The sequence below is a fragment of the Dermacentor albipictus genome, chromosome 7 (assembly GCF_038994185.2).
Source record: "Dermacentor albipictus isolate Rhodes 1998 colony chromosome 7, USDA_Dalb.pri_finalv2, whole genome shotgun sequence".
In the NCBI taxonomy this organism is placed as follows: domain Eukaryota; kingdom Metazoa; phylum Arthropoda; class Arachnida; order Ixodida; family Ixodidae; genus Dermacentor; species Dermacentor albipictus.
Window position 1 is genome coordinate 81,231,328 of NC_091827.1, and position 127,828 is coordinate 81,359,155.

Sequence of the window (127,828 nt, forward strand, 5' to 3'; positions counted from 1 at the left end):
AAGCGAGCTCACTGGATTTCTGCATCCCGCACAGAACACTTCCTCCCAACATGTTATTTCTCTTTCCCGGCTTCCCTGCGTCAAGAATCCATGGGACTAGGGTTTGCAAAATCCTGCGCTCAGAGTGGCAACATCAAGCCCGCCTGTACAGGGACCACCTAGGCTCGCATCTGTTTGAGCAGTGAGTGCCCCGACCTCTGCTTTCTGGTGGCGCGAGCTTTCCCGCGAAGTCGATAGAACGACGGAATTCCTTTGACAGCAAGTGCTTCCCTCACTTCGTCACCTTCTTCCACCAAAGACCGCTGTCTCCAGAGGCGCCGTCCACAGAGTGGGCGAGGTGCAGCCACCACTGTAGGTGCGACAGGTTCTCAGCTACGGGCCCATGTTCGCTGTACTGCCTAAGAAGACTCTGAATCTCTGAATTCCACAGTTACCTTAATTCTGGACAAAAAAAAGTAGGAAGATACCTATAAATAAAATATGCAGAGTGGAATCAACCTCTTTATGTGGCTTTCATGGATGATGAGACCCCATTTGATGCAATAGACATACCAGCAGTCATAGAGGCATTACGTAATCAAGGAGTGCAGGAGGCATACGGGGACATTATGAGAAATATCTGCACGGATTGTGTAGCTACCTTCGTTCACTACAAGAAACATAGAAAGAGGCCTATAAAGAAAGGTTTCAGGCAAGGGACGCAATCTGTCTGACGCTATTCACTGCGTGCTTGGAAGATGTATCCAATCCATTAAAGTGGGAAGGCTTAGGAGTAAAGATCAACGACGAATATCTCAGCAACCTTTGATATGCAGATGATATTTTCCTGTTCAGCAACACTGGGGATGAGTTACAACAAATAATGGAGGACCTCAACCGAGAGAGTATAAGAGTGGGGTTGAAGATTAATATGCAGAGAACAAAGATAATGATCAATAGCCGGGCAAAGGAACAAGAGTTCAGCATCGACAGTCAGCCTCTAGAGTCTGTGAAGGAGTATGTTTGCCTAGGTCAATTACTTACAGGGGACGCTGATAATGAGAAGGAAATTTACAGAAGAATATAAGTAGGTTGGAGCGCGTTCGGCAGGCATTGTCAGATCCTGAGTGGAATCTTACCATTACCATTAAAAAGAAAGGTGTACAATGAATGCATTTTACCTGTGTTAAACATATGGGGCAGAAACTTGAAGTCTGACAAAAAAGCTCGAAAACAAGTGAAGGACAGCGCAAAGAGCGATGGAACGAAGAATGTTAGGCGTAACGTTAAGGGACAGTAAGAGAGTGGTGTGGATCAGAGAGCAAACAGGGATAGCCGGTATTCTAATTAGTATTAAGAGAAAGCAATTGAGCTGCGCAGGTCATGCAATGCATAGGTTACATAACCGATGGACCATTTAGGTAATAAAATTGGTGCCATGAGAAGGGAAGCGCAGCCGAGGGCTGCCGCACTTCCCTTCTCATGGGTGGGGTGACGAAATTAAGAAATTCGCTGGCGCTAGTTGGAATCGGTTGGCGCAGCACAGGGGTAATTAGAGATCGGAGGGAGAGGCCTTCGTCCTGCAGTGGACTTAGAATACGTTGATGACGATGATGAGGCAAGTGTGTAGGCTTGCCGCTAAGTTTGAGATCGACAGCTGCATTTCGGAAGGTGTGGATGTTTTTATCGCGCTGTAAGGTACGTGGACGCCAGTTACGCGTCCAAAAGACTGTCTCCTTTTCGAAGGGCAATTCTTTAGCGCTCCTGCCTGCCGACAAGGAGGGTGTTTTTGTTGTGTTCTCAGGAAACGCTTTTAAACCAAGAGCCACGGACTCAGTGCCATCGGCATTCGACGAACGGACCAGCGTAAGCGTAGCAGAAAGATTATGCGGGAGGTTGGGCCTGGATAGCCTTGTGAAGCCCTTTGACAAGGACAAAAACTTCTGCTTAGACCTGTTCTTCTCAGCAAGAAAAGAAAAAAAGAAAAGTACTTACTCTGTAAGTCCCTGTCGATTTATTGTGCGCTGTGATCTAATAGACATGTATAACCAACTAGCCCACAAGTTCATCCTGAGCTATAACAGGCAATACAAGAAAAAAGTTTGTAAATATACTAACACCTAATTAGGGCTTGCATCTCTTATTGGACTCGTACTAATTTCTACAAACGCGGGAATGATTCAAAGACGCGATAATTATTGCCAAGCAATACGACGGGAACGTGGCGGTTTCATGCTCCAGGAAGAACGCGCCGCCGTGTAAAACGCGAAAGCTGACAAAAACACATCTCTAGCCTAAACTGTTATACAAACTAAAGAAATCATTATCATCATCATCATCATTTATTATTCCCTTAAGTTTCCCTTCGGGGACATTACATGCTTGGAACATGCTTGGAAATGCTTGGAACAGGGTTCACAAAATGAAAGGCTATGAAACTTATCCTCTACCATTAGTGAATACACAAGGAGACACTCTTGAAGAGCAGGCTGATTCTCTAGCGGCACTTTTTGAGTATATTTCTAGTTCATCTCAATACTCAGATACATTCTTGAGAAACGAGCGGAAGCAGAGCGACTGCCTCTGCATCAGAAAGGAAATACAAATAAACCTTGCAACCGTCCATCTAACATGGCGAAATTTCAGACTGCACTAAATTGGTGTAAGAAATGGGCCCCTGGAAACGATCGAATAATTTACGAGATAATCGAACACTTACACTCTTAATCACACAAAACACTCTTATAACTATTTAATGCCTTATTCTTTGCCGGTTACATTCCTCCCTCTCAAAGGAAACAGTCATCTTACCTGTTTTCGAAGAGAAGGACCCGTTTTCGGGCAGCAGTTATGGGTTTGTAGCCCGGACAAGCTGCCTATGTTAACTCTTTGAGAAAATGGTAAACCGACGCCTGATCCATCATCTTGAAATCAACAAAATAATAGACCCTTTGTTGCGCAGTTTCAGGAAGGGTGGATCTACTACAGATACGCTTGTCCGCATCATGGCGAATAGAGAGTTTTAGTATTGGGGACGCAAGGCGTTGGGGCCCCAAGCGCTTGGGTGCGTTTGCGTTTGCGTACGCAAGCAGAAACGTGTTATAGGTTAGCGGCCCCAAACGCAAACCGCAGTGAGATCGCATGCGCTCGCAGCACCACCAACGTCTGATCGTTCCTGCGTTGTCATGTTATAAAATATGAAATGAAGCATATGAAGTAAAGTACATTAAACTATTTTTATTAGAAGCAGTTAATAGAGAGGTTTACAGCGTCCGGTAATCGGGTAAACGCAGGCTGGGGCGTTGGGGCGGAGCCATGAACTAGAGTGGCCTGCATGGTGCTGCCACCTGGTGGCGGAAAGCTCAAACAGACAAAAACAGCTAATATTGCAGTAACCAAGTATATTTTACTTTGCTGCGGGTATACATTTTTGGCAGCAACACAATTATGCCAGTGCCGATGATTTACACCAGCAGCGAAGTAGAATAGACTTGGTTACAGCAATATTAGCTGCTTCTGTCGATTGGAGCTTTGCGCCGCCAGGTGGATGCACCAAGCAGGACGCCCCCGTTTATGGCTCCGCCCCAACACCCCAACTGCGTTTATCCGAATACCAGACACGCTAAACCTCTCTAATACACATAAAAACGATGTCTGTCGACACTTGGCGAAAGATTTATTAGATTATCTACCCGCTAGCTACTCGTAAGTTCTCCTACACCGCAAGAGTCACGTGGGTAACGTGACCTCTTAGGGGCAGCGATGTTTTCGGCCGCTCCAACAACCCAAGGACGCAAGTAGACGTAGCGGTCTGCGCATGCGCAGTAACGTCGTCCCTAGTTCTTGTGTACGCAAGCCGCTTGCGTCCCCAACACTAAAGCTCCCTAATATCCGCGATGCGTTTGCGCGCAAACAGTAAGCGCCCGTTCCTGCGTTGAGGGTCGGCGTGCCTCAAGGTTGTCGGCGTGACCGAGCGAACGTGTAGAACGTAGGATGAAAGAGCGAACACGGAGCACAGCGGGAGATGAAAAGCGAAGGAGCACGAGGAGGAAAGCGCAGGAGGAGGCTGCAGCGAAAGCATGAGGCGCAAAGTGGAGGAGGAGGGCATGACGAAAGCGTTAGAAAAGCATAGTGCTGCTCTGCGGCGACCATGGCTATGAGATGGCGCCCGAGTAGCGCACGTCGTCTGTTCGCAGATCGCATGCGGCAAGCCCGCCCAACGATACTTTACAGGGTGTTCCAACTATCTCTCATGCACCGAGATTTAAAGATGTGCAAATGCCTCGTAGTTGGACAGAACCATGCTAATGTTCTTTGCCAACACTTGGAGATACGCAGATTATATTTTTTTGCATTCCGCCTAATTGCGGAATTACACTTAATTTCTTATTCAACTTCTTAAATAGTGTGACCGGATCACAAGTTTCAATGAAAAAAATGCTAGAGCAACATCAGAAACTGCCGACACAGCTTTCTGTTGCTCAATACGTGCTACACGAAAGTGTTTTTCTGAGCGTGAATGGAGACTTCGCATACACGCAAAGTGCCACGAGCGGCCAGTCCCGTAGGATGAGGCACGCAACTAACCTACATTTGTGCCTGAGAAAATAAATAACTTATGTTTTCTTTTTCTGTTTGTGCCAAAACCACGATTTGATCATGGCGCACACCGTAGCATCCCGCTGCCAAATAAATTTGACCGCCTGAGTTTCTTTAACGCGCACCTAAATCTAAACACACGAGCTTTATTTTTGCATTCCCCCTACTCGTATTGTAGCAGCCGTAGCAGCGATCATATCAAGCTCAGCAAAACACAACCCCAAAGCTGCCGCAACCCGTCGTGGTTGCTCAGTGGCTATGGTGTTATGGTACGCCCACACTAGCGACAAAAACGCGCGCGACACGCCGCACGCGGCAAGCGCCCGCGCGGCAGACGCGTGCGGGCAAGTCCACAGTCGCGTTTTGCGGCACGCGGCAGCGGCCCGTGGAGTCCCGCGTTGTCTCGTTCCATTCGATACTTCTCGCGACAACGCGCTCTCCGTTCTGCCCATTTCGTCTTCCATCGGAAGTGTGTGTTTTTTTGCGCCACTGCCGGCCACGCTCAGGCATGTCGGATACGGACGAGGAGCTACTGGTGACTGTGAACACTATAATACTTGTTTGTTCTTTACTTGTGCGACGCCGACGTGCCAGACAGCGGACAAGAAAGTTTTGAGTGCGGTACAGGGACACTGAGGGCCAGGCGCACACTCTGCTTCCCCACCTTCACCAATTACTCACCTGTCATGCCAAACAGCTGTCCTTAATGTGCCAGCGGTTGGCGCGCAGCTCCTTGTCCGACGCTCGATTTATCATAGAGGTACGCATATCCGCGAACGGTTTCCAAAAACGCCTCCATTGCGAGGCGAATTCTTCGTCGACGCCTCAGTGGCGGTGTGGTAAGGCTTAACAAAAACAGCCCCCTTGACTGGAAATGGCCTCAGATTTTACGGCGCGCGTGTCACTGTTCAGTCTCGGAGCCCATAGATCATGATTATTTGCTTATGCGACAGGTGGCGCCACAACAGCGCGGCTCGTAAAGCGGCTCGCTTCTGATTGGTGGACGTTTCGCGTCTGCCGCGAAAAATGGGTCTCGCACCCATTCGCGCGTTTGCCGCGCGTTGCTGCCGCTTTTCGTGAATCTTGCCGCGCGCGACAGCACCGCTCGCTGCGCGCGTTGTGTCGCGCGCGTTTTTGTCGCTAGTGTGGACGTACCATTAGGCTGCTGAGCACGATGTCGCGGGATCGAATCTCGGCCACGGCGGCCGCATTTCGCTGGGGGGAAATGCGAAAACACCCGTGTACTTAGATTTAGGTGCACGTTAAAGAACCCTAGGTGGTCGAAATTTCCGGAGTCCTCCACTACGACGTGCCTCATAATCAGAAAGTGGTTTTGGTACATAAAAACCCCATAATTTTTTTAAAGCTACCGCAGTGGGTGAGTCTGTGCATGTAATGTCGTAATGAAATGTGTGAGTAACAAAACGTACAACCAGCTGTAAAACTTCGGAGACCAGCTGCGCTAGAAAGCAAAATTAAATAGAATATTTTCCTTCTGAAACCGACCAGATTACATTTTGCCTGCGTATGTCGCCTCGAAACGTTGGCTAACGATGATATACCGAACAACCACACGAATACACCAGCAACGCAAAACAATACTACAACTTTATATGACCATTTATGATACATTGATGTATGCTATCTGTGTACCTCACAGACATCGCAGCTAGGATTGTTAGGTGTGCGCACTCAAATTTTACTGAAATATTCTGGTCAATGTTTTTAATTAAAGATTTAAGTTGAACTCATTTTAGCACTGGGGCCGGCAAGAAGTAAACGGCGTAATTTTTTAATTGCTGGAAATCATATCGTTTGTGTGTTTCGAACATCAGCTGTAGCGAAAAAAACAATACCAAGAATTAAGGTGGATGTGTGTACAGATAACAAATATGCTGCATACTTATTGCTTGCTCTAAGTGTTCCTGACTTACAGTCTTACGTCATCTGAGCATGCTATAGACCACAATTTTTGTAATAAAGTAATTGCGAATGCTTTCTCTGGCAGACATTTTTTTTTAGCATTTTTTATTTACTGTTAGCTATATGGACCGAAACAGCAGGGACATTACTCCACTTACCCCGGCCCGTCAGAAGCTTTTTTACGTTATACATTGCATGGATAGTGCGGCCATCTGCGCTGTGGCTACTGTCGTCGCTAGAAAGCCTGTCAGCTTGGAACAGCCAGAAATTTTGCACATAGCAACAGCTGCGCAGGGGACACTTGATGGGTTTGAGCTGACGTGATTTTGGCCAGAAGTCATGAAGGTTGTCGCGTAACCTACCGTAAGGATGCATGCCATATATATGGCTGCAAACCGCAGGGGCGTCTGCGTGAGCAGGCGTTTGGTGTGTTGCGACACCACGGACCCGAGCACATGAGGTTTGGACCCTCCCGCGTGTAGGCGTGCGCGGCTTAGCCGTGTCCGGGGAAAAGGGGATCCTGGGGGTTGAGCCAATGCCGGGTGTTTGGACCTTTACGGCCCCCCGGCGGCGGCAACACACCTCTTTGGCCTCGGCTTCACGTAGACGGCACCCCCGGACTGACCCACCCGGGGGAAATCGGTAGTCGCCTCTTCCTATCTCTCTCTTCTCAAACCTTCGTCTTTCCCTCCCACTTTTTGACCTTTCCTGTCTTCTTCTCTCTTCCATTTACTTCCTTTCTCCAAGGCGGCAAGGGTTAACCTTGTGTGGCTATCCTACCTTGGGTACACCATATTTGGTTATAGCGACGGCGTACGGCTGGCGTCGTGCAGGCTTGTGCCCAAGCTCTGCCGCGTCCCCTCGTTGGGCTCCGTGGTGGGCGGTCGGCGCTGTTGCCGAACATACTCATTTTCTATGGCAGCACAAACTTCTGTCGTCTATGATCGGCGTCTGAAAAGATGCCGCACCGAAGTACCATTCCATTTCTCCTTTCGGAGCAACGCTCCATCCTTCCCCAAGTTCTATGTAGTACACAGCGAAAGCAACATGCCAGTAAGAAAACTCTCACCATTCCTTGTAGCCAAATGCCTGAAAGAAAAAATCGGACCGACGTATAAAGCCTCCAAAATGTCTAGCGGGGACCTCCTTCTAGAACTGAATGATAAAGACCAAGCAGAGAAGCTCACTGACCTTACCAGTATTGGCGACGCCACAGTGACAATTTCACCACATAGGACACTGAACACAAGCCGGGGAGTGATTTCTGAAGAAGACTTTATTGGATTGAGCGATGAGGAACTCCTTGAGGGTTTCCAGGAACAAAATGTGACAAAAGTACAAAGAATAGTAATCCGCAGAAACAACCAAGAAATCCCCACCAAACATGTCATACTCACCTTTGGAACAAGCGAAATGCCTACTTCACTCGATGCAGGTTATGTTAAAGTCAATGTCAGAGCATATATCCCTAACCCTAGACGATGCTTTAAGTGCCAAAGGTTCGGACATGCTTCACATGCATGCCGAGGCCAAGAAACCTGTGCTAAATGCAGCTCCAATGATCACCAATCAGATAACTGCACCTCTCCACCACATTGTGTTAATTGTAAAGAAGATCATCCAGCTTACTCGCGGTCTTGCCCTTGCTGGAAAAAAGAAAAAGAAGTGATTGCACTAACTGTCAAAGAAAAAATTTCGTTCTTTGAAGCCAGAAAGCGGCTATCATACCTTCCGCGTAGAAGTTACGCCGATGTGACGCAGTCGGGGGCAGCGTCACAGAGGCCTCCGGAGTCCTCCGAGCCCACGCGCAGTGGTGCCGCAGCGACTCCTCCCGCCCCCGTGATGGAAGCAGCCGATGCTGCTCCATCCTCCTCCAAGGCCCTGCAAACACCAGTCCCGCAGGGCCCTAAGATAAAGCGAACCCCAAGGCCCGAGGCACGTGTCTCGGCGCCCAACTCTCGGTCCTCTAGCGCCTCAGAGAGAGCGATGGAGGTCGACACAAAAAACCCGGTGTCATTGACACTGAAGGACAAGCGCTCTCTTGAGCGCGGTAAGAGGGACAAGATCCCAATAACCACCCAAAATAAGAAAGCGATAATCTGAAGGTTATCGCTCCATTATATCACCTTTCCTGAGATCAACGTCACCTAATATCTTACCTACCTCCTATTCAACTGTTAAAGCCATTTCTTACCCTTCAATTCCATAACGGCTTTTATTATTCACTGGAACTGTAGAGGTCTTTTACATAACTTAGGTGACATTAAAGACCTGTTATTTAACTTCTCTCCTGTGGCCTTATGCTTACAGGAAACAAACCTAGGTGAAAAACACAAACATATTTTAAAAGGTTTCACTGTTGTACGGCGCGACCGTACTCAGATGAACCGGCTTTCGGGTGGTCCATTATTGTGCAGGGCGGTATTGCAGTTAGAGAAGTTCCGATTACCAGTCAAATAGAAGCTATTGCTGTCACTGTTATAACTCACAAAACCATCACCATTTGCTCGCTGTATATCCCACCCCACACCCATTTTACCACTAAACATTTAGAAAATATAACAGGTCAATTACCGGAGCCATTTGTTTTAGTGGGGGATTTTAATGCTCACGGTATTCTTTGGGGCAGTATCAAAACTGACCAAAGAGGGCAAATGGTTGAGGGTTTTATCCTATCCAATTATATCTGCCTTTTAAATTCAGGTGCACCGACATACTTTTCACCGACTTCCCGCACTTTTAGTTGTTTAGATTTAGCTTTTTGCTCACCATCTCTTTTTAATGATTTTACATGGGAAACCGTCGACAAGTCTTATGGCAGTGATCACTTGCCCGCAATCATCAAATTTTTATCATTACCACCAACCTTAATCACAAGGCCACGCCAGTGGAAATTACAGCTCGCTGACTGGCCGCTTTTTACGGAAAACGCGAGACTGGAAGTTGTCTTTTCACAAAAACTAAGCATTGATGAACTTAATAAAAAAATCACTGAAGTAATAATCTCTGCAGCAGAAGAGGCCATACCCCAGTCATCTGGTATTGTACACAAAAGGTTAAATCCCTGGTGGACGAACGAGTGTACCGAAGCCAAAGAGAAACAAAATAAGGCCTGGGGAATCCTACGTAGGTACCGCACTTATAGCAACCTTTTAAATTTCAAACAGGCCAAAGCCAAAGCACGATTTATTCGAAGACACGCAGAGAAATCGTCATGGCAAAAATATGTATCATCAATTAATAATACGGTCACGTCAAAACGAATGTGGGACCAGGTAAGAAAGTTTAGAGGAGAGTACACATCATACACAATTCCACTACTCACATGTCCAGGCACACAAACAACACTGCAGGACCAGGCGAACTTATTAGGCGAACATTTTTGCAAGGTCTCAAGCTCAGCAAACTACTCAAGTGACTTCTTAAAATATAAAATGTCGGCGGAGAAACAGAGACTGCCCACTACTGGGGCTTCAAATGAATCTTATAATAACGCCCTCACAATGCAAGAATTGAACAGGGTTCTCTCTACCGGTAAAAAAACAGCAACATGCCTTGACCGTGTCCACTACACAATGTTGGCACACCTTTCTCAAGCATCAACAGAAACACTTCTTAAATTTTTCAACAAAATCTGAGAATCTGGAATAATGCCCACAGACTGGAAAAATGCAGTAAGAGTGCCTTTTTTGAAATCAGGTAAACCCGCAACGTCCCCAAGCAGCTACAGGCCCATTGCCTTAACAAGCTGTCTAGCCAAAACCTACGAGAGTGTCATAAACATAAGGCTCACATTCATCCTTGAATCACGGAATCTAATAGACGTGCACCGGTGCGGATACAGAGAGGGCTGTTCAACAACTGATCACCTCGTACGACTAGAAAATGAAATACATAACGCGTTTCTACACAAACAACACTGTCTCACAGTATTTTTCGGTCTAGAGAAAGCGTATGATACCACTTGGTGGTACGGAATTTTAAGAGACCTGGCTGAATTGGGAGAGCGTGGCAGAATGCTAAACTGTCTGTCTGATTTTATGGCAAATAGAACATTTCAGGTGCGTCTCGGCGCAATACTCTCACGCACATTTACACAGGAAAATGGCGTTCCACAGGGTTGTATTCTGAGCACGACACTCTTCATAATCAAAATGAACTCTGTTAATAAGATCGTACCATCCTCTGTTATGCACTCCATATATGTCGACGATCTGCAAGTTGCTTGCCGCGCCTCAAATCTATCCACTTGCGAAAGACAACTACAAATAACCATAAATAACCTTACATAATGGGCTGACAAGAATGGATTCCGTTTTTCAACAGACAAAACTGTTACAGTTCTCTTCTCCCAGAAACGAGAATTACACTTGAACCCAGTTCTCACATTGCATGGTACAACCTTGCCGGTCAAAGAACACTATAAATTTCTAGGCGTAACGTTTGACACAAAGCTGAACTTCCTGGCCCACATTAACACAACTAAAATTAAAGCAAATAAAGCATTAAATATCCTCAAGGTGTTATCACACAAGCACTGGGGATCTGACCGAACTTGTCTACTACGTATATACCGGTCCCTCGTACGTAGCATCCTCGACTACGGTAGTGTAGTTTATGGTGCAGCCAGGCAGTCATACATCAAGCGACTCGATCCAGTTCATAATCTCGGCCTACGACTGGCGAGCGGTGCGTACCGAACATCGCCTGTCCAAAGCTTATATGTTGACTGCAATGAGCCGTCCTTACAGCAACGCAGAGCACTACTTACACTTTCCTATGTATTGCGAATTCGATCATCACCACAACATATATGCTACAGCATCGTAACACAGGGCAAATCACGGATACACTACACAAACAAACCAAACATGATTCGGCCACTAATCTTACGACACGAAGAATACTGTCAAAATAACGATGTTCCTCATGAGGCCCTGCAGGTCGCTGAAAGGCCATCAAGGTTGCCACCATGGTAGAACTTTTCACAGCTATGTGACTGGACACTAACACATCTAAGGAAAAAAGACATTCCACAAGAACACATAATACAAGAGTTCCGAGCGATTCAAGAAAAATATAAAAATTACACGGAGTTTTACACTGACGGCTCCAAAACACAAAAATACGTAGGTGTTGGGATCGTAACAAAAAATTGGCAAAATAGCATTCGGATAAATAATTTTTCTTCAGTGTTTACCGCCGAAGTTTTCGCAATATGGACGGCAGTAAAAAAAATTACCAGTGACAAGCAGGCGAATACTATCATATATACCGATTCGTTAAGCGCACTCAGAGCTCTAAACGTTAACTCCGCGTCCGAACCCCTACTTGGTGATATCCTAAACATGTTGGCCTATAACGAATATGGAAGAACCATACGATTCTGCTGGGTCCCAAGCCATGTCGGGATACGAGGGAATGAAGCAGCAGATAGATGCGCGTTCATGGCAGCACACAAAAGTATAACGCAAACAACACTTCCATACAAAGACAGTATCCGAGCTATTCATAAGGCCCTGACATTAAACTGGCAACTAGAATGGGACTCTTGCACAAATAACAAGTTACACACAATAAAACCCCAGCTTAGAGAATGGAAGTCGTGCTGTCACCAGCAACGCTTCTATGAGGTGATCCTATGTAGACTCCGAATCGGGCATACACACCTGACACACAATTTTCTACTTAAAAACGAAAACCCGCCAACTTGCGAGAAGTGCCATGAACCACTCACCATAATCCACATTATTATGACATGTCAAAATATTGAAACACAAAGACAAAGGCTTTTACAGAATCTCTACAACTTACACATACCTTTACACATCGCATCAATACTCGGAGACGAACCGCTAGTGCCCTTCGCTGACTTGTTCAGCTTTCTAGAAGAAACCGGTTTTTTACACAGACTATAAGGTAACACAGTTTCCACTGCTTTAACATCTGAATTCTTAATATCTTGTGGCTGGCGCAGCATGGCCTTAGTCGCTTTTGCGCCATTAAACACGAATTAACTAACTAACTTTTTCAAAGTGGTCCGACGTGCTTAACCAGTAGAACATTTGCAATAAGAAAACTAACTCGCCGCGGTGGCTGCGCGGCCATGGTGTTGCGTTGCTAAGCACGAGGTCGCGGGATCAAATGCCGGGCGTGGCAGTCGCATTTCAGTGGAGGCGAAATGCGAAAACTCACGTGTGCCGTGCAGGGCGGGCACGTTAAAGATCCCCTTGGTGGTCGAAATTAATCCGTAGTCCTCACCATTACGTGGTTCATAATCAAGGGAACCGATTGCGTCTTCGTGGGGTCGTGTGGAAAGACTCTTTGATAGCACGAAGACTACTTCGGTGAGCAACTTACTGAGCAAAATAAAAGAGGTTTGCAGAGCTTCGTTTTAGATGTGAGCTTTACATGAGAAGTTCCTGCGGAAATACATTGGAAGGGAAAAATAGTTTTCTTCGAGATGAAGTGCTAAGACTTTAATTAGGCTCGCTGTATTCCAAGGAAACGGTTAAATCTACTGACAGGAAGAAGGTTATTTTTTATTTCAGTTGTCGTTCTGTCTAGAAAAATTCTTTAATATTTCAAAAATTAAAAAGTTAAAGGTGAAGTTTACCATGTTTTAACTCAGCCATAAAAATGGCAACATGACGAGATTTACTAGGTCATTTAAAGCTAACAAAATGAACATATATACGCCGATCTATTTATGCCACTGATTTCTGACTATGGCACTGCCTTGAAACCCTCGTAAATATTATGACTATTTCATGCAAGCTCTGAGCTCGTTAATGAAATGTGTTCAAGTCAGGTGCTCTAGCAGGTGCGGCTTACGGAACTGCGATACCTGCCTCTAGTACACAGTCAGTTGTAAACTTTCTGATAAAGTTGTGTTGCGAGTCGGGAGATCACTGGCAATCTGTTAACACGATTCGCGGCCCCAAATTGCAGAGGTTGTAGACGGCAAAGGTTCGACTGTACCGTCGGTTACACGCAATCTTTTGTTTATTAAAGTGAGGTGAGCGATGAACCAGCTTTGCTATCCATCTAAGCTGCCTGCCGCAAAGTGCCAAGAATGGAACGAAAGATGCTTCGCAATCAAAGTGCATACGCGTGTTAGCGCAGCAAGAAATTATCATGGTTGCCTACTACGCGTAGTACATGGGCTCGGCGATATGCACAACAAATGAGAGAACGTTGACCAAGAACGCTGGCGCAGCGTTGTCACAGGTAATACAAAAATAGTAGCAAGTTTTTGACTAAAAGATGAGTAGAAATCAGCAGCCTCATTATGTTGTCGAAACAGGTGTTCTTAAACAGAGTGCTTGCCGGCACGGATATAAGGTACCGGCACCGAGCCAGTGCTCATTGTTAGTTCAATAATGTACAACCGGTAGGGCAGTAACACATTAAGCCCTAACATTCTGGGTGCAGTGCTGGACTTGAAAAACCACAGACGACAGTAAATCTGGAACGCCATATTGACACGTGTACTTATCTTTATCGGGCGACCACGTTTCGCCGACTAACAAATGCAATCGCACAGCGCGGGACGAGCATGCATGTATCCGAAGTTTCTAGAAAGATATCGATGCTTCTACCCGGCTGTCTGTTGTCGCCGAACGTTGTGTTATCTAATTTCATCGCGTGACGTGAATGGTGTAGGACTTTGTGGAACGCACGCGGGTCCAAACGATTAGTCTGGAACGCTCGACGACTGCTGTATAAAAGCTGACGCGCTTAACCCGCTGATCAGATTTTCGACGATCGCCGACTGCGTTCGTCGCCTGTGCCCACAAAACAGGCTACATTTAAAATGTAGCCTGTTTTGTGGGCACAGGTTCGCCCAATAAAAGCTAGTTTTGCCTTTCACAGTATTGCTACTGTGTTCTTTGACGTCACGACCACGTGACATCTGGTGGAGGTGATTTGCGTTCATGTACCCGACACCCTCACGTGGAATACACCAGCGTCGCCAAGAACCAGCGAGGTAGCCGCAGGCTGCAAGGTCTGGCCCCGGAGCACGGGCTTATGCCTGAGACGACTAGGAAGATGGCCACCAAGTCTACCCCAATGGCAGCCCCAGCGTCCCCCGTCGTACTGCAGCAGCCCAGGAAGCGTCCGACGTTCCGCGGTTCAACTTTCGAGGACCCGGAAAGCTGGCTTGAGACGTATGGGAGAGTCGCTACATTTAACAACTGGAACAGCGACGACAAACTGCGATATGTCTTCTTCGCATTGGAAGACGCGGCCAGGTCGTGGTTCGAGAACCGAGAAGCCACCTTAACGACCTAGGAACTTTTCCGTGGACATTTACAAGCGTCGTGCGAAAAGAGCAAGCCCAAGCTCTACTGGAGACCAGAGCACAGCTGCCGAATGAGACGTTTGCGATCTTCACTGAAGAAATAAGCCGTCTGTTCCGCCACGCCGATCCAGAAATGTCCGAGGAGAAGAAAATCCGCCCGCTGATGCGTGGTGTGAAGGAGGAACTTTTTGCCGGAATGGTACGAAGCCCACCGAAGACCGTCGACGAGTTTCTTCGCGAGGCCACCAGCATCGAGAAGATACTCAAGATGCGAAACCGGTAATTCGACCGCCGCACGAACTCGAAAAACTACGTCGGAGTTCAGTCACTGGCCACCGGCGACTTACGCGAGACTATCCGAGCTGTCGTGCGGGAGGAGCTACAAAAGCTGTTCCCATCATCACAGCCTCAAGTGGCTTCGATTACCGACGCCGTGCGTGAGGAGCTCCAACAGCAACTTGGAGTAGCCCCTGAATCGCCGCAGCCTGAGCCGCAAGCGATGACCTACGCCGCCGTCGCACGTCGTCAAGGTCCCCCTCCGCGACCGCGCCAGGGCTCTGTCACGCCGCAGTTCCGTCGTCCGCCGCCACCGCCGCCGCCAGCACGACCACCCGCCGCCCAGCGCACTTACGTGAGGAAGACGGACATTTGGCGCGCTCCTGACCACCGCCCGCTCTGCTACCACTGCGGAGAAGCGGGTCACGTCTACCGACGATGTTCATAACGGGAGACGGGACTGCGAGGTTTCGCCTTGAACGCTCCGCGCCCGCAGCAAGATGAACGCCCTCGCGATATCGCCGACTACCTCACCGCTACTCACTGGAGCTCTCGACGACCGTCGCGTTCGCCATCACCAGGACGCTACCTGTCGCCACAGCGCCGATCATACACTGGCCCAGCCCGGGGCCGGTTAGCGAGCCCATATCCGGAAAACTAAAAGCAGCAACCGATGGAGCTGCGGTTGCTGTTCGTCGAACTGACGAAGATCCTCCGCCGCCGACGAAGACACCGAAGAAACTACCTCGACGGCATAACGACACGCCGCCGTCCCGACAAAATCAGGAAGCCAAGACTACACCGACGAAAGACGACTTGACGACGCGACGTTCCAACTTCAGTTCAACACGACGCAGCCGTGATCCGACGCCAAGACCTAACTGTAACGCAAGACAAAGAACCACCCACCTCGACGTGCTTCTAGACGGCCACGCAGTCATCGCCTTAGTAGACACAGGAGCCGATTACTCCGTCATGAGTGGACCCATCGCCGCCCAGTTGAGGAAAGCTAAGACTGCATGGGAAGGCCCTCAAATTCGGACCGCTGGAGGACACCTGATTACGCCGACTGGGATCTGCACGGCAAGAATTACCATTCATGACCGGACATACCCTGCCACCTTCGTTATCCTCCTACAGTGCTCACGAGACATCATTCTCGGCATGGACTTCCTGAATCAACATGGGGCAGCCATCGACCTGAAGTCGAAATCGATAACGCTGTCGCAAGATCAAGCGATACCGCCGGATAGCTTTCGCAGTCACCACGCCTGGAGTGTGCTCGAAGATCAAGTGAGCATCCCGCCGCGCTCCGGCATTATTATTTCCGTCGGCACCGAAACATCCGCTGACGTAGAAGGCGTCATCGAGGGCGACCAACATCTACTGCTCGACCGTGAAATTTGCTTCGCAAGAGGGATCGCTCGACTCCACGGAGGGCAAGTGGAAGTTATGCTAACCAACTTCAGCCAAGAGTTCAAGCACATCAACAAGGGCACGACCCCCGCAGGGGCGTCTGCGCAAGCAGGCGTTTGGTGCGTTGCGACACCACGGACCCGAGCACACGAGGGTCGGACCCTCCCGCGTGTAGCCGTGCGCGGCTTAGCCGTGTCCGGGGAAAAGAGGATCCTGGGGGTTGAGCCGATGCCGGGTGTTCGGACCTATAAGGCCCCCCGGCGGAGGCAACACACCCCTTTGGCCTCGGCTTCACGCAGACGGCACCCCCGGACTGACCCACCCGGGGGAAATCGGTAGTTGCCTTTTCCTGTCTCTCTCTCCCTCCAGCCTTCGTCTTTCTCTCACTTTCCACCTTTCCTGTCTTCTCCTAGCTTCCGTTTACTTCCAATTTTTCCAGGCAGCAAGGGTTAACCTTGTGTGAATAACCAACCTAGGTTATCTCATATATGGTTATAGTGATAACGTACAGCTGGCGTTTGCAGGACCTGTTTTTACAGTCCCTGTAACGTCCCCTTGTAGGGCTCCACGGTGGGTGGTTGGCGTTATCGCCGAAAATTACATTATTCTATGGCTAGTTCCTTCCCTCCCCTCCTTGATCGCCCTCACAAAAGAGGGCGCACCGAAGATGTGTTCAAGTTCTTTGGTCGTGAAAGACCCAACTTCCCACGGTATCATGTCATCCACTCTGAAAAATCCGATAAGCAAGTACGAAATATCTCCCCTTTTCTAGTTTCCAAGTCCTTAACTGATGTCCTTGGTCCAGGCTACAAGGTATCAAGGCTGGCAAGTGGCGATCTCCTGTTAGAACTACATGACCAGAAACAATACGAAAAGTTGCCCAGTCTAGTGTCATTTGGGGATGTTCCATTGACAGTAACTCCTCACCGCACTCTGAACACCACCCGCGGCGTTGTGTCTGATGACGATTTGCTCCAGCTGACAGAAGCTGAGCTCTTGGAGGGCTTCAGTGAGCAGAACGTTGTCAATGTCAGAAGAATTAAGATGAGAAGGGATGGTAAAGAATTTCAAACGAAGCACCTAATACTCACATTCGGTTCAAGTATTCTGCCCGAGTCTGTAGAGGCCGGGTACATCAAGCTCCGTGTCAGACCATATGTACCGAACCCCCTAAGGTGTTTCAAATGCCAGCGTTTCGGCCACAGCTCGCAGAGCTGCCGAGGCCGCCAAACATGTGCGAAATGTAGTGCCCTTGAACACGCCACTGAAGCATGTAATAACTCTCTCCACTGTGTAAACTGTGACGGGGATCACGCCGCGTACTCGCGGTCGTGCCCCTCATGGAAAAAGGAAAAAGAAATTGTAACTATAAAAGTAAAAGACAATATTTCGTTCAAAGAGGCACGAAGGCGGGTATCATACCTGCCCAAGAAAACCTTTGCCGATGTGGCGCGTCAGGGGGCAGCGTCACAACGGCCTCCGGCGGCTGTCCGACCCTCAAGCAGTGAGTTGGCAGTTACGCCATCTGCCCCCGCGGCGGTTGCAGCTAGCGCTGCTCCGTCAACCGAGGAGAAGGGATCATCGACCCCGAAGGTGGGTGCAGCCGAGGCTGCCTCAACCTCCCAGGTCCCTTCCAGCGCTGGCAACGGCCGGCGCAGCCAAATCCCCCAGGGAACCCCATCGACCTCCGGGCTGGTGGGCGCAGGGGTCTTGCCCTCCAAGGCGAGACTCTCCCTGGTGACTTCTCACTCGCAAGAGCAGGTGTCCGGCGCCTCACAAGAGGCAATGGACACTACACCTATCCTCCAGGGGCGCCAAGCGCCTAAGGAGCGGCGAGGTTCACTCGAACGCTCCAGAAAGGGCAAAACTCCCGTTACAGGGCCTCGAAAGGGCTCTGTAATTTAATCACAGTAATTTCCATAAACACTACTTCTGTTTCTGTACACACAGCACATATTATCACCCAATATGGATACACAAATAATTCAATGGAACGTCAGAGGTCTTCTCAGAAACCTTGATGACGTGCAAGAGCTCATTCAAAAACACAATCCAAAAGTGCTGTGTCTACAGGAAACACACTTAAAACCAAAACACACTAATTTTCTTCGACAGCACATTACTTTCCGCAAAGATCGCGATGATGCTATGGCATCATCTGGCGGTGTTGCCATTGTAATTCAAAAAAGCATAGCGTGTCAATGTTTACAGCTACGAACGGCCCTCGAAGCAGTAGCGGTTCGAGTTGTCCTGCTGAACAAACTCATCACTATTTGTTCGATTTACGTACCCCCGCATTACCAACTAAACAAACATGAATTTCAGTCCTTGATAGATCAATTGCCAGAACCTTATGTTCTTCTTGGCGATTTCAATGCGCACAGCTCCCTGTGGGGCGACTCTCGTATAGACGCGCGAGGACGTCTTGTTGAGCAATTCCTTTTTTCTTCAGGTGCGTGCTTGCTGAATAAGAAGAAACCCACTTATTACTGTCTTGCAAACAATACCTTTTCTTCAATTGATCTGAGCATAGTTTCCCCGTCTATACTGCCCGAACTCCAATGAGAAGTTACAAATAATCCCTACGGAAGCGACCACTTCCCCATACTATTAAGAACACTTAAAGAAAATGAATATCTACCACAGGCTCCTCGGTGGATGATTGACACAGCAGACTGGGAGGAATTCCGAAATTTAACTAGTATATCATGGGATAACATGCGTTCTTTAGAAATCGATGCTGCTGTGGAATACTTCACAGCCTTCATAATGGATGCCGCATGCAAATGCATACGTGAAGTAAGTGGCTCGGCATGCAAACGGCATGTCCCGTGGTGGAATGATGAATGTAGAGTCGCACGTAGGAATCAAAACAAGGCGTGGGGGTTGCTACGTGCTTCGCCCACTGCAGAGAATTTTGTTAACTTCAAGAAAGTTAAGTCTCAAGGCAGGAGAACCCGCCGACAGGCCAGAAGAGACAGTTGGCAAAAGTTTTTATCGAACATCAACTCGTTTACAGATGAGGCGAAAGTCTGGAACCGCGTAAATAGAATTAGAGGCAGACAAACATATTCACTCCCTCTCGTAAACACACAGGGTGATACGCTGCAAGATCAGGCAGACTCACTTGGCGAACACTTTGAGAGTGTGTCAAGTTCAAAACATTATTCGAAATCCTTCCTAAAGTATAAACAAATCGAAGAATGTAAGCCACTCAAATGAAAATGTCTACAGAATGAATCGTACAACTGCCCTTTCAGTATTGCCGAGTTCAGAGCTGCCTTGAGCTCATGCAAGAGCTCTGCACCTGGATCAGACAGACTCATGTATGAAATGATCAAAAACCTACCCAGTGATACCCAAGTTACACTACTCACACTTTTCAACACCATTTGGGCTGCAGGATACCTCCCAACTGCATGGAAAGAAGCCATTGTGGTTCCTGTTTTAAAACAAGGCAAAGATCCTTCCTTAGTGGCAAGTTACCGCCCGATCGCCCTCACGAGTTGCCTTTGTAAGGTATTTGAAAAAATGATTAATCGGCGACTCATCCATTTCCTTGAAATGAGCAAAATGCTTGATCCGTATCAGTGCGGCTTCCGAGAAGGGCGGTCCACAACCGATCATCTCGTACGTGTTGAAGGAAATATCCGGGACGCATTTATACATAAACAGTTCTTTCTATCGATATTTCTCGATATGGAAAAGGCGTATGACACGACGTGGCGTTACGGAATCTTAAGAGACCTGTCAGAAATGGGCATCCACGGTAATATGCTTAATATAACAAAAAGCTATTTGTCAAATCGTACCTTCCGGGTAAAAGTCGGCAATGCACTCTCACGGCCTTTTACGCAAGAAACGGGTGTACCCCAAGGAGGCGTTCTCAGCTGCACGCTCTTTATCGTGAAGATGAACACGCTTCGTGCTTCATTACCACCCGCCATCTTTTACTCTGTCTACGTCGATGACATTCAAATAGCTTTCAAATCCTGTAACCTCGCCGTCTGCGAGAGACAGGTACAGCATGGTTTGAACAAGGTGTCAGGGTGGGCAGAGAAAAATGGATTCAAAATCAATCCTCACAAGAGTTCTTGTGTTTTGTTTACAAGGAAGACAGGCCTGGTTCCAGATCCCTGCTTAGAAGTGTGTGGACAACAGATACCTGTAAACAAAGAACACAAATTTCTAGGTGTCATACTTGACTACAGACTCACTTTCGTCCCCCACATTAAACATCTTAAAGAAAAGTGTCTAAAAACAATGAACATAATCAAACTTCTATCCCAGACTACGTGGGGTAGTGACAGGAAGTGTTTATTGAAACTCTATAAAAGCCTCATTCGATCACGATTAGACTATGGTGCTGTGATTTATCACTCTGCCGCCCCGAGCGCACTAAAAATGCTAGACCCTGTCCACCATCTAGGAATCCGACTGGCCACAGGCGCTTTCAGAACAAGTCCCATACAAAGTTTATATGCAGAATCAAATGAGTGGTCACTTCATCTTCAGAGAACATACATGAGCCAGACATATTTTCTGAAAGTCCACTCAAATCCTCAACATCCCTGTTTTAATACCATTAATGACATGACATATGCTACACTCTTTCGCAATCGTCCTTCTGTAAGACAGCCTTTCTCGCTGCGTGTGAGGGAGCTTAGTGAAGAAATGCACGTTCCACTCCTCGAGCTTCCCCTAATGCATCCAGCCAAGCTACTGCCTCCGTGGGAGTGGCAGCTCATACAATGTGATATATCTTTCATGCAAGTTACAAAACACGCTCCAGAGATTTAAATCCTAATGCATTTCCGGGAACTCCAGCACAAATACTCCTGCACGGAGTTCTACACAGACGCATCGAAGTCACACGACGGGGTGTCCTATGCAGCCGTCGTTCTAACCTTCTCGGAATCCGACGTACTGCATCCGGAAACTAGTATCTTTACGGCTGAGGCCTACGCACTGCTGTCGGCCGTAAAGCATATAAATAAAGCACAACTCCAGAAATCAGTTATATATACGGACTCCCTCAGTGTTGTGAAGGCCTTGATGTCATTTTCTAAGCACAAAAACCCAGTCATCAACGAACTCTATTCCGTCCTATGTAAAACGTATATATGTAACCAGCATGTCATCATATGCTGGGTGCCCGGTCATAGGGCCATTGAAGGCAATGTTCTGGCGGACCAGATGGCCACATCAGTTGCATCGTATTCTGTAAATCCTACCGCAGCAGTCCCTGTCACAGATCTGAGGCCCTACTTGCGCAGAAAACTGCGGAACTACTGGCAACGCTCGTGGGACATGGAAACAAACAATAAACTGCATGTAATCAAGCCACACTTAGGTTTCTGGCCTCCCGTAACAAAATCCCGCCGGACAGATGTCCTATTCTGCCGTCTAAGAATAGGACACACTTTCGGCACACATAACTTTTTACTCACGGGAAACGAGCCTCCAACCTGTGGTAGATGCGGGGAGAGGCTGACCGTCCTCCACGTCTTACTGGAGTGTCGGAAAGCCGAATCTGAACGAAAGAAACATTTTCCCGTAGCATACCGCCAGCACATCCCCCTTCATCCAGTAATGTTACTAGGCCCAGAACCTTTATTTGACACCAACGCAGTACTAAGCTTTCTGAAAGATGTTGTCTTGCATGTTATTAGCCCCACACGTTCGTAGCGCTTCCTCTCTTCTGAGGATGTCGCTGCGATAATTATTTTGAATAAGCACATGCCTCTAGGCCCTTGTGGTTCAAGGGCTCTGGCGAGGCTGTAGTGCTGTAAGCAATTTAACGTCTCGCATATTTTAAACAATGCACCATTCTTTTACGATGGATTTTAATCTACACAGTCTTCGTCATTAATCATCGCCATAATTTTATAGCACGTAGATTTTACGCACTTTACAGCGACTATTTTTTAGGCCACTTTACAGCCAAGTCACATCTTCCATAATACCTCGTTAACACTACCATTTGTCATGGCGCTCTTTGGCCAAACCTGGCCTTTGCGCCATAAAACACTACACATCATCATCAACAAGGGCACGACAATCGCATATATCGAGGAAATTGTGGAAACCAGCAACGCCTTTGTCTTCTCGGATTAAGCCGCATCTACCCCGATGAGCATAGTCCCCGAACCAGACTTCAACGTCAATCCAAGTCTTCCTATGAGTAAGCAGCAACAGATCAGATGTTTTTTCCGACGATACAAAGACTGCTTTTCGACGTCATCGAGGATTCGACAAACACCAGTTGCAAAGCATCGCATAATAACCGAAGAGAGCGCTCGACCACTCCGCCAGAGCCCTTACCGAGTTTCGACGCGAGAACGTGAAGCTATTAGGCAACAAGTCGACGAAATGCTGCGCGACGACATCACCCAGCCGTCGAAAAGCCCGTGGGCCACTCCTGTAGTCCTGGTGAAGAAAAAGGACGGAACCCTACGCTTCTGCGTCGATTATCGTCGACTGAACAAGATCACGAAGAAAGATGTGTACCCCCTTCCACGGATAAACGACGCATTGGATCGGCTCTGCAACGCTAAATACTTCGCGTCGATGGACCTCAAGTCTGGCTGCTGGCAAATAGAAGTCGACGAGAGAGATCGCGAAAAGGCTGCCCTCATCACGCCAGAAACCTCTACGAGTTCAAGGTCATGGCATTCGGACTGTGCTCGGCGCCTGCAACGTTTCAGCGCGTCATGGATACAGTGTTAGCCGGGCTGAAGTGGCAGACGTGCCTTGTTTACTTGGATGACGTCGTTGTCTTCGCCGGAAATTTCGGCGATCACCTTACGCGGCTTGCGAAAGTGTTAGAGGCCATTATGCCATCAGGGCTCATTCTGAAGCCGGGAAAGTGCCGCTTCTCTTACGATGAGCTGTTGTTCCTAGGCCACGTCATCAGCGATTCAGGAGTACGCCCCGACCCACAGGAGACAGCTGCCATCGCAAAATTCCCGCGGCCAACCGACAAGAAGGCAGTGCGCAGATTCCTTGGCATGTGTGCCTGCTATAGGCGCTTTCTCAAGGACTTTTCACGCATCACGGAGCCGCTAACACATCTAACCAAATGTGATGTCGAGTTCAAGTGGGAAACGCCGCAGGCCGAACCATTTCAAGAACTCAAACGACGCATGCAGTCGCCGCCGGTACTTGCACACTTCGACGAGGACGCCGATACCGAAATCCCCACTGACGTCATTAGCCTAGGCCTTGGTGCCGTCCTAGTCCAGAGGAAAGCAGGACGTGAACGGGTGATATCGTATGCTAACCGGTCGCTGTAAAAAGCGGAAAGCAATTATTCTTCGACTGAAAAGGAATGCCTCGCCATCATTTGGGCTACAGCTAAATTCCGCCCTTACCTCTATGGCAGGCCGTTCAAAGTCGTCAGTGACCATCACGCGTTGTGTTGGCTAGCTAACTTAAAGGACCCTTCAGGACGGCTGGCGTGGTGGAGCCTCAGACTGCAAGAATATGACGTCACGGTAATATACAAGTCCGGAAGAAAACACTCCGACGCCGACTGCTTATCGCGCGCCCCCATCGATCCCCCGCCGCAAGACAACGAGGATGACGACGTCTTCCTTGGGATAATAAGCGCGGAAAACTTCACTAAACAGCAACGAGCAGACCCGGAGCTAAAAGGGCTAGTCGAGTATTTAGAAGGGAACACCGACGTTGTCCCTAGGGCATTTAAGCGCGGGTTGTCTTCGTTCACGCTACAAAACAACCTGCTCGTGAAGAACTTCTCGCCAGTCCGCGCCAGCTACCTTCTTGTTGTACCGTCAGCGCTGCGTCCAGAAATACTGCACGCCCTACACGACGAGCCAACCGCTGAGCACCTCGGATTCTCCCGGACGCTGTCGAGAATACAGGAAAGGTATTACTCGCCGCGTCTGACCGCCGACGTCGCCCGTTACGTCAAGACATGCCGAGACTGTCAACGACGCAAGACAGCACCGACAAGGCCAGCAGGATTACTACAGCCGATCGAACCTCCTCACCGACCATTCCAGTAGAGTGGGATGGATTTGTTGGGGCCGTTTCCGATGTCAACATCCGGGAATAAATGGATCGTCGTGGCGACGGACTATCTCACCCGCTTTGCTGAAACTAAAGCTCTACCAAAAGGCAGCGCAGCCGAAGTGGCGAAAGTTTTCGTCGAGAACATCTTGCTGCGACATGTTGCTCAGAAGTACTCATCACCGACAGAGGAACGGCTTTTACGGCAGAGCTCACCGAAGCCATTGTGGAATACAGCCAGACAAGCCACAGGAGGACAACTGCCTACCATCCGCAGACGAATGGTCTCACAGAGCGCCTGAAGAAGACCCTCGCCGACATGCTAGCAATGTACGTCGACGTCGAGCACAAGACGTGGGACGCGGTCCTGCCGTATGTAACATTCGCTTACAACACGGTGGTGCAAGAAACAACGCAGATCACGCCGTTTAAGCTTGTTTACGGCAGGAACCCGACGCCAGCGCTCGACGCCATGCTGCCCCACGTCACTGATGAAGAGAATGTTGACGTCGCTGGCTATCTCCAGCGTGCCGAAGAAGCCCGACAGCTCGCCCGCCTACGGATCAAGAACCAACAGAGGACCGACAGCCGACACTACAACCTCCGACGACGCTTCGTGGAGTACCAGCCCGGCGACCGTGTTTGGGTTTGGACACCGATACGCCGACGAGGACTGAGTGAGAAACTATTGCGCCGCTATTTCGGACCCTACAAGATCATTCGACGTATTGGCGCACTGGACTATGAGGTCGTGCCAGACGGCATTTCGCATGCACAGCGGCGCCGCGCACGATCTGAAGTGGTCCACGTGGTGCGTCTGAAACCCTTTTACGGACGTTGACGAACTTCCTTATTCTTGTTTTCTTTGCTACAGGTGTTTTTATGCGAAGCATATTACGAGAGCTCAACCCAGCTCCTCAGGCGCGGCGGTCTGTCGTGACGTCACGTGACACCGTGACGTCACGACAGAGGAGAAGTGGCTTTGGCTCAACTCTTGCAAGATGGGCTGGGTGGGAATCGAGCCAGGGTCTCCGGAGTGTGAGACGGAGACGCTACCACTGAGGCACGAGTACGGTGCTTGAAAGCGGTACAAAAGCGCCTCTAGTGAATGCGGTGTTGCCTTAGAAACGAGCTGTTTCTAAGGCTCAGGCGTGCGTCGCTTGCTCAGGCGCACATTTCGTTGCCGCGCCGAACGCTGCGTTGCTCGACACTCACCGAGTCCAATGCAGGGTGCGTAGTCGCTGCGCCGTAACCCATTGTCTTACACCCCTTGGCGGGTCGACGGGAACGCTGTCGCGTTCCAGTAACGCATGAGTTGTTTCTTCGTCTAGCTGAACCAAATATAGCCAAGCAACACCAGTTCACCAGGCTAAACAGTGGTTCAACAACTAAAATAAAGGCTAGTATGCTTCGCATCCTGGGCTTAACCTTACCTAAGCCACAGCCATTTTTCTTTATTACTTTCATTTGTATGCAGCATCGGGTCGATGCTTTTTAAGAGGGGGGTATTGACATGTGTACTTATCTTTATCGGGCGACCACGTTTCGCCGACTAACAAATGCAATCGCACAGCGCGGGACTAGCCTGCATGTATCCGAAGTTTCTGGAAAGTTATCGATGCTTCTACCCGGCTGTCTGTTGTCGCCGAACCTTGTGTTATCTGATTTCATCGCGTGACGCGAATTGTGTAGAACTTTCTGGAAGGCACGCGGGTCCGAACGATTAGTCTGGAACGTTCGACGACTGCTGTATAAAAGCCGTCGCGCTTGACCCGCTGATAAGATTTTCGACGATCGCCGACTGTGTTCGCCGCTCTCGTTGTGCTTTAAGTGTAGCCTGTTTTGTGGGCACAGGTTCGCCCAATAAAAGCTAGCTTTGCCTTTCACGGTATTGCTACTGTGTTCTTTGACGTCACGACCACGTGACAATATTAAAAAATTATTTGCGTCTACCTCCAAGTGAGTTTTGGAAGGGTTTAGATGAGATCTACCTGAAATTTGAAGTTTTAACGCGATAGCGTTAAGGAGCTCGTGTCGCAGAAAAGCCGGTGTCGTCGGCGTCGGGTGTCGGCGTCGGCGGCGTTGACCGTGAGCGATAAATCACGGCAGGCTCTTCATAAATAAAAAGCAACTTCCAACATTGGCCCGGTGGGAATCGAACCCAGGTCTCCGGAGTGTGAGACAGAGACGCTACCACTCAGCCACGAGTTCGATGCTTCCAAGCGGTGCAAACGCGCCTCTAGTGAATGCGGTGTTGCCTTCGAAACCAGCCGTGGAAAGTTATACTGCGGTGTATATCGGTAATTATGAACATGTAACGTACAGAAGTCACAATTACACGAGTTGCGAAGTGCGTTTCCGCTGCATTTCTTTTGCGCTTTCCGCACATGCAGAGCCATCTTGCGGCAAACACAGAAGACCCCCTCCTCTCAATGTACGGCGCTGCCCCGACAGGAGGCGCGCCGCGCGCGCATTGGGACCGCTGCCAGGCGCGTCGCGGGACTCCCTCTCCCCTGACGACGCTTCGCCGTGCTTCCGGTTTAGATTACTATCTATCTCTCTGCGCGTGCCGATCACGACGTTTGGCTGGCGCAGATCGTTTTCCCTCCGAGACACCGAGTTCTTTGGTTCGTTTCGTTCGCTCAGGCGCACGTTTCGTTGTCGCGCCGAACGCTGCGTTGCTCGACGTTCACCGCGTGATAGGTGGGCGCTAAGTCCGATGCGGGGCGCATCGTAAGTGATTGCTGTGCCGTAGCGCATTGTCTTATACCCCTTGGCGGGTCGACGGGAACGCTGTCGCGTCTCACTCTTGAAGGCGAAGCTTAAGCGTCCTCCAATTTTTTTGTACGTTTTTGACTATTCTGAGTGCGAATGCACAGACTTCCAAAAAATTGTGAAGGTCACCTGTGGTACATAGCACTATTTTAGTCCTTATTTCGATCACTCAAAGAGGCGGACTTTATACAAGGTGTTCCAGCTAACTTTAGCCAGAGATCAAAGATACGCAAATGCCACGTAGTTTGACAAAACGAAGGTAATGTTGCTTGCCGTAGCTTGGAGATAATCAAACAATTTATTTCGCCTGTTTAGATAATTATAAATGATTAATAAAACATCAGAAATATTACAATTAGATGGAAAGTGTCAATGAGAAATTTGTAGAGCGACATAGAGAACTTCCGATACAGCCTTCTGTTCAGTACATGCTACATAAAAGTGTTTTTCCGAGCGTGAAAGCAACCCGCAAATGCACGTCAAATTGCCGCGCGAATGGCCACTCGAGGCACTTTGCGTGTATTTGTGGGCTTTCACGCTCCAAAAACGCTTTTATGAAGCACATATTGAACAGAAGGCTGCATCAGAAGGTTTTTATGTAGCTCTATAATTCACTCATTGACACTTTTCATGTAATTGTAATACTTCTGAAGTTTTCACTAAGTAGTTATAACTATGTAATTAGGCAGAATAAAAGATACTATCTCCAAGAGACGGCAAACAATATTACCTTTGTTTTGTCCTGCTACATGGCACTTGCATGTTTTTAAACTCTGGCTTAAAGTTAGCTGGGACACCCTGTATATGCACGAAAAATGGAAGTGCTTATGTGACTAATTATTAGTGTCCACTAACTAAGCTTTTAACTAATTAGCTTGTGACAGCTAGTGCAATCTATAAATTAGTGCTCATGACACTGCAAGGTGGATCCACTGAGATCTAATTCTCTGGATGACATCAGTTTTGGCATTTTTAATTTCATATTTTTGCGAAGAAATACAGTGGCGGTAAAGTAACTTTTCTGCTTGAATATAAAAAGCTGCATTTTCGTAAAATGTAATCGGAACGAAAACTCACTTTTGGTGCAAGTTTGAAAGCGCATATGTCAAAATTGTGCTTACTCTTTTCTAGTGGAGATGCCTTGCAACCACACCGGTACATTTTGTAAATTGCAATACATGCCATACGGTAATTAGTGGAAACCTAATTTGTGAATTTTAGCAATTAGTTCTTTATGTACTTCGGTTTATCGTGAAAATAATGTCCGCCTCTTCTAGTTCTCCAGCTCAAGGACTAGAATTATTTCGTTTGTCACAGAAGATATTGGAACTTGCTTGGCAGTCCACAGAAAATCATGAAAAACCAGATATTGGCCAATGCGCGAGCGAAGTAAAAGTTGATCATGTTTAGCTGTTAAAGATTGAAGACAAGTAGTAATAATAGAAAATGAGATAAAGGTTCTAACATTTGAAAAACTTCTACACGCCTTTATTATTTTTACAAAGACGCCATAAATCAGTACCCTCTGAAGCTTGATGACTGAATCACCAAAAATTTGAAAATATCGTTAGACAGGTCTGCTGAAACATCCGTAGCTGCGGCAACATTGCATTGGACAATGACGGATGACATCCGCTCAAGCATAGAAACATTGCTTGGTCATTTCCGTGTTTGTGATCACCATGTGAGGCACATCCCGTCGCTCTCGTATGCTGCTCCGGTTTAGTGCTGTGCTAGTCGCATTCAGATAGGTGTCCACGACTCCCTACAGAAGAAACTAAGAAAGCTAACGCTTTAAAAATTGTCCGTCTATTGCGTATGCAGAGCGTCTTCCTCTCGTAGTCATGGTGACGTCCGAGCCTACGAATCCAGGGTAATTATAACGACAGAACAGCCAATAACAGTCCAGTACTGCAACAAGAACTTATTTCCACCTTGCTCCTGTTCCACGGAACGCAGCAACCTGTTTGTCATGCAATCGTTCCAGGAACTTCATGCCGGTGCGACAGCAGGATTGTTACAGTTTTTGTTACAAGCCAATTATTGACACAGCTTGAGTGGCCTTGAAATCCGACTGGCGTGAAGCAGACTTGTCCACTCTACAGTAAAAAAGTAACTGATTTCATTTACAATTACTTCATTTAAGAATATAATTTATTACATTCGCCATTTACTGATCCATGAAAGTAAATGAGGGGATAATCAAAAGCAGCCGACTACTTCTAGGTAACCTTCATTCGAAAATTTTAGTAACATTGCACAGATACAGTAAACAGAACGAGCTGTCCTGGCTCTTTCAGCAAGTCCTCTTCATTCATTCATGCGCTGCTTGTCTTTACCAACAAGCGATTTAAAAAATTTCATCAGCGGTCTTCTTTTGCGTTGGTCGCGAAGTTATCAGCAGTGACACTGAAAACTCGCCCTGTGTGCGAGCTGGGAAGCGGTGCAGTGTTGCAGCGTGCGGAAATCTAGCGCACTCAATCGTCCTTACTCAGCATCCCGTCCCTTTTAGACGCGCAACAGATGATGGTTGCTTGGGCTTGAAGAAGACCGTCCAGGTTTGGCCAGTGAAAAGTTGTGGAAACCGTCCGTAGGTGATGTCCTGGCACTGAAGTCATATACGGCCTTCGCTAGCGACTCATACAAGCGCCGGTTTAATTATTCGGTCAACATCTGGTGGATTGTTAGGATGAAGAGGAAATACTGAGCTTGCGGGTTCGTCTCTTGTCTGAGCATGGGCATCCGTGAGGCTGCTCTGTGGCGCAATCTGAGGCGTTCCAGTGTAGTTCCTGCAAAATTCACGTTCCTAATTTGTTTCGCCTCTTACAACTTGCCTGACCAATAATGTAACTAACTACATGCAATTGGCTACCGAAAATGAAAGTGAATTTGACCGAACGTTACCGATGAGGAATGTACTCGTAAATTTACAAAATTACAATGAAATGTAAGAAAAATTGCAAGTAATTAGCTACATATACTTCGTTACTTGCAAGACTGACGTGTAGTTGCATTGCTAGCCTGGCGTTACTGTAACGTTGATTAGATGGATTTAGTTTTATTGCGGTTACCTTTCCTCCGGAACAGTTTATGTCCCTCTCTGTTTTGAACATAGAAATGTCGAGTCAGAATGTGTGGCAGGAGTTTTAATCTAGTAGAAACAAAAACAGAAAGTGGCTTCTTGCACACCGGCTAGAAACCAGAAACGAGGCACAGAAAATATGCAATTAACGTTACGTTGCAAACATAGTAAAAAATTAAGTTTTTGATGAACAGTTATGAAATTTTATGAACTTGTGTAGAACAATACGAACTGTTTTTTTTCCTTGTTTTAGACCTGGATCCAAAAAGAATGGAAATGTGTGAGCTGTTACCTGAAATGTTTCAGTTTGAACATGCTGCCTGAAGTGCACGTACGACTAATTGCAAGCACCGGAAGCTGCCATAGCCTTAGAAAGCCTGCTGTCATTCGTAGCGTACTGCGCGGCTGATAGTTTCTATAAGTTGGTCGCGTGACCGCTCATTATGCTTCTCAATTACAGTCTTCAAATACTGCATGGTACTCACATTGCCGCACAGTATTGATTGACCGGTACGTACAAGCCGCTGTAGCGCGCATGTCCCGGCAAAAAACAAAATGAAACATGCGAAGCTGTGATGCACTTGTACGAAACGCAGCTGCACACAACGTAACGTCTGATGTCATGCGTTTTACGATCAGCCACCTCGAGTACAGTGAATTCTTCAAACCATTTTGGTAACATTCCGATTTGCATTCCGAAAGGAATGCTCATCTTGCACTGTCAATGATTATGCCTAGTAAGTTCAGTGAAAGAAAACTTAACACTAAGCTATCAAACCTAGAATCGCGAAGCACTCTGTGCCATGAAATCAGTAATCAGAACAAAAATTAACATCAGCGTGAAGTTCAAGGCTTTTCTGAAATTCAGGTAAAAATGGCAGCAGTCCGTCCCACAAGGGTTTTTCCAATATAGCTGTTTGTGAGTAATCCGACGTCTGAAGAAAAACAAAAACCGGCAATGAAATGCCAGTAACCGCGAGGTTTAAGGTCCCGCACTGATGACGGTAAGCAAATGAAGATAGGGCAGGTGAAAACTTACAGGCTCAGAGGAATCGCTGTTCTAATACAGAATAATTGATTCCTGATATTGACGGAACTATATGTACATGTGCGCTCAGATGTTTCGTTCTGCTATAAGGAATAGGTGAAAATGTTTGTTAGATAAATTACAAAATCAATTAGAGATCACAATATAGTGCAACAATTTCTTCAAATTTTATTCTGGAGAAATCACGCTAAGCAAAGAGAATACAGTGAACCATGTGACGTTACAGAGTGGCTTTACTGATGTTATGGTATCGACGCGCTTGCTTCAAATTTGACATTCGCACTAAGAAAGGAAACACCGGGATCTGACTGGCGTTTTCTGCGATAATAAGCGCGAACTCAGAAGCAGTTCTGAAAGTGTAGTGTATCAGTTTAACCCCATTGTTTCCTTTTTTTGCTTCGCATAGAACATTGTTACTCCAATAGAGTGTAAAGCTAGACGAATTGGTTGAGCTTGGGGGTAAAAGCAGCGCAAAAGTAACGGCAACACAAGACAGAGAAATACAGAGGACAGGCGCTGATCCCGCGCATTTTTCGTTACTTGTGCTGCTTGCAAAGTGGCTTTCTTCGCCCGAGTCAGAAGAATTAGGCTCGGGGGAGCACTACGCTCCTAGATTTGCAAGTCTCTTCACACTGTTCAGCGCTGTGGAACTTGTTTTGGTTTCCAAGGCAGCCGCCATAGACGAAGCTCTCGCAGGTCGCGGTAGTCGTGTTGTAGTAGTACTTGGTCATGTAGGCCTCACAAGGTCCCGTTACTGGCGGCAGCTCGCAGAGAGGTGGTGTAGGCACTTTACAAAAAAAAGAAAAAATAAGAATAAAGAAGAAAGGTCATAAGTTTTATTGCAAAGAATACTTTCTACTTGCTTCCCGTCATTGTTGCACGATGTCAGAATACAAAAGTGAAACAATCCCAGCAACTTAAGATGTGAAAAAGTAAACACGTAAACAGATGTGAAAAGGCATACAGCACGGACAACACCATAGCTACTTTCGTCTGTGGACCTGTTCCTGCGTAAACTGGGACACATAAAGGTATATTACATTTCATAGAGGAAACAAATATGCCAAAACATGAAATTACGCCAGTAAATATGCCGTCTTTCAATAAGTATATTCCTTGTTGTTGAGCTCAGCTTCTTCATTTCCCAATTGCATTTCAAAAATTAAGAATAATAAAGAGCAACAAGCATTAGGCTCTTACGCAAGAAACAAGCTCTCTTAGGATATGACAAGGGGAAAAATACCTGCATGGCTGAAGTTATTACCCCTAATAATCAAAGGCTGCTTCTGACACAGGCTGCGCTGAAACGCTGCGTTGGCAATTTTGATTTCGAAGGTCAAGGACGCATCGAAACTTCAGCATAGATGTTTTGTGGTAGTTCTGATCTCTGATAGGGTCAGTGCGAGCGATTTGCCACCGAAATGTAGCACTTTATTTCCGGTAAGCTTAGACACCCATCCACATACTGCACCTAAATTGAAACAAACGACAAAAATAACGGGGTCCGAGTAGCTCGATGCTTTCAATCTTGTTCCAGTGGCAGTGCTCTGCTGTGATAATATGATGTTGGTATTTACGCATATGCTTTGCGATTACCCTCAACTGTGGTAAATTACGTGTTTCGGCTCTGTTGCTATCGAGAATCTGATAGAGGATGTTTTTTCTGGAAAACCTCGCCTCCTTCCTATTGCTGAATTATATGTTATTGTTCCGCGGAGTCCGGATGACTCTTTGTTGACAATGAATACTTTTTCGTCTTTCGCTGTCCGTTCGATTCACAAAGCAAACTGAATCCATCGTACTAGCGCTAGTGTAGAGGTGAAATTCAGCTCAATGTTTTACATAGGGCGATTCTTCTCTTGAGCATGCAGCCCAAATAATATTATTGGTGCAACCTAAAATAGCGTTGGGCGAAAAGAAGCACAGGCGTGTTCGAGAAGGCTGGGTTTTGTACGTGGAAGTAATATGAAAGCGGCCAGCTCATCAATGCTCCTCAACATATAAGGGTGCTAGGAAATATTTGTAATTTATAGGTAGTATACTGCTCGCGCTAAATGTGTGAGTTGAATTAGTATTTTGGTCAGTTCGTCCTATTACGTAAAACTCTTGCCTTTGCTTCGAGTTATTGACAAATTCGACTTCGCCCTGCTATCTGCTAGCCGTCTGGTTAGCTCAGATGGTTGAGCGGCTGCCCCGGAAAGACGGTGGACATGGGTTCGAGTCCCGGAACAGGACGAATTTTCCTTCAACTGCGAGGCGTTTTTTCGAGGAACCCGCATGGGTTTTCTTTGTAGAAATTGCTACGAAGGGGCCGATGTCTGATCCTTCCTTTAATAATTACTTCTCACCACCTTGCTGGTTACCGCAGAACTAATATTTCGAAGTCTGGTGTTTCGCGCACCAAGACCACCATGTAATTACGAGTCATGCCGCAGTGGGGAACTGCGGATCAATTTTGACCACCTGGGGCTCTTTAACACAAACCCAATGCGCGGTACACGGGCTTACCATCCTCGAAATGCGGTTTCCGGTCCGGAATTGATCTCGCGCCCTCTGGTTTAGCAGCACAGAGCCAAAGCCAGTATGCCACTACGGCGGGTGCACTAACAGTATAGAACGACAGAAAGCTGAGCTAGTTGCGAAGGATTCATTATGCAAAAAAGAGATGAAGCGTGCAGACAGGCCTCTGCACGCCTCACCACTTTTCTGCATAATGAACACTAACATTATGCCTAATTTGGCATACTATGTTGTTGTTGTTAATGATGATACGTGGTGTTTTATGGAGCAAGGACCTAGTATGGCCAAAGTACGCACGCTAGTGGTAAATGAGTTCCAAATGTAGCGATGAGTTAGATCTGACGTGGCAAGAGGCCTTGAAAATAGTCGCTGTAATGTGCGTGAAATGTATTTGTAATGAGATAGTGGCAGTGACTAACGAAGTATATGATCGCAAACGGAAGATGTCAGGGGAGCACTAGTGCCTTAAGAGAAACCTTGAGAAACAAGGATCTGGAAGCATGTGCTCTGGCGAGGATGTGCTACGAATTTCTTGGACTAATGACATTCAAAATAGCATCATTGAGGAATCCTAGAACTGATTCAGTGTCAAAAAACCATTCTGTCCCAAGTGAGCTTACAGGATGGAGAGGAATGTGCTGGCGATATGGTAGAAAAAAGTGTTTCTCTCGTCTCCCGTTTCCCGACACTTCAGGAGGACGTGGAATATGGTCAACCTCTCGCCACATGCAGCACAAGTTGGTGATTTATTACAACTAAGCAGGAAAGTATGAGTTCCACACGTGTGTCATAACCTGAGTCGACAGAATAGGACATCATTTCGTTGCATTTTCGTTGCGGAGGCCCCACAACCCAACCGCGGTGTAATAACATGAAGCTTACTGTTCGTTTTAGCGTCCCGCAAGCGTTGCCAGTGGCTTCGCAGTTTCTTTCGTAAGAAAGGCTTCATGTCTGTAGCAGGGGCATGAGCGATAATAATAATACCTTGTGATGCTATTGATGTGGCGATTTCGTCGGTAACGTTACCCTCGATTCCTCTATGCTGAGGAAAGCAGCCTGTCTACAAGATGAGCAAAAGTCGCATAGAGTAAAGGACAATAATAACATGGTTCTTGTGATTTTGGATAGACATTACCGCTTTTACAAGACAGTGTGTGTGTGAATATTATTGCCTTTTCTTGTTTTAATTTCTGTATGTGTTTCACGCTGGCAATACTGCAGATACCTCTGCAGTAATAACGCCGGTTTAGGGGTTCAATGCGTAACATTCTGAGAAACAGGGGCCAGCAGTCGCGCAAGATGCGCCAGCATGTTAATTTGGAGCGTAGGTGGATAATTCAGAGCAAGAGTACTTTGACAGAAGTTCAAGGCAATGTATTCGGATTTCGAACCCTGGAGCATGCTTAGTAACTTTCCCCAAAAGATATGTCACATTATATTACATCTGACTCCCAAGGCAGTGCTGAAGGCGTTAGGTGATGTCCGAGTAGTGGGACATCCATTTATTCGCTAAGTGCCTTCTAACCTAGTGATAAGAGCTCCCTCACATTAGTCGTAAAACAGTGTACTAGATGTTGTATTGCTCATCGTAAAATAGCATGGATGATCACAGTTTGAACTTACTTTCATATAGTAAAAGAAACTATCAGAGTTTGAACTTACTTTCATATAGTAAAAGAAACTAGAGCATGTCCCCTCCAGATCGAGACCACACATTTGATTTCACGTAGAGGCTCTTCCGTTCTGAAGACTTGTTCTGAAAGCACCAATCACGAGGCGGATTCCTAGACGGTGCACAGGATCTAGCATTTTGGGGGCGCTAGGTGCACAAGATTGGTAAACTATAGCGCCGTTTTCCAAACGTGTGCCTATAAGGCTCTTGCGCAGAGCCATGGGACACTTTCTGTCGCTACCCCACGTTATGTGCGACAGAATTTTAAGGATATTGATTGCTCTTAGGCATTTGCATTTAATATGCATTATGTGGGAAATACAGCTATGCTTTGAGTCTAGTATGATATTTAAGAATTATGTTCTGCATTCACAGGTATGCGTTCACCATGGAGGTCAAGGTTGGGCTCTGACACCAAGCGTCTCTTTCTTGCAAACAGGACACAGGAGACCTTTTGAGGCTTTAGCCTAAGTTAATTCTCATTCGCCCATTAAGACTGATTGTTCGGGCCTGGCTGAGCTAGTCCCTCACAGATGGAGAGGTTGTATGACTTGCATCCTTATCTGCATCTCATGAACATATTCAGAATAAACTTCGTGGCATGTATCAACGCAAAGAAATGATTTTAGCAGCAAAGAGGGCGCAACTAAGCCACCCTGCTGAACTGTAGTTTCCTGTACAAATTGACTAGACAAAATTGTTCCAATTCTAAGGTGGAATGTCTGGTTAGAAAGGTAGCTTTCAATAAGCTAAGCGTGTTTCCACGGATTCCCATTTCGGAAAGGCCTCTCAAATTTCTGTAACGCCATGCAATATTGTATGCCTTTTCCATGTGAGGGAATACCGACGGAAAGAATTGCTTATGAATGAAGGCATCGCGAATGATACCCTCAATAGGTACGAGATGGTCAGTCATCGACCGGTCTTCCGTAAATGCACACTGTTACGGATCACTCTGTTAGATTCTATCAAATGGAGAAGACAGCGATTAGCCATTTTCTGCAAAAGCCTATACAGTCAGCTCGTAAGCGTCCAGTACAGAACCAGTACAATATGCTACTGCGTAGTCAACTATCAAATCGCTGATAAAATCTGGCATTCGGTAAGTTGGCTCTTTGAAACGTTTCCGGTCAGCCGATGTTATTTCACAAAGGGGGCGTGGCATCCACCATCATGTTGTGGTATTAGGTTCAATGGTGCTGCAAAGTGATCACTTCCCAATGGATTCTTCATCACATTCCATTCTATGAAAGGAAGGAGAGCCGCAGCGTCAATAGTTAAATCTATAAAAGAATATGAATTGTCTTGCGTGTTGTAATGTGTGGGCTGCTTTTCATTAAAAAGACATGCCAGAACATGAGATGTTACCAGAAAGCTTTCTATGAGCCGACCCCTGGGTTCACACCGGTTCTCTCCCCACAAAGTACTGTGAACACTTAGATCTCCGACGATAATATATGATTCCGGAAGCTGATCAGTTCACGTCTAAAATTCCGTTTTACTGAGTTTGCAACGTGGCAGTATGTAAACATAACAGACGGTCACCACCTTGCTGAAAAGCATCGCTTGTGCGGACACCTCCTTAAGTGGTGCCTAAAGAGGGAAGTTGTGGCAAACAGCATATTTCTCTGCAATTATTGCTACACCTCCGGACGAGGCAACAGCATCGTCACGGTCGTTACGGAAGATACGTAGCATATGGTCTGAAGAAGTTATTGTGCATTTTCGATGTGTTTCCGGCACGCACAGCACCTGTGGATTATAGTAATTCCGCCCGGGACACCTGGAGTAGAAGTTGCCCCCTCCTTACCCTTGGTCCAATTTTTGCGCACTTCCTCCCCGCTTTCCGCCGTCGCGCGCACGAGATTAAGCCTCAGTCGACGGCTCACATTCGCACGCTTTCACTCGCAGATACAGTATACGGCGTGCGGTGGCGATTTTATTGCGCTTGGAATTTTGAGGAAACGTACGGCAATACTGATGACAGTACGTACGTCTGAAGTGTCCATATAATTGCTATCGCAATAACAGATAGCATCATTCGGAAAGGCTAGCAGAAAACACCGAAATCTCGGCTTCCAGACAACACAACCCTCGATTTGTTTCAGTATTCCTCGTTATAATGCCATCCAAGTTGATACCCCGTAAATCACGCGCACACACACACACACACACACACACACACACACACACACACACACACACACACACACACACACACACACACACACACACACACACACACACACACACATATATATATATATATAGTCATATCATATGAAGCCAACAAGCACTGACACCAAAGACAACAAGGGTGCACTTACTTGTGCTTAATAGGAATGAAGCAACGATAAATTAATGGAAATTAAAGTGGACGAAAAAAAAAACTTGCCGCAGGTGGGAACCGAACCCACAACCATCCCATTTCGCGTGCGATGCTCTACCAATTGAGCTACCACGGCGCCGTTTTCTTATCCACTTTCTTGGGCATTTATGTGACCTAGTAGAACCCTGGGAGTGTTAGCCAGCACCACCACCCACAGACCTTGGCGGCGGACGTGGAACGTCCTTCTCGCCGCAGGCGTCACGAGAACGTGGTCTTTTTTGGGTGAAGGCAACTGGTCAATAAACACACATATGCTACCTGAAGGCATCAATGTTGCGGAGTCGAGACCCTCGTTATGTAATAAACGAGAAGAACGGGGATAACCCGAGGGGCCCGATTTTTATGAGTCATATCACAAGAAGCCAACAAAGCCAACAGGTCTGTGAGTGGTGGTGCTGGCTAACACTCCCAGGGTTCTACGAGGACACATAAATACCCAAGAAAGTGGATAAGAAAACGGCGCCGGGGTTGCTCAATTGGCAGAGCATCGCACGGGAAACGCGAAGGTTGTGTGTTCCGTTCCCACCTGCAGCGAGTTGTTTTTTCATCCACTTTTATTAGCATCAATTTATCGTTTCTTTATTTCATTTATTAAGCACAAGTAATTTCCCCTATGTTGCCCTTGGTGTCAGTGTTTGTTAGCTTCTGATGATATGACCAATAAAATCGGGCCCCTAGGTTAATCCCCTGTATCCTCGTTTATATATATATATATATATATATATATATATATATATATGTAACCCATAGACGCAGCGTCATACATATACGCTTACGGGCATAAATTAGCATCAAGTGTAAATGTTCACGTCGCATTGCTGGTTAAAGCGTGCAGCTTGAGTATATTTTTTAAAGCTTACTCACCTTGCCACGCAAACGTAGTGACTTCTTTGCTTTCTCTTGGGTCAAACATTTGATCCCATTGAACTGCGCACAAGAAGTATAGTTTATTATCAATCACGTCAGGCAACATTAAAACTGATATAGAAAATAAGAAAATGCTTCTCAGTGCTGCGTTTACGGGGTGCGGAGGTATTATCGTGCATTTGGAACATTGTGCTGACGGCTAAACAAAGCCGTTGGACAGACGCAGCGGCGTCGACAAGTGACCAGAGAGAGATTCACTCAAGTTGTATAGCGTCGTGTTATCTGCTAGGTGGTTTCCCAGGAGCTCAAATTTGGAATGGTCCTTTTACCGGAAAGTCGATAGTGTGCGCTGATTGTCTTAAGATGTTTTAAAATGTTGATGAGAAACATTACACAACTCATCTGGAGATGGCTGTCGATGACACTACGAGTAGCATTCGACCAACCTACCGGCGTACCATATTTCTGAAGTCAAATTTACTTCACAAATTTAATTGTCACTCTGTGGCACGCGTTGCTTTCGCTGTATGTAGCAGTTCGGTATGCTATGTTGCTATGGTACTCACTGGCCGTGGTCGGCCATGAGCATGGCGGTATGATGACTGGATGACGCCGACTCACTGACGACAATGAAATGAAGAATCAAGTCGTTGAAGGAACGACAAACGTGGTTTGATGAGAGCGGAATGACGGCAATGAACGACCGTTCTTTCATGGTTACCATAGTATAAAATGAAATAGACTTTATACTTTGCGCTAACCCTGCCATCATACAAGATGTAGACGTACTCGGCAAGGTGCGCTGCAGTGACCATAGGATGGTAAGAACTCGAATTAGCCTAGACTTGAGGAGGGAACGGAAGAAACTGGTACATAAGAAGCCGATCAATGAGTTAGACGTAAGAGGAAAAATAGAGGAATGCCAGATCAAGCTACAGAACAGGTATTCGGCTTTACCTCAGGAAGAGGACCTTAGTGTTACAGCAATGAACGATAGTCTTATGGGCATCATGAAGGAGTATGCAATAAAAGTCGGTGGTAACTGCGTTAGACAGGATACCAGTAAGGTATCGCAGGAGACGAAAGATCTGATCAAGAAACGCCAATGTATGAAAGCCTCTAACCTTACAGCTAGAACAGAACTGGCGGAACTTTCGAAGTTAATCAACAAGCGTAAGACCGCTGACATAAGGAAGTATAATATGGATAGAATTGAACATGCTCTCAGGAACGGAGGAAGCCTAAAAGGAGTAAAGAAGAAACTAGGAATTGGCAAGAATCAGATGTATGCGTTAAGAGACAAAGCCGGCAATATCATTACTAATAGCGAAGAGATAATTCAAGTGGCTGAGGAGTTCTATAGAGATTTATACAGTACCAGTGGCACCCACGAAGATAATGGAAGAGACAACAGCCTAGAGAAGTTCGAAATCCCACAGGTAACGCCGGAAGAAGTAGAGAAAGCCTTGGGAGCTATTCAAAGGGGGAAGGCCGCTGGGGAGGATCACGTAACAGCAGATTTGTTGAAGGATGGTGGGCAGATTGTTCTAGAGAAACTGGCCTGTCTGTATAGGAAATGCCACATGACTTCTAGCGTACCGCAATCTGGGAAGAACGCTAACATAATCTCAATTCATAAGAAAGGGGACGCCAAAGGCTTGAAAAATTATAGACCGATCAGCTTACTGTCCGTTGCGTACAAAGTATTTACCAAGGTAATTGCGAATAGAATCAGGAACACCTTAGACTTCTGTGAACCAAAGGACCAGGCAGGATTCCGTAAAGGCTACTCAACAATAGACCATATTCACACTATCAATCAGGTGATAGAGAAATGTGCGGAATATAACGAACCCTTATATATAGCTTTCATTGATTAAGAGAAAGCGTTTGATTCTCTCGAAACCTCAGCAGTCATGGAGGCATTACGGAATCAGGATGTAGACGAGCCGTATATAAAAATACTGAAAGATATATATAGCGGTTCCACAGCCACCATAGTCCACCATAAAGAAAACAACAAAAACCCGATAAAGAAAGGCGTCAGGCAGGGAGATACGATCTCTCCAATGCTATTCACAGCGTGTTTGCAGGAGGTATTCAGAGACCTGGATTGTGAAGAATTGGGGATAAAAGTTAATGGAGAATACCTTAGTAACTTGCGATTCGCTGATGATATCGCCTTGCTTAGTAACTCAGAGGACCACTTGCAATGCATGCTCACTGACCTGGAGAGGTAAAGCAGAAGAGTGGGTCCAAAAATTAATCTGCAGAAAACTAAAGTAATGCTTAACAGTCTGAGAATAGCAATTTACAATAGGTAGAGAGCCACTGTAAGTGGTAAGGGAATTCATCTACTTAGGGCAGGTAGTGACGGCGGATCCGAATCATGAGTCGGAAATAATCAGAAGAATAAGAATAGGCTGGGGTGAGTTTGGCAGGCATTCTCAGATCATGAACAGCAGGTGGCCATTATCCCTCAAGAGAAAAGTGTATATATAGCTGTGCCTTACCAGTACTCACCCACGGGGCAGAAGCCTGGAGGCTTACGAAAAGGGTTCTACTTAAATTGAGGACGACGCAACGAGCTATGGAAAGAAAAAGGATGGGTGTAACGTTAAGGAATAAGGAAAGAGCAGATTGGGTGAGGGATCAAACGCGAGTTAATGACATCTTAGTTGAAATCAAGAAAACGAAATGGGCATGGGCAGGACATGTAATGCGGAGGGAAGATAACTGATGGTCGTTAATGGTTACAGACTGGATTCCAAGGGAAGGTAAGCGTAGCAAGGGGAGGCAGAAAGTCAGGTGGGCGGATGAGATTAAGAAGTTTGCAGGGACAACATGGCCACAATTAGTACATTACCGGGGCGGTTGGAGTTGTATGGGAGAGGCCTTTGCTCTGCAGTGGGCGTAATCAGGCTGATGATGATGATCAAGATTCTTAAATCAATCACTTTTTTTTCATTCCTTTCTGACATGTGTGTAAATATGGAGATTCATCTGTAATTGTGACTCTGCTCTGCGGTTCGTTCATGTTCAAGTCTACAAGTCTGGTTACCAACGCCGTTGTTGCTTTCATCAAGGTTACGGGGTACAGGTATTCAGTAGATAATTAGGGTGCCATTTTCTGGACCGTAAATGTTAAAAAAAGATGATTGAGGTAGATGACTCATAGTCATCGCGCTCACAGGAATCGAGGTAAATTGGCGGAGAAAATGAGGACTCTGATATTTCGTGCTAACGAACGTGAGCAGCGTCGGTTGAGTACTTACAGAAATTTAATTGTGTGGTTTCACGAGCCAAAACACCGATCTCATTACGAGGCACGCGGTAGCGGGGCACTGCGCATTAATTTCGACCACTTGGGGTTCCTTACCATGCGGACAAATCTAGCACAAGGGCGTTTTTCGCATTTAGGCGCCGTCGAAATGCGGCGGCCAAGGGCACGATCGAACTCGCTACCAGAAGCTCAGCAGCAGGGCAACACCACGCCCGCAGCGCTATCGCAGCTGGCGACGCTTATGAAACGCGGGCAGGATCTGTGTTAACAGTCAGATCAGCGGGACGCACTCTTGTGTAATGCTTATAATTATGCTGGCGTATCATTTGCGTAAAGTAGTCAAAGGAAAGCGATTCAAAGCATGTTTGATCTGAGCAGGAATGCTCTGCGTTATGAACAAAGAAACATTATTTTCTTGTGTGAATCGTATGCAGGCATTGATTATGGGGCAACCTTTTGTTTTTCGTATTTGCCAACACTGCATTTAATATGTGAAGCAATCAATAAATTGAAATTGAACTAGGTCTTGCGGTATCGATGATGTCATTCTTCTGGGAGCTAATTATGTTGTACGTAGTTTAGGAACCGCTTATATTTGAAATAGTTTTTTTGCATTAAAAACAAAAAACACGGCGCAGGTGTATACTGCGTTTGATTGCTTGAGGCATTGCACTAGTCGCGGTTTACCGAGTAGAAAGTAACTAGATGGTTATAGACGTTATTGTACTTGATTATATTTTAGAAGTTCTTTACGTTGTTTAACATAACATTGACTCCAGACAAACTAATATCGCATGCAATCAGTCACTCCTCTTAGAGTCCCCAAATTTTATTTAATGTGCTTTGGCGTTTCTGTTGATGGAAAGCCTGTGTCCTGCAGGTTGCGAGTCCAGTTACAGACACAGACTATGCGGAACCGCCGGCAACAGGCGAAGAACAAGGAGGCTCTACTCGCCGTCTTAGGCTACTGGCAATCGTCCTCGCTTGTAGGGCATTTTCTTATGTGCTTGAATAGGGAAGGAAATAAATTATGTGCTTGAATAGGGAAGGAAATAAATGATGTTCCTGTAATTCTAATTTGGGAAAGCTGTCAACTTTTCGTAATCGAGATAACATTTCAGCATGCGATGCAGAAGTCTGATACAAACCTGGAGGAAGAAAGGTGCGAGAGGCTGCCGAATGGTCTATGGTAGGCCAGGGGAAACGGCCACCGCCTGTTGGAAATAGAGCCAAGATTCAGTGCTGCACACTACACCGTTGCCTGCTCTGTTACAAGGCAGCTACTGAAAATGAAGAACCGTTTCAGGACCGGAGATACTGCAGGCGACTCATAGTTTTAGGAACTCTGCTCGAACATGTATTTTTACATAAAGAACCGAGTTGATTATTGCGAATGCGGAAACTTTACGTACGTAATTCTAGCAAGAAACAATGAATAAATTACCTTCCCGCAAACCATACTTTAAGGAATTGAGTAAAACCGTGATCTTAAGACCACTAAAACTATTGTGTGCAATATTCTAAAGAAATCACTCTTTTTTTAATTCCTTTCTGACAAATGTAACAGTATGTAGATCCGTCTGCAATTCTAAATTTGCTCTGCCATTCGTTCATCTTCAAGTCTATAAGTTTGGTTACCAACGCCGTTGTTGCTTTCGTCAAACTTACGGTGTACGGATATTTAGTAGATAAAAAAGGTGTCATTTTCTGGACCTTCAATATTAAAGAAAGATAATTGTGGCAGCTAGTTCAACGTAAATGTTTGAACTGCATTATTCGAACTCGAAGCAGCCGGTATGAATGTTTCTGACACTAAAATAAGTTTACAATTAAGCGCATGTCCTGTATTCCTCTTTTTCTTTTTTAGCCTTGCGTCTATTTCTTTGAAGATCCATGTTTACTAACACGACCACTAGTCTTCACTTTTCGAGGGTCGTCTGACGAGTGCTTTTCGACGTTACTTCCCGCAACATTTATATCAAGGGGAAAAGATAGCAGCACATGTTGGGAAGCTCAATAATGTTTTGTTTGAAATGTCATAGCACCCCAGCCATCGAGATAAAGCGGCAGAGGAACTATGCAATCTGATATTTCGTGCCACGGAACGTGGGCAGCGTCAGTTGAGGGTTTACAGACATTTAATGGTGTGGTTTCACGTGCCATAACACCGATCTCATTACGAGGAAGCGCTTAGTGGGGCGCTGCGCGATACTTTCGACACTTGGCCTTATTTACTGCGGAGATAAATCTATGCACACGGGCGTTTTCGCATTTAGCCCCCATAGGAATACTGCGGTCGGATCCAAGCCTCTCTATCAGGAGCACAGTAGCAGAGCAACACCACAGCTGCAGGCCTATCGCAGGTGGTAGCTGTTAAAAACGGAGGGAATGTGCCCTAAAAGTGAGAACAGAGGGACGCACTCTTATCGCAATGCTTATGATGTTGGCGGAGTATCATTGGCGGAAAAAAAATCAAAGCAAGAAGATTTAAAGCATTTTTGATATGAGCAGAAATGCTTTGCGTTATGAAGAAAGAAACACTACTTCCTTTTGAGAATCGTATGCAGTCATTCATTATGAGGCAATTTTTGTATTTCGTATCTGGCAACACCGCATTCAACCTATGAAGCAAGCAATAAATTGAACTAGGGCTTGCGGTATCGATGATGTCATTCTTCTGGGAGCTAATTCGTTTGTACGGAGTTTGAGAACCGCAAATATTTCAAAGACGGTTTTTGCATTAAAAGAAACACTGCGCAGGTGTATACTGCAGTTGTTTGCTTGAGGCATTGCACTAGTCGCGGTTTACCGAGTAGAAAGTAACTAGATGGTTCTAGACGTTATTGTACTTGATTATATTTTAGAACTTCTTTACGGTGTTTAACATAACATTGACTCCACACAAACTAATATCGCATGCAATCAGTCACTGCTCTTAGAGGCCCCAAAATTTAATTTAATGTGATTTAGCGTTTCTGTTCATGGAAAGCCTGTATCCTGCAGGTTGCACGTCTAGTTACAGGCACAGACTATGCGGAACCGCCGGCAACAGGCGAAGAACAAGGAGGCTCTACTCGCCGTCTTAGGCTACTGGCAATCGTCCTCGCTTGTAGGGCCTTTTCTTATGCACTTGAATATGAAAGGAAATAAATCATGTTCCTGTAATTCTAATTTGTGAAAGCTGTAGCCTTTTCGTAATTGAGATAACATTTCAGCATGCGAAGCAGAAGTCTGATACAAACCTGGAGGAAGGAAGGTGCGAGAGGCTGCCGAATGATCTATGGTAGGCCAGACGATACGGTTACCACCTGTTGGAAATAGAGCCTGGATTTAGTACTCCACACTACACCGTTGCGTGCTCTGTTACAAGGCAGCTACTCAAAAGGAAGAACAGTTTCAGGATCAGAGATAATGCAGACGATTCATACTTTTGGGAACTCTGCTTGAACATGTATTTTTATATAATGAACCGAGTTGATTATTGCGAATGCGCAAACTTTACGTGCGTAATTCTAGCAAGAAACAATGAATAAATTATGTTCCCGAAAACCCTACTCTAAAGAATTCAGTAAAACCCTGATCTTAAGACCACTAAACGTATTGTGTGCAATATTCTAAAGGAATCACTTTTTTTTCATTCCTTTCTGACAAATGTAACAGCACGTAGATCCGTCTGCAATTCTGAATTTGCTCTGCTAATCGTTCAACTTCAAGTCTATAAGTTTGGTCACCAACGCCGTTGTTGCTTTCGCCAAAGTTACGGTGTACGGGTACTTAGTAGATAAAGAAAGTGTCATTTTCTGGACCTTCAATATTAAAGAAATATGACTGTGGCAGCTAGCTCAACGTAAAGGTTTCAACTGGATTACTCGAACTCGAAGCAGCCGGTATAGATGTTTCTGACATTAAAATAAGTTTACATCTAAGCGCATGACCTGTCTTTCTCTTTTTCTCCTTTATCGTTGTGTCTGTTTCTTTGAAGATCCATGTTTACTAACACGACCACTAGCTTTCACTTTTCGAGGGTCGTCTAACCAGTCCTTTTCGAAGTTACTTCCCGCAACATTTATATCAAGGGGGAAGGATAGCAGCACATATTGGGAAGCTCAATAATGTTTCGTTTGAAATGTCATAGCATCCTAGCCATAGAGCTTAAGCGGCAGAGGAAGTGTGCGCTCTGATATTTCGTGCTACGAAACGTGGGCAGCGTCAGTTCAGGATTTACAGACATTGAATTGTGTGGTTTCACGTGCCATAACACCGATCTCATTACGAGGAAACCCTTAGTGGGGCGCTGCTCGATACTTTCGACCACTTGGCCTTATTTACCGGGGAGATAAAACTATGCGCAACGGGGTTTTCGCATTTAGCCCCCATAGGAATGCTGCAGTCGGAGCCGCGATCGAACCCTCTACCAGGAGCTCAGTAGCAGAGCAACACCACAGCCGCAGGCCTATCGCAGCTGGCAGCTGTTAAAAACGGACGGAATGTGCCCTAAAAATATGAACAGAGGGACGCACTCTTGTCGCAATGCTTATGATGTTGGCAGAGTATAAGAGGCAGGAAAAAATCAAAGCAAGAAGATTTAAAGCACTTTTTATATGGAGCAGAATGCTTTGCATTATGAAGAAAGAAACAGCATTTCCTTTTGTGAATCGTATGCAGTAACTTATTATGAGGCAACTTTTTGTATTTCATATCTGGCAACACCGCATTCAACCTATGAAGCAAGCAATAAATTGAACTAGGGATTGCGGTATCGATGATGTCATTCTTCTGGGAGATAGTTATCTTGTACGGAGTTTGGGAACCGCAAATATTTGAAAGACGTTTTTTGCATAAAAAAAAACCACTGCGCACGTGTATACGGCGTTTGCTTGCTTGAGGCATTGCACTCGCCGCGGTTTACCGAATAGAAAGTAACTAAAGGGTTGTAGACGTTACTGTACTTGACTATATTTTGCAATTTATTCACGCTGTTTAACCTAACTTGACTTCAGGCAAACTAATATCCCATTCAATCAGTCACTGCTCTTAGAGTCCCCAAATTTTATTTAAGGTGGTTTAGCGTTTCTGTTGATGGAAAGCCTGTGTCCTGTAGCTTGCGAGTGCAGTTACAGGCACAGACTATGCGGAGCTGCCAGCAACAGGCGAAGAACAAGGAGGCTCTACTCGCCTTCTTAGGCTACTGGCAATTGTGCTCGCTTGTAGGACAGTTTTTTATGTACTTGAATAAGGAAGAAAACAAACCATATCCCAGCTGTAATGGCTAATTTGTTAAAGCTGTCGCCTTTTTATAAGCAGGATAACATTTCAGCATGCGAAGCACAAATCTGATACAAACTTTGACGCGGAGAGGCTGTGGAACGATTTCTGGGAGGCCAGAAGATTAGTTCAGCGCCTGTTGGAAATAGAGCATGGATTCAGCGCTGAACACATCGCCGCTCTTTGCACTGTCAGAAGCCATCTACTCAGGTTGGAGAATCGTTTCAAGCCAGAAGACAATGCATATGATTTACGGTGTTAATAACTATCCGCATATATATATATATATATATATAACCTACTCCAAAGCATGCCAGGCACACTATATCCTGATCTCCGCAGCAAACTGCTTTCCGTTTTCCGCACGTAGTTTGCCCACGCAAGCTATCGCCTGCATTCTAACTACATGAGCTCACAGAGACATATTAATTAGTGTCTGGTTATGATGTAACGCAGGTCCCCCGATGTCGAGTGCGCCGGTCGCGGATCGTAAACATTCTAACAATAGTTTTGGTCCCTAGCTTTACCGATGCTAGAATTCCTAGATGGAACTCTGGCCGTGCTATCACAGAGCAGCCATGGTTAGTACAAATATTTGTCTGATCTTCGTGCTTGTGTCTTGAGACTTTCGTATGGCGTCGTTTATTACGCTTTACCATGCATAAAGCAAAATATGGTCCCGTATTTTAAGGCAATCAATGCTTTTATCAATGCAGAAGACCCTATGAAAACGCATAATCGCTGCTAATGGCAGCGGCTCAGCCTGTCTAGATGGCCAAATTGAAACGCGCAAGTGTCTGAACGTGTTTGCTTGCCCACGAGAAATTCATGCAAAAATGGTCCAAAAGACTGGTAAACGTCTTTCAAATATTTGAAAGACGTTTAATGCATTAGAAAAAGCACTGCGAAGGTTTACACTCCATTGGTTTGCTAGAGGCATTGCAATAGTCGCGGTTTACCGAGTTGAAAGTAAATAGAGGGGTCTAGACGTTATTGTACTCGATTATCTTGTACAATTTGTTTACGTTGTTTAGCCTAACATTGACTTCAGGCAAGGTATTACCAGATGTAATCAGTCACTCCACTTAGATTTTCCAAATTTTCTGTAAGTTACTTTAGCGTTTCTGATGATGGAAAGCCTGTGTCCTGCACGTTGCCAGTCCAGTTAAAGGCACAGAGCCTGCGGAATCGCCACCAACAGGCGATGAACAAGGATGCTCTACCCGCCGTCTTAGGCTACTGGCAATCGCCCTCGCTTGTAGGGCCTTTTCTTACGTACATGAATGGGGAAGGAAATAAATCATGTTCCTGAAATTCTCGTTTGTGAAAGCTGTCACCTTTTCGTAATCAGGATAACATTGCAGCATGCGAAGCACAAGTATTCTAGAAACCTTGAGGATGAAAGGGCGGAGAGACTGTGGAATGATTTACGTTAGGGCAGATGATACGGTCACCGCTTGTTGGAAATAGAGCATGAGTTCAGTGCTCAACACTGCATCGCTGTCTGCTATGTTACAAGGCGGCTACTCAAAATAAAGAATCGTTTCAGGATCGGAGATAGTGCAGACAATTCATAGGGTTTGAAATTCTGCTGAAACATGTATTTTTATATCAAGAACCAAGTTGAAAATGCGCAAACTTTGCGCACATAATTCTAGCAAGGAGTACTGATTAAATTACCTTCCTGAAACCTTGCTTTCCAGCATTCGGTAAAGGTGTGATCTTAAGACCACTGGGCGTATGTTGAGCAATATTCTAAAGGAACACACTCCTTCTTTTTGATTGCTTTCTGACATATGCAGCAATACGGAGATTCGTCTGTAATTGTGAATTTGCTCTGCCATTCTTTCATCTTCAAGTCTATAAGTTCCTTTACCAACACCGTTGTTGCTCTCGTCAACGTTACGGTGTACAGGTATCTAGTAGATAAGTAGCGTGTTGAAATTGAACTAGGGCTTGCGGTATCGATGGTGTCGTTTGGGAGCAAATTTGTTGTCCAGAGTTTAGGAACCGGAAATATTTGAAAAAGGTATGTTGTTTAAGGAAACCAAAATAAAGAAGAATAATTTGAAAGTGTATACTGTCTGTCTGCTTGAGGCATTGCGCCAGTTGCGGTTTACTGAGTAGCAAGTAACTAGCGGATTTTAAACCACATTGTACTTGAGTGCATTCTACAATTTCTTTACATTGTTTAACCTAACGTTGACTTGAGTCAAAATGTCAGATGCAGTCAGTTACTGCTCTGAGATTGCCGCAATCTTATTTCAGGTGTTCAGCGTTTCTGATTATGGAAAGCCTGTGTCCTGGATGTTGTGAGTACAGTTACATGCACAGACTATGTGGAGCTGCCAGGAACAGGCGAAGAACAAGGAGGCTGTACTACTCGCCTTCTTAGGCTACTGGCAATCGTGCTCGCTTGTAGGACAGTTTTTTATGTACTTGAATAAGGAAGAAAACAAACCATGTCCCTGTAATGGCTAATTTGTCAAAGCTGTCGCCTTTTTATAGGCAGGATAACATTTCAGCATGCGAAGCACAAATCTGATGCAAACCTTGACGCGGAGAGGCTGTGGAATGATTTCGGGGAGGCCAGAAGATTAGGTCATCGCCTGTTGGAAATAGAGCATAGATTCAGCGCCGAGCACATCGCTGCTTGGAGAATCGGGTTGGAGAATCGTTTCAAGCCAGAAGACAATGCACATAATTTACGGTGTTATTAACTATCGGCATATATATATATATATATATATATATAAATATATATATATATATATATATATATATATATATATATATATATATATATATATATATATATATATATATATATATATATATATATATATATGTAGGAACATTAAGTATTCTTTGTATTTTGGAACTTCACGCACTAATCCTGAGCAACTCTTGAGGAATAACTCACCTTGAAGTTCATTTCAATCGAAATATCTTCAATCGAAATGGCAAAGCTTCAATACGAAATATTATGTCAGGTTTTCCAACATTGTATTCATTATGTGAAGTAATTACTAAATTGAATTTGGCACTGATTCGTTTAGTTATCGAAGGCCTAATTTGGTTCACGGAGTTCCGTACGGGATTCTTCCTCGGAGCTTTAAACAATGCGCAAGCCATTGATGCAGGATTCCTTTTCACACGTTGAAAATGATCAATCTGTCTGCACAATAAAGGAGGGCTTAATGAGAAGCCTAATAATATGTTGAAAGGTTTTCCATAATTGAAACATTTTTTAACGTTTTGTAGGTAGTGACGAACGGAACAGCAAAAGTTGCACCAATCCTGTGTTGATGTCGCGGAGAGCCCGTGGGTCCAAACTTGGTAGTGTAACCAATTTCCGCAGTACCGGCTAGAAAGTGCGCACATACTGAGTAGAGCGACAATGGCGTTGCGTACTCTCTATACTGTCATATTTAACAGAGAACGCGGCGGTTAGCTACACAAGTCGTGAGGTCATAAATGCCTCACTCTGCGCGTTTCGCAGTGCAGTTCTGTTGCGATACTAACTGTGGGGAAACTCCAGTTGAATTTCCACCGTCGTCGTAGTCGTCGCCCTGAAGTTCTCGATGAATTCCAAGCGCTATAAGATGGCAGCCGCGCGCCCTATGCTGTAGGTACAAGGGTAATTGCGCGAGTGGAAGCCGAGAGATACGGTCCGCCCTCTGCGACTTTTCTGCTTCTATAGCAGAGCCTACTAACGTCATTGAGTAACTGGGCGGGAAAGCAACTCCCCTGCCCTCCCACCCGTCGTTGCAATTTCCTTCCTCTCCCCTCACCCTTCCTCGTCTTGGAAGGCGGCCAGCGGCACCTGCTTCAGACGCTCGCATTTAGGTTCAGTAGTGTTTTCTTGCCGTTACCGAGAGGTAAGCGTGCCTTGCGAGGTAAGCATGGATGAACGAATCAAACTAGGAGGGAGCGTCACGTGATTCTGCTAGTCTGGAGAAGCCAACCTCCTCTGAAGTCGCCCCTCCCGCTCGCCGAAGCCTTGTGCGCGGTGCCTTTGGGTAGCAATAGGCCGCATCGCTAACGGACCATTCCTGTTTGGTTGGTACGTGGTAACGATTAGTGGCGTAGGTGCACCTGCCGTGAAAAGCACGGAGGCACGTAGGAACTCTGGATTTCTGCTACCGTGGGGGTCGTTCCTCGCTTCAAATGCGTTGCCTTGAAGCGTGGAGAAAGACTGCAGTGCGAGGCCCATGGCGACATAATATTCGAAGCATCATTCGCGCTCACCGCCGCAGTTAGTGGGCGCTCTGACCTTGAAACCCGTCCTGAGTATGCCGACCCGAGCGTGGTCTCTCGTTTCTTCAAATCAACGTTTGTGTACTTGAATGCGTCGCGTATTTTCTTGCTCATTTTTGTTCCGCTGAGTAGTACCTATATAGGATGATACGAGACCTTTCCCGGGATGATTCTTTGTCGCGTGTTTGCTTAGTAAAAGGTTCTGCACTCTAGACGCCGAAGTCCTCGCCTTTCCTTGGAATTTCCGTGCACTCTTTTGTAAGATTGTATGGTGCGACGTCCTTAAGCTGTTGGGACGGGTCAATTGAGTTCTCGCTGGTCTGTTCAGAGCCAGCAAGCATTGAGCAGAACGACAGCGTCGACTGAGACCGTCTGTCATAACATTGGGCCGGCAGGGCCTCAAATATGGTCGGCGGACCCGGCTCGCCGGTCCATTGTTGGGCAGAAGATGGGAAAACAATTTTTTGGCACTGAAAAGCAGTCGCTACGGACCCTGAACGTTCGCTTGAGCGATTCCAGATATTTTCAGGGGCGAAATACATCATATCGCTTCCCAGGAGATGCTCCTAAACGCGACGAATCGCCGTGGACTTGGTTTGAAGGCTTGGTTGCTTTCGCACGTTTGCAGGGCGAAAGATTTCCTCGTTGTCCTGAAACCACCCCTAAAAGCAGGCAGTCGTCATTCAGGTGATCGTCGCAGTTTCTTGGGCACAATTCCGGTTAATTATCTGCCTTCTATCTTAGCAGTATTAATTACCAATACCAATTAATTACCAATGCCTACGTTCGCTACAGCATTAGCGGCTGTCTGCTGCGTTCTTAAGCTGCAAGCCTCGTGGTAATTTGGTGAGTTACCTGCCTGACAACAAACACGCGGAGTGTGTTTGCCACTGCCGACTATGTGTGCATTTTCCAAAACTCCCGCCGCAGACGCGACCAAAGCGAGCCGGCAAAATGTACCGCTTGCCTATCAGGTTAGGGCGTATTTCCCATCATCATACTCCTCTCAATTTTTGGGTTTCTACGCTTCAGAATTGTCACGTGACACTCCTTCCTAGTATTTTCTTTCCTCCATTGTGGCAATGCTCGCGGTTCTTGCTCGTTTTGTGCCGCACCCCCCTTGGTTTTGTGCCCGTTTGTCTGTGCGGCGCCCGCTGCAACCCAAGAGAGAAGGGAAGAAGCGTTAGGAGGTACAGGGCGCTGCCATTGTTGCCCGCTGCCTTTAGCACAGTGGCTCAATACTCTCACCGATTGCGAATGCGCTCTTGTGCAACACCACTTCGACGATGGGCCCTTGAAGGTTGTGTCGTTTCGTTAAGGACAGCTGTTGACCGCACAGTTTGATTCCTCGTTTTCATTTGTGCTAATCAGTTAATCATCATCGTCATCATCATCTGCCTGGTTACGCCCACTGTAGGGCAAAGGCCTCTCCCGTTCTTCTCCAACTACCCCGGTCATGTACTAATTGTGGCCATGTTGTCCCTGCAAACTTCTTAATCTCATCCGCCCACCTAACTTTCTGCCGCCCTCTGCTACGCTTCGCTTCCCTTGGAATCCATTCCGTAACTCTTAATGACCATCGGTTATCTTCCCTCCTCATTACGTGTCCTGCCCATGCCCATTTCTTTTTCTTGATTTCAACTAAGATATCATTAACTCGCGTTTGTTCCCTCACCCAATATGCCCTTTTCTTATCCCTAAATGTTACACCTATCATTCTTCTTTCCATAGCTCGTTGCGTCGTCCTCAATTTAAGCAGAACCGTAAGCCGTAAGTTTCGTAAGCCGTAAGCCGTAAGTTTTCGTAAGCCTCCAGGTTTCTGCCCGTACGTGCGTACTGGTATGACACAGCTGTTATAAACTTTTCTCTTGAGGGATAATGGCAATCTGCTGTTCATGATCTCGGAATGCCTGTCAAACGCACCCCAGCCCATTCTTATTCTTCTGATTATTCCAGCTTCATGATCCGGATCAGCGGTCACTACGTGCCCTAAGTAGATGTATTCCCTTACCATTTCCAGTGCCTCGCTACCTATTGTAAACTGCTGTTCTCGTCCGAGACTGTTAAACATCATTTTAGTTTTCTGCAGAATTATTTTTAGACCCACCCTTCTGCTATGCCTTTCCAAGTCAGTAAGCATGCATTGCAATTGGTCTCATGGGTTACTAAGCAAGGCAATATCATCAGCCAATCGCAAGTTACTAAGGTATTCTTCATTAACTCTTATCCCCAATTCTTCCCAATCCAGGTCTCTGAATACCTCGTGTAAACAGGCTGTGCATAGCATTGGAGAGATCGTATCTCCCAGCTTGACGCCTTTCTTTATTGGGATTTTGTTGCTTTCTTCATCGAGTGCTACGATGGCTGTTTAGCCGCTATAGATATCTTTCAGTATTTTTGCATACGGCTCATCTACTCCCTGATTCCGTAATGCCTCCATAACTGCTGAGGATTCGACTGAATCAAACGCTTTCTCGTAATCAATGAAAGCTATATATAAGGGTTGGTTATATTCCGCACATTTCTCTATCACCTGATTGACATTGTGAATATGGTCTATTGTTGAGTAGCCTTTACGGAATCCTGCCTGATCCTTTGGTTGACGGAAGTCTGAGATGTTCCTGATTCTATTTGCAATTACCTTAGTAAATACTTTGTAGGCAACGGACAGTAGGCTGATCGGTCCATAATTTTTCAAGTCTTTGTCGTCCGCTTTCTTATGGATTAGGATTATTTTAGCGTTTTTCCAAGATTACGGTACGCTCAAAGTCATGAGGCATTGCGTATACAGGGTGGCTAGTTTCTCTAGAACAATCTGCCCACCATCCTTCAACAAATCTGCTGTTACCTGATCCTCCTCAGCTGCCTCCCCCCTTTGCATAGCTTCCAAGGCTTTCTTTACTTCTTCCTGCGTTACCATTGGGATTTCGAATTCCTCTCGACTATTCTGTCTTCCATTATCGTCTTTGCTGCCACTGGTACTGTACAAATCTCTATAGAACTCCTCAGCCACTTGAACTATCTCATCCATATTAGTAATGATATTGCCGGCTTTGTCTCTTAACGCATACATCGGATTCTTGCCAATTCCTAATTTCTTCTTCACTGCTTTTAGGCTTCCTCCGTTCCTGAGAGCTTGTTCAATTCTATCCATATTATACTTCCTTATGTCAGCTGTATTACGCTTGTTGATTAACTTCGAAAGTTCTGCCAGTTCTAATCTAGCTGTGGAGTTAGAGGCTTTCATAAATTGGCGTTTCTTGATCAGATCTTTCGTCTCCTGCGATAGCTTACTGGTATGCTGTCTAACGGAGTTGCCATCGACTTCTCTTGCACACTCCCTAATGATGCCCACAAGATTGTCGTTCATTCCTTCAACACTAAGGTCTTCTTCCTGAGTTAAAGCTGAATACTTGTTCTGTAGCTTGATCTGGAATTATTCCTCTATTTTCCCTCTTACCGCTAACTCATTTATCGGTTTCTTATGTGCCAGTTTCTTCCGTTCTCTCCTCAGGTCTAGGCTAATTCCAGTTCTTACCAACTTATGGTCACTGCAGCGCACCTTGTCGAGCACGTCCACATCTTGTATGATGCCAGGGTTAGCGCTGAGTATGAAGTCTATTTCATTTCTAGTCTCGCCGTTGTGTTCATCAGTTCAGTCGGGAACATTCCACGCCTGTCCTTCACTAATATGCGTTTTATTAGTGTGGATCATGACCAAGTCAATAAAGCTACGCCAGTAATCTGTTGTCTTGAAATATTACACAATTTTTTGTAATGGCAAGATCGGTTGTATTGAACAAGACAGACCAGATGCAAAGACACAATGCGCGACGTATCACGCGCGCACGCAAGACAAAAAAAAAATAATTCGGCCCCGCTGGAGAATTGTCATATAGCATATAGTGCGTATTCTTTCATGGTGTACTTGCCTATGAAGCTCATACTATAGCCTTGAAACCAATACTCCCATTTTTCAAGAAATAACCTTCTCCAAAGCCTGCCAGGCACACTATATCAGGATTTCCCCAATAAACTCGTTTTTACCGATATGAACTTTGTTGCAGTGCATTTTTTATCGCATGATTTCCCCACCGACACACTCGCCCTCGTTCCAAGGCGTCCTTTCCAGAAGCTCCTGGCTGCTATGCAAGACGCAGTTCACCCACTGCTTCCAGTTTTCCGCGCGTACTTTGCCCGCGCAAGCTATCGCCTGCATTCTAACTACGCCTCCGTAAGGCCTGCGTTTAGTGCAGGTTTCCTCATCGCATTCTGACGTCTGTCTCTATCCCTCGTCAGTGACAAGTTTCTTAGGGCGGGGAAGAGTCACAAAATTTTCATATTCATGTAATGCAAGCGATGAGCTCACACCGAAATATTAATTAGTATCTGGATTATGATGTAACGCAGGTCCCCCGATGTCGACTGCGCCGGTCGCGGATCGTAAACATTCTAACAATAGTTATGGTCCCTAGCTTTACCGATGCTAGAATTCCTAGATGGAACTCTGGCCGTGCTATCGCAGAGCAGACACGGTTAGTACAAAGATTTGTCTGATCTTCGTGCTTGTGTCTTGAGACTTTCGTATGGCGTCGTTTAGTACGCTTTACAATGCATAAAGCAAAATATGGTCCTGTATTTTAAGGCAATCAATGCTTTTATCAATGCAGAAGACCCTATGAAAACGCGTAATCGCTGCTAATGGCAGCGGCTCAGCCTGTCTAGGTGGCTAAATTGAAACGCGCAAGTGTCTGAACGTGTTTGCTTGCCCACGAGAAATTCATGCAAAATGTTCCAAAAGACTGGTAAACGTCTTTCAAATATTCGAAAGACGTTTATTGCATAAAAAAAAAACCCTGCGAAGGTGTATACTCCATTGGTTTGCTAGAGGCATTGCGCTAGTCGCGGTTTACCGAGTTGAAAGTAACTAGAGGGTTCTAGACGTTATTGTACTTGATTATCTTTTACAATTTGTTTACGTAGTTTACCCTAACATTGACTTCAGGGAAGATGTTACCAGATGTAATTAGATTTCCCAAATTTTCTGTAAGCTACTTTAGCGTTTCTGATGATGGAAAGCCGGTGTCCTGCGCGTTGCCCGTCCAGTTAAAGGCCCAGAGCCTGGGGAACCGCCACCAACACGCCATGAACAAGGATGCTCGACCCGCTGTCTTAGGCTACTGGCAATCGTCCTTGCTTGTAGGGCCTTTTCTTATGTACATGAATAGGGAAGGAAATAAATCATGTTTCTGAAATTCTAGTTTGTGAAAGCTGTCACCTTTTCGTAATCAGGATAACATTGCAGCATGCGAAGCGCAAGTATTCTAGAAACCTTGAGGATGAAAGGGCGGAGAGGCTGTGGAATGATCTACGTTAGGCCAGACGATACGGTCACCGCTTGTTGGAAATAGAGCACGAGTTCAGTGCTCAATACTGCATCGCTGTCTGCTCTGTTACAAGGCGGCTAGTCAAAATAAAGAATCGTTTCAGGATCAGAGATATTGCAGACAATTCATAGTGTTTGAAATTCTGCTGAAACATGTATTTTTATATCAAGAACCCGAGTTGAAAATGCCCAATGTTTGCGCACGTAGCTCTAGGAGGGATTAATGATTAAATTACCTTTCTGAAACCTTGCTTTCCAGCATTCTGTAAAGGCATGATCTTAAGACCACTGGGGGTATTGTGAGCAATATTCTGAAGGAACACACTCCTTCTTTTTCATTGCTTTCTGACATATGCATCAATACGGAGATTCGTCTGTAATTGTGAATTTGCTCTGCCATTCTTTCATCTTCAAGTCTATAAGTTCCGTTACCAACACCGTTGTTGCTTTCGTCAACGTTACGCTGTACAGGTATTTAAGATAAGTAGCGTGTTGAAATTGAACTAGGGCTTGCGGTATCGATGGTGCCATTTGGGAGGTAATTTGTTGTCCAGAGTTTAGGAACCGAAAATATTTGAAAAAGTTATGTTGTTTAAGGAAACCAAAATAAAGAAGAACACTGCGAAAGTGTATACTGTCTGTCTGCTTGAGGCATTGCGCCAGTTGCGGTTTACTGAGTTGCAAGTAACTAGCGGGTTTTAAACCACATTGTACTTGACTTTATTCTCCAATTTCTTTAGATTGTTTAACCTAACGTTGACTTGAGGCAAAATATCAGATGCAGTCGGTTACTGCTCGGAGATTGCCGCAATTTTATTTCATTCAGGTGTTCAGCGTTTCTGATAATGAAAAGCCTGTGTCCTGCATGTTGTGAGTACAGTTACATGCACAGACTATGCGGAGCTGCCAGCAACAGGCGAAGAACAAGTAGGCTGTACTACTCGCCTTCTTAGGCTACTGGCAATCGTGCTCGCTTGTAGGACAGTTTTTTATGTTTTTGAATAAGGAAGAAAACAAACCATGTCCCTATAATGGTTAATTTGTCAAGGCTGTCGCCTTTTTATAAGCAGGATGGCATTTCAGCATGCGAAGCACAAATCTGATACAAACCTTGACGCGGAGAAGCTGTCGAACGATTTCTGGGAGGCCAGAAGATTAGTTCAGCGCCTGTTGGAAATAGAGCATGGATTCAGCGCTGAACACATCGCCGCTCTTTGCACGGTCACAAGCCATCTACTCGGATTGGAGAATCGTTTCAAGGCAGAAGTCAATGCACATAATTTACGGCGTTAATAACTATCCGTATATATATATATATATATATATTTATATATATATATATATATATATATATATATATATATATATATATATATATAAATATATATATATATATATATATATATATATATATATATATATATATATATATATATATATATATATATGTATATCGGTTCGGAACATAAAGAATTCTTCGTAGTTTGGAGCTTCACGTATTAATTCTTAGCAACTCTTGAGGAATAACTCACCTTTAAGTTCATTTGCTATTTTCAATCGAAATGGCAAAGCTTCAATACGAAATATTATGTCAGGTTTTCCAACATTGTATTCATTATGTGAAGCAATTAGTAAATTGAATTTGGCACTGATTCGTTTAGTTATCGAAGGCCTAATTTGGTTTACGGTGTTCGGTACGGGATTCTTCCTCGGAGCTTTAAACAATGCGCAAGCCAGTGATGCAGGATTCCTTTTCAAACGCTGAAAATGATCAATGTGTCTGCACAATAAAGGAGGGCTTAAAGGGACACTAAAGGTTACCAGAAACTCAAGTTAAAGTGGTAGAGCAATGTTCTAGAACGTCTAAGGCGTCAATTTAATCGCGAACAGAGCTTTAGTAACGGAGAAATTGAGGTAAATGCATGACACGATTTGAGACCCCCCAGCGACATTCCGGTACTAGCCCGATGACGAAAGGACTCCTCATAATTTGTGTTACTAATACTCGACTACTCGTATTAAAAATATCATTTCATTCGATTATAAAATGGAATAAAATGCTACTTGTCTACATCTATTCGATTCTAAGAAAAAAAAACATTTTGACGTTACCCTTCAGTAATATGGGTGTTCGAAAGGTTTCGTTTTTGCTCGACTCTGCGCGCTCGAGTCTGCGCCGCGCACGCTTTGGAGTTTCAGTACTTTCGTTATCGCGTCGTGCTGTGAGGGTTCTGCTGGCTCGCGAAACTTTCATTTGGAACAAGCAGCGAGAATGCCACGTCCATGTGATGTCGTGGGAAGCCCTCGTTGCTTTCCCGCTCCGGAGAGCCGGTGTCGAAGCCGCCGTCGTAGTACGCCACGACGCCGGCAGTGCGAGCCCTCAGCAGCAGGTCGCGCTCGTCGGTGCTCAAATCGCTGAAGTTGAGCCCACCATCGCGAACCAATCTATCGGTGTCAGGGTCCATTGCGACGAGCGTCGAAGTTTGCGTCATAGAATGAAGTACCAGCTTATGGGCGTCTTGCGCTGGAGTTTGAGGCATAGTAGCGGCGCCTGGTGGCGGTGCGGGAAACGACATCTGGGTCATGCCAGCGTGGGTCGTATTGAGCCCTGGCTGTGGCGAAGCACGTTTCTAGGCCGAGTTTTGCGTCGATTCACACTTTTTATGCCCTGTTGCGAGTGCGAAAAGGCTCTCAGACCACGCCGACCACGCTGCGAGCTCGCCGCAGCCTATAGTTTAACGAAAACAAACTCTCCGTGTGCCGTGGGACGTAATGTGGGGCGTAATTCGTTTATCCTTCCGCTAGCCACCATACACCCGCTTTCGCTCTGCTATCGGCTCTGTCTTGGCTCTGTTTCTGGCCGTGCGTTTGCGTTTTGCGCAGAAAAGCCGTAGCGCCGCCTGCGGACGCCGTTCTACTCACCGATGACCCAACGTCACTATGAGACCATGATGTCAACACTCCTCGATCGGAGGGCGGGCGATTTGAACTGCGCTAGAGGTACGCGGACGCTTCAGAACGCATTTTCTCTTCAAATAAGTCTCTCCTTGGCACGAAACAAGCGTTTCGAGGTTTCTGTGATGGTATTTCAACAGTCCACGTTGACTTAATAGTAACCTTTAGTGCCCCTTTAATGAGAAGCCTATAATTATGTTGAAAAGTTTTCTTTAATTGAAACATTTTTTAACGTTTTGTAGGTAGTGACGAACGGAACAGCAAAAGTTGCACCAATCCTGTGTTGATGTCGCGAAGAGTCCGTGGGTCCAAACTTGGTAGTGTAACCATATTCCGCAGAACCGCCTATAAAGTACGCACATACTGAGTAGAGCGACAATGGCGTTGCGTACTCTCTATACTCTCATATTTGACAGAGATCGCGGCGGTTAGCTACGCAAGTTGTGAGGTCATAAATGCCTCACTCTGCGCGCTTCGCAGTGCAGTTCTGTTGCGATACTAACTGTGGGGAAGCTCCAGTTGAATTTCCACCGTCGTCGTAGTCGTCGCCCTGAAGTTCTCGATGAATTCCAAGCGCTATAAGATGGCGGCCGCGCGCCCTATGCTGTAGGTACAAGGGTAAGTGTGCGAATGGAAGCCGAGAGGGACGGTCCGTTCTCTGTGACTTTTCTGCTTCCGTAGCAGAGCATACTAACGTCATTGAATAACTTGGCAGGAAAGCAACTCCGCTGCCCTCCCACCCGTCGTTGCAATTTCCTTCCTCTGCCCTCACCCTTCCTCGTCTCGGAAGGCGGCCAGCGGCACCTGCTTCAGACGTTCGCATTTGGGTTCAGTAGTGTTGTTTTCTTCCCGTTACCGAGAAGTAAGCGTGCCGTGCGAGGTAAGCAGGGATGAAGGAATAAAACTAGTAGGGAGCATCACGTGATTCTACTAGTTTGGACAAGCCAACCTCTTCTGAAGCCGCCCCTCCGGCTCGCCGACGCATTGTGCGCGGTGCCCTTTGGGCAGGAATAGGCCGCATCGCTAGCGGACCATTCCTGTTTGGTGGGCACGTGGTAACGATTAGTGGCGTAGGTGCACCTGCCGTGAAAGGCACGGAGGTACGTTGGAAGTATAACCTCTAGATTTCTGCTAACGTGGGCGTCGTTCCTCGCTTCAAATGCGTTGCCATGAAGCGTGGAGAAAGACTGGAGTGCGAGGCCCATGGCGACATGATATTCAAAGCATCACTCGCGCTCACCGCAGCACTTAGTGGGCGCTCTGACCTTGAAACCCGTCCTGAGTATGCCGACCCGAGCGTGGTCTATCGTTATGTCAAATGAACGTTTGTGTACTTGAATCCGGTGCGTATTTTCTTGCTCATTTTTGTTCCGCTGAGTACCACCTATATTGGATGATACGAGACCTGTCCCGGCATGATCCTCTGTCGCGTGTTTGCTTAGTAAAAGGTTCTGCACTCTATAAGCCAAAGTACTCGCCTGTCATTGATATTTGCCTGCACTATTTTGGAAGATTGTATGGTGCGACGTCCTTAAGTTGTTGGTACGGGTCTATTGAGTTCTCGCTGGTCTGTTCAGAGCCAGCAAGCATTGAGCAGAACAACAGCGTCGACTGGGACCGTCTGCAATTAGCATTGGCCGGCAGGGCCTCACATATGGTCGGCGGACCCGGCTCGCCCGTCCATTGTTGGGCACAAGATCGAAAAATGTTTTCTTTGACATTGAAAAGCAGTCGCTACGGACCCTGAACGTTCGCTTGGGCGCCTTAACAGGTTTTCAGAGGCGAAATACATCATATCGCTTCCCTCGAAATGACCCCAAACGGGACGAATCGCCGTGGGCTTGGTTTGAAGGCTTGGTTGCTTTCGCACGTTTGCAGGGCGAAAGATTTCCTCGTTGGCCTTAAACCCCCCCTAAAAGCAGGCAGTCGTCATTCAGGTGATCGTCGCAGTTTCTTGGGCACAATTCCGGTTAATTATCTGCCTTCGTTCTTAGCAGTATTAATTACCAATACCAATTAATTACCAATGCCTACGTTCGCTACAGCATTAGCGGCTGTCTGCTGCTTTCTTAAGCTGCAAGCCTCGTGGTAATTTGGTGAGTTACCTGCCTGACAACAAACACACGGAGTGTGTTTGCCACTGCCGACTATGTGTGCATTTTCCAAAACTCCCGCCGCAGACGCGACCAAAGCGAGCCGGCTAAATGTACCGCTTGCCTATCAGGTTAGGGCGTATTTCCCATCATCATACTCCTCTCAATTTTTGGGTTTCTAGGCTTCAGAATTGTCACGTGACACTCCTTCCTAGTATTTTCTTTCCTCCATTGTGGCAATGCTCGCGGTTCTTGCTCGTTTTGTGCCGCACCCCCCTTGGTTTTGTGCCCGTTTGTCTGTGCGGCGCCCGATGCAACCCAAGAGAGAAGGGAAGAAGCGTTAGGAGGTACAGGGCGCTGCCATTGTTGCCTGCTGCCTTTAGCACAGTGGCTCAATACTCTCACCGATGGCGAATGCGCTCTTGTGCAACACCACTTCGACGATGGGCCCTTGAAGGTTGTGTCGTTTCGTTAAGGACAGCTGTTGACCGCACAGTTTGATTCCTCGTTTTCATTTGTGCTAATCAGTTAATCATCATCATCATCATCATCTGCCTGGTTACGCCCACTGCAGGGCAAAGGCCTCTCCCGTTCTTCTCCAACTACCCCGGTCATGTACTAATTGTGGCCATGTTGTCCCTGCAAACTTCTTAATCTCATCCGCCCACCTAACTTTCTGCCGCCCTCTGCTACGCTTCGCTTCCCTTGGAATCCATTCCGTAACTCTTAATGACCATCGGTTATCTTCCCTCCTCATTACGTGTCCTGCCCATGGCCATTTCTTTTTCTTGATTTCAACTAAGATATCATTAACTCGCGTTTGTTCCCTCACCCAATATGCCCCTTTCTTATCCCTAAATGTTACACCTATCATTCTTCTTTCCATAGCTCGTTGCGTCGTCCTCAATTTAAGCAGAACCGTAAGCCGTAAGTTTCGTAAGCCGTAAGCCGTAAGTTTTCGTAAGCCTCCAGGTTTCTGCCCCGTACGTGCGTACTGGTATGACACAGCTGTTATAAACTTTTCTCTTGAGGGATAATGGCAATCTGCTGTTCATGATCTCGGAATGCCTGCCAAACGCACCCCAGCCCATTCTTATTCTTCTGATTATTCCAGCCTCATGATCCGGATCAGCGGTCAATACGTGCCCTAAGTAGATGTATTCCCTTACCATTTCCAGTGCCTCGCTACCTATCGTAAACTGCTGTTCTCGTCCGAGACTGTTAAACATCATTTTAGTTTTCTGCAGAATTATTTTTAGACCCACCCTTCTGCTATGCCTTTCCAAGTCAGTAAGCATGCATTGCAATTGGTCTCATGGGTTAATAAGCAAGGCAATATCATCAGCGAATCGCAAGTTACTAAGGTATTCTCCATTAACTCTTATCCCCAATTCTTCCCAATCCAGGTCTCTGAATACCTCGTGTAAACAGGCTGTGCATAGCATTGGAGAGATCGTATCTCCCTGCTTGACGCCTTTCTTTATTGGGATTTTGTTGCTTTCTTTATCGAGTACTACGATGGCTGTTTAGCCGCTATAGATATCTTTCAGTATTTTTGCATACGGCTCATCTACTCCCTGATTCCGTAATGCCTCCATGACTGCTGAGGTTTCGACTGAATCAAACGCTTTCTCGTAATCAATGAAAGCTATATATAAGGGTTGGTTATATTCCGCACATTTCTCTATCAGCTGATTGACATTGTGAATATGGTCTATTGTTGAGTAGCCTTTACGGAATCCTGCCTGGTCCTTTGGTTGACGGAAGTCTGAGGTGTTCCTGATTCTATTTGCAATTACCTTAGTAAATACTTTGTAGGCAACGGACAGTAGGCTGATCGGTCCATAATTTTTCAAGTCTTTGTCGTCCGCTTTCTTATGGATTAGGATTATTTTAGCGTTTTTCCAAGATTACGGTACGCTCAAAGTCATGAGGCATTGCGTATACAGGGTGGCTAGTTTCTCTAGAACAATCTGCCCACCATCCTTCAACAAATCTGCTGTTACCTGATCCTCCTCAGCTGCCTCCCCCCTTTGCATAGCTTCCAAGGCTTTCTTTACTTCTTCCTGCGTTACCATTGGGATTTCGAATTCCTCTCGACTATTCTGTCTTCCATTATCGTCTTTGCTGCCACTGGTACTGTACAAATCTCTATAGAACTCCTCAGCCACTTGAACTATCTCATCCATATTAGTAATGATATTGCCGGCTTTGTCTCTTAACGCATACATCGGATTCTTGCCAATTCCTAATTTCTTCTTCACTGCTTTTAGGCTTCCTCCGTTCCTGAGAGCTTGTTCAATTCTATCCATATTATACTTCCTTATGTCAGCTGTATTACGCTTGTTGATTAACTTCGAAAGTTCTGCCAGTTCTAATCTAGCTGTGGAGTTAGAGGCTTTCATAAATTGGCGTTTCTTGATCAGATCTTTCGTCTCCTGCGATAGCTTACTGGTATGCTGTCTAACGGAGTTGCCATCGACTTCTCTTGCACACTCCCTAATGATGCCCACAAGATTGTCGTTCATTCCTTCAACACTAAGGTCTTCTTCCTGAGTTAAAGCTGAATACTTGTTCTGTAGCTTGATCTGGAATTATTCCTCTATTTTCCCTCTTACCGCTAACTCATTTATCGGTTTCTTATGTGCCAGTTTCTTCCGTTCTCTCCTCAGGTCTAGGCTAATTCCAGTTCTTACCAACTTATGGTCACTGCAGCGCACCTTGTCGAGCACGTCCACATCTTGTATGATGCCAGGGTTAGCGCTGAGTATGAAGTCTATTTCATTTCTAGTCTCGCCGTTGTGTTCATCAGTTCAGTCGGGAACATTCCACGCCTGTCCTTCACTAATATGCGTTTTATTAGTGTGGATCATGACCAAGTCAATAAAGCTACGCCAGTAATCTGTTGTCTTGAAATATTACACAATTTTTTGTAATGGCAAGATCGGTTGTATTGAACAAGACAGACCAGATGCAAAGACACAATGCGCGACGTATCACGCGCGCACGCAAGACAAAAAAAAAATAATTCGGCCCCGCTGGAGAATTGTCATATAGCATATAGTGCGTATTCTTTCATGGTGTACTTGCCTATGAAGCTCATACTATAGCCTTGAAACCAATACTCCCATTTTTCAAGAAATAACCTTCTCCAAAGCCTGCCAGGCACACTATATCAGGATTTCCCCAATAAACTCGTTTTTACCGATATGAACTTTGTTGCAGTGCATTTTTTATCGCATGATTTCCCCACCGACACACTCGCCCTCGTTCCAAGGCGTCCTTTCCAGAAGCTCCTGGCTGCTATGCAAGACGCAGTTCACCCACTGCTTCCAGTTTTCCGCGCGTACTTTGCCCGCGCAAGCTATCGCCTGCATTCTAACTACGCCTCCGTAAGGCCTGCGTTTAGTGCAGGTTTCCTCATCGCATTCTGACGTCTGTCTCTATCCCTCGTCAGTGACAAGTTTCTTAGGGCGGGGAAGAGTCACAAAATTTTCATATTCATGTAATGCAAGCGATGAGCTCACACCGAAATATTAATTAGTATCTGGATTATGATGTAACGCAGGTCCCCCGATGTCGACTGCGCCGGTCGCGGATCGTAAACATTCTAACAATAGTTATGGTCCCTAGCTTTACCGATGCTAGAATTCCTAGATGGAACTCTGGCCGTGCTATCGCAGAGCAGACACGGTTAGTACAAAGATTTGTCTGATCTTCGTGCTTGTGTCTTGAGACTTTCGTATGGCGTCGTTTAGTACGCTTTACAATGCATAAAGCAAAATATGGTCCTGTATTTTAAGGCAATCAATGCTTTTATCAATGCAGAAGACCCTATGAAAACGCGTAATCGCTGCTAATGGCAGCGGCTCAGCCTGTCTAGGTGGCTAAATTGAAACGCGCAAGTGTCTGAACGTGTTTGCTTGCCCACGAGAAATTCATGCAAAATGTTCCAAAAGACTGGTAAACGTCTTTCAAATATTCGAAAGACGTTTATTGCATAAAAAAAAAAACCCTGCGAAGGTGTATACTCCATTGGTTTGCTAGAGGCATTGCGCTAGTCGCGGTTTACCGAGTTGAAAGTAACTAGAGGGTTCTAGACGTTATTGTACTTGATTATCTTTTACAATTTGTTTACGTAGTTTACCCTAACATTGACTTCAGGGAAGATGTTACCAGATGTAATTAGATTTCCCAAATTTTCTGTAAGCTACTTTAGCGTTTCTGATGATGGAAAGCCGGTGTCCTGCGCGTTGCCCGTCCAGTTAAAGGCCCAGAGCCTGGGGAACCGCCACCAACACGCCATGAACAAGGATGCTCGACCCGCTGTCTTAGGCTACTGGCAATCGTCCTTGCTTGTAGGGCCTTTTCTTATGTACATGAATAGGGAAGGAAATAAATCATGTTCCTGAAATTCTAGTTTGTGAAAGCTGTCACCTTTTTGTAATCAGGATAACATTGCAGCATGCGAAGCACAAGTATTCTAGAAACCTTGAGGATGAAAGGGCGGAGAGGCTGTGGAATGATCTACGTTAGGCCAGACGATACGGTCACCGCTTGTTGGTAATAGAGCACGAGTTCAGTGCTCAATACTGCATCGCTGTCTGCTCTGTTACAAGGCGGCTAGTCAAAATAAAGAATCGTTTCAGGATCAGAGATATTGCAGACAATTCATAGTGTTTGAAATTCTGCTGAAACATGTATTTTTATATCAAGAACCCGAGTTGAAAATGCCCAATGTTTGCGCACGTAGCTCTAGGAGGGATTAATGATTAAATTACCTTTCTGAAACCTTGCTTTCCAGCATTCTGTAAAGGCATGATCTTAAGACCACTGGGGGTATTGTGAGCAATATTCTGAAGGAACACACTCCTTCTTTTTCATTGCTTTCTGACATATGCATCAATACGGAGATTCGTCTGTAATTGTGAATTTGCTCTGCCATTCTTTCATCTTCAAGTCTATAAGTTCCGTTACCAACACCGTTGTTGCTTTCGTCAACGTTACGCTGTACAGGTATTTAAGATAAGTAGCGTGTTGAAATTGAACTAGGGCTTGCGGTATCGATGGTGCCATTTGGGAGGTAATTTGTTGTCCAGAGTTTAGGAACCGAAAATATTTGAAAAAGTTATGTTGTTTAAGGAAACCAAAATAAAGAAGAACACTGCGAAAGTGTATACTGTCTGTCTGCTTGAGGCATTGCGCCAGTTGCGGTTTACTGAGTTGCAAGTAACTAGCGGGTTTTAAACCACATTGTACTTGACTTTATTCTCCAATTTCTTTAGATTGTTTAACCTAACGTTGACTTGAGGCAAAATATCAGATGCAGTCGGTTACTGCTCGGAGATTGCCGCAATTTTATTTCATTCAGGTGTTCAGCGTTTCTGATAATGAAAAGCCTGTGTCCTGCATGTCGTGAGTACAGTTACATGCACAGACTATGCGGAGCTGCCAGCAACAGGCGAAGAACAAGTAGGCTGTACTACTCGCCTTCTTAGGCTACTGGCAATCGTGCTCGCTTGTAGGACAGTTTTTATGTTTTTGAATAAGGAAGAAAACAAACCATGTCCCTATAATGGTTAATTTGTCAAGGCTGTCGCCTTTTTATAAGCAGGATGGCATTTCAGCATGCGAAGCACAAATCTGATACAAACCTTGACGCGGAGAAGCTGTCGAACGATTTCTGGGAGGCCAGAAGATTAGTTCAGCGCCTGTTGGAAATAGAGCATGGATTCAGCGCTGAACACATCGCCGCTCTTTGCACGGTCACAAGCCATCTACTCAGATTGGAGAATCGTTTCAAGGCAGAAGTCAATGCACATAATTTACGGCGTTAATAACTATCCGTATATATATATATATATATATATATATATATATATATATATATATATATATATATATATATATATATATATATATATGTATATATATATGTATATATATGTATATATTTATATATATATATATATATATATATATATATATATATATATATATATATATATATATATATATATATATATATATATATATATATATATATATATATATATCGGTTCGGAACATAAAGAATTCTTCGTAGTTTGGAGCTTCACGTATTAATTCTTAGCAACTCTTGAGGAATAACTCACCTTTAAGTTCATTTGCTATTTTCAATCGAAATGGCAAAGCTTCAATACGAAATATTATGTCAGGTTTTCCAACATTGTATTCATTATGTGAAGCAATTAGTAAATTGAATTTGGCACTGATTCGTTTAGTTATCGAAGGCCTAATTTGGTTTACGGTGTTCGGTACGGGATTCTTCCTCGGAGCTTTAAACAATGCGCAAGCCAGTGATGCAGGATTCCTTTTCAAACGCTGAAAATGATCAATCTGTCTGCACAATAAAGGAGGGCTTAAAGGGACACTAAAGGTTACCAGAAACTCAAGTTAAAGTGGTAGAGCAATGTTCTAGAACGTCTAAGGCGTCAATTTAATCGCGAACAGAACTTTAGTAACCGAGAAATTGAGGTAAATGCATGACACGATTTGAGACCCCCCAGCGACATTCCGGTACTAGCCCGATGACGAAAGGACTCCTCATAATTTGTGTTACTAATACTCGACTACTCGTATTAAAAATATCATTTCATTCGATTATAAAATGGAATAAAATGCTACTTGTCTACATCTATTCGATTCTAAGAAAAAAAACATTTTGACGTTACCCTTCAGTAATATGGGTGTTCGAAAGGTTTCGTTTTTGCTCGACTCTGCGCGCTCGAGTCTGCGCCGCGCACGCTTTGGAGTTTCAGTACTTTCGTTATCGCGTCGTGCTGTGAGGGTTCTGCTGGCTCGCGAAACTTTCATTTGGAACAAGCAGCGAGAATGCCACGTCCATGTGATGTCGTGGGAAGCCCTCGTTGCTTTCCCGCTCCGGAGAGCCGGTGTCGAGGCCGCCGTCGTAGTACGCCACGACGCCGGCAGTGCGAGCCCTCAGCAGCAGGTCGCGCTCGTCGGTGCTCAAATCGCTGAAGTTGAGCCCACCATCGCGAACCAATCTATCGGTGTCAGGGTCCATTGCGACGAGCGTCGAAGTTTGCGTCATAGAATGAAGTACCAGCTTATGGGCGTCTTGCGCTGGAGTTTGAGGCATAGTAGCGGCGCCTGGTGGCGGTGCGGGAAACGACATCTGGGTCATGCCAGCGTGGGTCGTATTGAGCCCTGGCTGTGGCGAAGCACGTTTCTAGGCCGAGTTTTGCGTCGATTCGCACTTTTTATGCCCTGTTGCGAGTGCGAAAAGGCTCACAGACCACGCCGACCACGCTGCGAGCTCGCCGCAGCCTATAGTTTAACGAAAACAAACTCTCCGTGTGCCGTGGGACGTAATGTGGGGCGTAATTCGTTTCTCCTTCCGCTAGCCACCATACACCCGCTTTCGCTCTGCTGTCGGCTCTGTCTTGGCTCTGTTTCTGGCCGTGCGTTTGCGTTTTGCGCAGAAAAGCCGTAGCGCCGTCTGCGGACGCCGTTCTACTCACCGATGGCGCAACGTCACTATGAGACCATGATGTCAACACTCCTCGATCGGAGGGCGGGCGATTTGAACTGCGCTAGAGGTACGCGGACGCTTCAGAACGCATTTTCTCTTCAAATAAGTCTCTCCTTGGCACGAAACAAGCGTTTCGAGGTTTCTGTGATGGTATTTCAACAGTCCACGTTTACTTAATAGTAACCTTTAGTGTCCCTTTAATGAGAAGCCTATAATTATGTTGAAAAGTTTTCTTTAATTGAAACATTTTTTAACGTTTTGTAGGTAGTGACGAACGGAACAGCAAAAGTTGCACCAATCCTGTGTTGATGTCGCGAAGAGTCCGTGGGTCCAAACTTGGTAGTGTAACCAATTTCCGCAGAACCGCCTATAAAGTACGCACATACTGAGTAGAGCGACAATGGCGTTGCGTACTCTCTATACTCTCATATTTGACAGAGATCGCGGCGGTTAGCTACGCAAGTTGTGAGGTCATAAATGCCTCACTCTGCGCGCTTCGCAGTGCAGTTCTGTTGCGATACTAACTGTGGGGAAGCTCCAGTTGAATTTCCACCGTCGTCGTAGTCGTCGCCCTGAAGTTCTCGATGAATTCCAAGCGCTATAAGATGGCGGCCGCGCGCCCTATGCTGTAGGTACAAGGGTAAGTGTGCGAATGGAAGCCGAGAGGGACGGTCCGTTCTCTGTGACTTTTCTGCTTCCGTAGCAGAGCATACTAACGTCATTGAATAACTTGGCAGGAAAGCAACTCCGCTGCCCTCCCACCCGTCGTTGCAATTTCCTTCCTCTGCCCTCACCCTTCCTCGTCTCGGAAGGCGGCCAGCGGCACCTGCTTCAGACGTTCGCATTTAGGTTCAGTAGTGTTGTTTTCTTCCCGTTACCGAGAAGTAAGCGTGCCGTGCGAGGTAAGCAGGGATGAAGGAATAAAACTAGTAGGGAGCATCACGTGATTCTACTAGTTTGGACAAGCCAACCTCTTCTGAAGCCGCCCCTCCGGCTCGCCGACGCATTGTGCGCGGTGCCCTTTGGGTAGGAATAGGCCGCATCGCTAGCGGACCATTCCTGTTTGGTGGGCACGTGGTAACGATTAGTGGCGTAGGTGCACCTGCCGTGAAAGGCACGGAGGCACGTTGGAAGTATAACCTCTAGATTTCTGCTAACGTGGGCGTCGTTCCTCGCTTCAAATGCGTTGCCATGAAGCGTGGAGAAAGACTGGAGTGCGAGGCCCATGGCGACATAATATTCAAAGCATCACTCGCGCTCGCGCTCACCGCCGCAGTTAGTGGGCGCTCTGACCTCGAAACCCGTCCTGAGTATGCCGACCCGAGCGTGGTCTATCGTTTTGTCAAATGAACGTTTGTGTACTTGAATCCGGTGCGTATTTTCTTGCTCATTTTTGTTCCGCTGAGTACCACCTATATTGGATGATACGAGACCTGTCCCGGCATGATCCTCTGTCGCGTGTTTGCATAGTAAAAGATTCTGCACTCTATAAGTCAAAGTACTCGCCTGTCCTTGCTATTTGCCTGCACTATTTTGGAAGATTGTATGGTGCGGCGTCCTTAAGTTGTTGGGACGGGTCTATTGAGTTCTCGCTGGTCTGTTCAGAGCCAGCAAGCATTGAGCAGAACGACAGCGTCGACTGGGACCGTCTGCAATTAGCATTGGCCGGCAGGGCCTCCCATATGGTCGGCGGACCCGCCTCGCCCGTCCATTGTTGGGCACAAGATCGAAAAATGTTTTCTCTGACATTGAAAAGCAGTCGCTACGGACCCTGAACGTTCGCTTGAGCGCCTTAACAGGTTTTCAGAGGCGAAATACATCATATCGCTTCCCTCGAAATGACCCCAAACGGGACGAATCGCCGCGGGCTTGGTTTGAAGGCTTGGTTGCTTTCGGACGTTTGCAGGGCGAAAGATTTCCTCGTTGTCCTGAAACCACCCCTAAAAGCAGCCAGTCGTCATTCAAGCGGTCGTCGCAGTTTCTTGGGGACAATTCCGGTTAATTATCTGCCTTCGTTCTTAGCAGTATTAATTACCAATACCAATTAATTACCAATGCCTACATTCGCTACAGCATTAGCGCCTGTCTGCTGCTTTCTTAAGCTGCAAGCCTCGTGGAAATTCGGTGAGTTACCTGCCTGACAACAAACACGCGGAGTGCGTTTGCCACTGCCGACTACGTGTGCATTTTCCAAAACTCCCGCCGCAGACGCGACCAAAGCGAGCCGGCTAAATGTACCGCTTGCCTCTCAGGTTAGGGTGTATTTCCCATCATCATATTCCTCTCAATTTGTGGCTTTCTAGGCTTCAGAATTGTCACGTGACACTCCTTCCTAGTATTTTCCTTCCTCCATTGTGGCAATGCTCGCGGTTCTTGCTCGATTTGTGCCGCGCCCCCCTTGGTTTTGTGCCCGTTTGACTGTGCGGCGCCCGAGGCAACCCAAGAGGGAAGGGAAGAAGCGTTAAGAGGTACAGGGCAGTGGCGTAGCCAGAAATTTCGTTCGGGGGTGCGGGGGGGTGGGGTGGGGGGGCTCACAATGCAGCTCGGCCACCTCCTAAGAGGAAACATTAGGTCGGATGCTCCTATCTAAATACATATAGAAGGAAAATTCGATTTTCTCGGCATCCACTTCACCAAATTTGATGAGGTTTGTCGCATTTAAAAGCAAAACTTAAATTCTATTGATTGTTTCTTTCGAATTTTCGATTTAGGTCGTCAATATTTTATTAAAAAGTGGCAAACATCTAAAATTTTCAGAAAACGATGAAATGAAGTTTACAACTTTGCAAATCAGCAATGAAAATTGATATCATAAATCTGTAAATTGCACATAATAGTACTTCTGCAGCAGACAATATTGATGTTACACATGAGTCTCAAAAAATTAAGTATTATGGAAATAAGGCTTTTGCAGAATCCTTGTACATAGCATAACAAATTCAAATAGATATATCGAATTTGTCCGCTGTGAATGGTGTAAGGGATGCCGTTTACAGAACCATAATATCTGTTCTTGATGAAGAGCTATTAATTTGTAAACTTCGTGCTTCTATTTTTTTTCGGAGTTTCGAATTTTTCGAGATATTTTAAACAAAGTTCGGGCCCTAAATCGAAATTCCGCTTCCAACAGACACTAGAATTTACCTTACTCTCTCAAATACAACAAATTTCATTAAAACGATTCAGGAGTTATCTCAGAAAAGCGTTTCTGTGTTTTACATGTATCTGAATAGGCCGCGTCGGAGTTGGGCCCTAGCTAAAGCTTCCTCTTAAACAATTTGCCTAGGGATCAAATACATGAATAGTAACTGTATTGTCATTGCCAAAGATGCTGCAAACGAATTCTTGAACGCTACGCGCTGTCAATACAAGCAAAATATGTATTTTTTTATACAATAATATACTCGTATCCGGCAAAATTGGGCCCAACATAACTGATGTCAATGCTTCCATGTCTTTGTCTATTTACTAAGTAAAGAATATATCACATGAGCTTTAGAACTGCATCAGTTCGAAACCAGCAAAACAGTGCATGCCGCTGATATGAAAAATGTAGAGGCCATGAAATGAACAAGTTGAGGGCAAATATGTTAATGAAACATTGTCATTCAAGATCATTGTTTACATTCTCTTACACATATGCAACGGCCAGTGAAAAATCTCAATGACGCTGTCGTTTGTTCCAATCTATTACGCAGGAGCAGCTGTCACCGGCCGTGTATCGTGAGTAATTGCACCGAAATTATAGTCGCAACAGAAAGAACGTATAAAAAGCAGGAGTTCTGCAGAAATTACGAGGGCCAGTCAAATAAAAGTGAGCCACTGCGAATATATGACAAACGGGGTACTTTATTTAAAAGTAGCCTCCATGAGCATTTAGATATTTGTCTCCCGCTGACTAACGAGTCGTGTAATTCCCGTCTCGAAAACCTCCTTGGGTTGTTGCTTCAAAACGTCTGCAACTGACTTTCACGTCAGCGTCCGAGACGAATCTGGTTCCCCTGAGCTGTTTTTTTTTTGGTGCCCCAAAACCTGGAAGTCGCAAGGCGACAGGCGTGAGCTGTATGGCGGATGTTGCAGCATTTCCCGATTGAGCTTTGCCAGTTTTTTGTTAACCACGTCAGCGATGTGTGCACGGGAATTGTCGTGGAACAAGATGACCCCATACGTCAATTTTTCACGTAGTTTGTTCTTGATTGCAACATGCAGCCGATCTGGCGTTTCACAATATCGGAAACAATTGATAGTCTCTCAAGCTTTAGCAAATTCTATCACTAATGGCCCCTGACGATCGAAAAATAAAAGTCAACAACACCTATCCGGCTGAAATGAGGGCCTTTGCTTTCTATGGGGGTGGTGAATTCGAATGTTTCCATTGTAAGCTTTGCCGTCGTGTTTCAGGCTCGTAGTTGTGGCATGATGGTTCGTCTCCGATCACAATTGCAGACATGAACTGGTCACCCTTATTGTGATACCGGATCAGATGAGTAAAGGCAGCGCCGAACTTCTCCGTACTCTGGCGGTGATTCAAAATCTTGGGCATGCATAGCCCACACAATATCCGATAACCGAGATGTTCATGAATTATGGCGTGAACGGTGACGGTGAACCTAACCGTGACTGACGTTTACACGCTCTGCCAATTCATCGATACTTATCCTCCGTTCTTGTGTCATCAGCTCATCAACCTTTGCAATTTTGTTAGGAGTGATTGCACGATGGCTTTGGTGCGGTCTGGGATCGTCTTTGCAACTTTCACGTCCTTCTTTGAACCGTTTGTTCTAACGCTTGACAGTGGCCAATGCAATGCATTGTTCAATGTTCAGTAGGACTTAGTCAAGCTGCTCATGCAGCTTTTTTCCTCAAGAGCTGTCCATATTCAAATGTATATTGTATATGGGAAATAAAGCACTTACTTAATTACTTACTTTACTTTACTTACTTTACTTACTTACTTACTTTACTTGCTTGCGTGCTTTCTTGCAATGTACACGGCAGCCATACGGTCACTAATTTCTTTTTGGGCAACACATTCAGCTGTCAAAAACCTCACGGCACCACCCTGCTCAACTTCTGGAGCGTCTATACGTCTCGCAAACATTCAACCCAGTGTATGAGCGCATTAAAGAACATTTATCCTCACACCTGCGTGCCACTTTTGTAAATGAGAGATGTCTGTGTACTACGAGCAGGCCTTGCAGATAATGAACAGAACCATATTTGCGCAGGATGGATGGGCTCACTTTCATTTCACTGGCCTTCGTACATTAGAAACGCGAAGATACAATTGAACATACAAATGCCAAGATACAGCTTGATAAAGGGCAAACAGTGCCACTCGAAACAAAGTTTATTATTATTATTTATTTATTTATAGATACTGCGATCTGAAATCAGATCATAGCAGGGTGGGTATGCATAGAAATATACAAGCATTTCAACACATACAAATCCATCCCATATGCAGGCATTTTCAGACATTGGTGAAGGACACATAACATACAAGAAAAAAACATACAAGCAGATAACGCACACGAATTCATAACATTTGCAAACATTTTTCAAACATTGATAAGGAGTTCTGGGTAACAATATTAGAATTACGATTATTCCAGTCTGTTATTGTCCCAGGAAAAGAAGAATATTTGAAACAGTTATTCCGTGCGTTGATGGGGTTTATCGATAAAGCATGCCTTCGTCTCGTGTTATAACCGGATGAGTAAGTAAAGAACGTGAAAGTGTTAACCTTATAATGGCCGTTTACAAGTTGAAAGAGGAACTTTAATCGACAGATACGGTTCCGCACAGTCACCGGGGGTAATCCACTGCGCCTTACGGGCTCACTAACGGACGCGCGGTCGTATGAACTAAAACAAACCTAACTACCTTGTGCTGTACACGTTCCAGTTTTTAAATATTGTTTAAAGTGAATGGGTCCCTTGAATGGGTACCTTGGTTGCGGAGGTATATAGCTGTTAGAGTAGCAGCTTTTTGAATTCTCGCACGTATCTGCGGACGTGTCACACCTGAGGTCCATGTACATATGTCGTCGGCGTACATTGATATCTTGATCGCTGCTGGTAGATGATCAATGAGACCAATGAGTGTGAGGTTGAATAGGGTAGGGCTTAGTACCCCGCCTTGAGGAGCGCCACGGTACGTGTAGTGTAGTGCGGTTTTACCAACACCGGTACAAAGAACGATCTCATAAAAAGGTAATGAGACATCCATTGGAAAACTCGACCAGCTAGGCCAATCATCTCAAGAGCATCGAGGATAGCCTCGTGAGATAAGTTATCGTATGCACCCCCCTTGAGATCCAAGAACAAAGCTGCAGATAATCTTTTGCGTGACTTTTGAAGCTGGACGTGCGGAGCGAGATCAACAACACTGTCTACTGAGGAGCGATCTCGACGAAAACCAGCCATGCAATTCGGTAACATGTTGTAGTGCTCCAGGTACCACTCTAAGCGGGCAAGGATCATCTTTTCCATTATCATTCTCACTGAGCTGGCCAGCGCTATTGGGCGCTATGAGGTGGATTCAAGTGGGGACTTGCCTTGCTTCAGGAGAGGGACCAAGCGACTTATCTTCCATTCTTCGGGAACCATGCCATCCTGCCAAGATAAGTTGTAGAGATGTAACAGTTCTCTCCGTGCGCCATCACTCAGGTTGTTCAAGGCGCAGTAGGATATTCCATCTGGTCCCGCGGATGGAGAACGCCTGCATAGAGCAAGAGCCGCTTCTAGTTCCTCCATTATGAAAGGAAGATCCGTGCGGCCGTCACGTGAAACAGGGATGCGACTGGGGGCTCGAAAGCCTGGACCGGTTGCTTGGCCAGCGATCCTTGCACAAAAGTCTTCTGCAACATCAGCCTCTAGCCGCCCCTGGAAGAGCGCCAGCGCTTTGAATGGGAAGCGTTGTTCAGGGAAGGAACGTAGACCACGTATGATTCCCCAGATGTGGTAAAGTGGCTTTCGGGGGTCTAGTGACTGACAAAATCTTGCCCAACGTCGAGATGCCAATCTATCCATGCGACGTTGAAGTTTCTTTTGTAGACGCGTCTGGCTGTCCTAAGGTCTTCGATGGATCTTGTACGCCGGTAACGCCGCTCCACACGACGACGGAGTGCACGAAGTCGCTCCAACTCTATATCCAATTCCGTGTGCTTCGACGAAACCGTGACCGTGCGCGCAGCGTGTAGCATTGCAGACTTGATTGCTTCCTCTAATCCAGAGGACAAGCCCTCTCGACAAGCATCCTCCATGGTGGAAGTAAAAGTGGTCGAATCAATAATCGAATGGTGTTCCGTGGGGTGGGACTGGACATTCCTTTGATGACAAGGTATGTGGGAATATGATCCCTCCCGTGTGTCTCGAAATCCGAAAACCATTTAACATATCTTGTGAAAGTGCTGGAGACGAAAGCTAGGTCAAGACAGCTGCCATAATTCACGCCTCGTATAAACGTTGGGCTGCCGTCATTCAGGAGTGAAAGGCCATGGTTACAGGCGAAGTTTGCGAATCTTTGCCCTCTTGCATTTGTTCTTGCGCTTCCCCATGCTATATGGTGCGCATTCAAATCTCCGATGATGACATATGGGGCAGGTCACACAGACAAGACGTTCGTTAATCGTTTGGAATCAAAAATACTTGAAGGCGATATATAAACGCCTACAAGTGTAAACATGAGTCTGCCCTTTTTAATTGTTAGGCAAACGTATTGAGTTTCATCATGAGGCGAAATCGGCTGGCGAACATAGGTCAGTTCTCGACGAATAAAACCATGACTTTGCTGCATGCATTAGTTGTTGCGGATATAGCAGCTTCGTATCCCGATAATCTGACTGGTTTTGACACATTAGGCTCACATATGACAGTGATTGGGAACAAATTAGTATATATATACTGACGAAAGTCCGAAAGGCGTGATTTTAGACCTCTTGCGTTCCACTGTATGATTAACGCTGCCTTGACTTCCTCTCGAAACGATGGGCGATGGCTGGCCATGTCTCTAATCGAGGGACTCAAGCACTGGGCTTAAGGCGTCCAGTACATTCAGTGTATTTTGAGCAGATGTAATTCCAAGGTTCGACAGAATCGCTCGAATGGCATCTATGAGGGGACGCAGCATTGAAAGGACTTGACGATCTGCTTTGGGCGTGGCATCAGCGGCAGGAGTAGGTGAGTAGTCTCCCGAGCGGGCTTGACAATCTGTAGTTCTGTGGGAGATTGCTGGCTCTGAAGCGCAGGCCATTCTTCTTGAGACAAATTCCTTTCAGGCGGCTTCCTTGTGCTGTTCAGCCCCTTTTTGGCCTGATTGGAGAAAGTGGGTGCTACAACGGAAGCGGCCCTCTCCTTTCGCGGCTCTGCCTTTTTTGAGGAGGTTCGGCGATGCCGATGCCGGATCGTTGCAGCAGCCTCCTTGTGCGTCGAATTGTCCCGAACCATTTGCTTGAGAACAGCGACCTCTTTCTTGATGCGAGGGCAGTCCCTAGACGAGGCAGCATGGGAACCATTACAGTTGCCGCACTTTAGGACAGTAGCCCGGCACGTCTCCTCCGCGTGAGGTTCAGCACAACGGGGACACAGTATCGAGTTTGGGCAGATACCCTTGACATGTCCAAGCCTAAAGCACTGATGGCATTGAAGAGGCTTTTGTACGAAGGGCCGAACAGGGTGTCGGAAGTGACCAAATTTGACATGTGTTGGTAAGCAATCTCCTTTGAAGATCAGTTTGACGCAGCGCGATGTTCCAAGGGGGCTCACGCGCGTGATGACAACACCGTCACTTGCTGGTTTGACGAGGATAGGCAAGTCCGCGTTGGGAATGTCGACATCGATGTCATAAATGACACCTGCTGCGGATGCGTCATCCATCGGTATATAGGAACGCACTTTGATGCGCCCTCGCACCGAGATTTGCTTCACTTTTTCGAGCGCACTCCCATTGGTAACAACGATTGCGAGGATATTTTTGCGTGCATTTATCCGTATGTCCTTAATTTCATTCGGCACGACCCCGAATGAAATTAGTCGGAGGTTGTTTGAGGGCTCTTCGGGTACGAACACGATGGCGTGAGGCCAGCGTTCAGGCTTTGACTTCAGAGTCGCCGTGCTCGCTTGCGTTGATGAGTTCGCGTTGACAGTCCTCCTTTTGGCCCTCTTTCTGCGGACAGTGATGAAGCTATCATCCGATGAGTCTTCTTCCGACATCGAGTATAGCTCAGTGTCCTCGGTGTCACTGAGCACGCTTCCTCTTTTTCTTGTGAGGGACGGCCTTGATGACCTCTGGCAAGGAGGGCCACAAAACCGGGAGCCGAGGCACCAGGAAATTCCGAAGCATTCGTCGGAAACCAGAGAACACAGATAGAAGCGTTCTAAGAAGAAGGCACTTCGTCGTCGTCACGGTATATAAAAAGCCACGGTATATAATGGGTCAAACAAGGCAAATAAACGTGCTGCGTAATCACAGAGTCACAGAATCCTAGATCCCTCCCCCATTCCATCCACTCCCTCCGATGTATCGCGCGCGAAGGAAAGCGGCGCGCTTGCTCCTGTTTTCTCCCTCGCGCACACAAGACTGAGCCACCATCGTCGTCTCACCCATTCCAGCCCCCCATCCCCCTCCCTACGCTTTCACTCGCACATACAGCATGCGGCGCGCGGTCAGGATGTTATCGCCCTTGGACTTTATGCGGAACATGAAGGCGACGGCAACGGCAGGAATGTGCCTAGAGTGTCCATATAATTGCTATCGCAGTAATATCATAGGAGTATCTGGGAGCTGAAGCGTCCCATTGCCCATTACTTTCCGCAAAACAAGAAGCAACAAAATCGAACTTTCACCATGCGACAATTCGCTGTGCCACAACAATTTCTTTTTTTTTCTTTTGTGGGGCGGGGGCACCAAAATGCAAAACGCAAACGAAAGTATCTCCACAATCGAATGCCTACTTTGGGCGCCTAATTTGGCTAACGAAAGAATATCGAAGAAATCGTGAGATGTTTGGTCCACCGAGAACCATACGCATGCTGCTCGGTATCCTACACCGGCTAGACAAGCCTTTCTGGAGAGGTTGCGCTCAGGCGAACGCGGTGCTGTCCATCGAGTCCCCAGAGTGATGGCGGCGAGCGACCATTGTTTTATTTTCTCGTCTTCTAGCTAGAAAGCGTCCAAAACTCTGCCAGGCGAAAATGCACTCGGCCAGAGAAAGCCGAACGCGCACCGAAGTGCGCCGCGCGGTGGTCGGGGTAACACGAGAAAAACGCATGCGCTCAGGCTGGCTCTGGCAGCCCGCGGGTAGGGGGGCGAGAACAAAAAAATTTAAGAGACTCAATGTGTCCTCGTGATTAAAACTCAACGTAGAAAAAATAAATAGGAATGTAGTTACCTTGGCTGGCTTTAGTGTCCTCACTGGATGCTTTGGCGCAGGTGAAAAAAAAAATGTTAATATTTCTTATGTGACATGACGGCTCAAAAGAACCACCACAACGCTTCGTCTCATAGGGCCTCACTGTGGGCTTTGTCAGCTTGTCTGATAGTGCGTAGATTTGGCTTGTTTCGTTGTATGGCCCGATGTACGACTTTGGAAAAGTTAATGCACCTTTGTTGTCGAATATTTATGGGAACATCAAACTTACAAAGTTCCGCAATTTAATATCTAGAGCGCACGTTTCGAAATGTCAATGCACTTTCCACATCAAAAGTTTATGAGAAATTTATGTCCATAAGGTTTCGGAATTGACATCCACGCGCTCCGTAGATTCCATGATAGAGTGTAAATTACGCAGCCTCCGCGAGATGCCCCGGCGAGCCCGTTCGCCATCAACACGTCCTTGAAACTTTGTGCTCGGATGGGGCTTGCGTTATGTTACTCCCGGTGCATGGGCGTTGCCGCGAAATCCAGCCCGAGTTCACAATTTTTGCGGTGAAATGGCTTTTCGAGGTGAAAAAGACGTTCTAGACAAAATCCAGTATGATTTCCGGCACCGGGGCTTGCTTTGGTTGGCGGTGCATGGACAGAACGAAAAATTTCTGTGGGGGGGGGGAGCTGAAGCCCCATAACCCCCCCCCCCCGGCTACGCCCCTGGTACAGGGCGCTGCCATCGTTGCCTGCTGCCTTTAGCACAGTGGCTCAACACTCTCACCGATTGCGAATGCGCTCTTGTGCAACGCCACTTTGACGATGGGCCTTGGAAGGTTGTTTTGTTTCGCTAAGGACAGCAGGTGAACGCACAATTCGCTTCCTCGTTTTCAGTTGCGCTAATCAGTCGAGAACATTCCACGCCCGTCCTTCACTTCTGTGCGTTTCAATAGTGTGCGTTTCAATAGGAAAAGCAATATTTGGACCAATGCTTCAGTTGATGTCGCGGAGAGCTCGTGGGTCCAAACTTGGTAGTGTAACCAATTTCCGCAGAATCGGCTAGAAAGTGCACACACAGTGAGTAGAGCGACAATGGAGTTGCGTACCCTCTATACTCTGTTTCATATTTAACAGGGAACGCGGTGGAAGCTCCACAATTCGTGAGGTCATAGATCCCTCACACTGCGCGTTTCGCAGCGCAGTTGTTCTGTTGCGATACTAATTGTGGGGAAGCTCTAGTTGAATTTCCACCGTCGTCGTTGTCGTCGCCCTGATGTTCTCTATGAATTCCAAGCGCTATAAAATAGCGGCCGCGCGCCCTGCGCTCTAGGTACAAGGGTAAATGTGCGAGTGGAAGCCGAGAGGGGTGGTCCGCCCTCTCTTACTTTACTGTTTCTGTAGCAAAGCCAACTAACGTCATTGAGTAACTGGGCGGGAAAGCAACTCCGCTGCCCTCCCACCAGTCGCTGCAACTTCCTTCATCTCCCCTCACCCTCCCTCGTCTCCGCAGGCGGCCAGCGGCACCTGCTTCAGGCGCTCGCCTTTAGGTTCAGTAGTGTTGTTTTCTTGCCTTTACCGAGAAGTAAGCGTAGCCTGCGTGGTAAGAATGGATGAAGGAATAAAACTAGGAGGGAGCGTCACGTGATTCTTCTAGTCTGGACAAGCCAACCTCTTCTAAAGCCGCCCCTCCCGCTCGCCGACGCCTTCTGCGCGGTGCCTTTTGGGTAGGAATAGGCCGCATCGCTAACGGACCATTCCTGTTTGGTTGGTACGTTTTAACGATTAGTGGCGTAGGTGCACCTGCCGGGAATGGCTCGGACGCACGTAGGAACTCTGGATTTCTGCTACCGTGGGCGTCGTTCCTCGCTTCAAATGCGTTGCCTTGAAGCGTGGAGAAAGACTCGAGTGCGAGGCCCATGGCGCCATAATATTCAGAGCATCACTCGCGCTCACCGCCGCAGTTAGTGGGCGCTCTGACCTTGAAACCCGCACAGAGTATGCCGACCCGAGCGTGGTCTACCGTTTCGTCAAATCAGCGGTGTTGTACTTGAATGCGGTGCGTATTTTCTTGCTAATTTTTGTTCCGCTGAGTGCCACCTATATAGGATGATACGAGACCTTTCCCGGAATTATTCTTTGTCGCGTGTTTGCTTAGTAAAAGGTTCTGCACTCTAAACGCCGAAGTCCTCGCCTTTCCTTGATATTTGTGTGCACTATTTTGTAAGATTGTATGGTGCGACGTCCTTAAGCTGTTGGGACGGGTCCATTCAGTTCTCGCTGGTCTGTTCAGAGCCAGCAAGCATTGAGCAGAACGACAGCGTCGACTGGGACCGTCCGCAATTAACATTCGGCCGGCGGGGCCTCAAATATTGTCGGCGGACCAGGCTCGCCCGCCCATTGTTGGGCACAAGATGGAAAATTTTTTTCTTTGACATTGAACAGCAGTCGCGCCGGAACCTGAACGCTCGCTTGAGCGATTCCAGATATTTTCAGGGGCGAAATACATCATATCGCTACACAGGAGATGCGCCGAAACGCGACGAATCGCCGTGGGCTTGGTTTGAAGGCTTGGTTGCCTTCACACGTTTGCAGGGCAAAAGATTTCCTCGTTTTTTTGAAACCACCCTTAAAATCAACCAGTCGTCCTTGAGGTGGTCGTCGCCGTTTCTTGAGCACAATGCCGGTTAATTTTCTGCCTTCATTCGGTACATCATTAATTACCAATACCAATTATTTACCGATGCCTTCGTTCGCTACATCATTAGCGCCTGTCTGCTGCTTTTTTAAGCTGCATGCCTCGTAGTAATTCGGTTGCGTTACCTACCTGACAACACAGACTCGGTGTGCGTTTGCCACTGCCGGCTATGTGCGCATTTTCCATAACTCCCGCCGGAGACGCAACCAAAGCGAGCCGGCTAAAGCTACCGCTTGCCTATCACGTGAGGGCCCATTTCCCATCATCCCATTCCTCTAAATTTTTGTGTGACTAGGCTTCAAAATTGTCACGGGACGCTCCTTCCTTGTATTTTCCTTCCTCCATGGTGGTAGGGCTCGAGGTTCTTGCTCGCTGTGCACCGCGCCCCCCTTGGTTTTGTACGCGTCTGACTGTTTGGCGCCCGATGCAACCCAAAAGAGAATGGAAGAAGCGTTAGGAGGTACAGGGCGCTGCCATTGTTGCCTGCTACCTTTAGCACAGTGGCTCCACACTCTCAGCGATTGCGAATGCGCTCTTGTGCAACACCACTTCGACGATGGGCCCTGGAAGGTTGTTTCGTTTCGCTAAGGACAACAGGTGAGCGCAAAGCTTGCTTCCTCGTTTTCGTTTGTAATAATCAGTTCAGAATCATCATCATCATCATCTCCCTGGTTACGCCCACTGCAGGGCAAAGGCCTCTCCCGTAGTTCTCCAACTACCCCGGTCATGTTGTAATTGTGGCCATGTTGTCCCTGCAAACTTCTTAATCTCATCCGCCCACCTAACTTTCTGCTGCCCCCTTCTGCGCTTCCCTTTCCTTGGAATCCAGTCCGTAGCCCTTAAGGACCATAGGTTATCTTCCTTCCTCATTACATGCCCTGCCCATGCCCATTTCTTTTTCTTGATTTCAACTAAGATATCATTAACTCGCGTTTGTTCCCACACCCAATCTGCCCTTTTCTTATCCCTTAGTGTTACACCTATCATTCTTCTTTCCATAGCTCGTTGCGTCGTCCTCAATTTAAGCAGAACCCTTTTCGTAAGCCTCCAGGTTTCTGCCCCTAGGTGAGTACTGGTAAGACACAGCTGTTATAAACTTTTCTCTTGAGGGATAATGGCAATCTGCTGTTCATGATCTTGGAATGCCGGCCAAATGCACCCCAGCCCATTCTTATTCTTCTGACTATTCCGGCCTCATGATCCGGATCAGCGGTCACTACGTGCCCTAAGTAGATGTATTCCCTTACCACTTCCAGTGCCTCGCTACCTATCGTTAAACTGCTGTTCTCTTCCGAGACTGTTAAACATCATTTTAGTTTTCTGCAGAATTATTTTTAGACCAACCCTTCTGCTTTGACTTTCCAGGTCAGTAAGCATGCATTGCAATTGATCTCCTGAGTTACTAAGCAAGGCAATATCATCAGCGAATCGCAAGTTACTAAGGTATTCTCCTTTAATTGTTATCCACAATTCTCCCCAATCCAGGTCTCTGAATACCTCCTGTAAACACGCTGTGAATAACATTGGAGAGATCGTATCTCCCTGCTTGACGCCTTTCTTTATTGGGATTTTGTTGCTTTCTTTATGGAAGAATACGATGGCTGTGGAGCCGCTATAGATATCTTTCAGTATTTTTACATACGGATCATTTACTCCCTGATTCCGTAATGCCTCCATGACTGCTGAGGTTTCGACTGAATCAAACGCTTTCTCGTAATCAATGAAAGCCATATATAAGGGTTGGTTGCATTCCGCACATTTCTCTATCACTTGATTGACAGTGTGAATATGGTCTATTGTTGAGTAGCCTTTACGGAATCCTGCCTGGTCCTTTAGTTGACGGAAGTCTAACGTGTTCCTCCTTCTATTTCCAATTACCTTAACAAATACTTTGTAGGGAACGGACAGTAAGCTGATCTGTTTATAATTTTTCAAGTCTTTGGCGTCCGCTTTGTTATGGATTAGGATTATGTTAGCGTTTTTCCAAGATTCCGGTAAGCGCGAAGTCATGAGGCGTTGCGTATACAGGGTGGCTAGTTCCTGTAGAACAATCTGCCCACCATCCTTCAACAAATCTGCTGTTACCTGATCCTCCCCAGCTGCCTTCCCCTTTTGCATAGCTTCCAAGGCTTTCTTTACTTCTTCCTGCGTTACCATTGGGATTTCGAATTCCTCTCCACTATTCCGTCTTCCATTATCGTCGTCGGTGCCACTGGTAATGTATAAATCTCTATAGAACTGCTCAGTCACTTGAACTACCTCATCCATATTAGCAATGATATTGCCGGCTTTGTTTCGCAACGCATACATCTGATTCTTGCCAATTCCTAGTTTCTTCTTCACTGCTTTTAGGCTTCCTCCGTTCCTGAGAGCATGTTCAATTCTATCCATATGATACTTCCTTATGTCAGCTGTCTTACGCTTGTTGATTAACTTCGAAAGTTCCGCCAGTTCTATTCTAGCTGTAGGGTTAGAGGCTTTCATACATTGGCGTTTCTTGATCAGATCTGTCGTCTCCTGCGATAGCTTACTCGTATCCTGTCTAACGGAGTTGCCGCCGACTTCTATTGCACACTCCTTAATGATGCCCACAAGATTGTCGTTCATTGCTTCAACACTAAGGTCTTCTTCCTGAATTAAAGCTGAATACCTGTTCTGTAGCTTGATCTGGAATTCCTCTATTTTCCCTCTTACCGCTAACTCATTTATAGGTTTCTTATGCAGCAGTTTCTTCCCTTCTCTCCTCAGGTCTAGGCTAGTTCGAGTTCTTGCCATCCTATGGCCACTGCAAAGCACGTCCACATCTTGTGTGATGCCAGGGTTAGCGTAGAGTATGAAGTCTATTTCATTTCTAGTCTAGCCGTTGTGTTTATCCGTTCAGTCCAGAACATTCCACGCCTGTCCTTCACTAATGTGCGTTTTATTAGTGCGCATCATGACTAAGTCAATAAAGCTACGCCAATAATCTGTTTTCTTGAAATATTACACCATTTCTTGTAATGGCAAGATCGGTAGTATTGAACAAGACAGAGCAGATGCAAAGACACAATGCGCGACGTATCACGCGCGCACGCAAGACAAAAAAAAAAATAATTCGGGCAGAAAGGCCCCGCTGGAGAATTGTCATATAGCATTTAGTGCGTATTCTTTTATGATGTGCTTGCCGATGAAGCTCATACTATACCCTTGAAACCAATACTCCCATTTTTGAAGAAATAACCTTCTCCAAAGCATGCCAGGCACACTATATCAGGATCTCCACAGTTACCTCGTTTTTACTGATGTGAACTTTGTTGCAGTGCATTCCTTTTATCGCATGATTTCCCTGCCAGCACGCTCGCCTTCGTTCCAACGCGTCCTTTCCAGAAGCTCCTGGCTGCTATGCAAGACGCAGTTCACCCACTGCTTTCCGTTTTCCGCGCGTACTTTGCCCGCGCAAGCTTTCACCTGCATTCCAACTACGCCTCCTTAAGGCCTGCGTTTGGTGCACGTTTCCTCGTCGCATTCTGACGTCTGCCTCCATCCCTCGTCACTGAGCAGTTTCTTAGGGCGGGTAAGAGTCGCAAAATTTTCACATTCAAGTAATGTAAGCGATGAGCTCACACATAAATATTAGTATCTGGAGTATGATGTAATGGAGGTCCCCCGATGTCGAGTGCGCCGGTCGCGGATCGTAAACATTCTAACAATAGTTATGGTCCCTAGCTTTACCGATGCTAGAATTCCTAGATGGAACTCTGGCCATGCTATCGCAGAGCAGACATGGTTAGTACAAAGATTTGTCTGATCTTCGTGCTTGTGTCTTGAGACTTTCGTATGGTATTGTTTATTACGCTATACCCTGCATAAAGCAAAATATGGTGCTGTATTTTCAAGCAATCGATGCTTTTATCAATGCAGAAGGCCCTATCAAAACGCATAATCGCTGCTAATGCCAGCGGCTCAGCCTGTCTAGGTGGCCATATTGAAACGCGCAAGTGTGTGAACGTGTTTGGTTGCCCACGAAAAATTCATGATAGAATGTTCCAAATGACTGCTAAACGTCTTTCAAATATTTGAACTACGTTTATTGCATAAAAACAAAACACTGCCAAGGCGTATAATCTATTGCTTAGCTTGAGGCGTTGCACTAGTCGCGGTTTACCGAGTTGAAAGTAACTAGAGGGTTCTAGACGTTATTGTACTTGATTATCGTTTACAGTTTCTTTACGTTGTTTAGCCTAACATTGACTTCAGGCGAAATGTTACCAGATGTAATGGGTCACTGCACTTAGATTCCCCAAATTTTCTGTAAGCTACCTTAGCGTTTCTGATGACGGAAAACCTGTGTCCTGCACGTTGCCAGTCCAGTTAAAGGCACAGAGCCTGCGGAACGGCCACCTACAGGCGATGAACAAGGATGCTAGCTACCCGCCGTCTTAGGCTACTGGCAACAGTCCTCGCTTGTAGGGGCTTTTCTTATGGGCATGAATAGGGAAGGAAATAAATCATGTTGGTGAAATTCTAATTTGTGAAAGCTGTCACCTTTCCGTAATCAGAATAACATTGCAGCATGCGAAGCACAACTATTGTAAAAACTTTGAGGATGAAAGGGGGGAGAGGCTGTGGAATGATCTACGTTAGGCATGACGATACAGTCACCGCTTGTTGGAAATAGAGCATGAAATCAGTGCTCAACACTACATGCCCTGTCTGCTCTTTTACAAGGCGGCTGCTCGAAATAAAGAATCGTTTCAGGATCGGCGATACTGGAGACAATTATTAGTGCTTTGAATTCTGCTGAAACATGTATTTTTATATCAAGAACTGAATTGATCATTGAAAATGCGCAAACTTTGCGCGCCTAATTTAATCAGGGAGTAATGATTAAATTACCTTCCTTAAACCTTTCTTTCCAGCATTCTGTAAAGGCGTGATCTTAAGACCACTGGGTGTATTTTGAGCAATATTCTAAAGGAACACACTCCTTTCTTTTTCATTGCTTTCTGACATATGCATCATTACGTAGATTCGCCTGTAATTGTGAATTTGCTCTGCCATTCTTTCATCTTCAAGTCTATAAGTTCCGTTACCAACACCGTTGTTGCTTTCTTCAACGTTACGGTGTACAGGTATTTAGTAGATAAATAGCGTGTTGAAATTGAACTAGGGCTTGTGGTATCGATGGTGTCATTTCTTGGGGAGCTAATTTGTTGTCCTGAGTTTAGGAACCGGAAATATTTGAAACAGGTTTGTTGTTTAAAGAAACCAAAATAAAGAAGAACACCGCGGAAGTGTATACTGTCTGTCTGCTTGAGGCAATGCGCCAGTTGCCGTTTGAAAAGTTGCAAGTAACATGCGGGTTTTAAACCACAATGCACTTGATTGCATTCTACAATTTCTTTACATTGTTTAACCTAACGTTGACTTGAGGCAACATATCAGATGCAGTCGGTTACTGCTCTGAGATTCCCGCTATTTTATTTGAGGTGGTTCAGCGTTTCTGATGATGGAAAGCCTGTGTCCCGCATGTTGTGAATACAGTTACATGCACAGGCTATACGGAGCCGCCAGCAACAGGTGAAGAACAAGGAGGCTGTACTACTCGCCTTCTTAGGCTACTGCCAATCGTGCTCGCTTGTAGGACGAGTTCTTATGTTTTTGAATAAGGAAGAAAACAAACCATGTCCCTATAATGGCTAATTTGTCAAAGCTGTCGCCTTTTTACAAGCAGGATGACATTTCAGCATGCGAAGCACAAATCTGATACAAACCTTGAGGCGGAGAGGCTGCGGAATGATTTCTGGGAGGCCAGAAGATTTGGTCAGCGCCTGTTGGAAATAGAGCCTGGATGCAGCGCTGCACATATCGCTGCTCTTTGCACTGTCACAAGACATCTACTCAGATTGGAGAATCGTTGCAAGCCAGAAGAAAATGCACATAATGTGCGGGGTTTATAAGTATCCTCATATATATATATATATATATATATATATATATATATATATATATATATATATATATATATATATATATATATATATACATATATATATATATTTGTATATAAGCATTTAGAATTCTATGTATTTTGGATTTCATGCACTAATTCTGGGCAAGAGTTGGGCAATATATCACCCTCAAGTTCATTTCATACGTTCAATGGAAATGGCAAAGCTTCAATATGAAATATTATGTCGGCTTTTCCAACACTGTATTCATTATATGAAGCAATCAGTAAATTGAACTGGAATATTTTGAACTGATTTTTTTAGTTATCGAAGGCCTAATGTGGTTTACGGAGTTTGTTACGGGGTCTATTCCTCGAAGCTTTAAACAGTGCGCAATCCAGTGATGCAGGATTCCTTTTCGAGCGCTGAAAATGATCAGTCTGTCTGCACAATAAAGGAGGGCTTAATGAGATGCCTAATAATATCTCGAAAACTTTTCTGCAATTGAAACATTTTTTAACGTTTTGTAGGTAGTGACGAATGGAAAAGCAAACGTTGCACCAATGCTTCAGTTGATGTAGCGGAGAGCTCGTGGGTCCAAACTTGGTAGTGTAACCAATTTCCGCAGAATCGACTAGAAAGTACACACACAGTGAGTAGAGCGACAATGGCGTTACGTACTCTCTATACTCTGTTTCATATTTAACAGGGAACGCGGCGGAAGCTACACAATTCGTGCGGTCATAGATGCCTCACACTGCGCGTTTCGCAGCGCAGTTGTTTTGTTGCGATACTAACTGTGGGGAAACCCTAGTTGAATTTCCACCGTCGTCGTTGTCGTCGCCCTGATGTTCTCTATGAATTCCAAGTGCTATAAAAATGGCGGCCGCGCGCCCCATGCTGTAGGTACAAGGGTAATCGCGCGAGTGGAAGCCATAATCGGTCAGTGATAGTGTTCGGCACCCGTTCCCACCATTTTCCGTGCAATTCCGACAGTTTTTGCCCGAAAATGACTCTACCGCTCCGAGCCAGGCGCGGAACGCTAGGCCTCGCGTTGTACCTAGCGCAAGGGCCCCCGCCGCCGCGGCCGCCAGTTAGGCCTACGGCCACCGGTGCGTCTATACTCGCATCGCCTGCGTATTGGCCTCGGCAATGATGGCTTACAGTGTAGAAGGCGACGAAATCATCCCCGAAGATTTCGCTAACGACCCGCGCTGGTCGAGAGCAATCCAAGCCCGCAATGTGGTCTTCCCCATCCTAGCCACTTCGAATCCGGCTCTGAAGGCTTCCCAAGCTCACCCACCCGCCGGTCCGGCCACGTCGGCGTCGCCCAATCAAGGCAAGACTATTTCTACAAAACTTAAACGTCATGCTCTATTACGAAAACTCCCGGCTACGGATCTGAAAGTAATTTTCCGACCTGGTGGCGGATTGGATCTTCGACAATGTAACGGCGGTGCGCTGCTGCCTATTGTGTGCGCGGCTGCGAAGCTCAACTACCATGACGCCCGGCAGCACGACCGACTCAGAGTTAACCCACACAATAACTAATTCACATTCAGCACCCCTGCCGAGGTGCGTGCCAAAAACTACGTGCAGCTGCAGACGCTCCAACTCAACGACAAGCTATTCCCGGTAAAGGCTTACATCGCCGCGCCCGACGATGCCGTACGTGGAATTCGCCACAATGCAATCTACAACCAAACCCAAGAAGACATATTCAATGACCTCGTCGAACTAAACCCTAGCCGATCCTACACAATAGCAGACGCGTGCCCTTTGGGCCGCACTAAATCAATCCTGATCACCTTCGTCAAAGCCAAGGAGGTTCCCAAACAGCTCAACTTCCACGGAGCCGTCTATAACTGCCACCCCTTCAAAGCCAAGGCAGAGGCCTGTTTTAACTGCTGGAGACTGGGCCACCGATCGGACGTCTGCCCGCAAGCTGTCAGCAACCGATGTCACAGATGCGGCGACACCCATCTGGCAACTTCAACTCCTACGTGCGACTCCAAATGTATCCTGTGCGGTGGCTCCCACTTCACGGGGTCCAAAAAATGCAAAGTCTGGTTCGACCGGGCTGGCAACCCGAAATCCAACACCAATGCTACAACCGCCACAGACAATCCCGCCGGGTCTTCATCCACCGAGAGCACGGCTCACCAGTCCCGGTCATTACGCAGCCGGCTTCGGAACAACTCCAGAACCGGTTCCAGATCCGTCTCAGGAAAAGCCAGCACAGGAGCCGGTCCGGCTCCTTCCCGCCACTACCGAGACCGAAAGCCCAGCCCATGGATAAACAGGTGAGCTGGAAGCCGGGATCTCCCTCGCTCGCTAAAGAGAATGAAGAGCTCAGAGCACAACTCAGACAGCAGAGTTTAGAAATTGCAGAGCTCCGCCAACAATTACAACTACTTCTCAGGAGAGAACAGCCTACAAAGAATTCTGTCGCCCCCAACCCAGTACAATATATCACACCTAAGCAACTTACTCCTTCCCCTGCCTCCACCTCCTCCTCACGCGCTGCGTCACCTACTCGCAACCCCCCAGTTAAGTGCAATGCGCAAGCTGAATACGACCCCCCCCCCAACTCAGTAGACACAGCTGCACTCACTCAGCTAACCTCGATAGTTCCAAGTCTCGAACAAAACATGAACGCCCTACGCACTGATACTTTAGAATGGATGACCAACATTGCAGGCCGGATGACTGCCCTCGAGCGACGTCAAGGCGTACATGCGGCCTCTATGGCTCAAATTCAGGCCCACATACAAGGAACATTCATCACCCAGCCACATAGCCCAAGTCTCATAAACCTGTCTGTTACCCCCCAACATGGATGCACAACGTAGCTGCACTCGAGTGTGGAGTGGAATTGCAGGAGCTTCCGAGCGAAGCGCAACAACCTGCAACTTCACCTCCAAAACCTCTCAGCAGAGGAGATACCTACCGTTATAGCATTGCAAGCATTGCAAACTCTCTGTAATGTCAAGCTTCGAAACTCCACAGTTCATGAGCCAACCAGCGGGCTGCCACGAACGCGAGTAGCGACACTGGTTCACCGTAACTTTACCGCAATTGAGCACGATTTAGAGCTTGATGACATAGACGGCCTCCTAGTAGAACTCTTACCCCGCACACGCAAGGGCAGCAGCCTCTTCATACTCAACATATATAGCCCGCCAAAAGGCCCTCCGGCACCTCTCATTGCAGCAATGCGCAAGGCACTCACGATCAGTACGGACCACCCCATTCTGATAATAGGAGACTTTAACGCCAACCACACCAGTTGGGGCTACCGCAAGAACTGTCGTAAAGGCACCTCGCTTTGGACTTTCATCCAGAACGAAGGCTTATCCTTGCTCAACGGCATAAATCAACCCACAAGGATCAGAACAAGTATTCAACGCAACACCAGCCCGGACCCAACCCTCTCAAAACACCTCCCCAACAGTCATTGGACCAACATGCAGCACTCGTTCGGTAGTGATCACTTTATACTCAGCACCGATCTCAACCTCACAACCTTGGCTCAGGTTAGAAAACGACGCCTGGAGGTGGTGGACTGGGACAAGTTCCGTCAAATCCGAAGAGACGTCCCAGTCACCATCACAGATCTGGACACCTGGACACAAAACCTCACCAAGGACGTGGCTAGGGCCACATCCACAATCCCTAACACCCCAAATGCAGAGACGGCAGATAGTCGCTTACTACATCTTTGGGAAACGCATGCCAGCCTTCAAAAAAGGTGGCTCGCTCACAAACACAATCGGCCACTTAAGCGGCGCATAGCCGCTCTCGTAAAGGAGATTGAAGCACATGCAAGCCAACTGTCACACCAACAATGGGGCCAGCTGTGCGATCGTATGAGCGGTAATTTCGGCCTCAGAGACACACGGACATTTCTTCGTTGCTTGCTCGAACCAGGAGGCACAAAAGCAGCGCAAAGGAAGAATGTCAACCGCATTCTGCACAAGTTCCCTCTGCAGGATGACGTCTTGTTAGACGCTCTTAAAGCACATTATCTTACCACAACTCCACCTACCCCGCTCCCTACCGGCGGCCCCAATCCTACACTAGATGAGGACATTTCCAAATGGGAAGTTAAAGCTGCCATACAGAAAGTACGCACCACTTCGGCCTCGGGGGCAGACAAAATCAACAACAAGACGCTCAGGAATCTGGACGAGCGCTCCATACAGGCTATAACAGACCTCTTCAACAGGTACTGGCAAGATGGAGCGCTCCCAGCCCAATGGACACACGCCCGCATAGCCTGTATTCCGAAACCAGGCAAACCCCTAGATCTAAAAACCTACGCCCAATCTCCCTCACATCCCGTCTAGACAAACTGTTCGAACATGTGGTCCTGGAACGCCTACAGAACCATATGGACGATCACGACCCACTCCCCCACACGATAATTGGCTTGCTCTCTGTTGATTGGCCTACTCCCCCACGCGATGACTGGCAGTCACTTGTCGACACAGGACGTTATGCTTCAGATTTCAGAAGAGGCCCTCCACCCCCGAAATGCAAAACGCACGCGAGCAACACTAGCTTTGGACCTAACCAAAGCCTTTGACAACGTCAACCACTCCGCCATCCTAGAAGCGCTTTCGGCACTAGGATCCGGCCCGCGCACCTTCGAATACATTTCAGCTTTCCTAAGACACCGCACAGCAGAAATCAGCCTCGGATCTCTCTCCTCCCCAACCTTCGCACTCTGCAGCAGAGGCACCCCGCAAGGGTCAGTCCTCTCGCCGCTGCTCTTCAACATAACACTCATTCCCATGGCCAAGGTGTTAAACGCAGTACCTAATCTCTCGCACTCCTATGCCGATGACATTACACTGTGGACAACCACAGGAACTGCCGGAGCCATAGAAGAAACATTGCACTCCGGTGCTGACCTGGTGGCAGCGCATGCTGCAATCGTCGGCCCGGCATGCTCCCCTACCAAATCCGAGTTACTCATTCTTCGACCACCTAGATGTAGGACGGACCTAGGCCCCCCACCTCCAATAAAACTCACGTTGGAAGGCACCTCAATCCCAGAAGTGGAAAAGGTCCCAATCCTAGGCATCCTGCTCCAGAGAAACGGCAAGAACACCGCCACGATAACCAAACTCACAAACACCGTCCATCAGACAATGCGGCTCATACGATAAATTGCCAACCGACACAGGGGCATGAGAGAACATGACCTCCGTCGCCTAGTTCAAGCTTTCTCCCATATCTCTTCCTCACGAGAGCAGAAGAAGAGAAAATCAACGCCCTGATTCGCCAGGCATACAAGACCGCCCTCAACCTCCCTCGACACACCCTCCAACGAACGACTTTTACTCATGGGTATACAGAACACACTAGCCGAGCTTACCGAAGCTCACCGGACGGCACAACTTGAACGTCTCCCCTCCACCCCTACAGGCCGCAGCATTATTAAGAATCTAGGTCTTAACCCAACCAACACTCTCCGACCTACATACCCCACCCCCGGGGCCACCCAAAAGCTTCTAACAGTGCATCCACTCTCAAAAAACATGCGCCCAGTCCACCACCAAGCTCGACGCGCAGCAAGAGCCCAGGCACTATACAAACGTTACAACAACCAGCACACGGATGCTGTCTACGTAGATGCCGTGGCATACACCACTCAGCCAGCCTTTGCCATTTGCGCAATCCGTAACAATTTTTCACCTCTAGCAGCTGTATCGATCCTAACGCACACCTCACTAGAAGCCGAAGAAGCTGCAATTGCCCTTGCGATCTCCTCAACCACTGCCACACTCGTATTCAGTGACTCAAAGACCGCGATCAGAAACTTTTCAAAAGGACGGACGCATGCCGTTGCCCATAAAATTCTCAACTCCTCTCAGCCCCTCACTAGGCCCATTCAACTCATATGGGTCCCCGCGCACGCGGGCCATCCAGGCAACGAAGCCGCCCATGACACCGCTCGAGCGTACGTCAACCGAGCAGGGCAAGCCGCCGAGCCAGGAAGCGCCCGTGACCGAATGGTTACATACCACGAAATTTCACTCCACTGCAGAGAGCAACGACTCCACTATCCTCCGCCTCACAAATCACTCACTAAAGTAGAGCAGGTGACGTGGCGCCAGCTACAATCTCGCACTTTTCTCTCCCCCGCCCTTCTAGCACTAATGCACCCAGGGCTGTTCTCCCCAGAGTGTACCTTATGTGGAGCCCCAAGAGCTGATTCCCATCACATACTGTACATATGCTCTGAGCTCCAGCCGCCATCAGAATGGCAACTCACTGACCTCGAGCGATGGGAGGTCGCGGTGTCCATCTCCGACCCAGCTGTCCAAAAGCAGCTGGTGGGCTGGGCTTCGGAAGTCGCCGGACGTCACCGACTGCTGGCCACTTCACGAGACCAAGGGCCAACCCAGGAATAGCTTAACATACGGCTCAATATTTATTAAAGTTTATCACCACCACCATTTGTTAGATGAAAGTCAAAACGCTTTTCCGTCTCGGTACTGCCTCTTCAGGCTTTGCAGCTTCAAAACAAATAGCTGTGGGACTCTCAGTAATAAGGACTGAACATCTCTAGCGCTTTGTTCTCTACGTGAGATATGACCGAGCGATGGCCGCTTTTACCATTTCTTTCTGTCACAACGTAGAGCAAGGAAGAAGGGGGAATTTAGATCGAAGCATCGGGGACTGCGCTGGTGCGGGCCCTGTTATTGTGCGGCCAAATCATAGTAACCTGCAGGGGTAGTTAATAGTAAATGACGCTTATGTTCAGAGGGCCTAAGGTATCACGGTAATGTATGACTTGTAATGCAACCTTCAACTCCCTACTATGTCTTCACTGAAGTGAAGTAGCAATGAGGTTCAAGGTGCATGACCTTTGCCTAAATCTGTGGTAGCATGTTTTTTTTTTAAGTAATACAACGGTCGTGTTTGAACCAGAATGCGACAAACAAAGGAGCGACCAAGTTTACACAAGACTATTGCGGCCTATTCTGCAAGTTAAACGCCAAAAGCTTCAGAGTATTGCTTAGCTTGATATATAGTTTAAACACAGCGTCAGAGATTTAGGGTTTTTCGCGATGTACTACTGATTCATCTCAGTTCTGCAGAGCAGAAGCACATATGTAAATGTAGTTCTTTTGGTAACTATTCAAAAATAACTCTAGCTAGTGCAGCACATGGCGAAATAAAAAAAAGTCAGATTTCATAACATCACCAAATGTTTGAGGCTCTTGTGCACATTTCATTATATCGCCAAATGTTTGAGGTTGAATGTTTACTGCTATTATCATGTAGTACGATGCGTCTAATACTACAAGTGCCAGATTTATATTCTGAGTTCCGCGCAAGTAATAACCCAAGATTATTTCCCTTTGCAGTGTACCTTGGATGACTCCACACTGTAAAGATGTCTACACTCTTAAGGATGTTTTCTTGTCAAACGGTAGGACCCCTAGTATAAGGGCATCACAAAAATTTATAGACAACGACACCTGAGCCATAACTAGACGTGCAATGACAAAAGACGTAGTTCAAAACTATGTAATCTTTCCGACATTCTTGGGTGCACAGTAATATCACACAGGAGAATTTCACAGGGATAGATACGAAAGTCTCTTGTCGGACATTTCTTTGCGCCGAAAGCCGTCAGAATGATTACATGGTTTTCAACTACGTCTTTTCTCATCGTACGTCTAGCCAGACCACCGTTGTCGTCCTCTATAAATGCTTGAAACGCCTTTACGGTAGGGGTGTTACCCGCGGGACAAGAAAACACCTTTAAGGAAGTAAACATTTTTCCAGTGCATACGATCTCCTGTATTTCCAGGAAATTTTAATGCGAAAGCATTGCACGCCCCCCAAAAAAATCCGTGGCGAAGTTGGCGTGACCGATAGATGGTACTAAAAATGGCCGATGGCCCAAAGAGCAAAAAAAAAGAAAAGAAAGAACTGGTAACAAACAGCTCCCATTCACTATACATTTTTCAGGGGGGTTTCCCTAAACGAAGTAAATTATTGGCTTCGAAAAGAATAGTTGGTAAATTTCGGTCTGGCGGGGCACCGAACCCGTGCCTTTGAGATGGAGACTAGCACGCCTCACCAACGCCACGCCGGCTCCACGGTGCTCGCAGACTAAAGTTGCGCCTAGTGCGGGGTTCATTTCACGCATGACGGCGCAGCCAATGGCGAGGAAGTGGCGCCACGTCATAAGCCTATAAGGTGAGTGCATACAATAAAACGCACTAATGTCCAGTTGAATAGCGCTGAGTGGTACTTCGAGCTGTGCTCCTCCTTGGCAAGCAATCGCGTTCACACGCTTGGCGCGTTTTCATTTGGCTCTACCGACGTGCAGGTAAAACGCAAGCGAGAGCATGCGCCGTCAAGGAACGTGCGAAATAAAAAAAACATTTCACCAAAGGGTTTATAATTCTTTCGAATTCCCACACGTAAGCAGTCTTCAGTGTCTCTGTCGAATTTTATTTAATAACTTACCGAACTGTGGTTATTAAAATCACTATTTCAAAACCTTACCGAGTACGGCGCCGACGAGCAGCGCTAGTAGTTCGAGTGTCCTGATCATCTTGCCACCGCGAGAGCTTCGAGGAAAGGTGGGCGACACACTCGAACGTAGGAGTTTTTGAAGGAGCTGGAAGCACACTTCGTCATTCTCGCCTTATCGTCCAGAAGTATTGGGAGCGCAGAGAAGCAAGGCGTTATCAGGAGCGGCTTGACGAGGAAAACACTGGTCGCGAAAGCAGTTTCGCAACAATGGTTCTCCACACCTTGGGAAGTGTGCGTTATGATGACGCGGGTAACGACACAGTGTTCAGTGTCTAGAAGGTTAGGTAGCTCTACATTTAGGATTTATGCACTGTCTGCGGCGTAATTCTCGGGCGGGGTTCTCTGCTATGTCTCGAAGCTTTATTTATTGCTTATTTCTGAGAGGCTTTTGCATGTTGCTAAATACCCGGTGTCCGCGCTTGAAACAAAGGTCAAAATTGTCACAGATACTTCGTATTTTCAGTTACGATTCCCTGCCCCATGGCTTATGCGTTTCTTTCGGGACCTATTTATAGGGTGTTTCTTTTTAGCTGCATCGAGTGTTTCGAAATTTCCTGTGGCAGATAGCGCAATATGAACTTGGAACAAATTCCGTGTACTATACCAGTTTCGATATATGCGCCGTGCGACTTGCAGTAACAATGCGCTGCTGTTCGACTTGCTCTCTTTAATAAAACACTGCCTTAGGCATTTGAGCACTACAGTAAATGGAACGCCAATGCATTTTGTCGGACCCTTTAAAATTATTACCTCGAAAGTGGTGTAGCCCCAATGATTCGCTCCTAGTGGACTGGCCTTGTATACACAGTAGCTACAATTCGTAGATGGAAATATGTGCCATAATGCAATTAATTAGAGAGCAATAAGCGTATCTATGTTACTTATTTATTTTGGAAATTTTCTTGCAAGAGTAATGACCGCCTCATGAACTAATTTAGATAAAGGTGAAATATTATTGCTATCTGCCACAGGCAATTTTTTAAAAAAAATTATGCAGCTAAAGAATAAAGTACACCCTGTATGTGTTATGCACTGCCGAGCTGCATCTTACGTAATGATCTGTGTTTGCTTTGAAAATGTGCATTCTTGCAGGAAATGTGTGCAGTTTCTGTTCGTTGCTTCTTAGTGTATATTTTGCTAAAAGCTTTGTCAGACACAAAAACCAAAGCACGTTCACCCTGTCCGAACATTTTAAGGATTTTGTTCTTCGATCCTGAATACAAGTGCGATTATGTAATGAGAACAAATAACTGTAATCGAACTGTTGCTCCTTAGTTACTCCACATTTGAACTCCTCCAATCGCTCAGTTATCTAGCCATGGTGTGTGATCTTGGCGCTAAGATACTGTAGACCCGCTATGGGTTTCTTTCACGATGCACGTTGAGCACATGCCAAAAGTATATTAGCACTATCCCTGATGCAGTTAAGATGGCTCACCGCATCGGATATTCAGCGAGTATCAAGGCTCACCATAGAGATTATTCCTTAGAAGTTCAGCCTATGCTTGCCCTTTGAACGCACTTGAGAATCGCAGTAAAAGTATCGGCATTTTCTTGATGTGGCTTGTAGCCTAAGAGCCGTATAACGTAAAACTATTCCAATATGTTTTTTATTCCAATCTCTTGACGTCAAATTTACCTAACCGCTGACGCAATCATAGGGCGGTCACCCGCAGGGTTTTCTGAACAAAGCAATCATATGCTGCCCTCGTTCATAGGAGGTCACTTTTGTTTCCTTGAAAAACGAATAACATTGCCTGCACTGAGCGGCTTGTCTTATCTAATTGGCTCACAAGAGGCGACGAGCACGCTCAAGTGGAGAGGGATTCGATGGGGCCGAGCCACTGCACTGAATATCGATAATTGGGTGAAGAGGGTGGTGCCGGCGTCTGCGATTGGTGCGCTTTCTCTTACTTAGTTTGCGGCGGCCCGTCGACAATCGCGGTGGCATGCAAAATAAGCTTAGGAATGACGCTAGAATGGATCCTCAGCAATGAAGAGTTGGCAGAACGAGGTCATAAACGTGCCGAAAGTTCACGAAAACGTTACACGGCCACGCAAAAAGCTTTATTACACGCAAATAAACCCATGCTCTCCAGCAGGGGCGAGTAGCCAGTTTCGGAGCGATCGGCGGCAGCCATCTTTTATTCCTTTCGGAACGGGGCAGCCTGCGGCTATTCAGAAGAGAATGCAGTTTTGTTCGGCATAGTAATGCATCTTTAACGCATACACGTCACTTTGACGTGGTGAGTTCTTGCGGTTTTGTGAGGTCGCGTGTGAGGCAGGAGAAGTGGGTGCAGCCCTAAAACCTTTGACCAATAGCCGAGGGCTAATGACGAAAAGGCGTCAAATTAGAAATAACTATTTTTCATTTCTTCGGTCCAATCACGCATAATCAGTGTGTACACGTTACATCAGATGGAGAGTTATCGCGGCTTTCGTGACGTCACGTGACCTATAGGTGAAGAGGGGGGGGGGTCCAAAAAAGCTTTTGAACGATCATGTAAGGCTGGAAATTACATCAGAACTCATATCACAATGACCGTTGACGGTGATGCAAATGGCAATCGAGCAATGTGGCGACAGACGATGGTTAAAGGAGGAGCGTGGCGACGTTGCATGACGACAACGCTATGCTGAAGATGCAATAATGAAAGTAGGATTTCAAAGTTACAATTATGGCGATAGAACGAACGCGTAAACGAACGAACTTCATGCTTTCGTGAAGCTTACAAAAGGGGCGTCGGGTCTATGTAGTTTGTTACACGGTGAAAACGTTCTTTACGTTGTACAGACAATATGAAATTTCTTGCAGGGTAGGTCATGAAATAAGTGTGTAAACAGATAGTGTCGAAATAGGCGAAACGCCCTTGTGTCCTTGCATGGACATTTTGCTGACAGGGCGTCCGTTTTGACTGAATGAAATAATGGCCACAAAATAATGCGCTGACAGCTATCGTTATTGCTGGTAACCGTTTCTTGCCTTCCCTCTACATGCTTTTGGCCTCTCGAGAACTGCACGGAGCTTTATGAGCGGCCCGTTTCGCTAACGTGTTCTCGAGTTGCTCCTTCTACAATGTTGGTCTGGAATGCTCTAAATCATTTTACAAAGGTTTGAACTAATATGTTTTTTCGGTGTTCCATTCAGATTGAACACTGTGTACATAAGACATTATGAGGACCGACCGCAGATGGGAGAATCGCATGCGTCGACTTCTGTCACAGCCTCATAGAGAAAGATTTTGTTTGCCACAAAATTAACGGCCCCAAAAGCGGGCATTTCAAACCAAAATGGAATTTCCGTTATTCGCGAATGATGATGCAGGCTTCAGGTCAATTTAAGGAACGAGAAACACAGGTGACACCGCACAATGCTAACTACCGGCTTAAGCTTATTGCAGTTCACGTGAAAAAATATAAAAAAAATAAGTGTCACGTGGTCTCTCCTCTGAGCAGACGGAAGCAATCGCTATCAAAGAAAACACCTGACGAACCTACTGAAAATACCTGCCGCAAAATTCGACCTGTCGTCTTCGAAATGTGTGTGCCCGTATGGGAATAGCAGCTGCGGCAGATGCGTAAGCAAACACCTGACACAGTGTTTTCTAGCCCGTGTATGACAACCACGTGTTGCTCACGCCACCTCATATGCTTCTTTGCATATACGAGGACGGCACGTGCAGGAAAGGTCACACGCAGCAACTGTAAACTAAGCGCTGACGTTCACTGGGGAAAGCTCTGCGAAATATCCTACTTGACTTTCTTGCGAGCCCGACGAGAGACCCGGTATCAGTCGCGCGTATGCTCTAGCTGCAAAGCTGAGATGGCCTTGCTGAAACGTTTCTCTGTGAACTTCAAGAACCATTCGTTTTCGGCCGTCTTGTTGCGGAATTAACAACAAATTCATCTGAATTTCTCATTGTTTACGTGATTGTAGGAAGAGAACATACAGAAGTGTTCAACATGAACGGAAGGGTTTCTGTTAGGGGCAAGATATTACAGGGCGCGTTGAGATAAAGGGAAATTATAGGGAAGTCCCGTGTATTCTTGGTTTCACCTAAGTTTTTTTGCATAACATGAGCTGTTCACTCCGTACATTAGAATCGAGCGTACTTTTTAACGTATGCTTTAGTTTAGGACAAAAAACATTGACTGCTAGAAGGTTGAAAATGCGCCTTACGCAATTGCAGAATGCAGACCTTCAGGTAATCTAAAAAGTTAATAACATTGCCTATGTGCTCATCCTTTCTATATCTTATTTCGACAACATTGTTCTTGAAAAAAAGACAAATAATACTTGACGTTCCAAGCCCACAACACAAAGGAAATAGAGCAGAGTTTGCTTTTGAACCACAGGCTAGAAAATTACGCTCTGTTTACATTTCTTTATTTCTTGTAGCAGCGAGCTCTTGCAACTTCAATCAATCAATCAATCAATTTTATTTACCAGAAAAAAGGAACTGGAGGGACACCTGGGCAAAAAGCTGTCGCAGCAGCTTGACGGAGGCCCAGGGTCCCTTACATGGCAGTAGCATTCACATGATATATACACTGAAGTCTTTATACACAACAAACATTACACATCGCACGTATGCATAAAAATGACATTTTACACTTGAATGCACTATAAAGAAAGAAAGTAGTCACGCAAACCATTTTTATTTAGCGTAGCTGTGTGCTTATATTTGTTTAGTACAGTCGGTATATTATGTGTTAAGGACTGTAAGCTGTAATTGTTTCGAAACCGTGGTACCTTCCACACCTCAGGGTTTCGTGTAGTATGTTTCGTGTGAGTGCAGAGTTCTAGCTGAGCAAGGGATGTAAAATAATTCTTAACATATTAGGATGAGAAGTAAATCGTTTCTAGTAATCTGTGTTCGTATAATTTATCAACGCGGTTTAGTCTGTACTCGAGAAATATATTGTCTGTTGGTGAAAGCCGATTAACGTTCTCTATATACCGAACGATTTTCTTTTGAAGTATTACCAGCTTTTGCAAGTTAGATTTAGATGTTGTAGCCCAGACAAGGTAAGAGTAATTTATATACGATAAGAAGAGACCATAGTATATTTGAAGTTTTGCTCTCGTAGGCAGAAATGTGCGGCAACGTGCCATAGCACCGGTAACCGCAGAGAGTTTGCCGCAGAGATGTTTGATATGGGCATCCCAACATAAATTAGAAGAAAAGTATTCTCCAAGAATTTTAAATTCTTCAACCAGTTCAATGTGTTGGCTCTGAAAATAAATAGCATGATTAATGTTAAGTGATTTATTTCTAGCGCGAAATATTAGAACTTTTGTTTTCTTTGAATTTAAGCTTATTTGTCTGTGTCCAATCGGACAAACTTGTCATAATTTTATTACATTTTTTCACAAGTTCATTCGCATCAGGACCTGAGACACAGTGTGCAATCATCTGCATACATAATGAATTGAACCTCGCTGTTTAATGTCATGATATCATTTATAAAAATGTTAAACAAAGGTGGCCCAAGAATACTTCCTTGAGGCACACCACATACAATACTTAAGAGGGACGAACATGTCAATAATGGAAACGTTCTGATGTCGATGTTTCAGATATGATTTGAGTAATTCTAGCGGTTTCCGACGAATTCCATACAAACAAAGCTTCCGAATAAGAATCTCGTGATTGAGGCTGTCAAAATCTTTACTAAAGTCTATAAAAATGCCGACTGCGTAGTGGTTATTTTCAAAGCTCTGCAAAACGTATTCTTTCAGCGCAAGAAGAGCCATTTCTGTGGATCTGTTTTTCCGAAATCCATATTGTGAATTAGTGGCACACGCTTTTTATTGAAAAATTCCATCATTCTAGCAAAAATAAGCTTTTCCACTCCTTTTGAAAAATTGGAAGCACCGATATCGGTCGATAGTTAGACGCAGTATTTCGATCACCACCTTTATAAATAACCGAAGCTTTCGCGTGTTTCATTGCATCTGGAAAAACTGCAGTCTCTAAAATTAAGTTGTAAATGTGCATAAGCGGAGGTACAATAAATTGCAAAACATGTTTTATGGGTTTAATCTGCAAATTATTTACATTTAAAGCTTTACTGTTTTTCAGCCCCATGTACGCACTGTATATTTCATACTCATCAGTAGGCGCAAAGAATGCGCTTTCGCGAACAGCATCGCTATGACAAGCCACCCCTATGCTATCATTGCCTTCAACAATATCGCTTTGTGCAGTTACGAAGTGGTGGTTAAAGTAATCGGAAAGCGCTGTGCCTGTTATCTCACGTGAGCCCAGCTTCATCGATGTCAGGTGCGTATCGTCCTGGCGGCGACCTAGAACATGATTAATCGTTTGCCACGCAATCTCTGGGCGTTGTCTAGAAACGTTTGCAAATAAGTCCTCATAGTACGCCGCCTTTGCTTTCCTTAGTTCAGCATTTAGCCTGTTTCTAAATTCTGTGCATATAAACTTTTTCTGTGCATATGTTATTACAGGCTAAGCACGCAGAAAAGTTCTTTTAGACTGTCTTGCCCGCCTTGACATTTAACTGCAGCGACAAAATTTTGAAACTCTTAAGACATCTGAATTTTACTAGTTCTCGCGCGGCAATAAAAAAACATTATGCCAGAACTTATCTCGCTATGACTTTCGACGATAACGCGAATAACGTTTCAACTATGTAGCGAGACACCGTATTAGCGATGTCGCGTTTATTTGACATCTTAAGTGGTAATGGTGAGACTTCCACTGCTCCGGCTATATGCGACGTATTCCGGCATTGCCCCACTTTGCTATGACACTCGCTCGTGATGTTTAAGGGAACTTACCTTTGGGCAAGTTCGTTAAGCTTCATCTTGTGTACAGCCAAGAACCCCCCGCCCGACGCGAAGAGGCAGCACGGGCGCTGACTCGCAACTGAGAAGTTTATTGAAATGAACACACCTTTTATACACGATCACATCACGTGCACTCCAAGAACATTGCACAAGAACAAGCGTGGTATTGAAATTGGAAGCATACGTATACGGCACAGACGTCAACGTTGTGCGCACATGATTCTGCATATATTCTCCGCCAATGTTTCGAGGGAAATTCAATTCACCCTGTGATAATGACGCTCAAAGGTGACCTGATGAACACATATTTTGTTTTCCCAAATACAGAACTCTTCTACTGTTTCCCTCGTTTAATAACTGTGATTGGGAATCACAGTGTATTGCTCAGAACGGTGTTCACAGCCACATGCTCCACAATGCGCTTCGGTGTGCGGCAGCCTATCAACCTAGCTTGCCCTTTCGTGGACTTTCAAGTACAGATTAATGCAGCGCCTCGTCTTCATATATAAATATGCATCGTTCGGCATGATACGGGAACTGGTGCACCACACCAGTTCTACAGGGAAATATGATAACGGCAGCAAGAAATGTGAATGGCTAAATATGCCAATGGCTAAAAGAAAAGCCGGATGTCGCGGTAGCTCAATTGGTAGAGCATCGCACGCGAAATGCGGAGGTTGTGGGTTCGGTTCCCACCTGCGGCAAGTTGTTTTTTCATCCACTTTAATTTCTACTAACTTATCGTTTCTTCATTACATTTATTAAGCACAAGTAATTTCCCCCCTGTTGCCCTTGGTGTCAGTGTTTGTTGGCTTCTCATGATATAGCTAATAAAATTCGGGCCCCTCGGCTAACCCCCTTTCTTCTCGTTTATTGCATAACGAGGGTCCCGAATCCGGCAACATTGATGCCTTCAGGTAGCATATGTGGGTTTATTGACCAGGTGCCTTCACCCAAAAAAAGATCACGTTCTCGTGACGCCTGCGGCAAGAAGGACGTTCCACGTCCACCGCCTAGGTCTGTGAGTGGTGGCGCTGGCTAACACTCCCAGGGTTCTACTAGTATACATAAATACCTGGGAAAAGTAGATGAGGAAACAGCGCTGCGGTAGCTCAAATGGTAGAGCATCGCACGCGAAATGCGAAGGTTGTGGGTTCGGTCCCCACCTGCGGCAAGTTGTTTTTTCATCCACCTTAACTTCCATGAATTTATCGTTTCTTCATTCCACTTATTAAGCACAAGTAATTTCCCCTATGTTGTCCTTGGTGTCAGTGTTTGTTGGCTTCTCATGATATGACTAATAAAAATCGGGCCCCTCGGTTAACTTCCTTTCTTTTCGTTTGTTAGCCTGATAGAAGTGACATCAAAATTTACAGTATGAAAAGAGAGTGGCGGGGTGGGTGGGGCAGAGGTCCTGAAAATGAAATATAAATTTTTGCGTCTCGTGCGCAGTGTCATGGCATAACAGCATCGTGTTTAACTTAGAAGCAACTTCCGACAGTGCAAAACCAGAGGAAATATATTCACTAGGCTTTAAAGTTAAAAATGCGGTTTGTAGTCGTAATATTTTATCTCTTGCGTCTAAATATAGCGGCTGATTCGAAACACACAGAATTTGTATTCGTCACCACACGACCCGACGTGACCGTGCAATGCTAGATGAAGAAAAAAATACGTTACAAAGTAGATTTGCTTTTAATTGTAGTGGTGTTGTTCTGTAATTACAACACACACACACACACACACACACACACACACACACACACACACACACACACACACACACACACACACACACACACACACACACACACACACACACACACACACACACACACACACACACACACACACACACACACACACACACACACACACACACACACACACACACACACACACACACACACACACACACACACACACACACACACACACACACACACACACACACACACACACACACACACACACACACACACACACACACACACACACACACACACACACACACACACACACACACACACACACACACACACACACACACACACACACACACACACACACACACACACACACACACACACACACACACACACAAGAGGCGCAGGCCTGCGCGGCACACGCAGTGCACTCAGAGCGTAAGCCGGAGCAGCGGCAGGAGCTGAAATCTGAAAAATCTGAAATCGGTAGGAGCTGAAATAATCTGAAAATAATAGCGATGCTGAATGCTGCATAGGCGAAATCTAGAGCACTTTGGAGCCCCAATAATTATGAAGTGGTCCGTGGAATCTGGAAAGGAGTCATGGTACTCGCGCTGACGTTCGTCAATGTTGTTCCATGGCTAAAATAGCATATATTGTCGGGGTTGGAATTTAACCAAAGATCAGCGAGACGGTCGGCCTTGGGAGCCCACGGCAAAATATCAAATGAGGCAGTGCGAGGGCACATGGGTTGAGCCTCGTTTAAGGTTAGAGAAGCGCAGGGCAAAATTAGTTTCGAAGAAAGACTCAGGAACATGGATCAAAATACATGGGGACTAATGTGCACTAGTCTCTGTACTAAAAAGCCTGCACACAGAATGGAGGACCTGGTCCAGGAAGTTGATAACCAAGTACACAGAGAGAGACAGTAATATAGGAAGGCAGGGATGTTAACCAGTCCATAGTCTGGTTGGCTACTCTACGCTGGGGGAAGGGAGAAGGGGAACCAAGTACAGGGTTAATGAAAGTGTATATAGACAGCCGGGAGTAATTAGAAAGAAGGTGAGAGAAACGGAGACAACAAATTGGATGCACAGAATGGAAACGAAAAAAAAAGACCAGAAAAATTTACAAGAATGACAACAAACAAATTAGGAGAGAAAATGTTTACGATAACACGAAAAGTAGTGAATTGCTATTTTAGGCCCAAGCACGTTGCCTAAGGACAAAAACGTACCGGAGCAAACATTCACAATTAGATTAGGTATGTGTATGCTGAACCTAAAATGCCGCAAGCACTCAGCACATTCTAAAGTAATGCGAAGGGATTCACCTAGTCAGACCAGTACGTAACGTACAACTTTCAGTAGCGCTTGGATATTTATTTATTTATTTATTTATTTATTTATTTATTTCACAATAGTGCAGGCCAGATCGGCCCAAGCAGGAGGGGCATGAAAACACAAATCATAACAGCACGCATATGCAAAAAAAAAGATTACATTGCATGTAACATACAAGAGAATCAAAAATTAACAATGACAGAGCAGAAACTAAAACAATGAACATTGAAACTGCTTACTTTGGAATGAATGAAAGGAATGAATGAAAGTTTATTTTTCCATCTTGTAAGGTACAGATCTTGTAAGATTGAAGAAATAAAGTTTGCAGGGCCTGTTCTTCGTCAGGAGAGCGAAAAATCGATTCAGGAGGCGTGTTCCAATCAGCTATTGTTTGAGGGAAAAAACTGCGCTTAAATGAGTTTGTTTTAGCAAATATAGGCTGTAATGCGTGTTCGCTATAATGTCGGGTCCTTCGAGTTGTGGAGTGCGTGAGGAATGAGGGGGGAGCAATGCTAAGCTTTCCTGCCAAAATTTTATGAAGGAAAGAAACGCGGCTAAGTTTTCTACGTGAACTAAGCAACGGGATATTATTGTCCTTCATAAGTTGTGTTGGGGAGTCTGACCTTCTGTATTTATGAAAAACAAAACGTACTGCCTTTCTCTGAATGAGCTCTAATTGATAGATGTCTTTCTTAGTGTGGGGGTCCCAAATTACGGACGAGTATTCAAGTTTGGACCTGATGAAAGTTTTATAAGCCAAGAGCTTAATATGGCTAGGAGTATGTTTTAATTTTCGTCTCAAGAAACAGAGCTTCGAGAATGCAGTTGAACAGATCTCAGAAATATGAGTGCCCCAGGTTAATCGGTCGTTTAGAGTTATTCCTAGGTATTTATACTGTGAGACCTCTCTAATGTGACTGTTCTGGAGGCAGTATTGGTAACAGCTAATATTTCGTTTTCGCGTAACTCGGAGAAGTACACTTTTATCAATGTTTAAATTCATGTTCCATTCTTCACACCAGTGACATATTTTAAGCAAAGATTCTTGGAGCAATTTATGGTCTTCTATTGATGTTATTTCTTTATATACAACGCAGTCATCTGCGAACAATTTTACTGACACTGACCGCGGAATTACATTTACTAAACCATTTATATATATTAAAAACAGCAGAGGTCCCAACACACTACCTTGCGGAACACCGGAAGTAACTGCAAGCGATTCAGAAAGGGTGCCATTCACATCAACAGACTGCGTTCTACCATTTAAGTATGCTCTGACCCATTCTACAAGATACAGCGGAAGACCAATCAACTGCAATTTATAAAGAAGCTTTGAATGCGGTACCTTGTCAAAAGCTTTCGCCATATCAAGAAAAAGAACATCGATCTGTCCCGAGTTATCCAGTACGCTGAGAAAGTCATGAACCGTCGTAATTAGTTGAGTAGTGGTTGACATGCCCTTCCTGAAACCATGCTGAAAAGGTGATAGGATGTCTTTTTCCTTTAAAAAGTCATTTATAAAGCGGGTCACGATGTGCTCTAGGAGTTTGCAGGATGTAGAAATAATTGATACCGGTCGGTAATTAGTCACGAGTAGCTTATCCCCTTTTTTATAGATCGGTACAACACGAGCCTTCCTCCAATCCTTAGGTAACTCACTGGTTTGCAGAGATAAAGTGAAAATTTTAGCAAGATGCTCCGAGATATGGTCGGCATAACGCTTTAAAAAAGCATTTGGAAATCCGTCAAGACCATGACCTTTCCGAATATTTATTTTACGAAGCAACGACACAACCCCTTCTGTGGTAATGACAGGAACCTCGCCAGGATCGATGGATTGTTTCGGTGCATCAAAAACCATATCTGAAGGGCCCCCCAAAACAGTTTGAAAGTACCCATTGAAGAGCTGAGCTATTTCCTTCCCGTTGGTAACGAGGCTCCCATCATCATTTTTAATTTCTTTTATGACCTCTTTTTGATGGCCAAGGTAATTCCAAAACTTGCAGGGATCTGTTATTATGAATGAAGGAAGAGTAACCCTAAAATAATGCGATTTCGAAGTGGACAGTTTCTGTGCTAATTCATGTTTTAAATTCAGCAAATACTGATGAGATGTAGAATGATGTCGCCTAAGACGTTGAAGTCTCCGCTTCAAATGAATAATATCACGACTCACCCAAGGGTTACGACGCTTATTTCTCACTCTCCGTTGAGGTACAACATTTGCGATAGAAAATAATAAAACGATATAAAGTAGACGCTAATATCAGCTGCCCAGCAGTTGAGATAAGCAAGAAGCGCTTAGAGTATTGGTGAAAGAAAACCAGGGAAGAGACTGATACGACCCAATCCATTGCATGCATACGCAGTAGTGCAAGGCTGATAGAGAAGATTAAAGAGATGCATACAAGAATGCTAGAAGGAAAAAGCATTGATATCATACCTGAGTAACTGAAGCAGGTGGGGGAACGATTTATCCCCGACTCGTTTCAAAGGCGATGCCAATAAATCATCATCATCATAATGACAAATTGCACGGTACGATGATAATGCTGAAAACGGTTTATTGGCGTCCCCTGTCAAACGTAAGCTGCCATTAGAGCCATTAAGCCTGTTTCATTTATTCAGGTGGACTTACGGACTTACGGACTTAATTATGCTTTTCATTATAGCAATCTCTACACATCTCCATCATGTTTTTTTTTCTTGCACAAGACTTCTCTGCCTTGAAGCGCTCCCTATGCAAGTGCTACATAGCATGCCACCTGGTGTAATAATATACGCGGCGCGCATTGTCACATAGCGTCTCTTCGCATGCTAGGACGCACTTATAGGGCATGTTTCTGCTGAAAGCCAGCCAGCGCTTACGTGCCTCTGTGGTGGAGAAAGTGAATCCCCCGCAGTGGGCCCGGGTTCAATCCTGGCGGAACTGGGTATTTTGTTACTGCGGTAGCAATTATATAGACACCCCAGGTGCATTTCTGCCGTCGCCGTGATGTTTCGTATCAGGTCCACGGGCGATAGCAGCGCCTCCACGCGCCCTACGCTGCATGTGCGAGTGAAAGCGTGCGACGGGAGCCGACGATCGCGTATTAACCACGCCAGCGCGAAAGGGATAGACGCGGGGAGAATGCGCGCCGTCTTCAGTCGCGCGCGAGGCACCCTGCATTGTGAGGCACCGAGGGAGGGGAGCGAGGGGTGTGGCGGTCTACTGCGGCTGCAACTGCACATGGGGTGACTGCGTGCGGTCGCGCGCGCTGGTATATCGGGAGCGATCTGCGTTTTGGGGCAGGGTCTAGGTGCGCCAGCGACTTGTACCTTTGTGCGTGCTGTGTGTTCTCAGCGCTCAGTTTCGTTGAAGCGATAGACAGCACGAAGGTCACTTCGCCAGCGCTTTCACAGCGAGTGTCCGCGGTCATTGAATGTGATGTGTTCATGTTCGCTGGGCGCGCTCACATCATGCTTGTCAGTTTAGCTAGTCTGCCTAACTTTACAAGTTCATATGGCCGATAATACTACTAACCTTATTTCGTGTAACTGTCCACTGATTTGCTCTCGCAATTGCTGCTTCCCCTTTCCGCCGAAACTGTGGCTTCACATGATGCTCACTGCTTACGTAACTGCATAATAGTAAAATAATTACCTTGTAACACAAAATTATGATTAATAACACAGAGAGTGGCAGATTGAACAGTTTTCGTTGGGCGTCCACAGCAGCTTTGCGTACGCAGGAAACTCGTGGAGGCGACAGTGCGCATGCGCAGTACACAGGAGCACGCACGGTCTCTTGCGGCCCTGCAGCTTTACAAAAACTGCATAGTGTCCGCTGCGGGTTCTGCGCGCTTTGCGGGACGTTCTCGCGTGTTCTAGTGTATCCACGAGAGCGCATTTTTCGATATGGCTCTTGTCGAAGATACGAGTCCAGCTTCTCGTTTGACTTCTTGGCGGCTGATATTGGCGACGCACTTTCAGGAGCCGGCATATGGTGGCGCTGAGTAGCACACTACCGGTACCTGCACATGCAAGTCAACAAGTGCTTTTTTAACTTTTGCGTCTGGCCACCTATTGCAGTTTCTTGTGCGGGCGCTTCGCTACGCACGCGTCACCTCGCGTGCTGCGTGCGTGGGTGGTTGAGGACGCCCAACTGTCTATTGTCTGCTGGAATAGACGGCAGAAACGCTAGCAGTAGGGTTGTTTCGAAAGAGCAGATTTTAACTCGGTGGCTTTGTACAGACACGGCGATACTTGTCTGGAATGGCGGAGCGCCCGGCTTTAGGATAGTCGCGCTTGGCGGTGGCTGCTGCGTTCAAGTTGTGTCGACCTACATCACCAAGTGCACGCATGCGAACAGAGGTGATATAGATGTACGATAACTTTATCCAGGTGCAGGCCGTCAGCTCTGCTGTTCGCAAGCGCTTGGGATATATAGCCTCTTGACACACATACTTGTTTATATTATACAGCGAAGCTGTTAGCCTCTAGTTGGTCGGGCTTCTTGTGTCCGTCACAAACAAAAGCAATTCGTTTGTGATGGACAAAAGCAATTTGTTTGTCCGTCACAAACAAAAGCAACAAAAGCATATTTCCTTTGGAATCAAGCATACAACACAAAGCTCGGTATTCAATACAATAAACAAAAGCACAAAACAAGCGTAAAAACCGCAAGATGGATGATAAGGCGCCTCTGAACAATGCGAGGCACGTCCCTTGTACCCACGTGTTTCCCGGTAACGGTTACATAAGCTGCTCCGGTGGGAGAGGGGCAACAGCAGCCTACGAATCAGTGAGTGACGTCAACAAACTTCATATATGAAAAGCAGAGCTGCGTAGCAACTCATTGAGTTCAATGCAAGAGCACTGTGGGCAGACCACGCAAAATGGACTCCCGAAGAGCAGCGTGAATACGATAAGCGTCGAAGAGCGCGAAATCGTGATGCTCAGCAACGGTGTAATGCTAAGGCTCGACAGAGCAATAAAAGGCTTCATATCCCCATTGATGACATTTGAGTGATTTTCTAACAGCTGCGTTGGCCATCCACTTTCGCAGGGTCTAGTTGGCGAGTCTATGTATTTTGATCGGTTGACCACATTTCACTGGCTAACAAATGTTAAAGGTTAGCGCTCAACACGAGACGTGCCTTTCTTTATCATAAGTTTGTCGAAGATCGCCGCGACACATGCATTCTAATTCCGTTCACTACGGGAATACTGCCGCAAATTCTATAGCTTCCGCGCGCCCCAGCGGCTACGCTGGAAGGTTCATCGAGCCCTGTATAGATAGCGCGCCCGTCTGATGCGCGGATCACTTTTAGACGATGGCAGACTGTGCTCTCCGCTATCGTTCTGCTTTGTCAGTTGATTCTTTTTTTTCGAGCCACAACTTCGCCCAAAAAGAGTTCATTTTATCACTCACAGTTATGCTACTGTGTTATTCACCACCACTACAACGGGACAGTATTAAAGGGATAGCTTTCTTTAGCTACTTCATATGACAAACGTCTTAAAGCAGCTTCGCCCGGGGCTTTGGTTGAATGACTTGGTAGGGCAACTCGAGCAACGAAAAGGAAAGGGTGTTGCAACCTACGATCCGGTTGATGTGGCCTGAGGGGAGCTGAATGCGATCGACGCCGTCTTTGATGGGTCTGACCACCACACCGGATGAACTGTTTGCAGTAACCGAAGCACATGTATGCACATGCACATAATCAGAGTAATATGTAGTGTGAGTGTTGTAAAGCCTGATGATCGGCTCGATAGGCTGCAGATGCATGCATAAAACGCCAGAAGAGCACATTTACCCCTGTTTGGCTCATACAAGCTATCGCTTTGACATGCTTGGCTGGTGCGTCGCCTGGAACAAGGAACGGGGCCAGTACCCGGTGCACTGCCTCCTTGTTAAGCCCACGTCGTAGTGGAGCAGGCTGTAACATTTCTTCGCCGGAGTACAGTACGTCAGTTTACGCTGTCGTCCTCGCGTTTTTGTTCTGGTCGAGTGCACGATTGTGTTGCTACACCTAGAAGTGAATTGCGCAACCCATAAAGATGCTTGATGGCCGGCTATCTGCAAAATCGTTCGTGCAGCGTTGATTCCCAAACTGCGCAGGACCTGCGCAATTTCGTGCAGTGTCGTTTTTGTCTTATGCTACGTTGTCAATTGCAAGCTCAAAATTGGCTAGGGCCTGCAGTGTGTACACATCAAAGTAAAGGAAAGAAATGAATTCTTAGGGATGATTAGCCATCTCCCGAGTGTATTGTACGCTCGTATTCATGGCTGCACAATGATTCCTTTCTTTTTAGGCGCGAGGAAGTATGCCCCAGATAGTCTTGCACTTCTTCTGGCATTCCTTGTAAGTGGCGTAGTTGTTCGCATTTCCTCCACATCCGCCGAAGATGAACACCTCGCAAGCTTTGGTCAGAGGGTTGTAGTAGAAGCGTTGCATGTACGCCTCACATGGTCCGGTCTCTGGCGGGTACGAGCAATCTTCCGGCAGGGAGACTGCGTGAAAAGTAGACAGCCTATTCAGAAGGCGACACTCCCTGCAATTCTAATCACTTATGGGGCATCGAACATCGTTCAAAATTGGAGTGTATCAAAGGGGACGTCCGGCGCAACAGAGCACTCAAACGAGCAATTTGCATAGCCTGGTGACTATAACGGCGCTTCATTAACGCAAATCTCCGCCATCTTAGGATGTTTCCCACAATGGTTGCCTTAACAAAAGCGTATATGCCTATGTATTTGCATTGGTTAGATTGTATCTTATTATGGTGCGAATTGCCTAATTTTGCAAACAGGAGGTTTAACAGCTTGCTATATTGCCTCTCGATGCTTTCTGCTGCTGTAAAAGTGAATAGAATATTAAGCCATTGTTCATCGTAAATTACAGGTAAGTTCTGCTTTCGAAAATTCAGCGACGAATACGATAGTCCCTAACGAAAAAATTTGAGTGCTGGTCTATACGTGTTTTCATTTCGCGATGTATTGGCTGGCGTGGACAATCTGTTCAGTGTGGCACGATGCAAGAGGAGCGAAGTGTAGCGTGGCTGCCTCGCTAATCGGGAGATCGCGAGACGCAGCACGTGGGTGACACGTGGGCGCGATACACAGCTATCGCCGCAGACAAACCTCCACTCATGCAGCGCTTTATTTCCATATATGGCATCCGTGGACGCACTCGCCTCATGCCTTATCGATGGCGTCATTGGAGCAGGATAAGACCCACACTACTCTGGTGCGCTCTCGTAGCAATCTTCGCCTCTGAACGCATCTTGTGCGGTACTATGCCTTTCTTGTCACGCTTTCGCCATACCCTCCTTCACTTTCCGCCTCATGGCTACGCTACAACCTCCTCCTCCGCTTTCCTGCTCGCGCTCCTTTCTTCGGTATAGCCATCTTTCATCGTCCGCTGCACTCTGCGTTCGCTCGTTCAGCCTTCGCTGTGCTCTTTCGCTCGGTTACGCCGAGGTACGCTGAGGCACGCCGTCGCTCAACGCAGGGACGAGCGCGTAAGAGCTGCGCTCTGAAATATCAGTATAATTTCCGCTTTACTACATTGTAGTACTCCCGTAACTGTCGTACGCAATTCGTTCTGTGTGCGTATTCACACAGAAGTGGATTCCCTACACCAGAAGCCCAACGGCAAGAGAGAGAGGGGAGAAAGGACGCAATAACAGTGATAACTAAACTTTGTCCGGTTTGCTACCCTACACGGGGGGAGTGAAAGATCGAAAGAGACAGAGAGAGAATGCTTAATTGCAGATCTCCTGCTTACGTACGTTGTTTGCGGTCTCTTACGGAGCGCTGTCGTGGAATACCGTTGCTGTTGAGAGCATCATAGCGTTTACTGATTGACAGCTACTACTTAAGGTCGTGTGAGCGGCGCCGATGACTCCGTCGTGTTATGAAGCTTGTACATCGCTGCACGAGTTGGCGTTGAGGAAGATGCTAAATACCAGCGAAAATTCGGCATTGCAACTTATACGGAACACTCAAGTAAATTTTGTTGTACGAAGAAGCAACCTGCGCACACAAAGTCCTTGCGTGTTGCGGATGTAGCAGCTGCGGACACTAACGTAAGGCTGTCTGTTGTAAAAACCAAGCATTGAAAGAAAACTGGGATTATCTATATTCTAACTTGTACACAGTTGGAATGACGCAATAGTACATTAGGCGGTCGCAATATCGCTTTGGCACAGTGCTCTAAGGAAAACGACTCAAGGTAAAAAGCTCTGACAAGCTAGTTTTGCCCTACGAGACGCCAGCTTTAAGAAGGGTTATCTGCATAGAATGTAATCATTACCATTACTTTTACGCTGCTTTCCGTTCACATTCAGCGGAAGTCCGATACTTTGCAACTTCTACTTACAGGGCCACCAAGGAAGTTCCAATGCCTCGTTGTCGTCCACGATTGCTGAATTAAAGGATCCTGCGAAGAGAGAGTTTGACACTTTGTCAGTGCTTCCTAAATCTTTCCAAATTGGCAGCACGCCACTCGAAAAGGGGGATCATGATGGTGTATTGGGTGTTTGGTTTGCAATTGCGAGAACACTAATTTCCGGAATCGATTTTGCAAATGTTGTTTTCCCGCGTTCTTCCCTTAAATGACGGTGACAAAAAAAACATATACGCAGGCTTGTGTACGCCAGCCTGATGGCCAGCTCCGTCTTGACGTGCGTAATACGGATTTCAAGCTAAGGCCGGCTACACAATCGAAGCACCAATTGTTGTTGGTGCTTCGATTTGTTGCCGGAATGCGGACTGCGTGATTAACAGAACGGTCGCCAGTACGCTAGTAGTTTCATTACACAAGCGTAAGACGGGGAAAGGGAAAATGAAGGTGGACAGGCGGGCGGGACAAATGCACAAGGGTTTACTCTGAGACCACTTTTTATTTTTATATTTCTTTTTGCGCCTAAAGTAAAATAAATAGTGGTTTAGGTGCTGACGAAGCCCATTCGTCAGCACAATACCGTATCCAACACTGAAGTCCGACATAATATAGGTTGGCTAATTTTGTCAACCACGCTTTTACAAATATTGGTCGTGTTTTTTCCGCACATTTATTCTGCCGTTTCATTGCGATTTTTTATTTCGTCTCGTTTACTCTTTGGCAGCGCTTTGTCAAAAATGGCCTGAAGTTGCCGGAGCACCTGCTGAAAACAACTACGAATTTCAATCTGCCGTATTTGTCGCCTATTTTTCATCTGTCTAGTGGCGCTTTGTCTACTAAGCACCAGCATCAACCTGACAAGTATTACACTCAACAAAACATGTTGCATCCGGATGTATCACGGCACATCAACGAGCTCAAGAAGCCCTTTCTTTTGCAAAGTGCTAATGTTTGCTATAAACAACAAAAGCAACACAAAAAAGCCTAATTACCAAATCTTAGTCAATCGCTTTATTTCCGTAGTTGCAATTTTGTGACGCACACCGGCTGCAAACACTTAAATCAGTACTGAACGCGGACGCAAGAAAAGAACCGCACGTAGACATCAAGTTGAATTTTCCTTCAACGAGGTATCATCGTCGCGACATCGCTACATTCGAAAAAAATAACTGAACGTGGACTTTACTTTTACCTGGCTGAACTGCGCAATTTGATTGTTGCATGCATACTTTCATCTGCAGATATTGCAGTTATTTCCTGCAGTGGGAAATGCTAGCTTGACGGGCTTCTATGCAATTCGATGCGCTTCCCTCTTAAACTCAAGTGACTGGCTTTGAGAGAATGGGTTCATATAGGGCCATTCTATAGGGCCAGCTTGAAGTACCAAACATTCGTGCTTTATATCGGCGAAGTACGAGTAAACCGAACAAAAATAATTTTCCATGTTCTTACGTCGCCTTGCAGAAAAGTTCAGCTCACTTCAGACGTTTTTCCTGTCGTAGAAAAAGTTGGACATCCTAAGAGGATAACTAGCTAGCTATTCACTGGTCATGGAATATTTATCCCGAAACACACATCACCGCTTAGTGCGGTTTCTTCAAGAATGTTGACCATTCAAACATGTGCCAGCTCCGTAATTGCGAGACGGCGCTTCGTCTGACCGTGTTCGCAGTGATGCTTACAGGAGTAATGCTAGCAATCTCACAACCTTCGCATCGACCGTTCCCCACATGCGGCAAGTGGTTTTTTTCATCCACTTTCATTTTCACTAATTTATCATTTCTTCATTCACTTATTAAGCACAAGTAATTTCCCCTATGTTGTCCTTGGTGCCAGTGTTTGTTGGCTTCCTATGATATGAATAATAAAAATTGGGCCCCTCGTTTAGCCCCCTTTCTTTTGGCTTTTCTAGGTAACACAAGTCAGGCGTATCTCGACCAGCCAACGCCAATGGGTGCGAGTGGTGCGTCAACTAATGTCTGTGTGTGCAACTACTAAACGGGCAGATTGAAAGGTGATTGTCGCAGCGGCTGTCACAGTGTATATTCTTGATTGCTTACTACACATCGCGGGTATATAAGGGACAGGTCGGGAGGAATACACCATAAAGGGTTTAGTTATGCTCAGGCCATTGACAGGAGTTCATCATAAGCAGGTCACCATTGGTACAACTGTATCATTTATTGGAGAAGGAAGCACTAAACAGGTTTCGCAAAGGAAGTTGATGCTGACTGTGCTAAGAAAGTGAATGGAATGTCACAGGGATGTCCAGAATGTCTTTAGATTAAAAAAAAAGTGCATATAACTTGGGGAAAATCAAAGAGCACATCAAAACCGAGCATATTTCCCCGCACATTTTACGTCAGCATTTTTTAGTATGGGAAAATCCTGAGTCCAGTCACGAAGAAGGGCTCATGAAATCGCAGGATGTCTCAGCTAACTGAATGTTAGAAAGTACACACGCATTCCTGCGTCTTAATGCTATTATACCGTATTTTTATGAAAGTGTTAAAGCAAGTCTATTAAATTCGATTAGTTTCACAACTTGCAAGTTGCACAAGCACAAACGAAAAAAATTAAACTTGCCTTTTGAATGAGATTTAAACAAGAAAATTGGTCTGTTTTCAATATTTTTGAGGATCCGCATGAGCCCTATTATCACTCAGGATTCTTTTTGTTTATACAGTGCGAATTTCTGAACGCCCAGCAAAATATATTTCTTATCTCATTATCGCTTATGTACTGTTATTTCATAGAAGAGTCTTCGCGATTATTGAAGAAGCCTCCCTAGGCAAGAACAAGCCAGCTTGCGTACTCTTGCTCACAAACGCTCACGTTGCCATTCAGCATCTCTATCGAAGGAATTAGCACCAGCTATCGTCGCTGTCCATTTAGGAGGTGATATACTTACTCAGCGATGAGAACAGGGCGAAGCACTCGTTCACACCAGACTCCTCAACATCCTATTGTCTTCTGACGTTCTCGGTCCGTATAAACGAGAGTACCATTATTTAGTTAAGCGTGCTTGTAGGAAAAGTTGACATCATGAGTGATGCCCGTTACTCTTTGTCTTTTACGTAAACAGTACAGAGGAAATATAGGACGGCTGAAAATACAAACAGTAAGAAAAAGACAAGGAATCAAGACAGAACATTGAAATAAAATGTAAATAGAAGCCGGAAAACGCCAACCGATTGTTAACAAAATTAATAACGCAGGACACTGTACATCACAACACACAATTTACGTAAACTCAGATCAAAAAAGGTAAATTGTGTAAAAATAAAGTTACAGCGCAGTCACTTGCAGTTCAGATGTAGTGGATGAAGCACAGTCTGCGATGCAATCATCTCAGTGCACTGGCGGGTATTTCACAAATCAACAAATGTGTCATTTTACAAAAATACCGCAAACTCACCTAAGACACTGCACAAAAGCGCCAGAAGCACCAGTATCTTCATCGTGTGTTCACAAGTGGCCGAGGTCGAGCAACGTGTAAGACAAGAGTCAAAGCGTCTAAAAAGCTGTCGACTTGGCCTGTGGGCTGTCGAGTGATCCATGTCACCTGAGCGATAAGACTCCTTGCAGGGGCTGTCCGGAAGGAAAGATGCTAATACGGCAAGCCACGCCTTTATCGCACGCTGGTGCCAGAAGCTCACGGACGCTTTATTTTTCAGTGACATATGCGCGTGCGCGTCATGGCCGTCGCTAGAACTGCAACTATTGACAGAAAAGCTGTGATGAAAACAAAATGGTCTTACGCTACACAAGTTCGCGAAAGTCAACGTCTTGCTGTACACTTAACAATAAACGTGTGGTAACCATGTCTAGTTAGTCGCCATATTGTTAGCAGATCGTTAGCATACCGCTGCTCAGGGCTGATCTCATTCGTTTCGCGAGATTTTCATCATGCAGCGCAAGCGAAAGAAGACGCTATTTTACAATGTACTTAGCGGCGTGGACAGTCACGTCGACATGATGATTAAAACCAGTTACTACGAATACGTGGCGATTACGGAGCCTCGTTTACAGATATTTCAGAGACGTTCTTTTACAAATTAAGCCTAGTTGAATGAGCGTTATTGCGTTTTACTTCTTGCTGTGGTTCTAAGTATGGTACTCTTAAATAGGATGACCTGTTAAGGGAATAAAATTCAGTAGCTCAGTAGTAAGCATTTCTCTTTTGTGTTGAAAAGAGTAATTTTATTTCCTGTCCTTGCCTCACCATCCGTTGCACCTAGTACTTGAAGCCAAACACAACGGTGGTGCGGTGGCTTCCGAGCCAATGATACAGCTAGAGCACATGGAAAATGAAATGCGCGAACAGAAGGAAAGCGAAACGAAAGCGTACGCAGCGCGAGGTGACTAGGGGCGAGGGCCACGCATTTATAAATAAAAGTTCTCCCGTATTTTCATAATCTGTGAAAATTCAACACACAAGATCTGGCATTATGCACCGTCTGCGGCGATAACCTACTTCTGAAGCTGAATTACTAATTAACAATTTAGCAAACAATGTCATTTGTCTGCCGGGAAACAATTTGTTTACGTATTTTTTTTATTGGATGCGCTAATTAGTTGTCACGCTCTCTTGAAGGTACTGATATCAACTTCAGCTGCTCGTCTCATAGGGATCTTTAACATGTTTATTGATTTACTAAGACGTTTCAAAGTGACACAGCGGTATGGGAATGACTGTAGTGTAATGGGAATGCTTGGGCATAATTATGACCGGCTGCACTGATATATACCGCACCCAGTGCCTTGATATAGGAGTTCTTTTGCAGAGAGAAGCACTTGTGACTTATGCACAAGGGTGATCTCATTCGTTTCACGCGGGTTTCATCACGCAGCGCACGCGACAAGAACGCTCTTTTACAAAGTGCTTAGCGGCGAGGACAATCACGACAACATGGCGATTAAGGCACCTCGTTTACTGATATTTGAGTGAGCGGTGATCTTGTGATTTCTTAGAAAATATGTTTTTGTGCTGCATAACTAATGCTATTGCTCTCCCTTCCGTAGGAAGCGGATGCGAAGAGGAGTGGCAGCACTCTAAAAAAAAAAAATTACGCCCTTTGGGGCTCATTTTTTTCCACAACAATAATCGTCATCTGTCTTGTCCGCATTTCCTTACTTTATTGTTGTGAGCCCGGTACTTCCACGTCATGAACGGTTTCCGCGTTATCAGCGTGACACAGCATTCTCGACAGGGATGTCGAGCGCCGAGTTTTCTTGAAAGGAAACACAAGCAAGTCAGATGAGGATTGTTGTTGAGGAACAAATATACACCCTAGTGGGTGCAGCCCTTTTAAGAGTGCAGGCTGTAATTGCAGGAGTAAGGCTTCTACGCTGTTGCTCTGGCGGCGATGAGGTTTGAGGCCGTGTCATTTCCAGAGCACACATTGAGAAATCAGAAGCTCATAACGGCTATTCGCTGTCGTAGAATTAAGCGATTGGAAGGCTGGAAATACTTTTTTATTCTGCTCTCATTGCAATGCAGTCACCAGGGTTGGAAATCGAACCAGCAACCAACTGCAGCAGTACGCCATAGCCCCCGAGTCACCGCGGAGAGTTGACAAGCTGTGTGCGTGTAAACTAAATCACGATGATGAGGCTTAGCATGTACTCGACGTCCTTAAAAAACATGTCCATCTTTTGCCCTGAAACACAAATATGGCAATACATCCCACAACGACTGAAATTGACATTTGTTACAGAGACGAACGAAACCTATTCCTACCACTTCAAACATGTGCCGGCATGGTTACGTTGATTTGATAAAAGAGGACTCTTAATTTTCTAATTTTATTTGCTTTCTTTTGAAGGCAAGTGTGCTTCGCAGCGGAAGGCATGAACGAACAGAGGCCTGCGCACTACATTGCACGCTGTTGAGATCTTTGTGACGAAGAACGCGTTCGCATTTATGGGGTTTTCGGCTGCTTTTCTGCTGTGCCTTTCGCCTATCAGCGTTTTCACATGGCGCGTGTACGAGGACTCACGTGTGCAAACTTGAAACTCAGCGCTACTGCCCAAGAGTGCCTTTGCTAGGAAGCGTGCATTTTTGCTCTGCTTAGGCCGTTATGTCGATGAGCGTGTTCCTTGCCATAGCCATTTCCCTGGTCAACGTAGATCCACGAGATCAGGCACAAAGCAAGTTTTCGGGGCACGGGAGAAAACCACAGGAATTTTGTATTTCACGGCGACGTGTTTAACATTATGCGCATACTGATTGGTTCTGATGACTCTAAGACAGTATGGTGCTCTCATAAACATACTAACCCTTTTGCTAAGTGCGAAGAAGATGTAATATACCGAATATCGTTGAATTGTGGGAAAGAGTATATCGGCCAAAGTGGCCGATGTATTAATGAACGCTTGCGGGAACATAAGCTTTCATTGAAAAGTTGATATGGTTCAAGCTTGTCGCTTGATCGCAAGGCCTGTGGGAATGAGAATAAACAAGTATGTGAAGCAAGTTGATGCTGCAACAATCATATGTAAAAGTAAACATACTGTGGAGCGTGAATTGTTGGAGGCCAACCAAATTCAGAAAGAAGAGGGGGTGCCTGTGTCAGCACCCTGTCTCTGATTATTTACATAACTGAAGGCATGTCTTTAGATAAGCTTTAGATTTTGATTAAACGCGATTTCCTTCATATATATCTTCAGTGTTGTCGCGCGTGCGCTTTGGCATAATCGGTGTACCTCTTTTTTCGTCCCCATCTCCACATGGCTATATAATCAGCCACCTTTGACTTCAACAAACAGCTTCAACTAGCGCCTCGTCCGGTCTTTGTTCCTTCTAAATGTGCCATCACTATTGGCGCTTCTTCTATTGATCGCTACGCACCATCTAGCCCCACAACGTGTTTTACTGCAACGGAGCGTACAAGCGCAGCAGATGAGTGAGCAAAGAGAGCGCGATAATGAAAGGAGAAGGGCAGGGTGCAGCGGAAACATGAAGAGGAAAGCGGACGAGGAGGGTGCGGCGAAAGCGTGAGAAGAAAAGCGGAGTGCCGCGAGATGGCGCCAGAGTAGCGCGGTGTCTGTTCACCGAGCACTTCTTCATCTTTCCTCGGCGGCTGCTTTTCACCGGCTAACAAATGGTAGACGTTATACGTCGACGCACGCCGCGCCTGCATGCATCAGAAGTTTCTCGAACGTTAGTGATATTTCTATTTGTTTGCTGTTATCCCCAGAGCTTATTGTAATCTGATTGTATGCGATACGAAAATTGTGCAGTATTTTCTGGATGCCACGCCAGATGCCAATTATCAGTTATAATAGCTGATGCGGTTTACCACAGATCAGATTTCGACGATCGCCGACTCTGCTACATGTCTCTCACAATTTCTTTGCCTCAATATATTAAAAAAAATTGTGGGGTTTTACGTGCCAAAACCACTTTCTGATTATGAGGCACGCCGTAGTGGAGGGCTCCGGAAATTTTGACCACCTGGGGCTCCTTAACGTGCACTTAAATGTAAGTACACGGGTGTTTTCGCACTTCGCCCCCATCGAAACGCGGCCGCCGTGGCCGCGATTCGATCCCGCGACCTCGTACTCAGCAGCCGAACACCATAGTCACTGAGCAATCACGGCGGGTACCCTTGATATATCGCTAAATGAAAACACATAGAGCTGTGCTGAAATTTCGAATTAGAGAGTATCGCAATTCTTGGTGCCTTTTTTTTTCAGGATGCATCATCCTCTGACGGAAAACGAGCATCTTCTCTGGAGAAGCCTGTGCATCGATGGCGGCTGTGAAACATATTAGGAAAACAAAGCTACAAAAAGTAATTGTATCCATTGGATTCTTATGTGTAGTGAAAGATATATATAATTGCTTAAATATAAAACTCCTGTACTCAACGACTTTTACTCCCTGCTATGCACAAGTTATATAACTTTCCAACATGTTGTAATATGCTGGGTTCTTGGGCACATCGGGATCGAGGTAAATCTGCTTGTAGATAATGTCTGAACCCGTAAAAACAAAATATTGCAAGCCGTCCACAGCAGTTCCTGTCATACACCTGACGCCATTCCTACGTAAAATGCTGAACTGGTATTGGTAACAATTGTACAATGCCGAAAGTTTGAAAAAAGTCCACTTAATTAAGCAACACTTAGCTAATCGAGCGTCATTAGCAAATCACGACAATGTATTTTCATCTTTTGTCGACTGATAATAGGGCATACAACAGTACTCATTCTTATTTTTTAAGTGGTGCTCCACCTCTCATCTGTGGTAGATGTGGAAAGAGGTTTACCGTCCTTCACGTCTTACCGAAGTGTCGGGAAGCAGAAGTAAACACAAAAACAAAACAAAAACAACAGAACTTTCCTCTCACGTACCAGTGGCACATTCCCCTTCATGAACCATCTTTTTTTTGGAGGAGAAAAATTCTTCTACCATGAATCAGTTATCAACTTCTTACTAGATTTTACTTATTGCACGTTATAAGCCCCCCAGATACGTAGCGCATATTCTAACCAAAGGCTGCCGCTGCGATAATACCGTTATAATTGCACTTGTCTCCAGGTCCTTGAGCTCAAGGGCTCTGATAAGGCAATAGGGCTGCTTGCAGCGACCTATTTTACTACAAGGGCGAACTGGGAAGTCTTCGCCTCTATCTTTATTAGCCGAAATAAGGCACATACAGGTAATTGCAAGTATACGTACTGCTCTGCGTACCATACACTATTTTTCCTTTATAGTGCCCACACAGGTTCAAACATTTGTCCAATCGCAGCACTAAATTTGAGGTGCCCCTGTGGTAGAATTCGTCCGGCTTACTGTGGAACCATCCTCGGACTGCTGTCTTGGCTTCATCTTTGCACGTGAATCACTGTCCTGCCTTCTTTAGTGGACCGAAAACGTGGGAATTCCTAGGAGCAAGCTCTGTACTGTATGGTGCGTGGTTCAGACTCTCCCAGTGGAATAACCGGAGCTTGTCGGTGGTTCTGTTTGCCACACTTCGTTGCTCGTGCGCCGCGGACGCGTGAAGCAGAACCGCCGCCTTAAACAACTGACAGCAGCGCCATACCGTGGAGCTACCGGCAGATAAGGTGAGGCCTGTCCGAGAAAGTTCGATCGCTAGGAACGAATATGTTGACTTCGCATTTAAAGCCGTTTTTAGCAAAAATACAGGGGCAAGGACTTTCTGATTCGATCTCGTATATCACCTCTTCGTAATACATCTTATGTTAAAAGCATACGTCATGTATAATTGTTGTAGTTTAATACCTGTACATTTTACGCACTCACCAGTGAATGGTTTTAGGCATATATAGAGCCGCGTTTTATCAACAGCCCGTAGTTCACAGTCCATGTACCATTGACAACACATTACCATGACGGCCTTGGCACTCTTTGGCTACCTCGAACCCTTGCGCCAAGAAACACTGTTAGTCATCATCATCAATACGTTTCCTTTGGGTTATCAAACTACGACGTAAAGCTTGTGTTACGTGTAGTAGACAGCGCGGTGGCATTCCCGACGGCTGAAGGCTGTTTCACATGGAGCGATTTTCAGTTAGCGACGCAGCGTATTCCGTCGCTCAGCGACCGGCGCGACGTCTTGGGCTCTACGCGACTGGATTCCAAGTTGGTCGCGCCGTCGCTGAGTCGCAGCGATCGGCGCGATTTGGGGGGGGGGGGGGGGAGCCAATGTGTGACGAAACAAAGCGCCGTCAAAATAGGCGCTTTCCTGTTTTGCCGCGCGTTGGTAGCTCTGTGGAGCAATGGCGCGCGCTAGTTTAGCTATGTTTTAATAGGGCGTACCCACCAGCGTTTGCGGCTACCAGCTTCATAAACACTATTCTTTTCTTCCGCTTACACAACTCGTTTAAAAGAAGAAGCTGCACGCTATCCAGGTCGGGAGAAGGGGGCCGCTTCAACATACCGCACGTATCCAATTCATCCCCACCGTCGTCAACCTCTTCATCGCTACAAATCCCACTAGCTGCTTATACATGCACGCCCAATAGTAGCGTTTTCCTCGGCGAAAGCAAAATACTCGTCCAGGATAAAAGTTGTGGCTTCCATAGTAACAACCAAACTAGAGTGTACTAAACGGGACCGCTCCACCGACGCCGCACAAGCGGCACGCTCACAAGTGCGGTGTTGTTCAGCGCCTCACTCACCGTATCTGCGAGCTGTCGTAAAGTCGCAACGCTTTAAACGTTAAAAATGGTGTACCTATTCTATTAGCGAATAATAATAAGAAATTGGAATATTTGACTAGTTTCCATGTTGTTATTATTTAACGATGCAGGCATGCATACTTCGTGAGCAGGAGGCAACCTTGCGCATCGCTGCGACGGAAATCGCGCTACCGCAAACGCATGTGAAAGTTGTCAGCGAAAATCGCTCTGCGACGTGCGCGGCAGAAAGATTTTTTTCGCCCCAATCGTGCCATGTGAAACATCCTTGAGTGAGAGTGCGACAGGCGACGCTGCGATAAGTTCTGCTTGAGGAAAGCGCCCGCGAGCAGTGGGCTTCCGCGGAATGCAATGTGGCTAGACAGGCACTTATCTAAGATTTAGCGTTTCGGATGCAGTTATTCCCTTTCTTTAAGAGCCGTGTGAAGTGCGCACTTTTAAAGCGAAGCTTTCTTCACGAAGTGCCCTGCGCTTGTCTTGCTTACCGTGGCTCCCGCCTGCTGCTGCTACTACTTATGGGTTCTCGCCGAATAGCTCACATTGGGATGGATGGATTAATATATGCTGTCAGCGTCCGCTTTGAAACGAGGTGATTGGTTGAGCCACCAAGCTCTTGCTCATATTTTGCTTAATTTTCTAGCTATTCTTTTGAAAAAAAGAGCACTCATAAATAGTCCCCAGCATTAAATTTTTTAAACACTACTGAGAACTTTTTTATACACCTCCTTCTTTTGTTATCTTCCTATTTTTCTGCCCCCAAACCTCCAATCGCCTGTTACTAATCTCTACTCCGGGCATGTTTACTTCCCCCTGCTATCCCTGAATCCAGGGCTTCAAGGACACCAGAGGAGCCCAAACCGACAGCTGGGTAGGTACCTTTAAATTCTAATCTTCAGTGGAGCACGGCGCGGGTGAATGGATGGTTGGATGGATGGATGCTATGAGTATCCCCTTTAGGACGGGCTGCTGGGGTGCGCCACGAAGCTCTTGTTATTATCGAATGGATGAGCGTCCCCTTTGGAACGGGGCGGTTGGTTGCGCCACCAATCTCTTGCTATTATACTGCCTGATGTCCTACCTAGGTCAAAAAGACAAAAAAATTGGGTGCGTAACGGCGGCTCCACCTAGCAGCGATGGCTCACACTACTTCGCCCACAGCAGTGGAAGGTAGACGGAGGAAAGCCGGCTTGCGCATGGGGGTTGTTGGCCTCAGGTGGGCAGGACGAGGACGCCGTGAGGCGGAGGGACACGATGAGACGGTAGAGAGAGCACCGGAGAAGAAGGCGTCATGTTGCGCATGCGTTGCGCCGCCTGGCAACCGCGTGGACGGGTGCATCTGCGCCTCAAAGGGGAGTTCGGGTCCCCCTAACGATGCGCGCAGAAAGCCTTGTTCAACCCCCATGGCACTGGTTGCGTTCAAAGGTGCATTGCATTGCTCCTCGTTCAGGGCGTCCTTGAGCCAGATGATAGGGTGAATGTGAACAATGGCCCCTAAGCTACGCTGTATATAGATTCGAACAGGGAAGTTGGATCAGCTGCATATTTTTTAAGTATATTTCCAGCGCCTGCAGGCGGCCAACATTCCTTTAACATGATGATGATACTGGGATGATACTGCGGAAGACGCGCAATCAGCAACGGGCCACTAGGCATTTCCGGTTGTCCCTGCCCAGCGATGATGTATTTCGAAAGTGCTGCAGCCATGTCGTGTCTTGAGGCTGGTAAGGGTGTCTTCATCACTGCGATCGTAGTTGAGCTGGCAAAATTAAACCACGCAGATAATGCAACGAGAGTGCCTTTCAGCGTTGTCTGCTTCACTGCAATTATTATGTCCTGCAGTCTGCCAGTTTTTTTTATTATTATGCGAGATCTGCGTAACTACATACGCGTTTTGCTCCTGATACAGTGCGTGAAAGGGACTAGACAACTACTACGCTGTGCTTTGTTTTTAAAAGGCGAATAACATGTTCGTGCCCCGCACGAGCACCATACCTTGTGCTGCATTTTTATTCTACTTTGTCGCCTCGGTCGTGGTGTCCGAAGAGCATACTTCGATTGAGGAGAGTGCGATAAAGTAATTTGCAATATTTTGCCACGCTGCGCGCCGTCTCAGGGAAACATCTAGCGCCTATGTTTTAACGGGAGCCTACATATATAGACGAATCAAGTATGAAACGGATGCTTT

General features: G+C 46.1%; 2 protein-coding genes across 5 annotated transcripts; both read right to left on the reverse strand.

Annotated features, from left to right (window-relative positions):
• Positions 1–31,580: 31,580 nt before the first annotated feature.
• Positions 31,581–97,322, reverse strand: LOC135896908 (uncharacterized). Of its 4 annotated transcripts, XM_070522405.1 has the most exons (10): positions 97,188–97,322; positions 88,476–88,532; positions 67,782–67,838; positions 58,190–58,246; positions 49,986–50,042; positions 47,513–47,569; positions 45,411–45,476; positions 43,317–43,382; positions 38,883–38,945; positions 31,581–32,224 (listed from the first exon to the last, which is right to left on the reverse strand). In XM_070522405.1, exons 1-10 carry the CDS (start codon positions 97,234–97,236, stop codon positions 32,022–32,024), a joined length of 732 nt encoding a protein of 243 aa, XP_070378506.1. In that variant the 5' UTR covers positions 97,237–97,322; the 3' UTR covers positions 31,581–32,021. The 4 variants fall into 4 exon arrangements, with proteins under 4 accessions (XP_070378506.1, XP_070378507.1, XP_070378508.1 ...); XM_070522406.1 differs by lacking the exon at positions 47,513–47,569; XM_070522407.1 differs by lacking the exons at positions 49,986–50,042; positions 58,190–58,246.
• Positions 97,323–113,342: 16,020 nt separating this feature from the next.
• On the reverse strand, positions 113,343–119,025 carry LOC135896912 (kunitz-like toxin PcKuz3). Its single transcript, XM_065425415.2, has 3 exons — positions 118,892–119,025; positions 115,450–115,509; positions 113,343–113,579 (listed from the first exon to the last, which is right to left on the reverse strand). The coding sequence occupies exons 1-3, from the start codon at positions 118,932–118,934 to the stop codon at positions 113,377–113,379; spliced, it is 306 nt and encodes a 101-aa protein (XP_065281487.1). The 5' UTR covers positions 118,935–119,025; the 3' UTR covers positions 113,343–113,376.
• Between the last annotated feature and the right edge of the window lie 8,803 nt (positions 119,026–127,828).

What these genes read in the sequence shown, in the direction of transcription:
- LOC135896908 (XM_070522405.1), bottom strand. Translation starts at nt 97,236, where the DNA reads ATGATCAGGACACTCGAACTACTAGCGCTGCTCGTCGGCGCCGTACTC. An exon ending in GCTCGTCGGCGCCGTACTCG is followed by an intron (nt 88,533 to 97,187) that starts GTAAGGTTTTGA and finishes TATTTCCAACAG; the next exon opens with GCGCTGACCAAATCTTCTGG. An exon ending in GACAGCTTCTCCGCGTCAAG is followed by an intron (nt 50,043 to 58,189) that starts GTTTGTATCAGA and finishes TATTTCCAACAG; the next exon opens with GCGATGACCTAATCTTCTGG.
- LOC135896912 (XM_065425415.2), bottom strand. Translation starts at nt 118,934, where the DNA reads ATGAAGATACTGGTGCTTCTGGCGCTTTTGTGCAGTGTCTTAG. An exon ending in GCTTTTGTGCAGTGTCTTAG is followed by an intron (nt 115,510 to 118,891) that starts GTGAGTTTGCGG and finishes CTCTCTTCGCAG; the next exon opens with GATCCTTTAATTCAGCAATC. An exon ending in GGAACTTCCTTGGTGGCCCT is followed by an intron (nt 113,580 to 115,449) that starts GTAAGTAGAAGT and finishes CTTTTCACGCAG; the next exon opens with TCTCCCTGCCGGAAGATTGC.